Raw genomic sequence first — 144,179 nt, 5'->3', positions numbered from 1 at the left:
GCATTCCAGGTGGTGACGATCAGTGAAGTGAGTTCTGATTCTTGGAGGAGATGCCCTGTCTAAGAGAAGCTGCCGAAACTCTTCATGTAAAGAAGAGGCCACTTCGGGGGGTGGGGAAGGGTATAGGGCAGAAAAACACTGACAGCTAAGGAGCGGGGACAACCCCTCTCCTTCTTCTGAGTACAAAGAAGAGGGAGACCTTTGGATTAGGGCTGAGTGTCAAGGAATTGTTGATACCTGGATAAAACAATTCTTCCTCGGTGATCTCAAGGCTCTGGGGGGAAACCAACAGATATTCCTACTTACACTGAAGTCAGGAACACTTGCAGTATAAAGTCCTCTTTAAAAAGTTACAATAGTCAGAAACCTTATGATATTATTATATTGTTTCTATAACTTAAACATTTTTTTGCTTTTCTTAGAGTTTGTTTTTTAAGAAAATGATAACCTTTTAAAACTACCACAGCTTTAATTGTTATTGATCTTTGCGAATATTATCCTTATGCAATTGAATCTTCTCAGCCTATTGTAAATCTTAGATTTCAATTAATTCCAAAGGGTATAATATATTGCTCAACTTTTAAAACACAAAATACAAAATGTGGCTTTTGTTGACAGACAAATATGCATTTGGTTTGAGACACAGTGTGGATGGTAAACATGCTTGCTCATCATCACACTGGAGGGGACTTGCATACTTGGTGCAAAACAAAAACCAACCCATCAGTGATTAAGAATCCGCCTGCCAATGCAGGGGACACCGGTTCGAGCCCTGGTCCAGGAAGATCCCACATGCCGTGGAGCAACTAAGCTCGTGCGCCACAACTACTGAGCCTGTGCTCTACAGCCTGTGAGCCACAACTACTGAAGCCCGCACACCTAGAGCCAGTGCTCCACAACAGGAGAAGCCACTGCAATGAGAAGCCCGCGCGCCACAACGAAGAGTAGACCCTGCTCGCCACAACCAGAGAAAAGCCCACGCGCAGCAACGAACACCCAACGCAGCCAAAAATAAAAAAATAATAAAATAAAATAATAAATTTTAAAAATTAGAAAAAACACCCCAAAACCAATCCATCGTGTACTTTGATGCCTCCTACTCACAATTTGGTGTAAATAAAAGGACATTTATAAAGCTGCGACCAAAATTAAGGCACCCTTTTCTTGTGAATATTAATAACATTTGAAGAAACATAATAATCTAAAAAATTTACTGTTGACTGGCGTTCACCATTTACTACATTTGTGGGAGGAATGGGTAGGAGGGAGGGAAATGTCTTCCAAAGGTCACTAGGTTGAAACAGCTGTCATCCTTCCCATGAACCTAGGTCAGTTTAGTGTCCCTAGAGATTAGGTACATAGAGCAGAAAAGAGAAATGAGTGAGAGAAATGTTCTTTTTTTTTTGGACAAACCATAAATTAATCTTGCCCTAAAAGTAGAAAAATAGCAAACTATCTACTATTCAAAAGCAACACATATATAGAATTACTTCTAAACATGAAAATCTAATCTGTGTCTCCATCTTCCCTGCAAATCTTTAGATTTTATAAAAATATTTATGAGTAAGAGATCATAAATAAAAGCATAAGGACCTTAGAAAACGTAAAATGAGCCTTGAAAATGCATTGTATTTCTTCTTTCATTAAAAATTTTTTTTTCTTTTTTTTTTTTGCTTTATTGAGGTATAATTGACAAAGTTGTAAGACATTTAAAGTGCACGTTGTGGTGATTTGATATACGTGGCTACACATTGTGTAAGGATTCTCCCCCACTGAGCTAATTAACACATCTAACGCTTCATACATTTCTCTTTCTTTGTCTGTGTGTGAGAATCTCTTTTCATCTTTTTTTTTTTTTTTGTGGTAAGCAGGCCTCTCACTGTTGTGGCTCTCCCGTTGTGGAGCACAGGCTCCGGACGCCCAGGCTCAGCGGCCACGGCTCACGGGCCCAAGCCGCTCCGTGGCATGTGGGTTCTTCCCGGACCGGGGCACGAACCCGCGTCCCCTGCATCGGCAGCGAACTCTCAACCACTGCGCCACCAGGGAAGCCCTCTTTTCATCTTTAACTGACTAAACTAGGAAAGGAATTTAAGTAAGTATGAATGTGCTTACCACATTCATTCTGATTTATATTAAAAATGCATTAGTTTTCTTCTTATGACAGTAATACATGTTTATTGTAAAAAAGAAAAATAAATACAGCCACTTAATAATTCATTAATTTAACTAATATATGCTGAATACCTACTGTGTGCTAAGTATTGGGTATATATTGGTGAATAAAACAGGTGTGGATCTCCTCCCTGTGGAGCTCAGAAGCTAGAGAATGAGATATTCAATAAACAGTAAACACACAAAAAAAGTAATTTAAAATTGGAATAGGTACTTTGAAGAGAGAGTCCAGAGATAGAGAATAATAACAGAGAATCCACTTACATGAGGGACCTCAGGGAATGCATCTCTGAGGAAGAAATTATAAGTATTAAATTTGAAATTTTATCAAAGCCAAACATACACGATTTAAAAAATTAAATAATAGAGAAGAACTTATATGAAAAATGATGATCTGCCTCTCCTCATCTTCCCATTCCCACCTTACTCACCAGATACAGCCATTTTTATCTTGTTTGGCTGTTTCCCATGCTAGTTGCTGCCATATCTAAATTGCTGGTTTTCAACACTGGCTCTCATTAGAATTACCTGGGGTGGTTGAAAAAAGTACCAAATATGTGGGCCTCACCTTCAAAGATTCTACTTTATCTAGTTGTGATGATGTCAATATTCTGCTTTGGTTAGAGAACATGCTTTGTAAGATTTTGATCTTTTGAAATCCACTGATATTTGTTTAATGGCCTGGCTTATGGTTTAAATTGGTGAATGTACCATATGCATTAAAAAGAATGTGTATTCTGAATTTATTGGGTGTAGTCTTCTTTAAATGTCAATTAAGGTGGCTGATGTTGTTGTAGTAATTACCATGTTATCTTGGCTGTGATAGTTTCCAACACTTATTCTTGCTTTTGATATCCTGGGCAGTTTTGAGGAGTACTGATCAGGTATACTTTAGCATGCCCCTCTACTACTGGAATTTATCTAATGTTTTTCTCGTGATGGCGGGGGGAAGGTTGTGTTTTTTGGAGGAAGATAATACAAAGTGCCATTTTCATCCTATCATATCAAGGGTACATTCTATCAATATGATCTATGACTATTGATGTTCACTTTATCACCTGGCTGATGGAGTGTTTGTCAGGTTTCTCCACTATAAAATTACTCTTTCTTCTTCTCACTATGAAAACCACTATGTGTATCCCATGCTTAAGAATTGGGGAGTTATGCTTCCCTTCCTTTGGGGTGGAATATCTACATAAATTATTTGGAGTTTTTCTGCATGAGAAATTTGTCTCTTTTCCTCAATATCATTTATATCAATGCTATCTATCTATATATCATCTATCTACCTATTTACCCATTCAATCATCTATCAGCCCTTTCCTTTTCAAGTTAAACAAACAAAATTAATAAAAATTCTCTTGCTCTGTATTATTTCTAAATCTAAATTGACAGATCTTTTCTTTATCTGAGTGGAATAATGTTCATTATATTTGCTTTCATTTTGACTAACATTTGGCTTTTACCTAAAACTTTACAATAAGATTCTCTATAACTTTTTATTATTTATTTTTGCAATGGTTTAGTCTACATGCTGACACTATTAACTTTATTTTAGAGATGAAGGAACAAAATAGTTAAATGCCACTACTAAGTTCTCAGAGCAAACTAATGAATGAGCTGCCTCTACAGCTGACTCCTAGCTTTGCCCTCACATCACTGGGCCTTATTAGGTTTGTCTCTTTGTAAATTTTAAGACTTTTAAGAAAAAGAATCTTTTTCATTTGTTTCTTGCTTTTGGTCCTCTAGTTTAACTTTCCCCTGTCTTTCCCCTTAACTTTCCCCTGTCTTTAAAGTGAACTTTAAACACACTTCTGTCCGGAGGGAAGAAATTAAAGCTAGATTTTTCTGCAATGCTTTGGAAACCACCACTTAGCAAAAACTAGAAAGAAAAATCAGAATATCACTTTGAAAGCAAAATGAACACCGGTATTGCACAAACAAAATGTAAACTGCAAATCCAGCAACAAATAAAGAACTTACAGGTGTTACTACTTAGAGAAACATTACCTTTAGTTTCTTTTGTTTCTGTATTGAAAGCAAGGCATGTTTGCATTTAAATTTAGAAAGTTTTGGCGATACTTATTCTTAAAAGTAAACACTCCACAGTGAGTGGCTCAACCATGATGTGTGTATACCAGGAATGGAGAGCTCTGCTACTCGGAGGGAATGGAGAGAAGAGGATGAGTGGCGGAGGGAGAGCTTGGCATGAAGAACGAGGTTGAGGAAATGGAGTTATGTGTTAAACTTACTTTTACGGAAATTTTTATTTTTATTTTATTTTATTTTATTTTATTTTTTTATTAGTTTCTGCTTTATAACAAAGTGAATCAGTTATACATATACATCTGTTCCCATATCCCTTCCCTCTTGCGTCTCCCTCCCTCCCACCCTCCCTATCCCACCCCTCCAGGCGGTCACAAAGCACCAAGCCGATGTCCCTGTGCTACGCTGCCGCTTCCCACTATCTATCTACCTTACGTTTGGTAGTGTATATATGTCCATGCCTCTCTCTAGCTTTGTCACAGCTTACCCTTCCCCCTCAAGTCCATTCTCAAGTAGGTCTGTGTCTTTATTCCTGTTTTACCCCTAGGTTCTTCATGACATTTTTTTTTCTTAAATTCCATATATATGTGTTAGCATACGGTATTTGTCTTTCTCTTTCTGACTTACTTCACTCTGTATGACAGACTCTAGGTCTATCCACCTCATTACAAATAGCTCAATTTCATTTCTTTTTATGGCTGAGTAATATTCCATTGTATATATGTGCCACATCTTCTTTATCCATTCATCTGATGATGGACACTTAGGTTGTTTCCATCTCCGGGCTATTGTGAATAGAGCTGCAATGAACATTTTGGTACATGTCTCTTTTTGAATTATGGTTTTCTCAGGATATATGCCTAGTAGTGGGATTGCTGGGTCATTTACAGAAATTTTTAAATCAATTCAAAGTTGTTAAATGAATAACGAAAACAGTTATATTATAGAAAAAATTTTTGTATAGTTGTAACATAAAGAAATTCGAGCACCTAAAACCACACCTATAACAGGAGAATGGCATTTGTATCTGGGTTTAGTGTAGAAAATGATTTACTCAAGAAGTTATTTTATCTTCTGCACTAAGTACTTAAAGCACCCTAAAGCTAGCTACATGGTGGCACAAAAATGTTTAATAGATTTATACTGGAGGGAGAATTTTTATAGCTAGATTGGAAACCTATCAATTAAATGGAACTACTAGATCAATTCAGAATGACAAATTAAAACTAAGAATGTCAAAATGTAATAGAATAAGTGTCCTTATTCTATTAAATGTGTTATATTTATTGGTAACACATTTTTATCAGACCAGCTTATGGACTCTAATACAGTATGCAATATTGACAGGAGATTTTTCATTTAATCAGGTAAATAGTGGCTTATTAAGAGGTCTTACTGTCTCTTAGCTTAGGCTTGTTTTTATTTAATAAATTTTGGGGGGTACAGTTACAGTGAGGAGATTTTGACTGAACATAAGATCTTGCCCAGGATGGTATCTATGAATATTTGTTGGCTGTACTCATTCAGAGTGCTTCTCCTTAAAAATACCTGAAGAGATTGTTTTACCTTGAGAAGTGATAAAGAAGACCGATTGAAGAGACTCTACAGTCTATGAAATGAATCAGATAACATTTGCAAACAAGTATATGCACAGCTATCAGATGACGAAGGACCTACAGCCACAGAGTGTGTTTACAATTAAGAATTACTCCTGGGCTTCCCTGGTGGCGCAGTGGTTGAGAGTCTGCCTGCCGATGCAGGGGACGCGGGTTCGTGCCCCAGTCCGGGAAGATCCCACATGCCACGGAACGGCTGGGCCCGTGAGCCATGGCCGCTGAGCCTGCGCGTCCGGAGCCTGTGCTCCGCAACGGGAGAGGCCACAACAGTGAGAGGCCCGCATACCGCAAAAAAAAAAAAAAAAAAAAAAAAAAGAATTACTCCGGACTTCCCTGGTGGTCCAGTGGTAAAGAATCCGCCTTCCAATACAGGGGACGGGGGTTCGATTCCTGGTAGGGGAATTAAGATCCCACATGCCGCAGGGCAATTAAGCCCGGGCACCACAACTACACGCAACACAACTACAGAGCCCACGTGCCCTGGAGCCCGAGTGCCACAACTAGAAAATCCACACACCACAACTAGAGAGAAACCTGCGCACCACAACGAAGAGCCCGCGCCGCAATGAAAGATCTCGCATGCTGCACGTAAGATCCGACGCGGCCAAAAAAATAAAGAAAATAAATAAATTAATTACATAAATATTAAAAAAAAATAATTACTCATTTCTCGAAACTAAAGAGTCATGACAACTGATTCGATATGTGATCCTGGGCCAGATCCTGTACTGGAGGAAAAATGTACTATAAATTACACTATTGGGTCAATGGATAAAAGTGGAGTAAAGGGTGCATATTAGATAAAAGTATTGTATCAGTGTTAAATTTCCTGAATTTGATAACCATACCCTGATTATGTAGGTTAATTTCTTTGTTTTTAAGAAATACGTGTTTAAATATGAAGGGTGAAAAGGGACATGAGGTATGCACCACTTTCAAAAGGTTTAGAAAAGTAAACTATACACATATCTATATTTATACACTTATCTATTATCTATCTATCTATGTATCATCTATCTATCTATCTAGAATGATAAAGAAAATAAGGCAAAATGTTAAATTTGGTGAATCAGGATAAAAGTTAAACAAGAATTCTTATTATTCTTGTAACTTTTATGTAAGTTTGAAATTATGTCAAACAAAAAGTTAAAACACACACATATTAAATTTTTTAAAGTTGAAAAAAAAAAAGAATTAGTCATTTCTCAGCAGGGTGATGATGAAGCCCTGGGCCAGACTGCTTCATGTAACTTGTCCTTGACCCAGACTCTTCTTTTTAAAATATCCCTCTTTTGTATCATTCCTTGGCCCATTTCTACATTCCCTGTCTACACCAGTCCATGTGAAATTGATTAGTTCTTTGTATCTGAAGTGATATGCTAACTGCAGAATTTGCAATCTATTCACAGTGACCTAAAGTTCAGTCTTTCAAATATGAACTTTCTACCTCAACTAGAGAGACTCCATTAATTAAACTCTGTCGTGCTGGCTGTTTCTGTTCTCATTTCTTTTCTTTTCTTTTCTTTTTTTAAATAATAAATATTTATTTCTCACAGTTTTGGAGGCTGGGAAGTCGAGGATTAAGACGCTAGCAGATCTGATGTCTAGTAAGGCCCCACTTCCTGGCTTATAGAGAGCTGCCTTCTCGCTCATCCACCTTTTTGCTCCATCATCCTCAGGTTGTTGACTTGTCTTCTTAAGATGTTTCCCTTCATGGTCCCCTCAGAGCTCTGTAGTTCCGCGTGCAGAAAGCAACATCTTCTAGTGAAAAGGGAACTTTCTTCTCCCACGTTGACTTAGAGCAATTCCTGAGATGGAAATTTGCATTCAGGGAGGTTATGGGTGATTGCTCTCAGGAACAGGACCTGATAGGGATGACAGACAGGACTGGCCAGCAAGAGAAAATTGAGCCAAGATGCAGCTGCAGCAGAGACCTCAGCTGACTCCACAGGGCACATTAGAGCTGCTTGAATCCTGAGTTTCCCAAGTTGAGGCAAGAGGCTGGACCTATGTGCCTCTATGTGGACCAGTCACTGGATGCGGGCTTAACCTTGGCCATAGACCTCTTGGAAGTTGCAGGAGCGAGAGCTCCTGTCCTGAAGGGGGGTCTGGGTGGTGCACCCAGCATCCACTACGCATGTCTCCTTCCATGAGCAAAGACTTATTTCCCACATGCCCCTTCACACCCCCCTGGCTGGCATTGCATCTCATATCCATTTCTAAACCATTTATTGGTAACGGCAATGGCGATACCAGGATTGCCTTTGACTGAAAAAGCGTCATACTAGGTATAACTTTGGTTTCTCCTGAAGGATGAAGCTGCTCTGAAGGAGGTGAATAAAATCAGGTATGTTAGCAAGGAAGGTGGAGGGTGGGATGGCCATTCGGTGGCAACAGAATCTGGTCCATGTAATACTGAATATTTATCTTTCTGATTGATCAATGCTCAACACAGTGGAGGGAATCCCAGTTACAAGGTGTCTAGAAATATGTTCATCTCTCAGTGCTTATGGGCAGAGCATACAAGGAGGAGATAAAGTGCTGCTTCCCATGGGAAGTGCCAAGCTGTGGTTGCATTTGTGATGTAGGAGGAAAGGTTTATCTCCTCTATATGGTGACCTTGAACAACATAGGGGTGAGGGGTGCCAATCCTCTGCAAAGTGGAAAATCCACCTATAACTTATCGTAGGCCCTCCCTATCAGTGGTTCTTCTGTATCTGCGGTTCTGCATCTTATTCAACCAATCGTGGATCTTTTAATGCTGTAGTATTTACGATTGAAAAAAATCCACATATAAGTAGACCTGTGCAGTTCAAACCCATGTTGTTCAAGGGTCAACTGTATAAGCTGTATTTAAAATGGTTTCTGTGAAAGTTGGTTGAAGGCTCCATTGTCCTGGCTCCCAAGGAGTCCGGATGGACCTTAAATGTTCTCATTTCTTTTTTTTTTGAAGGTTTTTTTTTTTTAAATTAATTAAGTTATTTATTTATTTTTGACTGCGTTGGGTCTTCGTTGCTGTGTGTGGGCTTTCTCTAGTTGCGTCAAGCGGGGGCTACTCTTCTTTGTGGTGCGAGAGCTTCTCATTGCGGTGGCTTCTCTTGTTGCGGAGCACAGGCTCCAGGCACGCGGGCTTCAGTAGTTGTAGCATGCAGGCTCAGTATTTGTGGCTTGCGGGCTCTATAGTGCAGGCTCAGTCATTGTGGTGCACAGACTTAGTTGCTCTGCGGCATGTGGGATCTTTCCAGACCAGGGCTGGAACCCGTGTTCCCTGCATTGGCAGGTGGATTCTTAAACACTGCACCACCAGGGAAGCCCCATAAATGTTCCTATTTCTTATTAGGCAAACTGATGTGATGTAGGAAATTTAAGTAGGGTGATGCTCCTTTAACTTAAATATGGAAAGGCTTATTAATACTTGCGCATACTGTCTATGAAATGATTCCTAGTATATTATCACTTGCTGCATGAGAAGAGGTTGTTTTTTTTTTTGCCGTACGCGGGCCTCTTACTGTTGTGGCCTCTCCCGTTGCGGAGCACAGGCTCCGGACACGCAGCCTCAGCGGCCACGGCTCACAGGCCCAGCCGCTCCGCGGCATGTGGGATCTTCCCGGACCAGGGCACTAACCCGTGTCCCCTGCATCGGCAGGCGGACTCTCAACCGCTGCGCCACCAGGGAAGCCCTGAGAAGAGGTTTTATAAATAGCCTTGGCTTTAACAGAGAAAGAAAAAAATCTTCCAGGCTCAAACATTACCTCAAACATAGGCTCAAAATATCCTTTTTTTTTTTTTATTATTTAGGAGATCATGTACTTGGGTAAACTCATTTGGGTTTGTTTCTTCATCTGAAAAGATAAAAAGAGCCTGGTGCCTCATAGGCTTAAATCTTCTATGGTTATTAGGGAGCAGAAAACATTTCCTTTTTCCTTTGAATCAAACTAATGATTACTAAGTAAATAGAAAGACATTTGAAAACTCTTGTTTATCTTGGTTTTATCTTAAGAGTGTTTACTATTGCCAATGTAAATGTTGAACATTTTATTTTTATGTGCTAGAACAACTGACAGAAACAAATGAAGATTTAAGACAAAGGAAAAAACTGAGAAGTTGAGTTGTATTTTGGATTTAAAGCTACTTTTGTGTCAAGACAAGTACATTGTGCAGAATGAAGTTTATATGGTCAACAAATGAAGAAAGTGCAGATGCCTGGTTGTTGAAAATCCACTTTTATTTATCAATACAGAAGAATTTAAACGTAAAGTGGAAGAGACTAAAGTTATTCCTGTATATCCAAAGTGAAATTGAGAATTGAGGCAATTGGTTTTCCGGATGTTTTCAGAAAAAGCAATTTTTGACTTGCAAAATTTTGAAAATTGCTTCACTGATCCATCTTACTCTCTATACAAAGAAAACACCTAAGGTATTTTGTAATGGATTTTAATTTATTTATTCGAATTTTAGCTTTTAAATAAAAATATAGGAAATCTCCATGTTATTATTATAGTCCAGGGAATCTTCTGCTAGTAAAATGCTTTTATGTGTAGTAGCAGGTGGGCATTTTAGGAAACATTTTCAGATTCAGAAATGGAGTTGGGGAAAGAACTACAAAAAGTAGGGTTCATTCAGGAGAGCTGATGCCAAGCCAGGGTAGGCCTCCTGCTCTCCCCAGTACATCTCCCTCCCCCGAATCTTCTCATTTCACTTAGATACGTGGTCCAACTTTCCTCTGATTAAAGATTAATTTGGGTTAATAAGTAGTCTCATTTAAAAATATGATTTTTTCCATTATAACAGTAGTATGTGTTCATTAATGCAGTTGTAGGAAATAGAGAAAGTAATGAGAAAATAGAGAAAATACTGAGAAATTATCTCTAGTTTCACCCCCCATCATGAGTAAACAGCTTCTCTAACTTTCTCTGGGAGAAATATGGGGCTGTTTGGCATTCATGAGTTAGTGCAAATTTGTTGTGCTGGGTTGTTTTCCCCCTCCTTCCTACCAAGCTCATATGCATTTATTTATTTGGCGGGTACATTGAACATCTCCTATGTGGTGAAAGGCTAGGAATGTAGAGCCCCTCTCCCTGAGGAGCTCACAGTCTACTGGGGAAAAGGCTACTCTCAAGGAGTTTGGATGAAAAGAGAAAATAATTAGCAAAAAAGATTTTTTTAGAATGAGAAGGACATATTTTATATGTTGAAATGAAGGAACCGATAAAGGAGATCCTGAAGTTGTAGATAATAATTTAGAGAATTGGGGAAACATGGACATATGAATAAGAAAAAAACCTTGCACAGTATATAAAAATCACTTGTATTCTTCGAGTTGGATGGATACTGGTAAGTTTGGGAGGAAATAAAGGTAAGAAGAGATAGAAGTTAAATGAGTTTATACCGATAGCCTCAGTTTTCTTTGACACAGATTTTTCAGAGACACATATATACACATACATATTATTATGTATGTGGACTTGTATTATTAATACAGTGGTTCTGCTACATTATAGGTTTAAAACTCAGGACTCAGGACTCAGACTTGTATTATTAATACAGTGGTTCTGCTACCTTATAGGTTTAAAAGGTTTTGTGGATTAATTTTGGAAGTTAAATACCATTTAAAATTAATTCTGTAGGAAAGTGCAATTGACTTACAAAAGAACATGGAGCGTGCAACTCAGCAAACAGTCATGGAACACCTCTGCTGTGTAAAGAATGGTGCTTTGTGCTGAGAAAGTCTCCAAGATGAATGAAACCAGGATCCTATTGTCTAAGTGTGACCTTTCCTTGGTTAGAGTCTTTCCCATGTTACTATTGGTTGAAGGCTTGATTTTTTAAGTTTTAGAAATAATCCAAACATGGCCATCAGCGAAATGCATATCAAAACCACAATGAGACACCATGTTATACTCACTGGAAGGCTATGATTAAAAAAAAAAAAGACAGATAAAAAGTGTTGGTGAGGCTATGGAAAAACTGGAGTCCTCATATATTACTGGTGGAAATGTAAAATGGTGCAGCTACTTTGGAAAACAGTTTGGCAGTTCATTAAAAGTTAAACATAGAGTAACCATATAACGCAAAAAATTCACTCTTAGGTATCTACCTAAGAGAAATGAAAACATGTCCACACAGAAACTTTTGCATGAATGTTCATACCAGAATTATTCATAATAGTCAAAAGTTGGAAACAACTCAAATGTCTGTCATCTGATGGATGAATAAAATATAGTATGGCCATGCAATTGAATATTATTTAGCAATAAAAAGAATAAAGTACTGATACATGATACAATGTGTGGATAAACTTTGAAAACAGTATGCTAAATATAAGAAGCCAGTCAAAAAGACCACATTTTGAATGATTCTATTTATATGAAATTCCAGAATTGACAAATCCATAGAGACAGAAGATAGATTAGTGGTTGCCTAAGGATGGGGAGAGGGGGAAATGGAGAGTGACTGCTGGAGGGTAAGGGATTTCTTTGGGGGAGAGGTGATTAAAATATTCTAAAATTGATTGTGGTAATGGCTGCACAATTCTGTGAATATACTAAGAATCATTGAATTGTACACTTTAAAACGGTGAATTTTATGCTATGCAACTGCAGCTGTTAAAACACACTAAAAATAGTGTCTTTGAAGAAAGTAGCAGGAAAACCTTAACACTAACATTTAAGCAAAAATTTTGAGTGGTTAAGGGCTGTTCTGGAGCCCTTGGGTTTTTTTTTTTTTTAATTAACATCCTTATTGGAGTATAATTGCTTTACAGTGGTGTGTTAGTTTCTGCTTTATAACAAAGTGAATCAGTTATACATATACATATATTCCCATATCTCCTCCCTCTTGCATCTCCCTCCCACCCTCCCTATCCCACCCCTCTAGGTGGACACAAAGCACCGAGCTGATCTCCCTGTGCTATGCAGCTGCTTCCCACTAGCTAACGATTTTACATTTGGTAGTGTATATATGTCCATGCCACTCTCTCACTTTGTCACAGCTTACCCTTCCCCCTCCCCATATCCTCAAGTCCATTCTCTAGTAGGTCTGTGTCTTTATTCCCGTCTTGCCCCTAGGTTCTTCATGACCATTTTTTTTTTTCTTAGATTCCGTATATATGTGTTAGCATACGGTATTTGTTTTTCTCTTTCTGACTTACTTCACTCAGTATCTCCATTTTCCAGCTAGGAAACTGAGGCATGGAGAGGTTAAATAACATGCTAGATTCCACAGCTAGAAATGGTCAAGCCAGGATTAAAACCCAAGGGCCCTGGAGTCTGTCATACAGAGCCCTTGGGTTTTAATCCTGGCTTGACCATTTCTAGCTGTGGAATCTAGCATGTTATTTAACCTTTCCATGCCTCAGTTTCCTAGCTGGAAAATGGAGATACTGGCAGGGCTGCTTCACTCACCGATGGAGTACACAGGTTTCATGCAAAACCGAATGGTACAACCGGAACAAGTTACAGAGCTCATGTCAAAGCTCAGTTAATGTTAGCTATTATTGGTAGAGAGCTCTAACATTTTTAAAGTACCCTACATACATTTTCTCACTTGGTAACACAAGTACGCGGGACATTTACATTCTTTCTGCCTCAGTAAAATTTTGAGCAGCTTGTTTTTGGCACTCGAAACTCTCCTGGTGTCTGTCACTCTGTCTCATCCCTGTTTAACCCTATTTGCTTCTTACTTTTACCTAATTTCTGCTAAGATGTCAATAAATAACACTGAATAATGTGACCCAGCCAAGAAAATTTCCATGTTAAAAGAGAAATCTTAAAAACCAAAGAAAGCTTGTGGAATCCAAAGGAAAGGGAACTCTACAATAGTATCTTTTTCTTTGGCCATTACATAGCATTACTGAGGCAGCCTGATCTGCCCGCTCCTCAGTAAGGTTCTGGTTTTTATTATGATTTAGCATGTATATTGTGCCTATACTAAAGGTAACTTAAAAGTCCTAAAAAAATAAGAATTTTCTCATAAAAACCAATTTACACTTCTTTTCTTTAGATTTGTTAGGCCTCATGCTAATAAACCAAGATTTAAAATCTGTTTTAATTCTGAGAATTTTATTACAAATTGAAGTATTTTATTATTTTTTTTCTTGTTACAAAATCAATGACTGCAAGCGAAAAGACTAACGTAAAACACCCATATTTCTCCACTTTGATGGGGACTTCAGACATTTTTGTTACACATATACATACAAATATATACTTAAAAGAACAGGAATCATCCCATTGTACACCTGTTTTTTCTCCTACCTAACAGTAGTGATGATTCTTTTATGTTTTTAATTTTATTTTTTAATATTTAATTTTTAATTTTTTAAACATCTTTATTGGAGTATAATTGCTCTACAATGGTGTGTTAGTTTCTGCTTTATAACAAAGTGAATCAGCCATACATATATATATATTCCCATATCTCCTCCCTCTTTTATTTTTTAAAAAATTAATTAATTAATTTATTTATTTTGGCTGTGTTGGGTCTTCATTTCTGTGCGAGGGCTTTCTCTAGTTGCGGCGAGCTGGGGCCCGCGGGCCTCTCACTGTCGCGGCCTCTCTTGTTGCAGAGCACAGGCTCCAGAGGTGCAGGCTCAGTAGCTGTGGCTCACGGCCCCAGTTGCTCCGCAGCATGTGGGATCTTCCCAGACCAGGGCTCGAACCCGTGTCCCCTGCATTGGCAGGCAGATTCTCAACCACTGCGCTACCAGGGAAGCCCTCTCCTCCCTCTTGCATCTCCCTCCCATCCTCCCTATCCCACCCCTCTAGGTGGACACAAAGCACGGAGCTGATCTCCCTGTGCTATGTGGCTGCTTCCCACTAGCTATCTATTTTACACTTGGTAGTGTATATATGTCCATGCCACTCTCTCACTTCATCCCAGCTTACCCTTCCCCCTCCCCATGTCCTCAAGTCCATTCTCTATGTCTGCATCTTTATTCCCGTCCTGCCCCTAGGTTCTTCAGTACCTTTTTTTTTTTTTAAGATTCTATATATGTGTGTTAGCATACGGTATTTGTTTTTCTCTTTCTGACTTACTTCACTCTGTATGACAATCTCTAGGTCCATTCACCTCACTACAAATAACTCAATTTCGTTTCTTTTTATGGCTAAGTAATATTCCACTGTATATATGTGCCACATCTTCTTTATCCATTCATCTGTCGATGGACACTTAGGCTGCTTCCATGTCCTGGCTATTGTAAATAGAGCTGCAATGAACATTGTGGTAGTAGTGATGATTCTTTTATGATTTTTATTTCTGAAATATTTTAGTGACTTCACTTCATTATATAGATGTGGAATAATTTATTTAACCAACACCCTGTGGCTGGATATTTAACAAATCTGCATGGGATCATGCACATTTCTACAATTATCTCAAAAGCAAACAAAATGCTAGGAAATTAAGGGAAGTAAGGCATTTCTTCCAAAATTCAGCCTTTCGGGCCTTTATAATGGTGGTACAGTTTTGAGTTCTGTAATCTAAGATAAATATTGAAACCTGAGGATTCAGAAGAAGACAGTAAACAAAGCATTGAGAAATAGGACTTGAAATTATTTAACTTTAAGAAGAGGAAGCTTACAGATGACTATATATTTATTTATGTAAAAAGAATATCCCACAACACCTTGTATTTTCCTATGTCACTCTCACAGTCTGTCAATATTAGAATTATTATTGTCCATGTCTCCTCTTTTAGTCTGAGAGCTTTCAGAGGGCAGAAATGATCTCATTTCTCTGTTTAACCTGTAGTGTGTGCTGTCTATTGAACACGATTTGAACATAATGATGACATCTCAAAGAAACAGAGAGCAACCAGAGTTTAGTCCTGCTTACAGTCACTATGTTAATCTTCATAAGTTTCTGAAGGAATTGCCAGCCATGTGACTCTGTAAATATTGCTAGGATGCTACTGTGTGTTTCTTATTCCCATGAAGAATAATTTAAGCTTTTCCTTGCTGCCTTACTCTAGTAAATCAGGTCCTTGTGTATAATATTACTGAAATGTAAACACAGTTGTGTTGAAATTATGACCCACTTGCTAATTTGAACTGTACGAAATGTTAACTAAATGCTTCTGTATTTACACAGGTATATTTACTTATTGGATAAGCATAGTTGGAAGTGTTTCATTTAAGTGTGATGATCTGACCCTCTTGTGATGCAGCTGAGGGGCAAGTTTTCCACCATAGTGATACAATTCAAGTTTTCTGGGTATTTTAAAAACTAAATATCTAGGAGATAAAGCTGTGAAATCTCAAGAAAAAATAAGAATGGCATACAGCCAATTCATGTCGTCAAGTTATGCTCTCCAACTTTGAGGGTGGTTGTAAATTTTACCAGCTTCTTGAGCAGTAAGGTAACTGTAAACATTTAGGTTGTTTGAATCACAACTTCCTACATTAGATGACAAAATAATTTAGATGGCTTGTACCTTGCTAAAGTAGGTCTGATTCTGGTGTGAGTTGGTTGGTGTTTATTAACAGGAAACAGAAAACGTCCTTGATGAGATCTTCGTTTTTGTTTGGTAGCAGGTAACAAAATAAAGGCTCGGGTTTCCCTGGTGGTGCAGTGGTTGAGAGTCTGTCTGCCGGTGCGGGGGACACGGGTTCGTGGCCCGGTCTGGGAGGATCCCACATGCCACGGAGCGGCTGGGTACGTGGGCCATGGCCGCTAAGCCTGTGCGTCTGGAGCCTGTGCTCCGCAATGGGAGAGGCCACAGCAGTGAGAGGCCCGCGTACAGCAAAAAAAAAAAAAAAAAGGCTCATATTTAGTCAAGTCTCCAGTTAATAAAGGCAAACATCATACCTTGACTCCTTACATGTTGTCCCAGGGGAAAAAAAAAGCAGAGAAACAAGTTTATAAATGCTTTGATTCCCTAGCAAAACCAAGTAATTTGGAGTTGTGGGAATTAAATATCCTTTTAAAATAGCTGCTTTCTTTAGTCCACTGCTGAAGTTTGTAGTACAGTGGCTGAACATAGCATTCAATAAATTCTAGCTAATAGTTTTTTTCAAGAAAACAATGTCTTAATCTAAAAACTTACTCAAAAAGTTAATGGGTGCAGCTACAATAGACAATAAATTTGAGGAATCAGAGTGAAAAGAAAATGGCAATTAAGAAATGCAAAGCAGGGACTTCCTTGGTGGTGCAGTGGTTGAGAATCCGCCTGCCAATTCAGGGCACACGGGTTCGAGCCCCGGTCCGGGAAGATCCCACATGCTGTGGAGCAACTAAGCCCGTGCACCACAACTACTGAGCTTGTGCTGTAGAGCCTGAGCGCCACAACTACTGAAGCCCACGCGCCTAGAACGCGTGCTCCGCAAAAACATGAAGCCACCGCAGTGAGAAGCCCACGCACCACAACAAAGAGTAGCCCTGGCTCGCCGCAACTAGAGAAAGCCCGCGCGCAGTAACGAAGACCTAACACAGCCAAAAATAAATACCTACATTAAAAAAAAAAAAAGAAATCAAAGGCACCAGGATGCATATTATGTTGCCTTTTTTTTAAACCTAATAAGATAGTCCTGTATTTCCTGAAGAATTTAGTGAATTAATTACTTTTTCTTGTTCACAGTGCCTCCTTCAGGAAAGACAAGTTTCGTTTTAATTTAGTGCAAATATATCCTTATTGGATTGAGCTACGTCAAATACCTGAAGATTAGGCATAATAAAGACAAAGTTTGTTTTAGTTTAATTGGTTATCATGAGAATGTCTACTCTGATTTTTTCTGCCTGGCTGTGTTCAATGCAGAAGATCAGTCTGTAAGTTTTAAAATTTTGATGTGGGGCATTAAAAAATTGATTAGAAAGGGAATGCATATGGTTTCTAATTTATTTTCTTTCAGGCATCATACTTACATCATAATATATAAAGTATGCAATTTTAATGTTATATACAGGAGATTTAACAGTCTCCCTTGATAGTTTGTTTCTTTAATCAGTCTCATAAGGGAATTTTCCATTATATTGAATGAAACATGAAATTAAACTATTACTTTTAGTATTTAAAATAGTACCCAGTAGGGCTTCCCTGGTGGCGCAGTGGTTGAGAGTCCGCCTGCCGATGCAGGGGACACGGGTTCGTGCCCCGATCCCGGAAGATCCCACATGCCGCGGTGCGGCTGGGCCCGCGAGCCATGGCCGCGGAGCCTGTGTGTCCGGAGCCTGTGCTCCGCAACGGGAGAGGCCACAGCAGTGAGAGGCCCGCGTACAGCAAAAAAAAAAAAAAAAAAAAAAAAAAAAAAAAAAAATAAAAAAAAATAAAATAAAATAGTACCCAGTGGATGAATAATTGGTTGAGGAAGCTGGAATAGTTCAGATTAAACAACCTGGGGGAAAAGGGGAAGAGCTGCAAGACCTCTCCAAGGCTGCATTGTGCAATATGATAGCCACTGGCTACATATGGATACTGAGCACTTGAAATGCAGATAGTATGGATTGAGCTGTGCTACAAGAGTAGAATATGCACAGGATTTTGAAGGATTAATACAAAAAAAAATCTTACAATATCTTATTAATATTTTTATATGGATTACATGTAGAATTTATGTTTTCTTTATATTAGGTAAATAAAATAAATTATTTAAATTGATTTCACCTATTTATTTTTACTTTTCTTAATGAGGCTACTAGAAAGTTTAAAATTATATAGGTGGCTTGTGTTACATTTCTTTTGGGTAGCACTGCTCTAGAGCCTACATATTATAGGGGCAGTAGCACTCATAACAATGATAGATTTACTGAGCACATACCATGTGCCTGGCCCTGTACTAAGTGCTGATAAGAAACCTTCAAGTAAAGTTCCATGATCACTCATGTTTTCACCTGGAATTGAGAGATTAAATAATTGCTCAAGATATCACAGCTAGTAAGTAGAAGAGGGGGTATTGGAACCAAGTGTGACTCCTCAGCCCACTTTCTTAATATCTACATTATAGAACCTCATGGAATAACATTTACTTGGAATCACAGAAATCAGATCTATGTAGAAAAGGTAGGGCTTTAATTCAAACTTTCAGTTTTATAGTTGGGAAAAATGAGGCCAAGATCTCCTGGACAAGAGAAGTTAAATGACTTGTCCAAGATCTCCTGTAGCTGAGTCTCATATAGTTTACCACTTCATTTGGGTTGGGATGAATTATGATAAATCCTAAGCAGGAGAAGAAGAGGGTTCTATGGCATCAAATAATTGGGGGTTGGGATATGGTCTGAAAAGTCAAGAAAGGAAGTAATGTTTGAACTGAGCTCTGGAATAAGGGCAGAAGCTAACTAGGTCGAGGAGGAGGGGCAGGAGGATATCACAGCAGAATCTCTATAGTTTTCTAGTAAGAGCTTGCTTAAAGGAAGGTGCTCACAGGCTTAGCTGAAGACATCTCAGAGTGGTGGGTTCCTGTCCTAGCCTCATACACAGACTTGGGTCATAGGGCTTCAAATACCAGACCTTTCATTATCTCCTCCTTTGGAAATCTTTATCCGTTTTCTCTCATCTTCTGTGTCCCAGGTTTCACTTGTCAGGTTGCAGATGATCCATAAGCTGCTCTGTTCATTTCTTGATATTAGCAGATCAAGACCTCTTAAAACTTATGTGTGCTTTTTCTAAGAGGGCAACTGAAAGGGATCATTTACAGATTAAGATTCCAAACTATCTGTATGTTTTCAATGGAAATACATCCAACTAGGGAAAGACCAATTAAATTCACTGTAATTTTTTTAGTCTTTTTTTCTATTTACTTTACTCTTGTGACTTTTACCATCTTTTTTTTCCAATTAAAAAAAAGAATTTATGGTATCTTGGACTAAGATGATGGCTGTGAAGATCTGAGCAAAATTTAGGAGGTAAAATTGACTGGACCTTGTGATGGATTGAACAGGGAGAAGGAATGAGATGTCAAGGATGACCCCTAAAATGCTGGTTTATATCACTGGATGGATTATGGCACATTTACTAAGTTGGTGCATATTGGAGGAGGCCAAGATTTGGGGAAAGGTCATTAGTTCAGACCAGCTAGAAGTTTGAAGTGCCTGTGAAACATATTGGTCTGGATTAGGTATGGGTTACTGACACTGTGGACAAGGCTGAGATTACCCATGGATGGTAGGTACAGTGTTAGTGGTGGGCTGGAGCTGGTCTGTACTGCTCCATGAGCCAATTTGCTCTGCATGATGTCATGTTGGTAACTTGAAATAGGCAATGGTGGAAGTATGTACACCACAGAAATTGGCAAAAACTTCAAGTTTTAGGTCTCTCCCTGCCTCCCAGCCGATTATCAGCATGCCACTGATAAAACTTAAACATTTCAAAAACCTAGTAAGAAGAATGAACCAGTAGTAACTACTGAGAAGGAGGAAAACCAAGAATGTGTAGTGTTGCTGAAAATGGAAAAAATTTCAAGTAGGAGGGAATGATGAGTAATCTCAAATATTGCTCGCTTTTATCAAGTAAGATGAAAAGTGAGACTCATGGGCTGTAGCAATGGGGAAGTGACAGTGAGTAGGTTGAGGAGTGAGCCAGAGTTTGGAACCGAGAGTGGGGTATAGACAAATCTTTTGAGAAGCTTAGCTGTGGGGAGGATAGTCTAGAACAATAGCTGGAGATTTATACACATTTCAGTGCTTACTGGATGAATCCAAGGGAAAGGTTGCAAACAAGGTAGGACAGGGAAGGCTGGGGAGATACTACTACAGTATGGATCCCGAGATGAGATGATGGTAAAATTCCTAGAGAAATTAACCTTAGGAGAAAGGCTATTTTCTCTACTGCATAGGAGAGAATGAGGAAAATGGTGTCACGGGTTGGGTTTCCCAGGAGGCAGACTTGGATTTATTTTTCTCAGATTTACCTTCTAGTTTATGAATTTTTTCTGACATGATTTTTAGATACTTTAATATACTTGTGAGATTTCTCTGGTTATGACAATCGATAACCATTGTGAAGTATGATACTCAAAAGTGATATCTGCAGATATGGTCTGCCTCATACAAAGGAAGGAGTAACATTTCTCTCCTGAGGACACTACATTTCTATTTTTTAAAAAAATTTTTATTGAAGTATATTTGATTTACAATGTTGTGTTAGTTTCATGTGTACAGCAAAGTGAGTCAGTTATACATATATCCATCTTTTTTTTAGATTCTTTTCCCATATAGGCCATTATAGAGTATTGAGTAGAGTTCCCTGTACTATACGACAGGTTCTTATGAGTTATCTTTTTTATATATAGTAGTGTGTATATGTCAGTCCCAATCTCCCAAATTTTCCCTCCCCGCTTTACCCCTGGTAACCATAAGTTTGTTTACTACATCCGTGACTCTACTTCTGTTTTGCAAATAAGTTCACTTGTACCCTTTTTTTTTTAAGATTCCACGTATAAGGGATATCATATGAAATTTGCCTTTCTCTGACTTACTTAACTCAGTATGACAATCTCTAGGTCCATCCATGTTGCTGCAAATGGCATTATTTCATTCTTTTTATGGCTGAGTTATATTCCATTGTATATATGTACCACATCTTCTTTACCCATTCATCTATCGATGGACATTTAGGTTGCTTCCATGTCCTGGCTATTGTAAACAGTGCTGCAGTGAACATTGGGGTGCATGTATCTTTCAGAATTATGTTTTTCTCTGGATATATGCCCAGGAGTGGGATTGCTGGATCATACACTACCTCTATTTTTAGTTTTTTAAGGAACCTCCATACTGTTCTCCATAGTGGTTGTACCTGTTTACATTTCCACCAACAGAGTAGGGGGGTTCCCTTTTCTCCACACCCTCTCCAGTATGTATTGTTTGTAGATTTTTTGATGATGGCCATTCTGACCGGTTTGAGGTGTTACCTCATTGTGGTTTTGATTTGCATTTCTCTGATAATTAGTGATGTTGAGCATCTTCTCATGTACTTTTTGGCCATCTGTATGTCTTCTTTGGAGAAATGTCTATTTAGATCTTCTGCCCATTATTTGATTGGGCAGTTTGGGTTTTTTTGACATAGAGCTGCATGAACTGTTTATATATTTTGGAGATTAATCCCTTGTCAGTTGCTTCATTTGCTAATATTTTCTCCATTTCAACTCATTCTGTGGGTTGTCTTTTCATTTTGTTTATGGTTTTCTTTGCTGTGCAGAAACTTTTAAGTTTAATTAGGTCCCATTTGTTTTTGTTTTTATTTTCATTACTCTAGGAGGTGGATCAAAAAAGATATTGCTGTGATTTATGTCGAAGAGTGTTCTGCCTATGTTTTCCTCTAAGAGTTTTATGGTGTCTGGCCTTACATTTAGTCTTTCATCCATTTTGAGTTTATTTCTGTGTATGGTGTTAGAGAGTGTTCTAATTTCATTCTTTTACATGTAGCCACCCAGTTTTCCCAGTACCACTTATTGAAAAGACTGTCTTTTCTCCAATGTATATCTTGCCTCCTTTGTCGTAGATTAGTTGACCATGGGTGTGTGAGTTTATTTCTGGACTTTTATCCTATTCCATTGATCTATATTTCTGTTTTTGTGCTGACATTACATTTCTATTAATAGAGCTTGCATTTTTTTGGTAGCCACATCGACATCATCCTGTTGACTCATACCAAATTGTAGTCAACTAAAACCCCCAATTCTTTCTTATATGGTGGTAGTTTTTAAACATTACTTCTCTTTCTCCATCATAATCATCCTTTGCTTGGAAGAGTATGGTTTTTGTTTTCGTTTTTTTAGTTTGTGACTTTTTTTTAAAGAATAAGTGTAGATTTTATATTTAGCTTGATGAAATATTATTTTGGCACATTGTTGCAGCCTGGAGAGGTAATTTTAGATTTTGATACTACTGAATTAATTCTTCCAGACATGTTGACTCTTTCAACTCTTATGAGTATTTTTGATGATTGAACAGTACCTTAAAAGAAAACTATACATCTATACAACCAAAAAATACAAATGATAAGCCATGGGCTAGTGAAGCCTTAAATAGGCAGACCCTCTATTTATAATATCCTGCCTTTAATTTTTCAAAGGTAAAATTTGGGATGTTAATGATCCCAAGTACCTCACATGATTTCAGATAAGAAGAGGGCTTTTTAGAGTAGTTATGTTATTTAGTGCTTTAATAATTCCTACATGGGAACAAAAACATTATATTGTGCTTCATATAGGCTTAAGTATTTGAATGAACATTTTTAAAAACCAAGTACCATGTGTGGATTTAAGTAAAAGAAAAAAACCTGAGGTGACTTCCCTGGCAGTCCAGTGGTTAAGCCTCTGCACTCCATCCCTGGTCCGGGAAGTAAGATTCCCACATGCCAAAAAAAAGAAAAAAGACCTGAGATTTTTCTCATGTGCAGAATAAATATTTTAAAGGTAAACTTACATTAAAAAATTAATTTCTATTAAAAAATGCAACTGAAAAAATTAAGAAAAATGGCTAATATCCTCATGAAGGAAATCCTCTTATTTAATCAATAAAGTTATTGGTATTTCTGGTTCTCAGTACCAAGAATTTTTCAGACTAAAGGTCAAGTTATAGTGAAAGAAACTGGAAGTGGGACAAGGTGAGAACAAATTAGTGAAGCTCTCACATGTCACTGGAGATGGATGAGCCTGGATTTCAGAGAGTACTGTCTTCCGTCACTGAACAAAGACTATGCTTCCCTCTTTTAAAGACTCCATACCACCACACTCCATAAATTATTAAAATGATTAAAAGACCAAAATTTAGTCTTTGGAAATTGTTTGCTAAGTAGATTTGCTTAATTTGCTAAGTAGAACAATACAGAATTTAAAACAAAAACAAGTCAGGTAGAAATGATTTTGTTGAATATGACCTATTTCGTTGTTACTAAAATGTATGTAATGAATAAAATTAAAAATTTAAATCAAAATATAGAGTATAAAGGCCAGTTTGGTCCTTTGAACACATTATTTCAATTAGGATAATAAGAGGGTATGATGGCTTAAATGGAATTACATTGAAAACTTCAACCATGGAACAAATTTCATCTATTTAGAATGCAAATTTTTAATGCATTTTATTGGGCTTTTAAAATTCCTATCTGTCACAATTGAGTTAACTGACTTTTAATGAAGGTATCCAAATAATTTCACAATTAAAAAAATAAATTCTGTAGAGATTGAAATAATAATTTTGATCTTGTTAATATTTTACTAACCCTGGGGGTTAACTAAATTTCTCTGACATCTAAATTTCTAGCCATCTGCAGATATCTTGAACTCAAACTATGACAATGATCCAAAAGAGAAAGCATAAAAAATTCCATGGCTATATGAGACTAAGTTTTCTGCTCTTTTAGTCTCTCATGAAACTTCTCACTTAAGGACATGGGTCTTTGATTTGATTTTATCCTGTTTACAGCCTAATAAATTAGCCTATTACTATTGAATGGGTGCTGGCAAAAGACACAAGACTCCTGTGTCAGAGACAAAGAACTTTTAAACAAAATAAAAAAAAATTTTTATTGACGTATAATTGACATGTAATATTATATTAGTTTCAGGTCTAAAACATATTGATTCGATATTTGTATATGTTGGGAAATGATCACCACAATAAATCTAGTGAACATCTGTGACCATACATAGTTATAATTTTTTTTCAGATGAGAACAAAGGACTTCATTACTTACACCACAGCAGGAGGCATAAGCATGGGGCTTCCCTGGTGGTGCAGTGGTTAAGAATCCGCCTGTCAGGGGCTTCCCTGGTGGCGCAGTGGTTGAGATCCACCTGCCGATGCAGGGGACACGGGTTCGTGCCCCGGTCTGGGAAGATCCCACATGCCGCGGAGCGGCTGGGCCCGTGAGCCATGGCCGCTGAGCCTGCGCGTCCGGAGCCTGTGCTTTGCAATGGGAGAGGCAACAACAGTGAGAGGCCCATGTACCACACACACACACACACACACACACACACACACACACACACACACACAAAAGAATCCGCCTGTCAGTGCAGGGGACATGGGTTTGAGCCCTGGTCTGGGAAGATCCCACATGTTGCAGAGTAACTAAGACGTGCGCCACAACTACTGAGCCTGCACTCTAGAGCCCATGAACCACAACTACTGAACATGCGAGCCACAACTACTGAAGCCTGCATGCCTAGAACCCAAGCTTGCAACAAGAGAAGCCACCACAATGAGAAGCCCGTGCACCACAACGAAGAGTAGCCCCCACTTGCCCCAGCAAGAGGAAGCCTGAGTGTAACAACAAAGACGCAACACAGCCAAAAAAAAAAGGGGGGGGCATAAGCATCATATTTTTTTTAATTTTTAAATTTTAAAAAACATCTTTATTGTAGTATAATTGCTCTACAATAGTGTGTTAGTTTCTGCTTTATAACAAAGTAAATCAGCCATACATATACATATATTCCCATATCTCCTCCCTCTTGCTTCTCCCTCCCACATTCCCTATCCCGCCCATCAAGGTGGTCACAAAGCATGGAGCTGATCTCCCTGTGCTCTGCGGTTGCTTCCTACTAGCTATCTATTTTACATTTGGTAGTGTATATATGTCCATGCCACTCTCTCACTTTGTCCCAGCTTACCCTTCCCACTCCCCGTGTCCTCAAGTACATTCTCTACGTCTGCATCTTTATTCCTGACCTGCCCCTAGGTTCTTCAGAACCAATTGTTTTCTTTTTTTTAGATTCCATATATGTGTGTTAGCATATGGTATTTGTTTTTCTCTTTCTGACTTACTTCACTCTGTATGACAGACTCTAGGTCCATCCACCTCACTACAAATAACTCAATTTCGTTTCTTTTTATGGCTAAGTAATATTCCATTGTATATATGTGCTACGTCTTCATTATCCATTCATCTGTCAATGTACACTTAGGTTGCTTCCATGTCCTGGCTACTGTAAATAGAGCTGCAATGAACATTGTGGTACATGACTCTTTTTGAATTATGGTTTTCTCAGGGTATATGCCCAGTAGTGGGATTGCTGGATCGTATGGTAGTTCTATTTTTAGTTTTTTAAGGAACCTCCATACTGTTCTCCACAGTGGCTGTATCAATTTATATTCCCACCAACAGTGCAGGAGGGTTCCCTTTTCTCCACAGTCTCTCCAGCATTCACTGTGTGTAGATGTTTTGATGATGGCCATTCTGACTGGTGTGAGGTGATACCTCATAGTTTTGATTTGCATTTCTCTACTGATTAGTGATGTTGAACATCCTTTTATGTGTTTGTTGGCAATCTGTATATCTTCTTTGGAGAAATGTCTATTTAGGTCTTCTGCCAATTTTTGGACTGGGTTGTTTGTTTTTTTTTTTTTTGCGGTACGCGGGCCTCTCACTGTTGTGGCCTCTCCCGTTGCAGAGCACAGGCTCTGGACGCGCAGGCTCAGCGGCCATGGCTCATGGGCCTAGCCACTCCGCGGCACGTGGGATCTTCCCGGACCGGGGCACGAACCCGTGTTCCCTGCATTGGCAGGCGGACTCTCAACCAGTGCGCCACCAGGGAAGACCCGGGTTGTTTGTTTTTTGATATTGAGCTGCATGAGTTGCTTGTAAATTTTGGAGATTAATCCTTTGTCACTTGCTTCATTTGCAAACACTTTCTCCCATTCTAAGCATTGTCTTTTAGACTTGTTTATGGTTTCCTTTGCTGGGCAAAAGCTTTTAAGTTTCATTAGGTCCCATTTGTTTATTTTTGTTTTTATTTCCATTTCTCTAGGAGATGTGTCAAAAAGGATCTTGCTGTGATTTATGTCATAGAGTGTTCTGCCTGTGTTTTCCTCTAAGAGTTTTATAGTGTCTGGCCTTACATTAGGTCTTTAATCCATTTTGAGTTTATTTTTGTGTATGGTATTATGGAGTGTTCTAATTTCATTCTTTTACATGTAGCTGTCCAGTTTTCCCAGCACCACTTATTGAAGAGGCTGTCTGTTCTCCATTTTATATTCTTGCCTCCTTTATAAAAAATAAGGTGACTGGGCTTCCCTGGTGGCACAGTGGTTGAGAGTCTGTCTGCTGATGCAGGGGACACGGGTTTGTGCCTAGGTCCGGGAAGATCCCACATGCTGCGGAGTGGCTAGGCCTGTAAGCCATGGCCTCTGAGGCTGCGCGTACGGAGCCTATGCTCCGCAACGGGAGAGGCCCGCGTACCGCAAAAAAAATAAAAATAAAAAAAATAAGGTGACCATATGTGCATAAGTTTATCTTTGGGCTTTCTATCCTGTTCCATTGATCTATCTTTCTGTTTTTGTGCCAGTACCATACTGTCTTGATTACTGTAGCTTTGTAGTATAGTCTGAAGTCAGGGAGCCTGATTCCTCCAGCTCTGTTTTTCTTTCTCAAGATTGCTTTGGATATTTGGGGTCTTTTGTGTTTCCATACAAATTGTGAAATTTTTTGTTCTAGTTCTGTGAAAAATGCCTTTGGTAGTTTGATAGTGATTGCACGGAATCTGTAGATTGCTTTGGATAGTATAGTCATTTTCACAATGTTGATTCTTCCAATCCAAGAACATGGTATATCTCTTCATCTGTTTGTATCATCTTTAATTTCTTTCATCAGCATCTTATAGTTTTCTGCATACAGGTCTTTTTTCTCCTTAGGTAGGTTTATTCCTAGGTATTTTATTGTTTTTGTTGCAGTGGTAAATGGGAGGGTTTCCTTGATTTCTCTTTCAGATTTTTCATCATTAGTGTATAGGAATGCAAGAGATTTCTGTGCATTAATTTTGTATCCTGCTACTTTACTAAATTCATTGATTAGCTCTAGTAGTTTTCTGGTAGCATCTTTAGGATTCTCTATGTATAGAATCATGTCATCTGCAAACAGTGACCATTTTACTTCTTCTTTTCCAGTTTGGATACCATTTATTTCTTTTTCTTCTCTGATTGCTGAGGCTGAAACTTCCAAAACTATGTTGAATTATAGTGTTGAGAGTGGACAACTTTGTCTTGTTTCTGATCTTAGAGGAAATGATTTCAGTTTTTCACCACTGAGAATGATGTTGGTTGTGGGTTTGTCATATATGGCCTTTATTATGTTGAGGTAAGTTCCCTCTATGCCTACTTTCTGGAGGGTTTTTTAGCATAAATGGGTGTTGAATTTTGTCAAAAGCTTTCTCTGCATCTATGGAGATGGTCATATGGTTTTTCTCCTTCAATTTGTTAATATGGTTTATCACATTGAATGATTTGTGTATATTAAAGAATCCTTGCATTCCTGGGATAAACCCCACGTGATCATGGTTTATGATCCTTCTAATATGCCGTTGGATTCTGTTTGCTATTATTTTTTGAGGATTTTTGTATCTATGTTCATCAGTGATATTGGCCTGTAGTTTTCTTTCTTTGTGACATCTTTGTCTGGTTTTGGTATCAGGGTGATGGTGACCTCATAGAATGAATTGGGGAGTGTTCCTCCCTCTGCTATATTTTGGAAAACTTTAAGAAGGATAGGTGTTATCTCTTCTCTAAATGTTTGCTCGAATTCGCCTGTGAAGCCATCTGGTGCTGGGCTTTTGTTTGTTGGAAGATTTTAAATCACAGTTTCAAGTTCGGTGCTTGTGTTTGGTCTGTTGATATTTTCCATTTCTTCCTGGTTCTGTCTCTGAATGTTGTGCTTTTCTAAGAATGTGTCCATTTCTTCCAGGTTGTCCATTTTATTGGCATAGAGTTACTTGTAGTAATCTCTTTTGATCCTTTGTATTTCTGCAGTGTCTGTTGTTACTTCTCCTTTTTCATTTCTAATTCTATTGATTTGAGTCTTCTCCATTTTTTTCTTGATAAGTCTGGGTAATGGTTTATCAATTTTGTTTATCTTCTCAAAGAATCAGCTTTTAGTTTTATTGATCTTTGCTATTGTTTCCTTCATTTCTTTTTCATTTATTTCTGATCTGATCTTTATGATTCCTTTCCTTCTGCTAACTTTGGGATTTTTTGTTCTTCTTTCTCTAATTGCTTTAGGTGTAAGGTTAGGTTGTTTATTTGAGATGTTTCTTGTTTCTTGAGGTAGGATTGTATTGCCTCAAAGTCCACACCACCTCAATTTTGGGATGATTCATTGTCTATTCAGGTATTCCAGAGATGCAGGGTACATCAAGTTGATTGTGGAGATTTAATCCGCTGCTCCTGAGGCTGCTGGGAGAGATTTCCCTTTCTCTTCTTTGTTCGCACAGCTCCCCGGGTTCAGCTTTGGATGTGGCCCCGCCTCTGCATGTAGGTCCCCTGAGGGCGTCTGTTCCCGCTTAGACAGGACGGGGTTAAAGGAGCAGCTGATTCGGGGACTCTGGCTCACTCAGGCCGTGGGGAGGGAGGGGTACGGATGCGGGGCGAGCCTTCGGCGGCAGAGGTCGGCGTGACGTTGCACCAGCCTGAGGCGCGCCATGCGTTCTCTCGGGGAAGTTGTCCCTGGATCACGGGACCCTGGCAGTGGCGGGCTGCATAGGCTCCCGGGAGGGGAGGTGTGGAGAGTGACCTGCGCTTGCACACAGGCTTCTTGGTGGCGGCAGCAGCAGCCTTAGCGTCTCATGCCCGTCTCCGGGGTCCACGCTGATAGCCGCGGCTCGCGCCCGTCTCTGGAGCTCCTTTAAGCAGCGCTCTTAATCCCCTCTCCTCGCGCACCAGGAAACAAAGAGGGAAGAAAACGTCTCTTGCCTCTTCGGCAGCTCCAGACTTTTCCCGGACTCCCTCCCGGGTAGCTGTGGCGCACTAGCCCCTTCAGGCTGTGTTCATGCCGCCAACCCCAGTCCTCTCCCTGCGCTCCGACTGAAGCCCGAGCCTCAGCTCCCAGCGCCGCCCGCCCCGGCTGGTGAGCAGACAAGCCTCTCAGGCTGGTGAGTGCCGGTCGGCACCGATCCTCTGTGCGGGAATCTCTCCGCTTTGCCCTCTGCACCCCTGTGGCTGTGCTCTCCTCCGCGGCTCCGAAGCTCCCCACCTCCGCCACCCGCAGTCTCCGCCCGCGAATGGGCTTCCTAGTGTGAGGAAACCTTTCCTCCTTCACGGCTCCCTCCCACTGGTGCAGGTCCCGTCCCTATCCTTTTGTCTCTGTTTATTCTTTTTTCTTTTGCCCTACCCAGGTACGTGGGGAGTTTCTTGCCTTTTGGGAAGTCTGAGGTCTTCTGCCAGCGTTCAGTAAGTGTTCTGTAGGAGTTGTTCCACATGTAGATGTATTTCTGATGTATTTGTGGGGAGGAAGGTGATCTCCACGTCTTACTCCTCCGCCATCTTGAAGGTCTCCTCAGCATCGTGTTTACCTCAATTCACCTTGCCCTCAGATCCCACAGGGATGATGTAAAGGGTCCAAATAGATGCCTTCCCCCACAGTAGGTTGCATTAGAGAAGAATGCATAAGTTGGGAAATCTACTGATTTTACAGTAAGCAGAAGGAAGCTTGCTCTTTGTCTCAGATGGAGAGGTTACCCCATCCCTCAAGATTGCTTGTTGCAAATCAATTCTGAGAAATGGTTTAGATAAAGAGTATTCCAGACCCTGCATCCCATCCTTAGCATATTCAACAAGACATGCAGGAATGTGAGAGACCCATGGGAAATGGTAATAATATCTACTTCACATGTTGCTGTAAAGGTCAAATGAAAAAGAAATTGAGGAAAAGTTTGTAAAAGGTAAGAGCCAATCTCAAAAAACTGGAAACAACCCAAATCAACCCAGATGTTCTTCATCTGGTGAATGAATAGACAAACTGTGCTAAATCCACACAATGGACTCAGCAACACGAAAGAATGACCCACTGATGCAAATAACATGGTGGGTGTATCACAAATGCATTATGCTAAGTGAAAGAAGCCAGACTCAAAAGGCTACAGACCATATGATTCCATTTATGTGACATTCTGCAATAGACAAAACTATAGGAAGAGAAAATAGACCCGTGGTTGCCAGAAGCTGAAGATGGGATGAGGAAATGACTATAAAAGGGGCACTGAGGAATTGTTGGAAGTGATGGGGCTGTTCTACATCTTGATTGTGAGGGCGGTTACAGGACTCTATGAACTTGTCAGCACTCATAGGATTGTCCACTAAAAAAGAGTGAAGGTATTTGAGTCAAGATAGAAGAAAACTGCAGCTGAGTTGCTATAAGTACACCTGTATGAACTTTGACATTTACACTTACTTGCTTCAGCCCATAGTCCAGATTTGTGCTGTAAAGCCTCAAGACACACAGGCTATTTGTAGGACTCTACGCAGTTACAGAGCCATTCCCCCAGTGAGTACATTGGTGGGATGATGTTTCCTCCTTGGTTTCAGAGAATATTCTCTAAGTATCCCTCTCCTTCTACCACAACAACACCCAAATACCTAATTATAGCAAGTCTAATTCAATATACCATGATATAGTCAGTTCCCACCTATATAGCTAGCAGAGGAGAATAGTTTTAAGAATTTAGAAATACAGAAACAATCCTAAAATCTATTTTAAGCAATAGTGTCAGCCATATCATCTTACCCTTATTTGTTCTACTTCTCAGATGAAGAAGCTGAGACTCTGGAGGGGAGTGTTAGGTGACTTGGCCAAGTTCACACAGCAATAAATGAAAAAGCTAGGATTCTAAACCCAGGCAGTCTGGCTCCAAAGTCTGGTGTTTTCATAACTCTATGCTACAAAGGAACAGAAGGACAAGAAGGCACATATTTTGTCTCACTCCGAGTTTAAAAAAGATAATAAAATTCAATAAAAATAAAATTGGGGGTAGGAGAAATGAGTGAAGGGAGCCAAAAGGTAAAAATAAAAAAGAATAATGCCCAAAATAAAACATGTGACAATAAAGCAATAAAAAAAATTGTAAAGACCTAAATGTAGACTGGATACTATAAAACTCCTAGAGGAATACATAGGCAGAATACTCTTTGACATAAATTGCAGCAATATTTTTTGGATCCACCTCCTAGAGTAATGGAAAGAAAACCAAAAATAAACAAATGGGACCTAAATAAACTGAAAAGCTTTGCACAGCAAAGGAAACCATAAACAAAAGGAAAAGACAACTTACGGAATGGGAGAAAATATTTGCAAACAATGCTACCAACAAGGGATTAATTTTCAAAATACACAAATAGCTCATGTAGCTTAATATCGAAAAAACAAACAACCCAATCAAAAAATGGGCAGGAGACCTAAATAGACATTTCTCCAAAGAAACCAACAAGCACATGAAAAGATGCTCAACATCTCTAATTATTAGAGAAATGCAAATCAAAACTACAATGAGGTATCACCTCATACCAGTCAGAATGGCCATTATTAAAAAGTCTACAAATAATAAATGCTGGAGAGCATGTGGAGAAAAAGGAACCCTCCTGCAATGTTGGTGGGAATGTAAATTGGTGCAGCCACTATGGGGAACAGTATGGAAGTTCCTTAAAAACCTTAAAACTAGAGTTATCATATGATTCTGCAATTCCACTCCTGAGTATATATCTGGAGAAAACTCTAATTCAAAAAGCTACATGTGCCCCAATGTTCATAGGAGAACTATTTACAATAGCCAAGACATGGAAGCAACCTGAGTGTGCATTGATAGATGAATGGATAAAGAAGATGTGGTACATATACACAATGGAATATTACTCAGCCATAAAAAAAGAATGAAATAATGCCATTTGCAGCACCATGGATGGACCTAGAGATTATCATATTAAGTCAAGTAAGTCAGACAGAGAAAGACAAATATATGATATCACTTATATGTGGAATCTAAAAATGATATAAATGAACTTATTTACAAAACAGAAATAGATTCACAGACATAGAAAACAAACTTATGGTTACCAGAAGGGATAGTGGGGTAGGGGAGATAAATTAGGAGTTTGGGACTAACATATACACACTACTATATATAAAATAGATAAACAACAAGGACCCACTCTGTAGCACAGGGAACTATATTCAATGTCTTGTAATAACCTATAATGGAAAAGAATCTGGAAAAAAAATATATGTATAACTGAATCACTTTGCTATACACCTGATGCTAACACAACATTGTAAATTAAAGATACATCAATTTAAAATGGTTAGAAAAAAAATAAAAATAAAATTGATTAGGAGCAGAAAACCTAACATTTGTCTTGGAAGACACTCCCGCATGGGTCTCTCATGTTCCTGAATGTCTTGCTGAATATGCTAAGGATGGGTTGCAAGGTCTGGTGACTCTATCTAAACCATTTCTCAGAAGTGATTTGCAACAGGCAATCTTGAGGGATGGGGTAACCTCTCCATCTGGGGCAAAGAGCAGGCTTTCTTCTGCTTACTGCAAAAGCAGTGGATTCCCCAATCTAATGCAGTCCTCTCCTCTAATACAACCGACTGTGGGGGAAGGCACCTATTTGGGTCCTTCATGCAATCCCTGTGGGGTTTGGGGGCAAGGTGAACTGATGTAAACATGGTACTCATGTTGCTTGCTGTGTTGTGAGCAATAAAATCCTTTGTCTCTGACCCAGGAGTCTTGTGTCTTCTGTCAGCATACATGAAACAGTAATAGGCTAACTTATTATATTGTCAATAGGATAAAATCAAATCCCATACCCCAAAGTTTGTATCTAATCAAATCCCAGACCCCAAAGTTTGTATCTAAGTTTAGATACAAACTTTAATGTGTTAATGCTTCCTAGAAAACTTGGAAAAATGAAGGTATAAGCGCAAGCAATCATAAAATAGGAAAGAAGGGACAAGTATAAATTTTTTAATTAGCGAACTTTTTGCATGGATTTATCTGAACTGCCTCTCCAACTCTTTACCTTCTGGCTTTGTAAAAAGAAGCCCTGGCTTTAGGGCTAATTGTTCCTTAATGGCACTCTGCTTCTCATGCTAAACTTGAGGAAACTAACTTCTTCTGTGTTAGTGGGAACTGTTCCAGTGGGCATTTGTGTTGCATGGTCAGATATGGTGAAAGGATGACTAGCTGTGACTTAAGGCAGAGAACTACTAAGTTGATAGTACCAACTTCAGTTGGTAATTTGTGAACTGTATGATACAGAGGTGGAAAGAATATTAGAGCTCCTCATTTTATAAGTAATCTGACTTTTGGGAGAGGAGTAACTTGGCCAAAACCACACTGCAAGTTAATGGCAGAGCAAGAGTATCTGGCGTGGAGTAGAAGTCTGCTGTTCATTTCACCACTCCAGTTCTATTCTACTTCTCCAGAAATATTCTCAATTCATAGCAATTATGGGATACTGATTTACATTAACCAAGCTCAAATCCGGTGGATAAACCATAATTCAATTCATTTCCAATTGTAGCTGTGTAACTGTCTAGAGTAGGGGCACTTCCCTGTCAGGGGAACCTCTTCCCAGACTTACACTTAAGTCTTAAATCAGAAGTTTGCTTGGTGAGCACAGAATTGGAGCACATTTAAATGTATATTCTCTCTGCCTGCCAATGCAGGGGACAGGGGTTCGATCCCTGGTCCAGGAATATCCTACATGCCATGGAGCAACTAAGCCCATGCACCACAACTACTGGGGCTGTGCTCTAGAGCCCAAGCACCAAAACTACTGAGCCCACGTGCCACAACTACTGAAGCCCGTGTGCCCTGGAGCCCATGCTCCATTAACAAGAGAAGCCACCTCAATGAGAAGCACATGCACTGCAACGAAGAGTAGGCCTCTCCTGCTGCACCTAGAGAAAGTCTGCATGAAGCAGCGAAGACCAAAAAAAGTAAAAAACAAACAAATAAGTAAATAAATGTGTATTCTAGTGACATAATCATCAAACTAGAGAAGCCATATGGATTGCTCTTGATTTAGCATATTTCTATTTAGACAATGAGGTTGGAAGTTTAGAATTTATTCACTCAAATTTATTGACCACCTACAATGTGTCAAGCATCTACTATGTGTAGGATCTGGGCCCAAGGATAGTGTTCTCTGGACAAGTGCTTTATAGAGACATATTTATTATCCAAATACTTTTTTTTTACAACTTTATTGGAGTATAATTGCTTCACAATGGTGTATTAGTTTCTGCTTTATAACAAAGTGAATCAGTTATACATATACATCTGTTCCCATATCCCTTCCCTCTTGCGTCTCCCTCCCTCCCACCCTCCCTATCCCTCCCCTCCAGTGGGTCACAAAGCACCGAGCTGATCTCCCTGTGCTCTGCGGCTGCTTCCCACTAGCTATCTACCTTACGTTTGGTAGTGTATATATATCCATGCCTCTCTCTCACTTTGTCACAGCTTACCCTTCCCCCTCCCCATATCCTCAAGTCATTCTCAAGTAGGTCTGTGTCTTTTATCCAAATACTTTTTAAAGTTAGACATCTAAGTACCATTACCTTATCTCAAAAGAAAAAATTATTATTTTGGGGGCTTTCTATGAGTTATCTTAATTTCATCATAAATATGTACAGTAGAAAATAATTATCACATTTTGCAGATGAGGAACCTGAGACTTAAAGGGGCAAAATATCATTTTCAATACCTGTCACACAATTAGCAAGTGGCAGACCTAGGAAGACCCAGGTCTACCTTACTGAAGCACCTTTGCTTTCCACTACACCTTTTAACTCACAATTTCTTAAAATTGAGTTTATTACATTCTAAGCATAGCCATATTAAGATTTTCTTTTGTGACTCTATAATCCTAGTTCCATGATTTAGGAAAGGTACTAATCTCATCTACAAATCAATTCAACAAACATTTATTGTATTGTACAATGATGTACAAAGCTTACTATATACAAGACAGTTAGCCATTCTCTGAAGAGGACACAAATATGAAAAAGACAAGATCCTTGTATTCTTGGAGTTACAACATAGTGAGAACACACACACACACACACACACACACACAAAAGCTGGAACTAAGTAGACAAACAGTACAAAAGATATGCTATGGGAACTTAGGGAAGAGAAAAAAATTCCAAATAGGAAGATCTGAGAAGGCTCTATGGAAATGGTAACTGGAATTTCATGGGTAAGATTGCCAGGAGAAGATAGGGAAAAAGAACCCAAAGGTGAGGCAGCCTTAGCAACGGCCAGAAGGCAGGAGAGTGCTGGGCATTACCTACATTGTGGGGGGCCGGAGATGCTGGTGGGATTGTGAGAGATGATGCAAGAAAGGTAGAGAGATGTTAAAATAATAGAGGACTTGTACATGAGCTAGAAAGTTTAGAACTTAATTCTATGTGTAAGAAAGATCCTTTCACGGATTTAGAGCAGGGGAGAAATATGATCAGCGCAAGATAGTGCTTATTGCCTTCTATAGTTTTGTCACTGGATCTCCACTACTTTGCCTAGTGCATGGCACTTGCTGGGTGCAAATAAACATGTTAAATGAATGGACTAGAGGAGAATAGACTGGAGGTTGAATTATTAGTTAGGTTCTTGTAATCATTCAAGAAGAGAACAGATGTAATCCATACTACAGAGGTGAAAACGACTGTCTTTGATTTGGGCACATGGGAAAGAGAGAGTTAAGCCTGGCTTTGACTTTGCTGTACAAGGAAGATAAGTGGTCCTGGGAACAAGGTGCATGCAGAGGAATAGGTGGTTTGGGGAGAATGGGAATAGGGAATGATTCCCAATTCTGTTTTGGATTATGTTGTATTTGAAGTGCTGGTAGGATATCTAGAAAAAAGGATTATCAGGTCTAGAGCATTTATGAGCCCTCTTTTGAGGAGGGTACCATGTTCATAAGCCCGACTTCATCAGTTGTTTTATACAGATATGTACTCATTTCAGTTTGATAGTTTCCTTACATTCCTTAAAATCTTGGGGAGGTAACTTAGTACCCTATGCAAGAGCTATACCACAGAGAAAAAGAGAAGGGGAAAATGCTTGAAGTGGTTGGAGGTGAAGTGATATGATTTTTGTGCTTTCAGCTGGGCAGACTTTACTTCCCATCTTCATTAATTGGGGTATGGATGGAGAAGACATTTTATTTTATTTTATTTTATTTTTTTGAACAAAGTGAGGGCACATTTATTGAGAGACAAAATGAGATCTGCACAAAAGAAAAGTCATCCCATGTTCTCGGGTGGGAAAAAATTATATTACAATATGCAGTTATCTCTAAATTAATATATACATTTAGTACAATTAACCTAATCTCTAATGCTTTCTAAATCTACTTATTGAAAACTTTAGAAGTACTTCATAAGGTAAGAAGGTAATTAGAAAGTGTCAGGACAACAACCTAAAATAGAAAGTTTTATTTTCTAGTTATTATTGAATTACTTACAAAGTTACCCAGACATTCTCATATCTTGAACTTCTGCTCAGTTCTTGAACTTTCTGGTGACTGTGGTGAGAGTTTTACTGCAATACATCATAAGTTATTTGACTCACCATATATTATTTTGTATTGGAGAAAGACATTTTAAAGGACAGACTCTTTACTTAGAAATCATTCAGTAACGGGACAATATGCGTATACACAAACTACTTATAATTGAAAAATAATAAGTCATGTAACCAGAGGTGACGTAGTTTATTGACTGCTCTTCTGACTGAAGCTGTTTTACGTTGCTAAAACCTTCTCAGGTTACGTTTTTATTGTCCTACTGATAGTCTGAATTATAAGGGATTCACTGATTCCTTCCCCAGCGCTATTTTGAGCTATACATTCTGGGGACCAGTCACGCTCAGAGAGTTTATTAGTCCAGGACACGATGGTCTCCTTCCCTTCCTTTCCCCTCCCTCCTCCGCAGTGAGGGAAGTCCCCCTTCATCCAGCGTCCCCACCTGTCCCACTCAGGCTGGAGCTGGATACATCCCCATCAGCGGGCGCGTTTCCCACCCACCACCTGGCAGGGCACGTGCCCCGGGGACCGTTGGAGCGAACCCCAGCCGTCCCTTTTGTCCAGTAAGGAGCGCGCAGGGAGGGTTGGGCTGGCGCGCGGGAGCTGGGGGCGCGAGCCGGGCTGGCTGGCGCAGGGGAGGTGGGGCGCCCGGGGGAGGTCGGGCCGGGACGCGGGACCAGCCTCCAGCCCGGCGGGAGGAGCAGCGGCCCGAGGGACGCGACAACCGACCGTTGGAGTTGGGGATGAGGGGCTCTCCGGTTTGCATTTCTGGAAAGCAGTTGAAATCAGTGAAGTAGAAAAAGCAAGTTGCAAAACCGATAAGTATAGTAAGATCCCATTTATGTAGAAAGATTCACAGCGCCAAATTATCTATGTGTACGTATGTAAATGCACTGGAAAAGGTCTGACGATGCTCTGGGGCAAGGAGTAGCTTGGGAGAGCGGATGGAGGGAGCTTACTTTGTACGTTGTACATTTCTGAGCTATTTAACATTATTATTATTTAGCATGAAAATGTGATCATGTAATTGAAAAAAATCTGCATTTGGGAAGCTTGGCTATCCTTTTGCTTCCCATAGGTAGGGACCTGCTCAGACAGAGCACTGGCAAGAGATGAATCAGGAAAATCTTCTTCCCACTCGCCCTTCTCTCTGCCTCACTACTCTACCTATTTCCCCCTCATCTTTTTTTTTTTTCTTTTTTTTTTTTGCGGTACGCGGGCCTCACGGGCCCAGCCGCTCCGCAACATGCGGGATCTTCGCGCACTGGGACACGAACCGGTGTCCCCTGCATCAGCAGGCAGACTCTCAACCACTGCGCCACCAGGGAAGCCCCCAACCCTCACCTTCTTATTCGAAGTCTTTCCAAGTGGCCTTTGCCCTTTGCCGAGGAGTCCTCACAGCCTTTCTCATTATTACAAATCGCCTTTCTAAACCCACTCTCAAAGAGGAAACATTTTGAAAACAGGTAATTACTCACAGGCACCTGAACATTTGAACTAGCCATTATTCCTAAAACATATTTGATACAAATTAAGATAAAATGTTTATAGAATATATCTATTTTGTCCTAAACAGGTGTACCATAGTTTTTCTATTTGTATGAACACATGATGTTAATTTTTTTATTTTAAGTTTTCATTTTGAACTAACTTGACTTAGAAAAAGTTACAAAAATGGTACAAAGAATCCCATTGTATCCTTCACCCAACTTCCCTAAATATTAACACTTAACCATAATAAATGATTATATACAGGAAATTAGCATTACTATTACTCTATTAACTAATCTACAGATATTGTTCACATTTCTACAATTATTCAACAAATGTCCTTTTTTTTTTTTTTTTTTCTGGTCTAGGTTTCAATCCAGGATCTCATAATGCATTCAGTTGTCATGTCTACTTAGTTTCTTCTGATCTGTGGCAGTTTCTCAGTCTTTCTTCATGACTGACCCTTTCGAAGAGTACGCCAATTATTTTGTGGATGTCCTTCAATTTGGGTTTGTTTAGTATTTTCATTATTCAAGTTATAATTTTTTTTGGGCAAAAACATCACAGAGGTAATATTGAACCCTTCCCAGTACATTATATCAAGAAGCACATGATGTCCATGGGTCATTAATGGTGACCTTAATCGATTACTTTGTTAAGGTGGTGTCTGCCAGGTTTGTCCAATGAAAAGCTGTAATTTTTCTTTTTGTATTTAATTATAGGAGGCAAACATCCTCATCATATGCACACCAATTTTAGCATTCATGGTTCCTGACTGAGCAGTATGTGGTGTTTGCCAAATGGTGATTTTTCTGTTGACATTATTCTGATGTTAAATTTCAATCTGAATATTTAAATGCACCATAACTTTTAAAAGGAAGATTTTGACTAATATTTTTCTACTTTACACTGGGGGGAAAAGGCATTTGGAGGCTGTGTGATATGCCATGGAATTAGTGGCTAAAATAGAATTGTTGAATGTATTACTTATAGATAACTGAATTCTAAATGAATAATTCACTATTCTTAGTACTTGTAAGGAACATGGGATCTGAAATCCCAATTTACATGAATTTACAAGCTCATTAATTGAATTGGTTTTTATTACGCCCATGTTTGTACCCATTCTTATAAAAGGGTGAACATAAAATGGTATTTTAAATAGAACTAAGATTAGAAGTTTTTAATTTTATTTCAATGTATTGCTGTTTTTAGTTGGTATTGAAAACTAATCCTTTAAATCAACAATACTTCTGACTCTCATCCAGCGATATTTCACTTTACTTAGCCTCAATGTTTGCTGAAAGGATTTACTGGAAGTTGGAATGAGTATCCTTTGAATGCACTGCAAGGAAAGTGGAATTCTTGTGGGTGAAACTTAGAGATCTTTTAATCCGAAGGTTATTTGACTAGCAAGCATTTTGATAAATCTCATTTGAAGATTAAGTTACCCTGTGCAGCATTTCCTCTAACCCTTTATCACTGTAAATGGAAAACTGGCCTAAGATTGGATCTTAGCCTTGATGCCATTTTTATTTCAGTATGAAGGAAAGCAGGAGAAATGAGTTTAGATTTTAAAAATCACTGACCCTTTTGACTATCTGATATCTATTAACCCTTCTCCCTCCCCAAATGCACAAACCCACATGTTGCATTAGAGGGAAAGCAATCCAATGTCAATTGCGGGGGAGGGGGGGAAGAGGAGGGAGGAGGTAATGAGGGGGGAAAAGCAGGCTGCTAGACTGTCAGAGGTTTCCCAGACACTTTCCCCGACCCCTGCCATATGGCACAGCTCTCCTCTCCTGGCAGCTCTGGTGTGCACAGCCCAACTGGCTCCTTGTCATTTCCCTCCAAACCCCTCCCTCAACCCCCAGTATCATAGTCTCCTTTATCACTCAGCCCCCAGTCTGCTCAGCTTTCTTGCTGGGTCTTCACTCCCTATCAGGTCCTCCCCGTCACTGGCCGTTTCATCAACCTTCACTAACCATTATTAGGGGAGAAAGCTCAGAAGCTGAAGTGAGAGAACCTGACCACTGCCAAATGGTTAGAGCAAAGAAGAATTTCTTGAATAACTATGTCAATGATTCCCCCCCTTTCTCATTAGCATAGAAATCTTGCCACGTTTTCTTGTCCGTTTGAAGATGGAGGAAGAACTGATGACACGTTGAGGGAACAAGCCTAGACTCAGTAGCTTAAGCAAAGGGTGATTAGCGTCAAAGGAGAGGAGGCCGGAGAGTTATGCACCCCTCCGATCCCTCAGAGGCAGAGGCAGGATGATGGGGTTGGAGAATAAGTGGGGGCCGAGGAAAAGGGAGCAGGGTTCGTTATTACAGAACATTTTTGTTTCTAAAATGGAAAGAACGTGAATTCCCAGAACCCGCTTCTTCACCCGCCAACCGCCTTGCCTCCTGCAGCTGTCCAGCCCTCCGCTCCTGGCCCGGCGCAGGCCCGCCACCGCTCGCGGCAAAGCTTGGCGCTCCTGTGCGCGCCTCCGCGGACAAAGAGCTGGAGGCTGCGGGGCGCGGCCGCCGGCGGGGAGGGAGGGAGAGAGAAAGAGAGAGAGGACCCAGGCGCGCGCAGGGGGAATCCCTCCCGGGCTCTGACGTCACCGCAGCGCCGGCCAATGAGAAGCCGGAGAGGGGGATTCCCGCTCTGGCTGCCGCCCCGCCGGCTTTTTAAACCGTACCCTGGGGAAAGCTCGCTGGGAGCGGTGGGAGGAGTGGGGAAAAATGGGAGGTTAGGGGTGAAATATGATCGTCCTGGGGAACAAGACTCCAGAGGTTTGATGATTAAGCGTCAAGACTGGTTTAGCCCTGGGGGGCAAAACCAAAAGCGGTCGAGGAGAGGCTACTCTCCAGCCAGGTAGGGCAAACTCCTCCAAAGATGGAGTGGAAACTTGAGCGCACCGCCCGGAGGAGGGTCCGGACCGAAGAAGAGATCCTATGGGTGAGTAACGCCCTTTTGTTTCCTCGCCCCAACTCCCTAAAGGGACTTCTTGTCGAAGGCACCGTTTACAATACCTGTTTAGGACCAAGAGGTAGTTCAAAACTCTAAATCCTGATTTTAATTTTGAGTTGTGTAATTTAGTTATATTCTGGGGGTGCCTGTTTTCTTTCAAAGAAAAAGTGAATGTAGTTTGACTAAGTAAGGATCTAGAAACATTCCACGCCTAATATTATGATTTTCCTAAACAGTTTCTATTCATATATGTTGTCTGTATTTTCAAAGGAGGAGGTCATGCGGGTGCTCGCCAGAGACATGAAACAGAAGAGAGGTCAAGATTCTCCCAAGGTGAGTGTCCAGGGCTTACTCCAGTTCTCTGTCTTGAATATGACCTCGAACAAACTAATTCTTGCTAAAGATATTTGCTGGAAGTATGAATTGGTCTGAAAATATGAAAAATTAAGAAAACCTCATACTATCACTAACTACAGTCTATATATTAAAGAGTATATATTAAAACATTTTTGTAAGAAACTGAAGATCTCTGACTGACAAATAATGGTAATCATTTTAATCTGAATGTTACATTCTAGTTTTTGCCTCTACAGCAAAAGATGAAGCTTGGATGTGTCAAGTAGGCAGTGCATCTTTAGATGGCTGTTATAATTTCATTTTAACAGTTGCTAGTTGCACTCCCCTCTGTTGCGTTCATAAGCTTGCCCCCCAAAGAAACTGAAATGGTGCTATCTTGTGGTCAAGAGCAGAAGTGGCATAATCTACGGCCCTTAGGTTAGTAATTTAACAGTTGATCCCTTGTAGTACTTTTTCACCTTGAAAGTCCGAACCCAAAGGCCTTTAATTTCTCTTGTAATCAGTGTAAATCATTATCATGATTCACCTTGCTCCTCTCTAGGCTAAATACATTCCTTCAGTCTTTACTTATAGATTTTAGTTTCAAAAGCATCACTAGTTTTTTTTTTTTTTTTTTTGCTGTACGCGGGCCTCTCACTGCTGTGGCCTCTCCCGTTGCGGAGCACAGGCTCCGGACACACAGGCCCCGCGGCCATGGCTCGCGGGCCCAGCCGCTCCGCGGCATGTGGGATCCTCCGGGATCGGGGCACGGACCCGTGTCCCCTGCATCGGCAGGCGGACTCTCAACCACTGCGCCACCAGGGAGGCCCGCATCACTAGTTTTATAGATTTTTTTCTAGACCTTCTTTAAATTTTTCTGTATTTAATTGGTGACACAATAAATTGAACACATAACTTTCAGAATGCAATGACTAATAGCCTTTGTAGCCAGAGAAAACAAACGACATTTGACTCCTAAAATTCCCTAAATACTTTAATATTTATTTTTCCCAAACAAAGCTGAAGATTTGTCTTGCCTACCTTTCGTATCACCATGGCTCCTAGATATTTGACTACCTGATACAGACAACTGGTCTTTTCGTCAGTAAATAGAAGTAATGGGAAAAGCTACAGTTATGTATAACTTGTTAATTCACTTGTATAGCAGTATCTGAGCCTTTAATTTGTAAAACCTAAGTGGAAGTATTTTGAAAGTTTTCTTTTTAAGTTTTTGAATAGATTAAAGAAAATATTGGTTTTATTTCTTATAGTATTTTTGGAGGAACAGGTTTTGCCTGTAAGTTTTCTTTAATGTGACTATTAAGATGAAAGTTCTGCCACTGTTTCATGTTACAAATTTAGCCTCAGTGACTTTATGGGCCATGAAAAGCAGCGGTGACCTGAATCAGGTAGGCAGTGTATTGTTAGCTGGCTGCTTTGGGTCAATTCAGCAGCCACGACTACCCTGCCACTTGCTTCTGGATAAATTCTTCTTGTTAACGAAGTACACTGGTTACCTGTGTGTGATGGGTTGGCAGTGTCTTGTTAGCTGGTTGAATATGTGAATGGCATCAGCTAACTTGCAACTGCTATCTTATTGCATGTACAATGAACATCAGAGTATAATTAAATCTGTAAGTAATATGTGGGTATATTTGTGTGTATGTGTACTTTTTGCCATGAACCGGGTCACTCTTTACCATAATGCTTACTACTACTTTTCAGTTATAATACAACAAACAGCTTTATAATGCTGAAGAAACTACTCCAATTAATTATTTTAAAAATTTCAGGTAATATTCTGGAGTCTCTAATACTTGTAGACAGTATTAAAGTATTTGTGAAATTATATATTGATTTTAAATATAAAATTTAGAATATAATGACAATTTGGAATGGAAAACCTAAAATGTTTCCTCAAATTTTCAACTAAGTCTTTAGAATTCTTTCTGGATGATTAGTTTCTTAATTTGACATTAGAGTAGGTCTCAATTACCATGTGTGTGTACAGCTAAAGGGAGAATTGAAGTAACTTTCCAGATGAGTCAGTCAACTAAAACATTTTCACTTGAATATCAAGAGAATTGGGGATTTTGGGGGTTAGGGGATGAGGCTGAATTGTTTGGAAGATTTGCCTTGAGTCTTCATTTTCTGTAAAATCACAGACTCATACAGTGTTTGGAAGAGAGCATGATATTTAGTTTGTGAAGGGGGAGAACTGACCGCACAATATAATTTAAAATATTTTCTCATTCCCTTGGAGGCCATTTTGACTCATGGAGCCGTGTCAGGTGTGTGCTGGGTCCCAGACACACTGTGGTTGTATAAACATTTGCAGTAAGTTCATGGAACTGACTTTGGTGGTCTGGTCAATTATTAACACCCTAAATGAGAAGTGAGAAATGTATCACATTCTCTACTGCATTGGACTATAAGTTATGGGTAAAATTAAATTCCTACCTTATTTAAATGTAAACATTTCTAGAACCATGGGTTAAAGAGATACCTATAATTTGATTTTTATGCATTTTGCTACTTTCAAACCTCATCCTCTTTTTGTTGTTGTCTAGTATCATTCCATTTTCAGCATCTTTGTGCTTAAGTATTCCTTTAATGTAAATATTGTTTTCATCTTTTTTTTTAAGGTTAAATTTCAACATGTTATTTTCTGTAGAAAATCACTGATCTGTTGATAAAAATAAAACCTACTAAATTTAGAAGGCTTGTCCTTTGTGTTTTACTTTAAAAAAATTTTTTTAAAGAGCAAGACATAAAATGCCAACATTTATACTCAATAAACAGAATACATAGTTCAGTTCCTGTTATTGAGATGATGAGAAAGGAAAGAAAGAATCGAGTGTAGTAAAGATAAACAAGGAGATCAGTGGGTAAGGGGGCGATTGAATGTTTAAATTCAAAAAGAAAACGTTTTCGTAAGAGTGAGGAGGAAAGAGAGGGATCCACACTTGGGATGTCAGAGGAAGAGAAGACGGAAGTGGGTTGAAAAAAAGAGGAGGAGGGAGGCAAAGCTGGTTGGAAGTATCTTCTCTGGGGGCAGCCACTGCTGTTCACTGGTGCTGGGGATGTAATTGCTTCCCATCACACCTTCTGGAAAATGTCTGAGTTTCTCAGTGCTCTTTAATGGCTCTCCCCCACCAGCCTCTGCCCCCAAAAGAGAATGCTTCCCTCGGCAAGGTGTGGCCTTAACCGTTCCGAGGGAGGAGGGAACAAGAAGAGTGGGAAGAAGCGTGATGTGTTAGTTTCTTGGTGTAACAGTTATTAGGATTTTATTATTCCCTGGGGAAGATGAAGTCAAGCTGAGGGATAAATACAGAGCGTCCCCATATTAGCTGTGCCCAAACATGACATTTTTCTTTCAAAGGAACACGTTAACAGGAATACACATGATTTTGTACAGGGATCACCCAAGACCTTCCTGCTCATATCGGGAAGTCTTGAAACAGTTAGTATGTTTAAAGAAAATAAATGTAGAGAAGTAGTTTTTGTTTTCCTTCTTAGACTTTGTCTCTCTCTCTCTCTATATATATATATATTTTTTTTTCTTATTTTTTTACTGAAGTGTTTTCCTACTTGAAATTACCTGCAGGCAATTCAGTTACGTCGTTAGATTATAGTGTGATTATACAGTTATAATGTTAGCAGCTTTTCATAATTCAGTATAACTGCATATACATCCACATTTATATATAACCTGTCAAAATAATATATTTGTAATAAAAATAAAGAGTATATGTGATATGTTTTTGCTTTAGATTTTTCTCTGTGGAGATCCTTATTACCATAACTCTGGTTTTAAAAATTTTGTTGTGCTGGAGCCAGCTTGTCCTGGTCTGTGAGAATTGATTGTTAAATTTTCAGAAATTTTACAAGCCAGTTATCAAACCGTTAGTAGATTAAAATTGACCATGTGGGAGCATTCACACCATAGAAATTGCAAATGCTGCAAACTGGGACTCCTCCTCCAGAGATTTGGTTGTTAAACATTTACCAGTCATCACTATATATATGCTATACATACTAGAGTTATTAAGAATTATGTATATGTACATATATACATACTATAGGTATGCTATAATTAGTACGCAATTTCAAAAATGAAGTACAATTTTTAGGGAATATTTCAGGCAAATTCATATTTATTCCACTCTCCAACACTCTGTATTTTTACATCTGCCATAAGATGATGATCAGGAGTTAGTAGGAAGTACTCCTCTCCACTTCCCAAATAAAACAAACAAAAACAAACTTCGTCAATGAATTATTAACCACAGTTAAAAGCATTTGATTTTGTCCCTTTCCTTTGTCAGGAGGACAACTGCTGAATACTCTTTTTTGTTATACTTCTCAGTTCAGGCAGCTCATAGCAGTTTATGTCCCAGACTTTTTGATGCTGAGATAGAGAAGGTATTGTGCTCAGTTCAAGAAAAATGCATTTTTTTCCCTCTGTGTGTTTGCCTGATGGTATTCATATGAGACATTTGAGGTCTGGGTGGCAACACATCAGCAAATGGCTCTCCTCCCTTTTATCACACATAGCCTGTTACAGAACCCTGAATGGACACCTGTATGACACACTTTCAAATACCTACCTGCCTTCCCTGCATACTCAGAGGGGCAAGAGGAGAGAATCAAGCCTAACCTAGTAGAGATTATAGGTTGAATAAGGCAACCAAGTTTGGAGATATCTAAGTGAAAAACCCACTTTTTATGGCTTTGGAGAGAACTAGTGATTTGGGGCAGGATGGACATCTCAGCTGCATTCTCTGGGACAGTCCTGGTCGTCCCCCAGCTCATTACCCTCTGTCTGGCAGTGGGGTGTCTACGTAACCTCTGTGGTGCTGGCAGATACACTTCTGCTCACACCCTGATTGTGAGCACATAAACACCCCAGCCGTCCTGGAGCACTGATATGAACTTCTGGAAGTCGTAAGTGGGAGTAAACAGCAAGAGTGTTCCAGAAGCAACACTTGGAAGGATTATCCTAAATAACATTTTGCTTAGAGGCCCAGAATTCAAATTGCTAACAGGCTTTTTGGGGAGAAGCTTGCAAAAGACAGATAGACTACTGAGGTGGCTTCCATTTCTTCAACAACAATCCAGGTTAGTACTGATTCCTGATCACTTGAAAGACCTTGGGAACTTGGAAGGGGCTTTTTGTTCACTTTGACCCCACCCCCAATTTATAGGTGAGGAAACTGAAAAGTAGTCGAGCTTGGCCCAAGGCCCTGCCGCTGGTGAGAGGTAGAAGCAGGCTTTGCTCACACAGTGACCACCGTTCTTTTTTTTTTTTTTTATGTCTTTTTTATTGTGGTAAAAGTCACATAATATAAAACATACTATTTTAACCATATTGACTGCTATTCTTTGTTTGTTTGTTTGTTTTGTTTTGTTTTGTGGTACACGGGCCTCTCACTGTTGTGGCCTCTCCCGTTGTGGAGCACAGGCTCCGGACACGTGGGCTCAGCGGCCATGGCTCACGGGCCCAGCTGCTCCGCGGCATGTGGGATCTTCCCGGACCGGGGCACGAACCCGTGTCCCCTGCATCGGCAGGCGGAATCTCAATCACTGCGCCACCAGGGAAGCCCCTTGACTGCTATTCTTGAGGTGCCTCTGCACATCCTCTTGACCTGAGGGGAACCACACCTCCGCCCCCATCAGCTTACTAAATACATTCAGAGCTGGAGGTTGGACATATATGTTGAAGTAGAAGGTATTCTGGGAAATACATTTGATTTTTTTAAGAACTTTAAACACTTTTGCAGAATTATTTACTGAGGTGGCACTACTGATTTCACCATAAAAAACACTTCACTTTCACTCATCAGGTCAGAATTGGAGAGCCAATTCACAGTTATTTAGATTGGGTCTTCCTTCTTAGCCAAATTCTACATGACTGTTTTTTCACATTGTGTTTTGGCTCCAGTATTCCTGTTTAATTCCTTTATGAAATGAATATATATTTCATGGGGCAATAATTAAGCTTCATCAACTTGGCAGGTTGCTTTTTTCCAATAATTAGAAGGCTGACAAAACATAAAGATCAGGACTTTGGTAGAAAAGGTATGTTGTGACTCTATCAAAAGGCTCAGTGATTGCTGATGTTTCTAAGACTCATGTAGTTGGAGTCACTCCCTTTTCTTTGTTAAGAGTTTTGACTGCTTGCAGTTGATTCTTCTTACTACAGCCATGAGAATGATGCAGCATTGAATTCTTTCCAAATGGCTAATCTAGTCTGACTAGATTAGCAACCAAAATTAACCTGTAAGGAACCTATAAGGAATTAACCTGTAAAGAATTAACCAAAACCTGTAAGGAATTAACCTGTAAGGAATTTATCAAAATTAACCTGAAGGGGAATCAAGCTGAATGATCATATACTCATGGCTTTTTTCTTACACTTGGGATTTTCACTCAAAAATACAGACTGACTCAAGTGTTAATATTCTAATTATGGAATTTGAGTTGCTTCTAGAAAATAATAAATATTGAGAAAGATGAAGGCTTTTTCAAATGTTGTGATAATATCAATTATAAGTGACTATTTGGCCAGGTGTAGTAAAACATACCATGAACCTGTACTTAAAAAAATAACCCCCAAAACCCCAAAATCCTGTACCTGAAACAGATAAAAATACATAAGGATTAGAATCTATATTTCAACATTTTCAATGTTTATTTTGCTTTTTATTACATAAAAATAATCATTTATAATTAGTTACTCTGGAAATGTCACACAGTGTCTTGAATTCAAACAGTGGTCTAGTGTGTTGGCATTTCCATCAAGAATGATACTAGAAAATGTCAAGTCAGACAATAGGATATTGAAGCACATTGGTGACTGTATTCTGAATTATTTAGTGTGGTCAGATGAAGTATTTAATATATTTCATTTAGAGTCTTTGTCTACTCTTCATTTTTGCTTTAGGTAACATCTCTGTTGTGGGGACATTCACTACCAGTCACTGACAAGATAACATAAAAGGAAAGTCATCCTTCAGTGCCACATTTAATTGTCAGAGTATTTAAAATGGGATCAAACCCTCATGGAGACATTTCTGTATTCTGACTATTGCCTTAGAATGATTCAATGGCATTTTCATAGATCCTCTTTCTTTTTTATGATCATTTGTCTAATCAGAGCTGCTATCTCAGGCCTGATGATTTCAACGGGTTCCTCTGGCCTCCAAGATTTCACAACTTGACCTTCAGGGTTGACCAGATACTTCCAGAAATTCCATCTTGGTTCCTTGTTTGACGAATCTAAAATATCAGAATATATTTTCATGAGTAAATTCTTTGTCAAGATTTTCATTTTTGTTAGTATCTGCATAAATTACAACTTTAGAATCAAGTTCTAGGATTGTCATCATTTCAAAAACCAAACTAAACAAAAAGCAAAACACCCAAACAAAACAACTCAAAGTTTGTGTAACCAGATTTCTATATACTTGGTGACTTCATTGATGATTCTACTGACCTAGAATCAAGAAATGAAATAAATTAGTTTATTTTAGATTTGTTGATCTCCACCACAAAAAATTTACCCTGTCACTAGCTGAAAACTTTCAGTTTCTTAACCTTTTTTTAAGATAAAGTGATGTTCTAAATGTCTTTGGTAATAGGAATGTATGGATTACTTTTTGTAGTAAATATATATGTTTTTAATATTGTTGCATATTATATAGTAAGGAATTCTAAATAATTGTAGATATCCTTTGATACATCTTAATTTAGGTAAGAGATGTAGAAGTTTTTTTCTATTATATCATACAGGATTTGTGTGCATTATTATTGACTAACATGAGAAAAACTATAATTATTATGTGCCTAGTAATGTATGCTCAGTGCTTTAAATGGATCCTCTCCTTTAATCTTTACAGCAACCCTGTAAACATTGGATATTATTATTATCCCCATTTTGCAGATGAGAAAAATGGAGGCCTGGACTCACAGTCACATGCTAGTGAGTGGTAGAGCCTGGATTGATATCTAGACCTTCCTATTTGCAGAGCTTGTGCTGTTAAAATAGGGGACATGGCAAAGCAAACAGATTTTAGGAGGAAGATGACAAATTCATTTTTGTACACAAGGAGATTCAGGTTATGTGGGACACCCAATCAGAGGAGGCTTTGGAGCTTAAGAGCAAGAGCTCACCCAGGTTAAGGAGAGCCCATGTGGATGTGGCAGAATCCTGAGGATCAGTAGAGTTAAGGGTGGAGGAAAAGAGGAACCTGCAAGGGAGGAAGAGAAGGGGCCAGAGTAGAAGTCACAGGCAGCGAGACCCACCAGGCTCAGGAGAGTTATGGAGTGAGAGACCAAACACAGTGATCTAAGAAGGAAGCAGAGACAGGGAAGTGGAGAAAACAAATGTTAATTATCCTTTCAAAAACGTCGCTAATGAGGTAGGTAGAAGGAACACACTGCCTAGAGTTTTTAAAATTGAGGGCTACTTTGCTTTATGCTGGGGAAAGAACAAATGCGGGAGCACAGGTTAAAAATAATGAATGAAAAGTAGCCTAATATTTACTTATACGTGTTTTATTTTGTGTACTGTGCCAAGCATTTACACTGGTTATTTCATTATTAATAGTGTTGCTGATTAGCTCAAACATCAGTGACTTGGTATGAACATCATCTTATTAACTAAAGCCTTCTTAAAATCGCTTTGAAAAATAGCCATTTTCTATGATGGAAAATGTGTTTTTAAAGATAATGTCCATCAGGGCAGGGCTCTCTCTAGTCAGTGTAACATCTTCGTGTGAATTAGAAAAAGATATCCTTCCAGGTGGGGACAGTCCCTCGGTACATACCTTGCACTCATCTGTGTTTCAGCCCCCGTTCGCCTCCTTACTCCTGTTTAGTGAACAACCTGTACACCTGTACAGAGCCATCTTGTTTGTGAGTGCATGATCAGGTACTGTCCATTGTGGCCAGTTTTCAAAGATCTAATTTTCATTTGGCCGTCAACTCATAATCTTTGTCTCTGGAGCTTCATCTAACTTTAGTGAAACCTTAAATCACTGTTACCTTTTTGATTACACAGGGTAAGTGGAGTTTCAGAAGCTTTTTTAGTGACAAAGGGGAAGAACCTAGGAGCTATTGTGCCCAAGTATTTGGCTGCTGTAATTGAGAGGTGATTACAGGGCGCATGCTCTGGCTTTTTTTTCCCTGTGCACCCTGGAAATAAAAGGAATGAAGACCTCACTCTAGTTACTATTCATGGAGTTAGGCATTATATTGACTTTCCCTAGAAACTGAATATAATGTTTTTGGATGATTCTGATTTCATACTTAAAAGAAATATTATAGAACATCATTAGCTGGTTTGTTTGATTGGAAGCTTGATTGCCTGGCTAAGGTCATGGTTTTAGCAAAACTCAAATTACCCACAGTGAAAATGACTGAGGCTGTCATCTATATAAGTTAGATGAGAGGACATTAGCTGAGTGTCCTTTAGAATAGTGTCTGCCACAGTGTAAGCTGTATGTGAATAAGTACTTTACTTTTATTATTAACACACTTAATCCTCCAGGCAATCTTAGGGGGTAGATACTATTGATAACATCATTTTACAAATGAGGAAACAGGCACAGAGAAATTATGTGCCTGATGTCACCGAACAAAAGTAAAAGAGCAGGGGTTTCAACACAGACTGGGGCCAAAGTTTAGCTTTTAGCCACTATACTGCACCACGTTTACGCTGGAAAATCTTTAAATAGGTTTCTGTAGCTAGCTTAATTACAGAGATAGCCTAACACTACCCTCCTCCCCAAAAAATCAAGATATATTGTTTTGAATTTTACCAAAAACCACCTGGCAAACAGATATTATTCACCCTTGAGGATAATATCTTAGATAAGTAAGGCAACATGAAATTAACCACAAAGATAAGTTCAACTAATAATGCTCAGCAATATTGATGTGGGATGTATAGCTTTAATATTGGGGAGGGATATTTGCCCACATGCTAGTTAAATGAGAATTGAAATATTTCGTGAAAATAGCCATGACCACACTTAAAGTAAATTCTTCAGGAAAATGATCATAAAAATAAAATACATTGGAGTAGATTTATTTTGCCATCCAAGAAGTTAAAACATTGATTTCAGGGAAGCATAACTTCTAGAAAGTCACAAAGGATGAGAATCTAGCTCTTTGATAGTTTTATACAACTTTCCCACTAAAACATTTCAAATGAGTGTATTGTCCTGGTATATTTGTTTTAAAAATGAAAAGCAATTAAAAACATTAAATTGGTGAGGCAAGGTAGATATTTACCAACAAGAAATCTAAATGCAGGTTCTGCTTCAGGTCCTAGAATCTTAATCTTGTGGAAGACGGGGAATGTTACTCCGAAGTTATTTCTTGCAAAAGATACTACTTCCTTGCTTGGGCGGGGCTCCGATTCTCCAAACTGATTGCATGGAAAAGCCAAGACGCTGAAGTGGAATGGTCCGAACTCTTTGTGCAGTTCCTGCAGCGCTAAGTAATTTCTGTCTGTGAGTTGGCAGTCACTAGCCACGTTTACGACTAGTGCAACCTCCCGGAAAAAGAAAAAAATCCAACCGGAAAGTGAAGCAAATAAAAGATTAAAAAAAATATTTGCAAGTGGTTAAAATCCTAAACCATTTTGGAGGAATACAACCTTTGATAGATGGTTATCTCATATTTTTAGATATACCCAATTCTGCTGAAAATCATAACGCGGATGCATGAGTTAAAACCCTGAAAAATCACGACCATTGAAAAAGTCCTATGTACTCAACTAAAGTATTTGTTTTTAAAGAAAAGATAAAATATGATTATTGATAGAGTGCTTTTTAATGTTGTTAGATTATGGCATTAATACTTTCATATTCGCATTATATGGAATACTCCATATTCACATTACTAACTCTAAGAATTTCCTAAGCAACTTAAAGTATTAATCCAGCACTTAAAGCAAACAGTTAACATAATCAGTTATCAATTAGAAGTATATAAACTGAGAACTCTGATGGCTAAAGTGATATACTAATAACATTACTTTGAAGACTAAATTATAATATGACCGTTTAACAGTGAAAAATGGACTATTAAGAGAATAAGCAGAGAACACAGACAAACAACAGAAATAAAGATCAGAAGATGCAACTTACTTTGCCTTTAAACTTTTCCAGAGAAACCGTTCTTCCATTTGCATCTTTCACTTCAAATGTATAAAAGCTGTTGATTTTAGGTTTTAGGAATTTTAGTTGTAGAAGAAATAACATTACTGTACATAGAACCATAGACAGCAAAACTGCAAATACCTTTGCTTTGGGCCCTGAACATCTCAGAGGGTAGGCTGTGAGAGGCTCCATTTTGGATGATTCTAGAGGGAAGTCTCAGCAGGCTGGAATTCAAGGAGGAGCTGAAACTTGAAACCAGCCTAGGGTAACGGAAAGTCAGGAAGGACATACTAGCTCCTCTCACTGCTGAGGAATAGAAAGACCTTTCTCAGATTGAGAATGGAGTGAAACTCCTGAATGAAGTAAAAAGCTCAAAAGAATATCAATGTATATATGATGTCAGTTGCAATTTTTGCTTGAAAAATCAGGACATTTTTGGTAGCTCTTTAATTTCGACCCAACAAAGAAAATATTTCACCAGAAGATGGTGCCCTTGTAACTTGAAAGCTGTGAGGTGCTCCCAGCAATTGACTGGATGTAGGGAATTGGGTGTATAATACCCAGGAATAGTTCAGAGTGTCAATTAAATTGGTCTATTAGTATGACACATGATCTATAGGAATTTAATATTATACGTGTATATATAATGCATATGGCTTAAGCATGCTATATGAGTTCAAGGAATTTATAGTGGAAAGGGCAGTGAAATTTCTGAAAAGGCTACTCGCTATGACCTCATCTAGCTAAGGCAATGCCAGGTGAATATAGTAAAAATAAATAGATTAAAAACTATGATGGCTCTAAAAAAAACTTTCCTCTATCATAAAGCAAGCTATAGTTCAGTATTTTTCAAATTTTTGATTATGATGCATAGTAAGAAATTCACTTTACAATATAGCTCAGTACATAGACAGGTGTAACTGAGAAGTTTCATTAAATGATACTTCCCCTTTGAACTGCGTTGCACCCTGGTCTATTGCATTTTTAAAACAGCCTGGTTCTGAACCATGAAAATGATTTCAAGGTTCACCAATGGGCTGCAAACTGTAGATAGAAAAATACTGAACTGTATAATAAAGCAGGACTTTAATAAATAAGATATTTCTACACTAAAGGCAAAAACACTCCATCCCCCATCCTACTTGGGTGCATCATATAGTTGCTTATTATCTTCATTTTTTTCTGTGGCTGTCACTTTCTACAGGAGGCCTAACTTTGTTGAAAACTTTAGGGGCAGATATGGAAAGGGAATTGAGGGCTGCATATCCTGAAATCCATGGTTCCTTTAGCCACCTTAGAAAATGCCCTGTTTAGGGCACACAGCCAGTTTCTTTTTTTTTTTTAACATCTTTATTGGAGTATAATTGCTTTACAATGATGCATTAGTTTCTGCTTTATAACAAAGTGAATCAGCTATACATATACATATATCCCTATATCTCCTCCCTCTTGCATCTCCCTGCCACCCCCCCATCCCACCCCTCTAGGTGGTCACAAAACACCGAGCTGATCTCCCTGTGCTATGAGGCTGCTTCCCACTAGCTAACGATTTTACATTTGGTAGTGTTTATATGTCCATGCCACTCTCTCACTTTTCCCAGCATACCCTTCCCCCTCCCCGTGTCCTCAAGTCCATTCTCTAGTAGGTCTGTGTCTTTATTCCCGACCTGCCTCTAGGTTCTTCATAACTATTTGTGGTTTTTTTTAGATTCCATATATATATATGTTAGCATACGGTATTTGTTTTTCTCTTTCTGACTTACTTCACTCTGTATGACAGACTCTAGGTCCACCAACCTCACTACAAATAACTAAGTTTTGTTTCTTTTTATGGCTGAGTAATATTCCATTGCATATATGTGCCACATCTTCTTTATCCATTCATCTGTCAGTGGGCACTTAGGTTGCTTCCATGTCCTGGCTATTGTAAATAGAGCTGCAATGAACATTGTGGTACATGACTCTTTTTGAATTATGGTTTTCTCAGGGTATATGCTCAGTAGTGGGGTTGCTGGGTCGTATGGTAGTTCTATTTTTAGTTTTTTAAGGAACCTCCATACTGTTCTCCACAGTGGCTGTATCAATTTACATTCCCACCAACAGTGCAAGAGGGTTCCCTTTTCTCCACACCCTCTTAAGCATTTATTGTTTGTAGATTTTTTGATGATGGCCATTCTGACGGGTGTGAGGTGATACCTCATTGTAGTTTTTTTTTTTTTTTTTTCGGTATGCAGGCCTCTCATTGTTGTGGCCTCTCCCATTGCAGAGCACAGGCTCCAGACGTGCAGGCTCAGCGGCCATGGCTCACGGGCCTAGCCGCTCCACGGCATGTGGGATCTTCCTGGACTGGGGCACGAACCTGTGTCCCCTGCATCGGCAGGCGGCCTCTCAACCACTGCGCCACCAGGGAAGCTCCTCACTGTAGTTTTGATTTGCAGTTCTCTAATGATTAGTGATGTTGAGCATCTTTTCATGTGTTTGTTGATGATCTGTATATCTTTTCTGGAGAAATGTCTATTTAGGTCTTCTGCCCATTTTTGGATTGGGTTGTTTTTTTGATATTGAGCTGCAGGAGCTGCTTGTATATTCTGGAGATTAATCCTTTGTCAGTTGCTTCATTTGCAAATATTTTCTCCCATTCTGAGGGTTGTCTTTTTGTCTTGTTTATGGTTTCCTTTGCTGTGCAAAAGCTTTTAAGTTTCATTAGGTCCCATTTGCTTATTTTTATTTGCATTTCTCTAGGAGGTGGGTAAAAAATGATCTTGCTGTGATTTATGTCATGGAGTGTTCTGCCTATGTTTTCCTCTAAGAGTTTGATAGTGTCTGACCTTACATTTAGGTCTTTAATCCATTTTGAGTTTATTTTTGTGTATGGTGTTAGGGAGTGTTCTAATTTCATTCTTTTACATGTAGCTGTCCAGTTTTCCTAGCACCACTTATTGAAGAGGCTGTCTGTTCTCCATTGTATATTCTTGCTTCCTTTATGAAAAATAAGGTGACCATATGTGTGTGAGTTTATCTCTGGGCTTTCTATCCTGTTCCATTGATCTATATTTCTGTTTTTGTGCCAGTAACATACTGTCTTGATTACTGTAGCTTTGTAGTATATAGTCTGAAGTCCAGGAGCCTGATTCCTCCAGCTCCGTTTTTCTTTCTCCAGATTGCTTTGGCTATTCGGGGTCTTTTGTGTTTCCATACGAATTGTGAAATTTTTTGTTCTAGGACACATAGCGGGTTTTGAATGAAGGTACTTTGTTCTACTAGGGCCTGACTGTTGGTGTTGTGGTAAGTTTCCAGAAAGTGCTAGAAAAGTGCACAGAATGAGTTGAGAAGCTGTGAGAGTCCCTTCCCATCATCGTTAGGTATTTGGAGCTTTAGAGGACATGCTAAGGAGGCTGTCAGCCCTGCTCTGGTCCCTGCTCCTGGGGTATGTGTTTGGAGGTAGCTGAACAAAGCCCACAGCTTAAGCACATAAACCTGTCAGAGCACATAAACTATTTCACTCCCACTCTTCGGACCTGGTAAGAATGGATACAAAAGAAAACTATTCTCTTGTAAATATAATTTCTAGTAAAAACTAGAAATACAAATACTAATACAAAATGTATTATATCACTTCTTAACTGTGATAACTTTACTTTGGAGCTCTCTAGCTGAGTTATTGAAAGAGTCAAAGTGCCTGTGTTTATATTACCTCCGAACACTGCTATGTAGCTTAAATTCTCTGCCCTTGCTCCTCCAGGTCAGGTCCTTGTCTGCAGCACTGCCATCACTTGGGTGCTTGTTAGAAACAGCCTCCCAGGCCCCATCCCAGCCTTTTTTGAATCAAAATCTGCATTTTTACAAGATCCCCTCATGACTCAAATGCACATTTAAGTCTGAGAAACTTTAGACCTCAATTTTTTTCTGGTTTGCAGAGCAATAAGCTTCTTTGGTTTCCCTTTATCTTCCACAGTAGATGTGTTTCATGTCTCTGTGTCTACACTAGCTACTTTAACTCCGCAGGCTGTTTAAGCAAATAGCTTTAAAAGTTAATTCATAGAACCTGTTGTAAATTGAACCATGTAAACTCATTCCATTATAACTGTGCTTTGAGGGAGGAGACAGAGGGATAACTCTGGAAGGGATGCTGACTGACCATCTCCCAGGCAGGACTCCATAGGGTGATATTATTTTGATAAACTCATTACGCTAGCTTCTAGTCCATTGTTTTCTAAGAATCTCCCATTGAGTGATCCAGAGCTGAAAGGACTTGAGAAGGCCAGTATTATGCTGTATGAATTTACAAGAGATTGCTGTATAAGCCAGCATGCCAGTTTTTACAACCAGAAATAAAACAATTGTGCAGACCTGATGTTTCCTGTTCGTTTGACCAGAAAATTCACTCTATATGAAAACTACTTGGAAAGCTTAAGTAAGTCTCTTGTCAAGGACAAAATCAGATCAGAGCCAGTTTGTTAATTTTATAATTCTTAAGGCTTAGGAGCATGAGATATAAATATAAACATATGTGTATATATATATCTATGATATCTAAATATCCATACAGGCCCATTAACCAAACATTTAAGAGAGTAGTTTGGAGAACACCCACCCTAGACAGTGATGACCACAGATAGATTTTGGACCTTGCTGGAGTCTTTCTCTGTATATATTTGATTTCATATCTCTCAGCTTTCTGGGGATCGTCATCATTGCTTACATGTTCTGTCTATACTAAGACCATCCTCAGATTATAAATAAATCCACATTGCAAATTTCTCTGCTTAGGGGATCATATGTTAGAAAACCCACCAGTTCTCTTTCAGAAGCTCTAGGAAGGCTTCCTAAAGGCAGGGAAGACATTGATGAGGTTGAAGGTCAAGGTTAAAGGAAGCTACTGGGTCAAAAATGGGATAAAGCAGTGGACTCAGTCAACCAACTAAGGCACTGCAGAAGATACAATAAAGTGTAAGTGATGGAAGCAGCCTCACACAAGTATGAAATCAAGTTTGGAGATAAAACACACATGAAGCAAGGGCAGCAAATAACCAAGTGCTAAAGAAATGACATGTTGGTAAGAGCTTTGTACTACCCATGATTCTAAATAAATAACATGTTTGTAGAAAGCTATTTTAAATATTTAATATATAAATATGCATATATTTATATTACAGGGCATCAAGTGTAGTATAAAGCTCTTTACAGACATTATGTAACAATTCTTTGAAATATGAAGAAGTTAATAACTCACCCAGGATCACAGAACTAGTAAGTGGGACAACCAAGACTAGAGTTTAGGACTTCCAACTTCATAATCAAAATTATTTAATGACATTAAACTATTTCTCTGTAATAAACAAAATATGTTTACTTAGAAGAAAATGTGATATGTGAGATTGCTATAGTACTCTGGTGAAGGGGTTTTATTCATCACTAGATATTTAGATTTTTTTTAAAATATTTTTTTTAATGTGGTACATTGTTTTTTAAAAGTCTTTATTGCATTTGTTACAATACTGCTTCTGTTTTATGTTTTGGTTTTTTTGTTTGCAAGGCATGTGGGATCTTAGTTCCCCCACCAGGGATGGAACCTGCACCCCTGCACTGGAAGGTGAAGTCTTAACCACTGGACCGCCAGGGAAGCCCCGACATTTAGTTTTATAAGAAATCACTGTAAGGGTCTGAAGAGGGGAGGGAATGGAGAACAACAACCAAAACCTTGGCCACGTGTACTGAAGTTATGTGGAAGGGGTCAGAGCCTGCAGAGCAACAAGTCAAGCTGAGAGATGGTAGTGTCTTAACGAAGGCAACCTTGAGGAGGGAGATAGAAAGGAAGGGGTAGATGCTAAAGACACTCTGGAGCCCCCAGTGGCAGGTGTTGGCAATGCAGAATAAAGGATATCTGACCTTGATTGTTTTTGCTTGGGTTGTATTGCTCCCTAGGATGAGGGGGCATTGGAAGTTAAAAAATGAGACGGTAAATATTTTGGTCTTCACGATCAATTTTAAATAATATTTAGACCCTGATTTCAAAATGTCCTGTGGACAGAATGCTGCTGTGTTGGGCTGCTGGTGGTGGGGCAGGTGGGAAGGGCAGACATTCAGAGACTAAGCAAGAGCGGTTGGGGGGATACGCCTGAGAGCTAAGGACCATCTCTGTTACTTTTGTCTCTGCCATTAGGTTCTAGAAAGACCCTGGCATCACCAGCATGTCTTTCCTTGGAATGTCTAGGTTTTTCCCACCCACTGAATATTTGTGTGTCAGATTATTTATCACTAGATATATATTTGTTTCTGTTTTCCCAGTTGTTTCATTTTGTTACTTCCTGACCTTATTTTTAACCTCTCTAGGTTCCTTTCTATTTATTTTTTGGCCCCGGTGCCCTGAATTCCTCCCGATTTAGTGTCAATATGATGTGAACTCTAAAGGTAAACAAGGCACACTGATGTGCTTGGAGTATCAAGTCATTCATCCCTTTTCCCTTCTTTGTCTTATTTTCCTTATCTCCCTCTTCCTCTCTATTAATAAATACTTGAGTCATTTAAAACTATGCGACAGGCATTTCCTCAGCAGGAGATAGATCCTGGAACAAAAGTTTAAAAACATTGAAGATGAAATACCACAACCTACAGCAGTGTTTCCTAAGCTGTAGTTATTTGCATACTGCCTCAGTGATTTGCCCTGTCTGCATACCATTTGTTAGTTACTTAACTTCTTTGTCCAAATCGAATCATTTATTTTACTCAAATTAATTTTTATAAGGGAAAATTTTCTATCAACATTGAAAAATTTAAAACATTAAAAAATGCACGTTAAAATACATAACTATTAAAAAATGTTCATCTGTGCCATTACAGACCATATGTACTTAGTGGAGGGGCTGACTGAGAACAATATATTCAAAATGTTATGAACAATTGCGTTCTAACTCTTTGAACATTCTTTGTGTTGAATACAGACTTGCCTCTTCCCATGCATTGGTCCTAGTTTTGTCATAGGGAGAAACACAAAATAAGTTTTGCTTTTTTGTCATAAATTGCTTCTCTTTAAAGAGGACAGTTCCTTTTGGGTCTCCTTTCCTCTGGACTAGATACCCCAGGTGCCCTCACTCCATTCATGTGTGGCTATTTAATGTGTGTTCCCTGCCCTCCTATCACTGCAGTCTCTTTCCTCCAAATAAAATCAAGTTTTGAATCCTGGCTTGTCCATCTCCTTCCAAAAGAACAGTTCTGAGACTGGCCACGGTTCTCCAGATGAGTTTTGACCGGTGCAGAGATAATCAGATTTTGCTTGCTTTTCTTCTGGACACTGTTTTTCTCTTAACAAGGCCTAAAATTGTACTACTTAAAAAAAAAGTAATTGCGTTATACTGTTGACTCATATTCTGGATGTGGTTGTCTAATACTGCCCATCATTTTCACTTCTTATCAGTTCTTTCCCATGTTAGGCCTGTGCTGTGAAAAAATCTAAATGGGAAAAATTTTCACATACTCTTATTGAATTGAATTTTGCTGATTTTGGTCTTTGTCCCAGACTTTATTCTGAATCCTACTCTGTCCTTTAATATTTTAACTCTCTTCTCACCTTAGGAAAAAGCATTTTGATAAATAAATTTCCATTCAAACTACTGATAACAAACTGAACAGCATTAGGCCAGGGACAAAACCCCTTCTGTACATCACAGGCAGATTCATTCAGGCCAACATGGATTCAGTAAGACTCGTGTGATCCAGGCCACTGGCGACAAGCTACTTATTTCTAGTTACTTGTTCTTCCTATTAGAAAACCATGGAGAACACTTGTCTATCTAAATTTGGGGGGGGGGAGGGCATTTTCTCACTTGTCATCATAGATCACTAATCAGTATCCATTCTGGAAGTGTCGTCAGTGTTCTGAGGTTTCATTTATCCGGTCCCAGAGACTTGAACTTATTTAAATTGCCCAGATGAATATCTATTGCTTAATTTATCTCACTTTCCAGTTTCTGCAGAAATGTTTATGATATCCTGTCCAATTTGAAAATCATTCTTCTTAATGGAAAAGAAAGAAAGAAAATAGCTTATCTCCTTGCCTCTGGATTCTTTCTTAAATCCCTTGTGGCTTTTTAGGATTCATTGCCTCTGAGGGAAGAGATTCATTCATTTATTCATGAGCTCCTAGATGCCCTAAATGTCTTATAATCTGAGGATAGTAAGAGAAAATACAAAGTCTCTGGTCTTAATGAATTGATAATATAGTAGAAGGACATAAAAATAATCAGAAAAGTGGAATATAAGCCATCTTAGTCTTTGTGGGCTGCTGTAACAAAATACCATAGACTGGGTAGCTTATAAACAACAGAAATTTATTTCTCACAGTTCTGGAGGCTAGAAGTCTGAGGTCAGGGTCCCAGCATGGTCGGTTGAAGGCTGTCTTCTGGGCTGCAGACTTCTTATTGTACCCTCACATGATAGAAGGGGCTTGAGAACTCTGTGCGGCCTTTTTTATAAGGGCACTAATCCCATTCATTAGGGCTCTGCCCTCATGACCTAATCACTTCCCAAAGGCCCCACCTACTCACACCATTACCTTTAAGGGTTAGGATTTCAACATGATTTTTTTTGTGGGGGAGGAGGGACACAAACATTAAGACTACAGCATGAGCAGAGGTGCTAAAAGCACGGGGACTGAATCACTTTGTGAGTTTAAACCTTGGGTTACCCTGGTTGGTTTTGAGGTTGTGCACTGCATGCTCCAGGGGCTGCCATTCATAAAGGCAATGTTGTGTACAATTGTGTGCAGTGGTCTGAATCCTGGATCCGCTACTTATCAGTGCTATATCTTTTCTCAAGTTATCCTTGTTCAAGCCTATTAACCTTCACTTTCCGACTCTGGAGAATGGGGGATATAATTGTACCTATCTCATAGGGTTGTGACGAAGTTTAAATAAAAACCCTCTAATACACTTATCTCAGTGCTTGGCACTTATTGAGTGCTTGATAAATGCTGTTATTATTAATAAAATGTGACCAGGCTCTATTGGAAGCACACATAGTGAGCTATAGAAGCACAGGAGTGCTGTGTATTAGTTTCCAGTGACTGATGTAACAAATTACCACAAATTTGGAGGCTTAAAACAGCATACATTTATTCTCTTACAGTTATGGAGGCTAGAGGTCCAAAATCAGTTTCCCTGGCATAAGGCAAGGAATCAGCAGGGGAGGCTTTAGGGGAGAAGCCATTCCTTGCCTTTTCCTGTTTCTGGTGAACCAGCATTTCTTGGTTGTGCATTACCCCAGTCTCTGTCTCTGTGGTCACATTTCCTTCTCCTCCTCTGTGTGTAGTCAAATCTCCCTGTGCCTCCTTCTAGAAGGACATGTTATTTCATTTAGGGGTTACCCAGATAATCCAAGATGTTCTCCCCATCTCAAGATCCTTAACTTAAACACATCTGTGAAACCCCTTTGCCATAGAAGGTAACATTCATAGGTTCTAGGGATTAGGATATGGATATCTTACAGGGCCATTATTGTATTAGGATTCTCTAGAGAAACAGAATGAATAGGATATATAGATATAGACAGAGATATATTTATAGGTATAGATATAGATATAGATAAGAGGCTCATGAGGTTATGGAAGCTAAATCACACAACCCTGCCATTTGCAAGCCGGAGAACCAGGAAAACTGGTGGTATGATTCAGTCCAAGTCCAAAGGCCTGAGAACTGGGGGACTGCTGTTGTAAGTTAAGGAGTCTGAAGATCTGTGGGCCAGGAGCTCTGATGTCTGAGGCCAGGAAAAGATGGATGTCTCAGTTCACAAAGGGAGAGAATTTGCCCTTCCTTTGCCTTTTTGTTCCATTTGGGCCCCTGGTGGTTTGGATGATGCCCACCCATATTTGTGAAGGTGGGTCTCTTTACTCAGTCTGCTGAATCAAATGCTTCCAGAAACACCCTCCACAGACACATCCAGAAATTACATTTTACGAGCTATCTGGGCATCTCTTAGCTCAATCAAATTGATGCATAATATTAACCATCACAATTGTATAGCCCACCACAGGCTGCCCAACCCAGTTTAGAATGGGGAGGAAAGGAATGTCAGAGACACTTTCCTGAAGGAGTTGGTGGCTGACCCCAGCCATGAGGGTGGGCTAGAGAACTGCTGAAGAGCATCCCAGGTGCGGAAACCATATGGAGAGAGTGACAGTGGACAAGCCAGAGAAACATGACTCATTGTCAGTTCAGTGTGAAATTTCTTAATCATTTTTCTTAGCTGACATATCAAATTATTCTTTATTTTCCCTCTTTTAAACTCAGGATTATTTTGTTTTAAAATGTATATTTAAATTTGGGACTCCAGGAAAACCTTGATCAAGAGTACCATGTTTGTTGCAAGTTAAATATATCTTCAAATATGGTGGCTGCTCCCTTTCTTGCTGCCTAGAAGGGTGAGGGCTGCTTCGCTGGTGTTTGCAGAGGTTGCAGACCTAGCCTAGCCCACAGCCTGAATGGGGCCCACAGACATGCTTTGCTTAATCCCACGCGTTTTAAAATTTTTGAATCACTTGAAAACTTTGAAAAGTAGGGAAATTGATAGGAAAATTCTCAATTTATAACTTCTGTTAAAACATGGGACAATGTACCCCTCTGACTATCTTTCTTGCTGAAACACGAGCATTCCAATCAGAGAGAGATTCCCACCACGCAGTCTCCTTCTGACTGGGGCTGAGTCTCTCCAGTCTTTGAGCTGGATCTGTGGTTTCCTTGTCTGAGAGAAACCAAAAAGTAGGAGATGAAAGTCTGAGTGGGCCACATTTCTCCCTCCAGGCCCGCTTCTGCCAGCTCCTTCCCTGCTGCTCCCTTGTCTGGGCTTCTGAGGATGAGACGCCAGATTTACGTTTCCAGGGCTCTATCTTTCCTGCTTTTCAGCTTTTCCTGTTCCTACTCAAAAACAAGAACAAGGGTAGAACAATCGAAAGGCAAAAAAATTGACCCCAAACAACACTGTTCACAACAGCAAAGGCCTCGGGCTCCTGACTTCTCTTTTCCTGGGGAAGGTGCCCTTTTTGGTGCAGTTTCTGGAGGAAAACAGAACAGCAGTAGGGGAGAGATCTCCACCCACCAGCTGGAGTGGCTGCAGGCGACTGGGTGATCACCTTACCCACACTTACTAAAAAACCGAAACAAAACCGATATTCACTGCCTTAATGTTCTGGCATATTTCCTTCCTATCTTTCATTTATAGATAGGAAGTAGGACCATATTGGAATACTCTTTTATGGTGTCCATTTTTCACTTGGTAGTATAGTATAAGCATTTTTGTGTTTTATTGAATTTAAACCTATTTTTAAAGATTTTTAAATTGAGGTGAAATCATAAAAATTAAAAAACATGAAATTAAACATAAAATTAAACATTTTCAAGTGAAAAATTCAATGGCCTTTAGTACATTCACAGTGTTGTACAACCACCACCTCTATCTCATTCCAAAATATTTTCATCATCCCAAAAGAAGACTCAAAAAAAAGAAGACTCCATACCCATTAGGCAGTTTCTCCCCATTTCCTCCTTCCCCCAATCCATGGAAACTACTGATCTGTCTTCTGTCTCTATGGAGTTACCTATTCTGGATATTTCATATACATGGAATCATACAATATGTGACTTTTTTGTGTCTGCTTCTTTCACTTTTCATAATATTTTCAAGGTTTATCCACATTATAGCATTTTATTAGTACTTCATTCCTTTTTATAGCTGAGTAATATTCATATACATATTGTTATACAGGCATATATATACTCCATTGCACACATATATTCCCCCCTCAATTTGTTTATCCATTTCCACCTCTGGCTATTATAAATAATGCTGCTGTGAACATCTGTGTACCTGTAGTTGAGTACCTGTTTTCATTTCTTTGGGGTATATACCTAAGAGTTGAATTGCTGGTCATATGGTAATTCGAGGTTTAAATTTTTGAGGAGCTGCCATACTTTTTCCACAGCAGCTGCACCATTTTGCATTCTCATAAGCAATGTACAGAGGTTCTAATTTCTCCACATCCTCACCAATAGTTGTTATAGATAGGTCGACTGATTGACTATAGCCATCTTAGTGGGTATGAAGTGGTGCTTCATTGTGGTTTTGATTTCATTTCCCTAATTTCTAATGGCTGCAGAGTATTCCCTTTTATGGATGCCACATAGTTTACCTAGTCAATTCTCCACTGGTAAACACTGCGTCCCTCTCATCTTTTTGCCCTTACATATATACTGCAGTACACACCCTCACGTTCTCAGTTGAAAGCATGGACTGTGGAGTCAGACAGATGAGTTTAGGGTATAGCATCTCCATTTACTCCTAGTGTGGTCTTAGGCAATTCACTTAACTTCTAAATCTCAGTTTCTTCATTGGTACAATGGGAATAAATAAGAGACCTGTTTCACCAAGTGTTTCAGAGGATTAAATATGAATGTGCATAAAGCCGTTAACATATGGGTTTGTACGTGGTAAGCAATCAATAGATGCTGGAATCTTTGATTTCTTCCTTAAATTCTTAGAGGTGACATTGCTGGGTCAGTACAGGTTAGGCACATATTTGAGGGCTTTTGACACACATTGCCAAATTGTCCTTTCCAGATACTAATTGACATTCCACCAGCACTGTATGCTAGTGTTTGTTTCTAGAACCTTCAACATTGGGAATTGTCATTTAAAAAATCATTGCTAACATCTCATTATTGTTTTAAATTTGCATTTTTGATTATTAATGAGCTTGAATATATTTGGGGCATTTATATATCTCTTTTATGAATTGTCTTTTTATGTCCCATGCTCACTTTTCTCTTGGGATGATAAACTTGTCTAAATTTCTGTAAGAGCCCTTTATACAAAGATATTAACTTAACATGCCTGTCATTTTGTTAAAAAATAAATCATTTTCAGTTTGTCATTTGCATTTTAATTTCACATAACTACATGGCATGGCTCACCACTAAAGGATCTGTAAATACCAAACTCTTGGTGTTTCTCAGAGGGGATGGACAGAAGTTGAGCAGTTAGGCCTCAGTTTTCCCATCTGATTGGACTAGAAAATTGCTATTTATTTCCAGACTTTATGATATTTTATGCTTTTATGAAATTTTATGATTTTATATTAACACCTTATATGATCAGTATATAGTGTTATTCAACTTCATATTTTATATTTGTATGTAATAGTAATAAGCATAAACATAATTACTCCTGAAACTGCTTTGGTATGTCTTCAGACCCTTGAGCAGAGGCTCTAAGTGTGGTATATATATATATTATACATACATATATAAAATGTACTAGGTGAGTTATTTATAATTCTCTTTTAAGGAATTTTAACTTTTGTATCATTGAGGCTACTATAAATCATGTCTCTTTTTGTTGTTAAATAGGTATTTGATGCAGTTAATCCAACATACTCTAACTTCAAGAGCAACTTTGCGAAGAGGCTATCGGCTGAAGTTCCTGTTGCCAGTAGCCCAATTACCACAAGATGGCGGCAAAGCCAAACCAGGGATGTGGCAGACGATTCCTTTGGGGAAGAGCATTCAACAGCTGACCTCCCAGAAACTGTGCTGAAGATAACTCCTGAGAAAGAGACCTTGATTCCAGGTGAGGTAATAAAAATGCCACAGGCCAGTTTTGAAATCTTAAAATAAAGATGTATTCCTGAGAGAATCTTTGTCTTACAGAAATATCTGATGTCACATTTAGTCAACTGCTTTTCTCTTTTTCTCCCTTTGAATATGAAATTTCCAGGGGCAGGGGGAAGGGGAGGCCTGAAACAAAACCAGAAGAAAGTATGTTGTATGTTAAATGTGTCTCTGAGATTTGCATTGGTAGATTATTGCTTTTGTAAATATTTTAAGTATGTATAAATATATGTATACATACATATGTATACACACAAATATGTTTCTCTTATGTTTTGTAAAGTATAGAGTTTTTGATGACTTTGGTAAGATTCCTTGTCTACAAAGTCAGGAAAAAGATGTATTAGTAATGAAATAATTAGGTATGAAATAGGAGAAGAAAAAGATGAAAACAAGAGAGGATGAGTGGAAGAGAAAGAAAAGTAAGGAAGATGAGAGAGATGGAGAGTAGAGAGGAGGCAGAGAGAGAGAGGAGGAATAAGAAGAAGAAAGAAGAGAAGAGATGGGGGGAGTGGAGGGAAACAAGAAGAGAGGGAAAGAGGGAAGAGGGAAGCAAAGAGAAGGAAAGATGAGAGTGGGACAGTCTAATGCCTGCCTGGGACAGAGATGGGGAATGGGCACCAAAGCTGTGATCTGGTGGGCAAGGATCCAGGATTAACCTGTCAAAGCTTTGAAACACAAGCTCTCCTTCTAAAATATGTCTCATATTAGCACAACTTTAAAAAATTTTTTCCCAGCTTTATTGAGATTTATTTATTTTGGCTGTGCTGGGTCTTTGTTGTGGCATGGGTTGTGGCATGTGGACTCTTAGTTGTGCCATGCATGCAGGATCTAGTTCCCGGACCAGGGATCAAACCCGGACCCCCTGCATTGGAAGTGTGGAGTCTTACCCACTGGACCACCAGGGAAGTCCCAGTTGAGAAATAATTGACATATAATACTGTGTGGGTTTAAGGTGTATGACATGATGACACAATGCACTTATGTATTGCAAAATGATTACCACAGTAGAGTTAGTTAACATTGCCATCACGTCACATAATTACCATTTTTTTGTGGTGAGAACATTTAAGATCTATTCTCTTAGCAGTTTTCAAGTATATAATACAGTATTGTTAACAATAATCATCATGTTATACATTAGATCCCCAGAGTTTATTCATTTTCTAATGGGAAATTTGTGCCCTTTGACTGACACCTCCCCATTTTCCCCACCCACTAGCCCCTGGCAACCACCATTCTACTCTCTCTTTCTCTGAGTACGGCTTTTTTAGACTCCAGGTATAAGTGAGATCATACAGTATTTGTCTTTCTCTGCCTGACTTATTTCACTTAGCATAATGCCTTCAAGGTCTATCCATGTTGTTGAAAATGGCAGGATTTCCTCCTTTCTCATGGCTGAATAATATTTCATTGTATGTTTATGTACCCCATCTTCTTTGTCCATCTGTTGATGAACACTTAGGTTGTTTCCATATCTTGGCTACAGTGGATATCTCTTCAAGATCCTATTTTCATTTCCTTTGGATAAATACCCAGAAGTGGAATTGCTGGATCATTGCTGATCGTTCTATTTTTACTTTTCTGAGGAACCTCCATGCCGTTTTCCATAGTGACTGCATGAATTTACATTCCCACCAATAGGAGCACAACCTTTTTTATTCCCATCCTTCAGAAGCAAAACTTGACACTTAGGGATTTAATTTCTGTTCTTCCTTTTTAAAATCCTAGGCAATGTAATTCATTGTCTTATCAGTATGTTTAAGACAAATGGTAACTTACTGCCACTCTTTTCTCAATGGCATTAGACACAGTGAAGCACCATAGTCCTGCAGATGGAAAGGGAGCTCAAATCATTTTTTTTGTTGTTAGGTAAGAAGTGGATTTATTTAGAGAGAAACACACTCCACAGACAGAGTGTGGGCCATCTCAGAGGTGAGAAAGACCTCAAATCATTTTTAAGCCAATGAAATTTTCCTGTAATAGTAAGTATCAACACAGAAAATAGCTGATTGAAACAGTAGGAGATAAAGGGTTGTAAGAAAGGTCATTCTTATGGCTATCTTCTGAAAGATGTTTTAATTGAGGGGTAATTTTAATGCTGATTGTATCAGAGGAATTTCTGGCTAAAATTAAGGGCTCCCTTTTCCTTCATAGTTCCTTAATGAATTAATTATTTTCAAATAAAGCATTGCATGAGAAATTCAGAATTCTAAGAGAGATTATCAGTCAAAATAATTTTACAAGAAAGTATATTTCATTTTCTATTAAGTTAATACTGCATATTAATCGGAAACATTGGTTTCTCAGTGTTTTGCTGGTGGGGTTTCTTTCTTTTTGTTCCAGAAGGGTGAACACTGAAAACCCTCCCATCCTAAAAGGGATGTTTGCAGAGAGATTCATTTGCAGTCATGCTCTGTGGACAAAACCTGAGAGGTCCCGGATTCCTTAGGCTGGTGGACCTGACCTCTTTGTTGATAACTGGGCTGATTGTCAGTACTAGCATCCAACTGCAACGTTTTCTTTCTCATTTGAGGTTCAGAGAGCCGGCTTCTCCTCCTCTTTACTTGTCTACAAATAAGACAAAACAAGGATGCATAATTTTGCAAGACAAAGAGTAAGATCTAAAACGTTGCAGAAGGGGCTTCCCTGGTGGCACAGTGGTTGAGAATCCGCCTGCCAATGCAGGGGACACGGGTTCAATCCCTGGTCCGGGAAGATCCCACATGCCGCGGGGCAACTAAGCCTGTGCTCCACAACTACTGAGCCCTCAAGCCACAAGTACTGAGCCTGTGTGCTGCAACTACTGAAGCCCGCGTGCCTAGAGCCCGTGCTCCACAACAAGGGAAGCCACTGCAATGAGAAGTCCGTGCACCACAACGAAGAGTAAACCCCCCCTTGCCGCAGCTAGAGAAAGCCCGCGCACAGCAAGGAAGACCCAGCACAGCCATAAATAAATAAATAAATAAATAAAATACATTAAAATAAAAAAGAAATGCCTTTAAAAAAACCAAAACTTTGCAGAACATTTCATGTTTTCATCCCTCTTTCCTCCTTGGAATTAGATTTTGGATTCCTCCTTCCTCTTAGACTTTGGATAGCCCAGAAATTGAGGTGTTGGGCTCTAGGAACATTAGTGACAGTTTATCTAGCACACATTTGTCCAAATGAAGAAGGGATTGTCATATCGCAAAAGGCCAAGATACTTAATCTAGTGGTCCCTCGGTTCCGCTGATGAACAAGTGATATAGCAGATATTTAGCTTTAGAAGATGACTTGTCAAAGTTTTCAGTGCAGTTAAGTATGGTAAAGGGCTTTCTCAGTCTTGAGAAGAGAATAGAAATGGACAATAACAATGCAAATAACATTGACTCTTCCATGACTGTAACTTAGAAAGTATTTTACTAAAGTCATCTCAAACTAGCTTTACATCTTTGTGCAATAGGAAGAGGGAGAGGCAAAGTGATTTGCTTCTGATCATGTAGTGAACGTCAATGATTGGAAGGCAGGCATCCCATAGTGATTTCCTGGCAGGATGATCACAGCCTGGGCAAACCAGGTACGCTTTGCTCCATCATTTTAAACTATTGAACTGTTTGTATCCATTCTTCAAATCTGCAAATGTGTCCTTTCCAGGCAGACATAAAGCATTTCTGCTGCTGCTGCTGTTGGGGTCAGGTCTTTAATCTTAGCATTTCCTCCTGGTTTTGGAAGACATTGAGGCACTTTCTTACCCAGTGTTCACTTATGAACCCAGTGCTCTGAATAGGCCCTGTGCCGCCCTCTCTACCCCACTCCACCCAGGATTTTGCAGAGACCAGGGCCTGTATCTTCACGTTCTGTTCTATGGTACATGCCAAGGGCTGACCTCCAACTAAAGATTTAAAAGATTATATTGTTTTAAAAACCAAATTCAAAGCTAAATGTTTTTCTGGCAGGACCCTACAAAGAGCCACTGAAGACCCCGGGCAAAGGAAGTTTTGAAACAAATAGCTCTGATCTCCATTTTTGCAAGGCACCTCATGCACTGGACGGAGGCAAGAGGAAAACTGTTGCCTCAAAAGACCAGGTAGGTAAAGAGAGAAAACTGAAGATCTCACATCTTGAGAAGCTCAGACAACTGAGTCCTAAATGTGAGGTAAGAGCTGGCTTAGCTGCTATGACAAATCAATAAGAAAATGATGGGTTCCTAATAGAAAAAAATGAGTCTGTGTAGGACATGAAAAGAGGCATTTCCAAAAAGAAATAGAATACCTGGCAAATACACAAAAAAAGTGTTTAATTAGCATCAGTTAAAAAAGTGAAAATGAGACTAACCATCAAAATGGTAAAGACTAAAAATAGAATAAAATTATACGTACTATGGTATGTTTCCTCTCAGCCAAAAGTTCCCTTGTACAATCATTTCCCAACTATTTGGAAAGAATGTGGTGACTTGGTCTGCCCTTTGGGGTCTCTCAGGATCAGTTTGACTCTTCGTCTATAAGATGGTCTTTTAAATATTTCCCTTATGACTCTGTTGTTGTTGTTTTTTAGTTTCTCTACTAAGTTAATTTAATTCTTTTAAGTATCTTATTTATTATGGTTTTAAGATCATAGGAGTCTGCCCTAAATCCTCGGTGTACATTAAATATCAGTAGCATGTTTTTAGGTTTATCAAATCCCATGAAGAGCCTCTGAAGGAATCAATGTTTCATTTAGAAAACTTTGAACTAGGAATGTCATAAATTCTCAATTTAGGCAAAGTTACTCATTGAGTGTGTGCTTCCTGTGTTTGGCATATATATCTTGCTGGAGGAACAATAAAATATTGTGAATGTAAAATTTAATTATTTGAACTCATATGCAGTTGGAAACAAATGTTATTAGAGCAGGTCTTTTGCTGGGTGCTTATTGTTGGGTAAGGGTTTGGGGTGGGTGGATGGCCAAGGGGTTCTATTGAGGTAACTATGGGTGCTGTTGAGCTCATGCCCAGGCCTGGCTATTAACACCACTGTCCTTTCCACCCTCTAGTGCTGTTTGGAGTTTTTACTGCCCTGGCCATCACGACTCCCCTTTTCCTTCCCCTTGTGCTGTCTGGTAACTCGTGGCAGCAAAGTTGGTGGCTCTGTCTGTGGGGTCACAGTGGTGTTGGCAAGTTACTATTGTTATAGCAAGTGTTATCCAGCCAGAACATCATCCCAGCATCACTGAAGAATCTGGGCAGGGAATAATGGAAGTCTTTTTACTACTTTATGTAGAGTATTTGTTGTCATGACTAATGGGAAGTCAAACATCAGCAAGAATGGTGCAGATATAAAGTGAGGTCTTTTATCTTGACAGTAAACGTGTGTCTTCATGTGGTCCTCAGAGATCATCTGGAGGGTGTTTCCGCAGTGAGACCTGCATAACTCTAGAGACTTCAGAATCCTCATATCCAGTTGGCTGTATGCCAAGTTGCTCATTAAAGTATTGGGTTGGCCAAAAAGTTCGTTTGGGTTTTTCCATAAGATCGTACAGGAAACCCCGAATGAACTTCTTGGCCAACCCAATAATAAGTGGATCTCACCTAGGGAAGAGTACCCCTGGGTATATCGAGCAGAAGCACACTATCTGGGCAATGCCTTGGTCAGCTTTGAGGTAACTATGGGATTCTGAAGAAGTGAATCTGTGAAGAGTTACATTGAGCTACTGGCCAGCAGGTCATTGTAGGAATGTTATTTTAAACCACTGCTTCTCAAATGGGGGCTACTTTGCTCCCCAGGGCACATCTGACAAAGTCTGAAGACATTTTTGATGATCACAACCAGGGTTAGGTATCTAGTAGACCACAATAATGCATTACCTGCCAATAGTTCTGAAGTTGTGAAACCCTGCTTTATAATTAATTGTTCTACTTTGAATACCTAAAAATCCATGATTCTTTGACTGGCAATGCCTATTATGTGACACAATATCTGGGAAGAACACCAAAATATCAAAATGATGCTCAGCAGAGAGACTTCTCTCTGAATTATGGTGATCCAGTGATTAAATGTATTGTTGTGAAAGAGATAAAAGAGAATCTTCTCTGTTTTAACTATTTACTATTATATTTCTAGAATAAGTACTTTTTTTCCCTTTTTACTAATTTGCCCATCTGTTTTTGATTGAAGTTGGAAGTAAGAACATCAGGAGTGCTCTTTATATACTGGCCCAGAGAGATAGCAATCAGATTTTTGTGCTCATGGAAATTTAGGCAATTTACTTAAGCTCTCTCTGACTTGATATTCCCAGTTCTCATGGGTAAAGGTGTTAGTGGAAAAGGACCTTTAAGATAATAAGTTTAATCCCAACATATTACAGATGAGGAAAATTGAAGTCCAGAGAAAATCTCAGTAACAGACTGAGAGACCATCTCTGGGTTGAATGCTGAGAGGCACCCCTTGAAATAAATCTTTCTTGAGGAAAGCATTCTTACTAATACTCAACTTTATTGTTTTGAGGAGGTCTTTTAATTTCAGAGAGTACTATAAATATGACATATCAGTTCTTGCAGGCTTTGGTGATGTCACTGGCATATGGTTGGTTTGTGGGCTAAAAGGATTTTTAGGACAGAAGAATAAAAGAGGATTTTATTGTAGCTGAGTGATACCCTCCCTCTGGAGTTGTTGGGGAGATAAGAAATAATATAGCAGTAAAACGTTCAGCACTGTATTTATTACACAGTGGTTAGCTAATAAATAATGACAATTATTCTAGTTTTGGTTTCGGTGATGTGTAGCCTTTGAACTTCGTAGTGAATTAGCAGTTTTAATTCTATACCATGAAACACATCTGAGATGTACACATATGTTTCTGAATAAGTAATCTCTTTGTGTCTGTTTTCAGAAATGCTTAAACCAGCTATTATCAACCCAGAAAGTGGCTCAGCAGGTTAATGGGAAAATGCAGCTGTGCGAGCAATCCCAATGCATTTGGAAAGGTATGGGCCAAAGATTTTCTGTTTGTCCTTCTTTCCTACCCTCCTCTCTCCCTGCCTCCTTCATTTCTTCCTTATCTTAAAATATTTTATTTTTATATTTATTAGAACAAACTCAACATAATTGTAAAATGTAGATAATTCTCGTGATCCTCTGTCTTAACCATCCTTACCAACACTTCCCATTTCCCAGAGGCAACCACCCTTAGCTCTTCCAGCTATGCCCCGTGCTATTTACATTTATGTTCTAAATAATAAGTGTAAACGGCTTTTTTTTACAATTTTAGACTTTATCACAAATTTCTAGCATAGTAAGAACTTAGCTCTCCTCCTGTTTCATTCACCTCCCTTAGTCTATTTATATTACACTTTTAAAGAGTAAAATTAGTATTTAACGTTTACATCATATTACTATAAAACTATTATTTCCTGTCAAGCCAAATAGTGTACTATAACTATGCCTCTTTTCTAGTATAACCTTTTTTTCCTAGACTTAAAAAGTTGCTTTATATTTTCACTTATTAGATACCTGTGAAATTATGAATGTTTTCCTTAAATGCTCCTATGTCTTGTTCCACAGCCATCAATAACATTTTCCACATACCCACCCACATCAGTTCTTGTTTTCCTTGGTGGCCTCCTACCCAGAGCCTGCTGAACACGCTGCTCTCTTGGCCAGTCCCACAGTTGTGATTCTGGGATTTCTCTTCTCTGATGTTAGATCCGCTATTTCCTGGCAGCCATGTTGTGCTCTTTCTGGGTTTGCTGGTCTGAAAGTGTGCTTACTCTACTTTTACACTTGATTCATAGTTTTATTTTTTTTTTCAATTCTTTTTTTTTTCCTTTTTTTATTTAATTTTTTGCTTTATAACAAATTTAATCAGTTATACATATACATATGTTTCCATATCCCCTCCCTTTTGCGTCTCCCTCCCACCCTCCCTATCCCACCCCTACAGGCAGTCACAAAGCACCGAGCTGATCTCCCTGTGCTATGCGGCTGCTTCCCACTAGCTATCTACCTTACGTTTGGTAGTGTATATATGTCCATGCCGCTCTTTCACTTTGTCACAGCTTACCCTTCCCCTTCCCCATATCCTCAAGTCCATTCTCTAGTAGGTCTGTGTCTTTATTCCTGTCTTACCCCTATGTTCTTCATGACATTTTTTTTTCTTAAATTCCATATATATGTGTTAGCATACAGTATTTGTCTTTCTCTTTCTGACTTACTTCACTCTGTATGACAGACTCTAGGTCCATCCACCTCATTACAAATAGCTCAATTTCATTTCTTTTTATGGCTGAGTAATATTCCATTGTATATATGTGCCACATCTTCTTTATCCATTCATCCGATGATGGACACTTAGGTTGTTTCCATCTCCGGGCTATTGTAAATAGGGCTGCTATGAACATTTTGGTACATGTCTCTTTTTGAATTATGGTTTTCTCAGGGTATATGCCCAGTAGTGGGATTGCTGGGTCATATGGTAGTTCTATTTGTAGTTTTTTAAGGAACCTCCATACCGTTCTCCATAGCGGCTGTACCAATTCACATTCCCACCAGCAGTGCAAGAGTGTTCCCTTTCCTCCACACCCTCTCCAGCATTTATTGTTTCTAGATTTTTTGATGATGGCCATTCTGACTGGTGTGAGATGATATCTCATTGTAGTTTTGATTTGCATTTCTCTAATGAGTAAAGATGTTGAGCATCCTTTCATGTGTTTGTTGGCAGTCTGTATATCTTCTGTGGAGAAATGTCTATTTAGGTCTTCTGCCCATTTTTGGATTGGGTTGTTTGTTTTTTTGTTATTGAGCTGCATGAGCTGCTTATAAATTTTGGAGATCAATCCTTTGTCAGTTGCTTCATTTGCAAATATTTTCTCCCATTCTAAGGGTTGTCTTTTGGTCTTGTTTATGGTTTCCTTTTCTGTGCAAAAGCTTTTAAGTTTCATTAGGTCCCATGTGTTTATTTTTGTCTTTATTTCCATTTCTCTAGGAGGTGGGTCAAAAAGGATCTTGCTGTGATTTATGTCATAGAGTGTTCTGCCTATGTTTTCCTCTAAGAGTTTGATAGTGTCTGGCCTTACATTTAGGTCTTTAATCCATTTGGAGCTTATTTTTGTGTATGGTGTTAGGGAGTGATCTAATCTCATACTTTTACATGTCCCTATCCAGTTTTCCCAGCACCACTTATTGAAGAGACTGTCCTTTCTCCACTGTACATTCCTGCCTCCTTTATCAAAGATAAGGTGACCATATGTCCGTGGGTTTAACTCTGGGCTTTCTAGCCTGTTCCATTGATCTAACTTTCTGTTTTTGTGCCAGTACCATACTGTCTTTTTTTTTTTTTTTTGCGGTATGCGGGCCTCTCACTGTTGTGGCCTCCCCCGTTGCAGAGCACAGGCTCCGGACGCGCAGGCTCCGGACGCGCAGGCTCAGCGGCCATGGCTCACGGGCCCAGCTGCTCCGCGGCATATGGGATCCTCCCAGACCGGGGCACGAACCCGTATCCCCTGCATCGGCAGGCGGACTCTCAACCATTTGCGCCACCAGGGAGGCCCCATACTGTCTTGATTACTGTAGCTTTGTAGTATAGTCTGAAGTCAGGGAGCCTGATTCCTCCAGCTCCATTTTTCGTTCTCAAGATTGCTTTGGCTATTCGGGGTCTTTTGTGTTTCCATACAAATTGTGAAATTTTTTGCTCTAGTTCTGTGAAAAATGCCAGGGGTAGTTTGATAGGGATTGCATTGAATCTGTAGATTGCTTTGGGTAGTAGAGTCATTTTCACAATGTTGATTCTTCCAATCCAAGAACATGGTACATCTCTCCATCTATTTGTATCATCTTTAATTTCTTTCATCAGTGTCTTATAATTTTCTGCATACAGGTCTTTTGTCTCCTTAGGTAGGTTTATTCCTAGATATTTTATTCTTTTTGTTGCAATGGTAAATGGGAGTGTTTCCTTGATTTCACTTTCAGATTTTTCATCATTAGTATATAGGAATGCCAGAGATTTCTGTGCATTAATTTTGTATCCTGCAACTTTACCAAATTCATTGATTAACTCTAGTAGTTTTCTGGTAGCCTCTTTAGGATTCTCTATGTATAGTATCATGTCATCTGCAAACAGTGACAGCTTTACTTCTTCTTTTCCAATTTGGATTCCTTTTATTTCCTTTTCTTCTCTGATTGCTGTGGCTAAAACTTCCAAAACTAGGTTGAATAAGAGTGGTGAGAGTGGGCAACCTTGTCTTGTTCCTGATCTTAGTGGGAATGGTTTCAGTTTTTCACCATTGAGGACGATGCTGGCTGTGGGTTTGTCATATATGGCCTTTATTATGTTGAGGAAAGTTCCCTCTATGCTTACTTTCTGCAGCGTTTTTATCATAAATGGGTGTTGAATTTTGTCGAAAGCTTTCTCTGCATCTATTGAGATGATCATATGGTTTTTCTCCTTCAATTTGTTAATATGGTGTATCATGTTGATTGATTTGCGTATATTGAAGAATCCTTGCATTCCTGGAATAAACCCCACTTGATCATGGTGTATGATCCTTTTAATGTGCTGTTGGATTCTGTTTGCTAGTATTTTGTTGAGGATTTTTGCATCTATGTTCATCAGTGATATTGGCCTGTAGTTTTCTTTCTTTGTGACATCCTTGTCTGGTTTTGGTATCAAGGTGATGGTGGCCTCGTAGAATGAGTTTGTGAGTGTTCCTCCCTCTGCTATATTTTGGAAGAGTTTCAGAAGGATAGGTGTTAGCTCTTCTCTAAATGCTTGATAGAATTCGCCTGTGAAGCCATCTGGTCCTGGGCTTTTGTTTGTTGGAAGATTTTTTATCACAGTTTCAATTTCAGTGCTTGTGATTGGTCTGTTCATATTTTCTATTTCTTCCTGATTCAGTCTTGGCAGGTTGTGCATTTCTAAGAATTTGTCCATTTCTTCCAGGTTGTCCATTTTATTGGCATAGAGTTGCTTATAGTAATCTCTCATGATCTTTTGTATTTCTGCAGTGTCAGTTGTTACTTCTCCTTTTTCATTTCTAATTCTATTGATTTGAGTCTTCTCCCTTTTTTTCTTGATGAGTCTGGCTAATGGTTTATCAATTTTGTTTATCTTCTCAAAGAACCAGCTTTTAGTTTTATTGATCTTTGCTATCATTTCCTTCATTTCTTTTTCATTTATTTCTGATCTGATCTTTATGATTTCTTTCCTTCTGCTAACTTTGGGATGTTTTTGTTCTTCTTTCTCTAATTGCTTTAGGTGCAAGGTTAGGTTGTTTATTCGAGATGTTTCCTGTTTCTTAAGGTGGGATTGTATTGCTATAAACTTCCCTCTTAGAACTGCTTTTGCTGCATCCCATAGGTTTTGGGTCATCATGTCTCCATTGTCATTTGTTTCTAGGTATTTTTAAATTTCCTCTTTGATTTCTTCAGTGATCACTTCGTTATTAAGTAGTGTATTGTTTAGCCTCCATGTGTTTGTATTTTTTACAGCTCTTTTCCTGTAATTGATATCTAGTCTCATAGCATTGTGGTCGGAAAAGATACTTGATACAATTTCAATTTTCTTAAATTTACCAAGGCTTGACTTGTGACCCAAGATATGATCTATCCTGGAGAATGTTCCATGAGCACTTGAGAAAAATGTGTATTCTGTTGTTTTTGGATGGAATGTCCTATAAATATCAATTAAGTCCATCTTGTTTAATGTATCATTTAAAGCTTGTGTTTCCTTATTTATTTTCATTTTGGATGATCTGTCCATTGGTGAAAGTGGGGTGTTAAAGTCCCCTACTATGAGTGTGTTACTGTTGATTTCTCCTTTTATGGCTGTTAGTATTTGCCTTATGTATTGAGGTGCTCCTATGTTTGGTGCATAAATATTTACAATTGTTATATCTTCTTCTTGGATCGATCCCTTGATCATTATGTAGTGTTCTTCTTTGTCTCTTCTAGTAGTCTTTATTTTAAAGTCTATTTTGTCTGATATGAGAATTTCTACTCCAGCTTTCTTTTGGTTTCCATTTGCATGGAATATCTTTTTCCATCCCCTTACTTTCAGTCTGTATGTGTCTCTAGGTCTGAAGTGGGTCTCTTGTAGACAGCATATATATGGGTCTTGTTTTTGTATCCATTCAGCCAATCTGTATCTTTTGGTGGGAGCATTTAGTCCATTTACATTTAAGGTAATTATCGATATGTATGTTCCTATTCCCATTTTCTTAATTGTTTTGGGTTCGTTATTGTCGGTCTTTTACTTCTGTTGTGTTTCTTGCCTAGAGAAGTTCCTTTAGCATTTGTTGTAAAGCTGGTTTGGTGGTGCTGAACTCTCTCAGCTTTTGCTTGTCTGTAAACGTTTTAATTCCTCCATCAAATCTGAATGAGATCCTTGCTGGGTAGAGTAATCTTGGTTGCAGTTTTTTCTCCTTCATCACTTTAATTATGTCCTGCCACTCCCTTCTGGCTTGTAGAGTTTCTGCTGAGAGATCAGCTGTTATCCTGATGGGGATTCCCTTGTGTGTTATTTGTTGTTTTTGCCTTGCTGCTTTTAATATGATTTCTTTGTGTTTAATTTTTGACAGTTTGATTAATATGTGTCTTGGTGTATTTCTCCTTGGATTTATTCTGTATGGGACTCTCTGTGCCTCCTGGACTTGATTAACTATTTCCTTTCCCATATTAGGGAAGTTTTCAACTATAATCTCTTCAAATATTTTCTCAGTCCCTTTCTTTTTCTCTTCTTCTTCTGGAACCCCTATAATTCGAATGTTGGTGCGTTTAATGTTGTCCCAGAGGTCTCTGAGACTGTCCTCTGTTCTTTTCATTCTTTTTTCTTTATTTTGCTCTGCAGCAGTTATTTCCACTATTTTATCTTCCACCTCACTTATCCGTTCTTCTGCCTCAGTTATTCTGCTATTGATCCCATCTAGAGTATTTTTTATTTCATTTATTGAGTTTTTAATCGATGCTTGATTCATCTTTAGTTCTTCTAGGTCCTTGTTAACTGTTTCTTGCATTTTGTCTATTCTATTTCCAAGATTTTGGATCTGGGAAATAGAATCTTGGATCATCTTTACCATCATTATTCTGAATTCTTTTTCAGGTAGACTGCCTATTACCTCTTCATTTGTTAGATCTGGTGGGTTTTTATCTTGCTCCTTCTCCTGCTGTGTGTTTTTCTGTCTTCTCATTTTGCTTATGTTACTGTGTTTGGGGTCTCCTTTTTGCAGGCTGCAGGTTCGTAGTTCCCGTTGTTTTTGGTGTCTGTCCCCAGTGGCTAAGGTTGGTTTAGTGGGTTGTGTAGGATTCCTGGTGGAGGGGACTAGTGCCTGTGTTCTGGTGGATGAGGCTGGATCTTGTCTTTCTGGTGGGCAGGTCCACGTCTGGTGGTGTGTTTTGGGGTGTCTGCGGACTTTTTATGATTTTAGGCCACCTCTCTGCTAATGGGTAGCGTTGTGTTCCTGTCTTGCTAGTTGTTTGGCTTAGGGCGTCCAGCACTGTAGCTTGCTGGTCGTTGAGTGAAGCTGGGTGCCGGTGTTGAGATGGAGATCTCTGGAAGATTTTTGCCGTTTGATATTATGTGGAGCTGGGAGGTCTCTTGTGGACCAGTGTCCTGAAGTTGGCTCTCCCACCTCAGAGGCACAGCACTGATTCCTCGCTCCTCAATTTGGGATGATTTGTTGTCTATTCATGTATTCCACAGATGCAGGGTACATCAAGTTGATTGTGGAGCTTTAATCCGCTGCTTCTGAGGCTGCTGGGAGAGGTTTCCCTTTCTCTTCTTTGTTCTCACAGCTCCTGGGTCTCAGCTTTGGATTTGGCCCCGCCTCTGCGTGTAGGTCACCGGAGGGCGTCTGTTCTTCGCTCAGACAGGACAGGGTTAAAGGAGCAGCCTCTTCGGGGACTCTGGCTCACTCAGGCCGGGCGGGAGGGAGGGGCACGGAGTGCGGGGCGAGCCTGCAGCGGCAGAGGTCGGCGTGACGTTGCACTAGCCCGAGGCGCGCCGTGCGTTCTCCCAGGGAAGCCGCCCCTGGATCCCGGGACCCCGGCAGTGGCGGGCTGCACAGGCTCCCGGAAGGGCGGTGTGGACAGTGACCTGCGCTCGCACACAGGCTTCTTGGCGGCGGCAGCAGCAGCCCCAGCGTCCCACGCCCGTCACTGGGCTCCGCACTTTCAGTCGAGACTCGCGCCCGTCTGTGGAGCCCCTTTAAGCAGCGCTCTTAATCCCCTCTCCTCGCGCACCAGGAAACCAAGAGGGAAGAAAAAGTCTCTTGCCTCTTCGGCAGCTCCAGAGTTTTCCCGGACTCCCTCCCGGCTAGCTGTGGCACATTAGCCCCCTTCAGGCTGAGTTCTCGCCGCCAGCCCCCGTCCTCTGCCTGCGCTCTGACCGAAGCCCGAGCCTCAGCTTCCTGCGCTGCGCGCCCCGGCGGGCGAGCAGACAAGCCTCTCGGGCTGGTGAGTGCCGCTCGGCACCGATCCTCTGTGTGGGGATCTCTCCGCTTTGCCCTACCCAGGTATGTGGGGAGTTTCTTGCCTTTTGGGAGGTCTGGGGTCTTCTGCCAGCGTTCAGTAGGTGTTCTGTAGGAGTTGTTCCACGTGTAGCTGTATTTCTGGTGTATCCGTGGGGAGGAAGGTGATCTCCTGATTCATAGTTTGGCTGGCTACAGATTCTAGTTTCACTCAGAATTTTGTGAAAAAATGTATTGCTTTATTGTTTTCTAGCATCCACTGTTGCTGCTGAGAAGTTATATGATGTTGTGACTTCCTGTCCTTTGTATGCCACCTGCTTTTTCTCTCTGAATGCACATAGAAAAATTTCTTATCATTAGTGTTTTAAAATTTCATGATGATAAATCTTCGTGTAGAATAAAAAAAAAAAAACCTCTTTATAACTGACAAGCCCACTGGTGGATCTTTTCAGTCTTGGAGACCTATGTCTTTTAATTCTTGGAAAGTTTCTTGAAATATTTTTTAGTAATTTCTTCACCTTTGTTTCTTTTTTCTTTCTTTCTGAAATGTTGACCATAATTGTTGGTCCTTCTGGATTAGTTCTCTTATTTTCTTCTATTCTATTTTTCATCTCACTTTTTCTTCTACTTTGTAGGTGGTTACCGCATTCTGTCCACTAGCCTTGCGATTAAATTTTTTATTTTGGCTATCCTAGTTTTAATTTTAAAGTTTCGTAGACACTGTCAGGCCTCTCTTTCTCTCTCTTTCACTCTCTCTCTCCCCTATACCCCTCCCTCCCTCCCTCCCTTCCTTCCTTCCTTCCTTCCTTCCTTCTCTCTTTCTCTCTTTCCAGCATCCTGTTCATGCTTCATGTATATACTATTTTCTCTTATTTCTCTGAAAAAATTTCCCATACAGTTTTGGAAGGATTGCTGTTCTTCCTGAATTGTCTTTCTTTGCTTAGCTCCTCCCACAGTAGTTTTGGTTTCCCTCTTTCAAAGTGAAGAAAGCTTCAGTAAAGCTTCCTGAAATGTGTGGTGTTCTGGAAATAGTACTAAGGTAAAGAACTGTGACCTGCCAAATTCACTATGACAATTTTCACTCTATCTGTTTTTGCTGGTGCTCTTGAGTTGAGGTTGTCATTTTTTGGTTTATTCAGGGAGTAAACATCTGGTTTCTTTTGACATGTGCACTTGTGTGTGTGTACAGGGTGTTTGTGTGTGTGTGTGTGTGTGTGTGTGTGTGTGAACTTGACAGTCTTATAACCAAACTCATCTCATTCTAAACCTTCCCTGTGCCTCTGAGCCCTGACCCCTTGTGGGGTTTCTGCAAGACAAATCAGCTTGCTTCTCTTCACCATGCCCCCTCTATAGGCACTTGAGGGTCATTTCTTATGTTCCTACTGGTCAGTTATCAAACCTTTATTAATTTTGCAGAAAATTACTGTAATGTCTTCTTACTGCTATTTCACTCCCATACTCTTTGTTCTTATATCTTCACACCTTAAAAAAGTCATTTGCTGTCATTCTAGTGAGGTTGAAAATAGGAGGCAGAGGAAATACACTTATGTGGCCATTCTTCTGACTTGACTTGCAAGTCTGTTGCTCTGCTTTAGATAGATGACTTTGGTGGCAGCACTGAGGAAGGTTTGAAGGGGTGGGCTGTTGGAAGCAGAGTCTAACTGAAAGGAATGTTCTATGAAGGTCTCTGTTCTTAATTCTTTTAAGGGGATTTAAAGTGTGAAACAGATTCCACATAAGCCAGGTAACTACTCTTAGGCAAGTGGGTCACTGGGACAAATTTTATCCAGGTGCTGTGCATATAAAGTATTTCTTCATACCTCACCCATATTTGCTAAGACTCTGAAACCTCACAGTAGGCTCCTCCTGTGACTTGTAAGTATACCTATTGGGGCCAAAGCTGGTAGAAATCTTTGGGTGGTGATGTCATGTGTGCATCAGGGCGACTCTGCAGCCATACAGTGGGGAGATATTGCTACTGTGGCAGTTTCTAGAAAGTCCTCCTTCCATGCTGCATTTAGTGCTCCTGAAGTCAAATTTACCCTGCACCCTACGTGTTCTCCTTCCTACTTCCTCTTTCCATCTTGGAAGTCTTTGTGTCATTCATGAGATTGTTATCATGGTTGGAAAATAATTCATTAGGAGCCTAGCTCTGTGAGAGAAACTTAAGAGAACTAGTGGTTCAACTCATAAATGCCAAGGAAACTTGCCTGTTAAATTTCCCTCTGGGATAAGATAACTTTGTGCATGTGTATTTTTCATGCCTCTGTTTCCCAGGAGTATAAAAGGGACAAAAACAGAGTTAGATGCATAAAAATAGGCACAACAAGTTTAAGGCCTGCTGAACATTCTTTTGGGAGATTTGGGAATGTACAGTTGGATGAATGAGTGAAACTTATCCTTTACTTCTTTATTCTTAGAGTTATAATTTCTTAAAAGCAAAGTAAAATATCTGGGGACACGTCTTACCTTAGCTCTCCCATTTCTTCTGATCTGATCAGCAACAAGTTTGTGTTTCTGTAACATGCTGAAGATTTGATGTAGAATAGAAATTGTATATTCTATAAAGGCAGAAAGAATGTACCTGTATTATCTTGTTATCCTAGGAGATCTATCTATCTCTATGTATCTATGTATTTATCTATCTGTCTACAATCTATCCATCCATCCATCCTATTTTTTAGAGAAGTTTTGAGTTCACAGCAAAATTGACCAGAAAATACAGAGAGTTCTCCTATATCCCTGCCCCAACACATGCACAACTTCCCCTGCTACCAACATCCCACACTAGAATAGTACATTTGTTATCATCAATGAACGTACATTGACACTCTGTTATTGCCCAAAGTCCATAGTTTACATTAGGGTTCACTCTTGGTGTTGTATATTCTATGGATTTTGACAAATGTGTAATGACACATAGCCACCGTTATAACAGCATGTAGAGTAGTTTCACTGTTCTAAAAATCCTTTGTACTTCACGTATTCATCTCTCCCTCCTCCCCTAACCCTGGCAAACTTTTCACTGTATCCATAGTTTTGCCTTTCCTAGAATGTCATTTAGTTGGAACGATACAGCGTGTAGCCTTTTCAGATTGGCTTCTTCCATTTAGTAATATGCGTTTAAGTGTCCTCCATGTCTTCTCATGGCTTCATAGCTCATTTCTTTTTAGCGTTAAATGATATTCTATTGTCTGGATGTACCACAGTTTATTTATCCATTCACCTATTCAAAGACATCTTGATTGCTTCCACGTTTTGGCAATTACGAATAAAGCTGCTATAAACATCTGTGTGAAGGTTTCTCTGTGGACATAAGCTTTCTACTCACTTGGGTAAATACCAAGGAGTGCGTTTTCTGGATTGTATGATAAGAGCATATTTAGTTTCATATGAAACCTCCAAACTGTCTTCCAAAGTGGCTGTACCATTTTGCATTCCCACCAGCAATGAATGAAAGCCCCTGTTCCACATCCTTGCCAGAATTTGGTGTTTGTCAGTGTTTTGGATTTTGGCCATTCTAACAGATGTGCAGTGGTGTCTCCTTATTGTTTTAACTTGCAATTCTCTAATGAAATATGATGTTGAACATATTTTCTTATGCTTATTTGCCATCTTCTTTGGTGAGGTGTCCAGATCTTTTGCCCATTTTTAAATTGAGTTTTTTGTTTTCTTATTGTTGAGGTTTAAGAGTTTCTTTGTATGTTTTGGATAACAGTCCTTTATCACATATGTCTTTTGCAAATATTTTTTCTCAGTCTGTGGTTTATCTTCTCATTCTTTAGACATGTCTTTTGCAGAGCAGAAGTTTCTAATTTTAATGAAGTCCAGCATATCAGTGATTTCTTTCATGGATCATGCTTTTGGTGTTGTATTTAAAAAGTTACTGCCAGGGAATTCCCTGGCAGTCTAGTGAATTAGGACTCGGTGCTTTCACTGCCATGGGCCCGGGTTCAATCCCTGGTCGGGGAACAAAGATCCTGTAAGCTGTGTGGTGTGGCCAAAAAAAAAAAAAAAAAAAAAAAAAAAAAAAGTCACTGCCCAAACCAAGGACATCTAGATTTTCTCCTGTGTTATTTTCTAGGAGTTTTATAGCTTTGTGTTTTACTTTTAGGTCCACAATCCATTGTGAGTTAATTTTTGAGAAGGGTATAAGGTCTGTGTTTAGATACATTTTTTAAAATTGAAGTATAGTTGATTTACAACATTGTGTTAGTTTCAGATGTACAGCAAAGTGATTTGATTATTTTTTTCCCCAGATTGCGTGTGGACGTCCAGTTGTTCCAACACCATTTGTTGAAAAAACTAACTTTTCTCCATTGTATTGCCTTTGCTCCTTTGTCAAAGATCCGTTGACTGTATTTGTGGGGCTCTATTTCTGGGCTCTCTATTCTGTTCCATTGATCTATTTGTTCTTTTGCCAATACTACACTGTCTTGATTACTGTAGCTTTTTAGTGAGTCTTAAAGTCAGATAGTGTAGGTCCTTCAGCTTGGTTCTTCTCCTTCAATATTGTGTTGACTTTTCTCCATATACGCTTTAAAATCAGCTTGTCAGTGTCCACAAAATAACTTGTTGGGATTTAAACTGGTATAGCACTGAATCTATAAATCAAGGTGGAAAGAGCTAACATGTTAATAATACCGAGTCTTTTTATCCATGTATTTGGAATATGTCTTCATTTACTCAGCTTTTCTTTGATTAGAGTTTTGTAGTTTTCCTCATATAGATCTTGTACATATTTTGTTAGATTTATACCTAAGTTTTTCATTTTTGAGGTACTTATATAAATGGTATTGTGCTTTTAATTTTAAATTCCAATTGCTTATTGCTAGTATATAAGAAAGCAGTTGACTTTTGTATATTAATCTTATATCTTTCTATAATCACTCATTAGTTCCAGGAGTTTTTTGTTGATTCTTTGGGTATTGCTTTTTTTTTTTAATATAGAACATTATGTTATCTTCAGGTGTGCAATGTAATGATATATTTGTATATATTGCAAAATGATCACCACAATAAGTTTAGTTTACAACTGTCACCAGATATATTTACAGAATTTTTTTCTTGTGTTGAGAACTTTTAAGATCTACTTTTTAAGCAACTTTCAAAGATGCCATACATGCTGTACATTAAATTCTCATGACATTTATTTTGTAACTGGAAGTTTGTACTTGATTTTTTTTTTGAACCTTTATCAGCAGTGCTTGAGTATGTATTTCTAGTAACCTTGTAGTTCTGCCCACAACTGCAGGTTTTCATAGTTAACGTTGCAACTATGAGTAACACTCTGGCTTCTTGGTATAGCATTGTGAAGCTCTCATTCTTTTATTAGAAGCCATGTGGTTGTAGGACCACAAGTTACCTGGGTGGGCTCATTTCCTGTTGATCACGTCATTCTCAGTTTGATTACAAGCCAAGTGGTTGGAAAGATGAAAAGACAGTGGCTTGTGGTTTAGTCTTAGTGGGGTCATTTGATGAGAAGTAAAACTGAGCACAATATATAACCTTGAATTCAGATAGTCATGGGTAACACTAGCCAAAAGTAACTCTGTGTGCTCTGGTACAGAAACAGTGAGAGAAAGAGCCAAAGTCAATGACTCAACAGTCTTATTGACAAAGACTCAGAGTAGGGCTTAGGTCTATTAGATAATTGTTGATGTTATAGATACATGGATATGTGAACATTACTTTGGTTTTAAAATCTTAAGTGACGGAATAAATATTCAAAGCATGATGTAGTGTCTCTGTGTGCTCCCCACAAAATCTGTCATTACATTTAGGCCTGGTATTCATGTGCTTTTTATTAGAAAATGTCATTGAATATTTTTTAAAAAATTGTTTAAATTAATACTGAAGTCTTTTTCTTCCTTTCCTCCCCCTGAAACTTATAATTCAATTTTATCATGATGACCACTTTTTTTTTCACCCCCTTATCTCTTAATACCTGCAAGGATAAAGATTTTGTTTTCAGGATTGTAATGTAGAACTGTTCATTTCTTGTAGGCTGCAGTGATGGAGTCAGAGATGAATACTTCCACATTCAAAGGTTCAGTGATATAAACTATTCCATACTCCAACCAGAGGTGAAGATTCATCTTACCGCTCTTCGAAATGACTATTGTAAGTTATTGCTTAGATCAAGAATTGAAAAGTTGAAATGACAAAATGTATTCTGTGCTCTGGCATAAACTTGAAATTTTATTCTGGAAGAACCAGATGGCCTTGTGCCTCATGCTTAAATGGTGTACCATCCAAATATGGTTAATATAGTGGTTTTTTCATTGTGGAATTTTCATGTTCAGGAATGGGTATTGTTGGTCTTGGTGAGGCACAAGAACTACACATTACATTTTACTGTATTAGAATGAAGTGTATACTACTAAACGTAAAATACATAGCTAGTGGGAAGTAGCTGCATAGCACAGGGAGATCAGCTAGGTGGTTTGTGACCACCTAGAGGGGTGGGATAGGGAGGGTGGGAGGGAGGGAGATGCAAGAGGGAAGAGATATGGGAATATATGTATATGTATAACTGATTCACTTTGTTATAAAGCAGAAACTAACATGCCATTGTAAAGCAATTATACTCCAATAAAGATGTTAAAAAGAAGAATGAAGTGTATAAATCATGGCCTATTCTTATTCTTATATTTTATTTATTTATTTATTTATTTACACTCACAACTTTTATTTTTTATTTAAAAAATTTTTATTGGAGTATAGTTGATTTACAATGTTGTGTTAGTTTCAGGTGTACAGCAAAGTGAATCTGTTATACATATACATATATCCACTCTTTTTGCTTATATTTTAAACATGGATAAATCTTATCAAACAACCACATTGGCTCTTTGTCTCCAGCTTCTTCTTATGTCACTAGCTTGTGATCTAGTTGGGAAGATGGGACTAACCTACATTGACCTGCTACCAACATGCCAATGTAGAGTATAAATAATAAATTGTGGGGTTTAAGGAGTTATAAGGACTATAAGTAGTTTGCTGATCTTTAGATTTGTTCAGAAAGGCTTTGTGGAGACATTCAAACTTGAGATGGATCTTAAAAGATGGGTAGGACTTGGAGGAGTGGAAGAGCGAAGGTAGAGCATCTTCAGTGGTGTGAGCAGCATGAACAAAGGCAGGATGTTGGTAATTCATGGTAATTAATGGCAATGAAGAGGATACACTGGGGACTGGTGAATAGGAGGTGGATGCAGATTATGGATATATTTCAAATCCTGATGTAGATTTTTAGATTTGTTGTGGGAATTCTCAACTAGGAGAAATATCAAAGGAAAATTCATGGCAGAGTATGCAGAGTGCATTTAGCAGGAGAGCTACCAAAAAGTAAGGGACTGTTTTCTCTCCATGAGGAAAACTATATGGGAAGAGGGACAAGTTTAAGATTATTCCACGTTTTGAAGCAGGGGAAGGATGGTGTCACTGAGAAGACAAGTTAGCAGGAGAAGTCGTGTGAGGAGGGAAGATTATTCTTGCAATATTACACTTGAGGAGACAGTGAGATATACAAGAGTTTCTGGCAGGTTATTAGAAATGAGATTTGTAGTTGAAAGAGGGGAAAGGCTAGAGTGTAGGTCAGATGAGTATGATTGAAGCCGAGAGCCCTGGTGAGCTCTCCTGGTGAGAGAGAAAGGAGCAGAGGGAAGAGGTCTGCTTCTGGGGAGCATTCACAGAGAGGAATGAGCAGGAAAAAGCAAAATCATTAAAGGGAACAGTTCTCCTACCATTCTCCTCCTATACCTTCTTCTCTAAGAGAATTTATTGCCATGACTAATGAAAATTGAAGAATTCATTTCAAGAGATGTTTAAAAAGCACAACACTCATATTGAAAAAAAAGCAAACAGAGCTTCCCTGGTGGCGCAGTGGTTGAGAGTCAGCCTGCCGATGCAGGGGACACAGGTTCGTGCCCCGGTCCGGGAAGATCCCACATGCCGTGGAGCGGCTGGCCCCGTGAGCCATGGCCACTGAGCCTGTGCGTCCGGAGCCTGTGCTCTGCAACAGAAGAGGCCACAACAGTGAGAGGCCCGCGTACCGCAAAAAAAAAAAAAAAAAAAAAAGCAAACAAAAACCTTTTGTCCCTACTTCCCCTTCAGGCCATAACCCCTTTTGTCTCCTCCCTTTGACAGCAAAACTTGTCAAAAGATGTCTATATTCACAATTTCTTATTTCTCTCCCCATTGTCTTTGAATCCGCTTTAGTCAGTTCTTAAATATCACCATTCCATTGAAACTGCTCTTCCAAACATCACCCAAAACTCTTCATTGCTAAATCCAGCAGTCACTTCTTGGAGTTCATTTACTTAACTCTATCAGCCACATTGGAGCCAGTTGGTCACTCCCTCCTGCTTGATATCCCACTGTCTTGGTTTGCCTCCTAGCTTTCTGTTCACTCTTTCTTAGTCATTTTTTGCTGGTTTCTCTTTCTCTTCTATCTCTCTGCCTCCTAAATTTTGGGATGCACCAAGTCTCATTCCTTGGACGTCTTTTCTTTTTGACTTCTATTCTATTTAAGTTGATCTACTGGCTTTCTGGCTATATCTCCTTAGTTGTAGCTCTAGGGATTGCAATGCAATCTAAACTTTCTCAGTCTACTTAGAATTACTGTTGCATATTTCACACAATATGTAAAAATCTTGCAGTCACATGTGTCTCCCCAGCCCCCAACTTTTTTGGGAGAGTTACTTCAGTTGTCTATGTTTTAAATCTGCATGCATTGAAAACTCCACCACCGTTAAGTTTTACTTTAAAAAGGCATATGTATTTGTGTTTTAAATATTTTAAGAGAGAAAAAATTGTCCTTTATATTTACCCAAATATTTACCAATTACAACATTCTCCTTCATTCCTGAAGATCCAAATTTCCCTCTTATATAATTTCCTTTCAGTCAAGAGCTTCTGTTAGTGTTTCTTGCAGATCAGGTCTGTTGGTAAAGACTTCTTTTACCCTTATCATGATATTTTTGCTTGATGTAGAATTCCGGGTTGTCAGATGTATTTTTTCAGCACTTTAAAGATGTTCCACTGACTTCTGGCCTCTATGGTTTCTGGTGAGAACTCATTTGAAACCTTGCTCTCTTGCTTCCAAGACCTTACTCCAATTACACATATGTTAGATCTCTGGATATTATCCCACAAATCCCTGAGGTTCTGTCCATTTCTTTAAAATTTTTTTCCCTCCATGTTCTTTATTTTATTTATTTAATTTATTTTTTTAACGTTTTTATTGGAGTGTAGCTGCTTTACAATGGTGTGTTAGTTTCTGCTTTATAACAAAGTGAATCAGTTACACATATACATATATCCCCATATCTTTTCCCTCTTGCGTCTCCCTCCCTCCCACCCTCCCTATCCTACCCTTCTAGCTGGTCACAAAGCACCAAGCTGATCTCCCTGTGCTATGCGACTGCTTCCCACTAGCTATCTATTTTACATTTCCTCCATGTTCTTTAGATTGGATAATTTGAATTTTCCCTGCACTTACACAATTTGGGGTTAGGCTGAGATGTGTGTGGGTTTATACACTCACAATTAGAGGATGCCTTTCTGTGGCTCCCCTCCCATCCCTCCCAGGCTTTCTCCTCACACTTTGGCCACTTCAGGCTCCTTTCTCTGGTTTCTTTGACTAGCAACATGGTGGGCTTTCTATCAGAGTTTGAGCTGCTGGTGTTACTCCATGATCAGGACCCACCCTCAGGGTAAAGCCATGTGAAGAAAAAAATGGAAAACTCACCCCTGGGCAGGTTGCTTCTCCAAGTTTTCACTCCCTTACTTGGCTTACCTGCTTTTGCTTATTTTCCAGAGTTCTCAGGTATTTGTTGTTTGAATTTTGTTCAGAGTTTGTAGTTTGCATCAGTGGGAAGGATGAGTTATAGGGGATTAGACTGCTCTAGTGAAACTGGTGTGCTTCAGAGTTTTGTACTGATATGTGTCAATCAGGATAGGAGTTTCTGTCTTATAGGAAATAAGATAGGGTACAGTTTAGTATGTGGTCATATAAATATGGTTTCTCTGAGCAGTCATATGATTTTTATAGAGTAAGATAGAGAATACTACTAAGAACTTCTAGATATCATAAATAAGCCAGAGATCACCTCTTCTAGATATACTGTAATTGGGTTGCCTTTTGATTAGCAATGATGGTGTCGTCTCCCATATGTATATTCTAGGTCTGAGGATGTCTCCATAAGAATTACATGTTTTTAAATTTTAATGATCTGTTAGATGAAATCCATTTATATTTATAATGGTAGATGAAACTGCCTTGTTTTCTAAATGCCTCTAAATAAGTATATAAGAGCATAAATGTTAAGTGTTATTGCTTATTACACTGTGTATCTTGATACAAGATTCTATTCCAGCTCTCATTTTTGAACTTCTCATGGTCTGCTTGGATCCATGATTCTGTTTTCCAGCTGACCATAGGGAAGTTATCAATCTTTCTCCTCTACCTATAAATAAAGTTATTTGGAAATATTTTTATTTGGCTGTGTAATCACCCTAATTTGAAATGCTTTTCTTATAGATCTGAATATCCTAGACTGGAATTTGCAAAATCTTGTTGCTATAGCCCTTGGATCTTCTGTATACATCTGGAATGGGGATAATCACAATAGGATTGAAAATATAGACTTAAGTGTCACTTGTAACTATATATCTTCTGTGTCCTGGACAAAAGAGGGAACCTGCCTGGCAGTTGGCACCAGCGAGGGAGAAGTGCAAGTACTGGACAGCTTTTTCTTTCTCATAATGTGTTCTGTATAGTTGCTAGATAACTAAGATTGACTTTTAAGAGCAGCTTATTATAAAATAAAGAAACTATAGTAGATGTGGTACTTGAAGCTATGGGGAGTAAGAGGATATACCATTTGGGGTCTTTTCTGAATGGTGTTTAATGAGGATGTAGGGATACTCTGCTTAGTTTTTTCACACAAGCTTTCTTTCTGTCACATTTCCTTGCCCCCCCGACCCCGTTCTTTCTCTCGGACTAAAGTTGGACTTATGAGATCCCCAGTTTTAGGACTTTGGAGAGAAGAAAACAACCTTCCAGTCTTCCTTTCTCACCTTAAGCCATGATCAGGAGTAGAGTTACTTAAAATGAGTGAATTTTTTTTTCTAATAGTCTCTCTGAAATGGGAGCTTACCAAGTTTCCATCAATCTATCTAATTTCTCTTGTACCATTATTGTTGTTGTTGTTATTAGCAATAGTGTAAACAATATTGCTCAGGTGTTCAATGACGTTGGAGGGCCACAGATGGCTCTACTGTTTTCTCATCTCTGTAATGATACTGGATACTATGAGGGTTATGTCATGATGTCTTCTTATGCCAAAGTTCTCATTCCTAATATGAGTCAGAATATCATTTATAGCTGGCAGAAAAGGAGTCTCTTAGCAGTAAATAGAATTCCTGACTTTACAAAGTGTCTAGGCACTCAAATTTTATTTGTTGATAACTGTAGGTGAATTTCCAGGTTTGGAATTCCCACAGTTTGAAGGAACTAGAAGTGTCATAGTGATTCTCAACCCTTTGCAGCCCATTGACTTCACCTGGAGAACTTTAAAATAAATGCCATATGCCCAGGCTCTTACTCCCACCATTAAATCAGAATGGCTAGCACCCATAGCCTGCTCCCTCAATGATCCTAATATGCAGACAGCATTGAAAACTGCTGACTAGGGTTAGAGGTGCTGAACTTTCACTTAGCATAAGGATTGGCTATATCAACACTAGTTGGCTATCAGGCCTTTGAGAAGACCGTGGGTTGTGAAAATGCTACATAACCGTGCTTGTTCATTTTTTTTCAGTTATGGGATGTGGTCACTAAAAAGCGACTGAGAAATATGCTTGGTCATTTGTCAGTAGTTGGGGCTCTAAGCTGGAATAACTACATCCTTAGCAGGTGAGCAGTGTCTTACTGGAACCAATTATATTTGCATCACCAATTGACTATGGGTGCTGAGTGAACAGAACTACAATATTTAAAACCAAAACCAAAGTAAAACAAAGCAGACATTATTAGTAACAGTTATGATCCTACCTGTCAGGTATTCAGACCTGGTGCTATAAGTGGTCCAGTGGCCACGTGTACCATGGTGGCTCTGTGCCTAAAGCATGTACTCATACTGAGATGTGATGTTCAGGATTCATTAGATTGTTCAGATAAAATGTAAAACTCTGTTTAAGCGAAAAGTTTCTCTGTACCAAGTAATACCTACTAGAGAGTTATTTTGTTGAAATGGGTATTTATTGATATCAGTATCACTAATTTGGAATATGTTAAGCTTTCTGGGGGCACATTTCCAATTCACAGACCCACAGAGGTTAGAGCTGGAAGGAACCTCATAGATTAACCAGTTCAGTGATTCTCAGACTTGACAGTTTGTCAGAATCCCTGGAGGGCTCCTCAAAACCCAATTACTGTTCTCATTCTGGGAATTTCTGATTCAGTAGGTCTGGGGTGTTCTGATAATATGCATTTCTAATTTCCCAAGTGATGCTGACACTTTATCACTTTTGAGAACTACTGATTTAGTCATCTAACTGCTTCTTTTTTTTTTTTTTTTTTTTTTTTTTTTTTGCGGTACGTGGGCCCTCTCACTGTTGTGGCCTCTCCCATTGTGGAGCACAGGCTCCGGATGTGCAGGCTCAGCGGCCATGGCTCACGGGCCCAGCTGCTCCGCGGCATGTGGGATCTTCCCGGACTGGGGCACGAACCCGTGTCCCCTGCATTGGCAGGCGGACTCTCAACCATTGCGCCACCAGGGAAGCCCTAACTGCTTCTTTTTGACCAGGAAAGTTAAGCGACTTGTCCCTGTGAGCCTACATAATTGGTCTAAATACGTATTTAATAATAGTCATTCATCTTCATACTGTATTTCTTAAAGTAGATTTAAATTTAAATAAAATTTGAAGCCTTTTACAATTCCTTTAAGTAGCACAGATGTAAATTTGAGATTTTAATACCTTGCGATTATATGCCAGACTTAAAACTACTTAAGCAAATTGCCCTTATATTGGCCTAAGTATTTACCCTGTGAAGTTGTTGTAGTTAGGTCAATTCTATACTCGAGTTCCTTTTACAATCTATTTACATTGCTTAAGTTTAGTTTCATTATCCATGAGGAACATGAACAAATACTTTCTTATAATCATAGCAGCTAACATTTTAGAATACACTGTGCCAGGCAATGTGCTAACTCTTTAGGAGTGTAATTGCGTTTTAATCCCTGCAATGACATTATAAAGTGGTTTATATCCCCCCACCCTCTTTTTCTGAGGAGTAAACTGAGACACCAGCCTGAGGTCACATGTTTAACATAAGGGGAAGAGCCAGGCTTCGAACCAGGTGGTCTGGCCACAGAGTCCATACTGTTCATCAAAATGCTATCAGGGCTATGCCTAAGTAGTTTTTAAAAATCTGATACTGCACTTTGAGAAACTCAGAAATAATTGTAGATAGTTATTTCCTTTCTCCTTGGAGAAAACCAGTCCAGAAAGAGTTCATTATCTTTGTGTGATAGGACTTTTATCATCATTTGGATCCAAATCACTGAGAGTGGAGACATTATCCAGTGATTTTTAATCATATTGCACTTTGCTGGGACATTCAGATAGTTTTATATTCTTTTTAGATATCAGTAGCATGAGCAAACTAATAGTAGATCTGTAGATTAATAGAAAAAGGAAATAATACATTTTTATGTCTAACACATATATCATACGCATATGCCATTTCGTTGAGATAATATGAAATATTCTGAATTCCAGAAAAGTAACATTTCCTGGGTTCAGTACATAAACTACTATCTGGGAAAATATGATAATCTTTTAAATTTATTTTTTCCATGCCTGCATTAAAGCCATTAAAGTTAAAGCCATTAACTTTAAAGCATCATATTAAAGCCATTAGAGTTATCTATCAAAAGATATCTTTTAAATATCCAGTTTTGAAACTCTGCCAGGCAAATCTATTTCACTTGTGGGAAGAATCACCCAGCCAGAATACTCCATCCTTATTAACTCAAGAAATGTCTGTGTTTTGAATCTGTCCTAAGGGGTCTTTCAGGGGTTTGAACAATACTTTCTTTCATGTTATGCTTATGCAGCATTAGGGCTCAAGTTTTCTGTCCTAAACCTGCCCCTTTACCTCTGGGCAGTGGGTCGAGACTGGGCCGTGTTTATCATCACGATGTTCGGGTAGCCCAGCACCATGTTGGAACTCTTCACCACAAGCAAGCTGTGTGTGCCCTGAAGTGGTCGCCGGGTGGCAGGCTGCTTTCCAGTGGCTGTAGTGACGGACTGCTGACTATATGGCCCCATGATCCAGGTGTGAATGCACAGGGTCACCCGCTAAACGTCATACCCCAACCTACAGCAGTCAAGGTAATAAATCCAACAGTTTTGAAAGGTGTGCTTGGGCTGGAGGTTAGTTAAGCATGGGGCATCTGGTGTAAAGTTAGTTAAAATATAGTTTTGCTGAAGTGACAAAACAAAAGATCTGCAGAGAGCTGCTTCCTGGAAAGAGCTGCTTACATTCTTAGATGTCTTATCAGAAATACATTGAATTGAACTAAGAGTTTCTGGAAACCTGGGCAAGCCAAGCCTTGTGGCAGCTACTACCTGGGGAATCATAAGAACAGTCACTAGTGTAAATACTTTCACACTCACCACTGACTAGCCAACTAGTATAGCAGGAGCAGCAGCAGACTCAGAGGTTGACGTCTGTGTGATTTCTCTCATGATGGAGATTCTAGTTTTGCCAAAACAGCTTGTTTATAGTAAAAGCTAATTGGAAGTAGGGTATTGAAGAAAATGATTGCTAATAAACATAAAGATACTCTCTAAAAAACATAAAAATATTCTATGATGAAACTGGGGTCCATGGGCTCAGGAGAATTTCTCAGCCTCTTCAAATTATATGCAAAATTTTGTGTTTACTGAAAAAGCCCTCTTATCCAGCCCCGTCAGTGGTGTAGCTGAATGGTTATTTAAAAAAGAATACTAAGGTAGGTAACCATAAGATATGATACGTATATATTGCAAATATTTTATTTCAACTGAAAATTAAATTGTACATTTATCCATAATACAAGGTCAAGGTCTTTACTTTGAAGGTAGGTTGACTGATTAGAGTTCTTCATTGCCTTTCTTGTATGAACTACAACCATATTTCATTGTTTAAGTTTTCTACTTATGGTATTTATTCTGGTTATCTATTGCTATGTAACAAATTACCCTAAATCCTAGTGGCTTAACACAACGATTATTTTATTATCTTTTATGGTTTCTGGGGGTCAGACTTTGGGAAGGGCTCTTCTCAGCAGTTCTGGCTCAGGGTCTCTCATGGGGTTGTAGTCAGACAGTGACTGAAGCTAAAAGTGCTGGGAGCTGGCACAGCTGTTGGCTGGCTAGTCATCTTTCCCTCTTCATGTGGTCTCAGAGCTTCTCCACGTTGGGTCAGTTTGGGCTTCCTCACAACATGGCAGTCTTAAGAGAGTTGGACTTTGTGGCTCAGGGCAACAGGGCCAGTGCTTCAGAGAACAAGGTGAAAGCGGCATCACCTTTTATAACTAATTCCACAAGTCACGCAGTGACACTGTTGGTGCATTCTATTGTTTGTAAGCCAGTCACAAGCCCTCCCAGATTCAAAGGGAGGAGAATGAGATTCTACATATTGATGGAGGATGTTGGTAAAGGGTATGTGGGATGGGAGATTAATTTTTAACTCCAATTAAGCTTAAACTCAGGATGAGATTAATGTACTCATTTGATGCTGGTGTTATAAAAAGTTACAACTATTTGGAAACCTATATCAGCACTTCTGAAACTTGGAATTTACCTAAAAAAATAGTATATCAGAAACAAAAGACATATGCCAGAATGTATTTATTATAGTATTCGTTTTTTTAATTTTTAAATTTTATTTATTTTTTATACAGAAGTTTCTTATTAGTTATCAATTTTATACACATCAGTGTATACATGTCAATCCCAATCTCCCAATTCATCACACCCCCCACCTCCACTTTTCCCCCTTGGTGTCCATACGTTTGTTCTCTACATCTGTGTCTCTATTTCTGCCCTGCAAACTGGTTCATCTGTACCATTTTTCTAGGTTCCGCATATATGTGTTAATATATGATATTTGTTTTTCTCTTTCTGACTTACTTCACTCTGTAGGACAGTCTCTAGATCCATCCACTTCTCTACAAATGACCCAGTTTCGTTCCTTTTTATGGCTGAGTAATATTCCATTCTATATATGTACCACATCTTCTTTATCCATTCATCTGTCGATGGGCATTTAGGTTGCTTCCATGACCTGGCTATTGTAAATAGTGCTGCAATGAACATTGGAGTTCATGTGTCTTTTAGAATTATGGTTTTCTCTGGGTATATGCCCAGTAGTGGGATTGCTGGGTCGTATGGTAGTTCTTTTTTTAGTTTTTTAAGGAACGTCCATACTGTTCTCCATGGTGGCTGTATCAATTTACATTCCCACCAACAGTGCAAGAGGGTTCCCTTTCCTGCACACCCTGTCCAGCATTTGTTGTCTGTAGATTTTCTGATGATGGCTATTCTGACTGGTGTGAGGTGATACCTCATCGTAGTTTTGATTTGCATTTCTCTAATGATTAGTGATGTTGAGCAGCTTTTCATGTGCTTCTTGCCCATCTGTATGTCTTCTTTGGAAAAATGTCTATTTAGGTCTTCTGCCCATTTTGGGATTGGGTTGTTGGTTTTTTAAATATTGAGCTGCATGAGCATTTTGTATATTTTGGAGGTTAATCCTTTGTCCATTGATTCATTTGCAAATATTTTCTCCCATTCTGAGGGCTGTCTTTTCATCTTGTTTGTAGTTTCCTTTGCTTTTCAAAAGCTTTTAAGTTTCATTAGGTCCCATTTGTTTATTTTTGTTTTTATTTCCATTACTCTAGGACATGGATCAGAAAAGATCTTTCTGTAATTTATGTCAAAGAGTGTTCTTCCTATGTTTTCCTCTAAGAGTTTTATAGTGTCCTGTCTTACATTTAGGCCTCTAATCCATTTTGAGTTTATTTTTGTGTATGGGGTTAGGGAGTGTTCTAATTTCATTCCTTTACATGTAGCTGTCCAGTTTTCCCAGCACCACTTATTGAAGAGGCTGTCTTTTCTCCATTGTGTATCCTTGCCAACTTTGTCATAGCTTAGTTGACCATAGGTGTGTGGGTTTATCTCTGGGCTTTCTATCCTGTTCCATTTATCTATATATCTGTTTTTGTGCCAGTACCATATTGTCTTGATGACTGTAGCTTTGTAGTATAGTCTGAAATGAGGGAGTCTGATATCTCCAGCTCCGTTTTTTTCCCTCAAGACTGCTTTGGCAATTCGGGGTCTTTTGTGCCTCCATACAAATTTTTTTTTCCATACAAATTTTAAGATTTTTTGGTTCTAGTTCTGTAAAAAATGCCACTGGTAATTTCATAGGGATTGCATTGAATCTGTAGATTGCTTTGGGTAGTAGAGTCATTTTCACAATATTGATTCTTCCAATCCAGGAGCATGGTATATCTCTCCATCTGTTTGTATCATCTTTAATTTCTTTCATCAGTGTCTTATAGTTTTCTGCATACAGGTCTTTTGTCTCCTTAGGTAGGTTTATTCCTAGTTATTTTCTTCTTTTTGTTGCAATGGTAAATGGGAGTGTTTCCTTAATTTCTCTTTCAGATATTTCATCATTAGTGTATAGGAATGCCAGAGATTTCTGTGCATTAATTTTGTATCCTGCTACTTTACCAAATTCATTGATTAGCTCTAGTCATTTTCTGGTAGCATCTTTAGGATTCTTTATGTATAGTATCATGGCATCTGCAAACAGTGACAGATTTACTTCTTCTTTTCTGATTTGTATTCCTTTTATTTCCTTTTCTTCTCTGATTGCTGTGGCTAGGACTTCCAAAACTATGCTGAATAACAGTGGCAAGAGTGGATGACCTTGTCTTGTTCCTGATCTTAGAGGAAATGCTTTCAGTTTTTCACCATTGAGAATGATGTTTGCTGTGGGTTTGTCATATATGGCCTTTATTATGTTGAGGTAGGTTCCCTCTGTGCCCAGTTTCTGGAGAGTTTTTATCATAAATGGGTGTTGAATTTTGTCAAAAGCTTTTTATGCATCTATTGAGATGAGCATATGGTTTTTATTCTTCGGTTTGTTAATATGGTGTACCACATTGATTGATTTGCATATATTGAAGAATCCTTGCATCGCTGGGATAAATCCCACTTGATCGTGGTGTATGATCCTTTTAATGTGTTGTTGGATTCTGTTTGCTAGTATTTTATTGAGGATTTTTGAATCTATACTCATCAGTGATATTGGTCTGTAATTTTCATTTTTTGTAGTATTTTTGTCTGGTTTTGGTATCAGGGTGATGGTGGCCTCATAGAATGAGTTTGGGAGTGTTCCTTCCCCTGCAATTTTTTGGAAGAGTTTGCGAAGGATGGGTGTTAGTTCTTCTCTAAATGTTTGATAGAATTCACCTGTGAAGCCATCTGTCCTGGACTTTTGTTTGTTGGAAGGTTTTTAATCACAGTTTCAATTTCATTACTTGTGATTGGTCTGTTTATATTTTCTGTTTCTTCCTGGTTCAGTCTTGGAAGGCTATACCTTTCTGGGAATTTGTCCTTTTCTTCCAGGTTGTCCATTTTATTGGCATAGTGTTGCTTGTAGTAGTCTCTTATGATGCTTTGTATTCTGCGGTGTCCATTGTAACTTCTCCTTTTTCATTTCTAATTTTTGTTATTTGAGTCCTCTCCCTCTTTTTCTTGATGAGTCTGGCTAAAGGTTTATCAGTTTTGTTTATCTTCTCAAAGAACCATCTTTTAGTTTTATTGATCTTTGCTATTGTTTTCTTTGTTTCTATTTCATTTATTTCTGCTCTGATCTTTATGATTTCTTTCCTTCTACTAACTTTGGGTTTTGTTTGTTCTTCTTACTCTAGTTCCCTTAGGTGTAAGGTTAGATTGTTTATTTGAGATTTTTCTTGTTTCTTGAGGTGTACTTGTATTGCTATAAACTTCTCTCTTATAACAGTTTTTGCTGCATCCCATAGGTTTTGGATTGTTGTATTTTCATTGTAATTTGTCTCTAGGTATTTTTTGATTTCCTCTTTGTTCTTCAGTGATCTTTTGCTTTTTTAGTAATGTATAGTTTAGCTTTCATGTGTTTGTGTTTTTTACGTTTTTTTCCCTGAATTGATTTCTAGTCTCATAGCATTGTGGTTGGAAAAGATGCTTGATATGATTTCAATTTTCTTAAATTTACTGAGGCTTAATTTGTGACTCAAGATGTGATCTATGCTGGAGAATGTTCTGTGTGCACTTGAGAAGAAAGTGTAATCTGCTCTTTTTGGATGGAACATCCTATAAATATGAATTAAATCTATCTGGTCTATTGTGTCATTTAAAGCTTGTGTTTCCTTATTAATTTTCTGTCTGGGTGATCTGTCCATTGGTGTAAGTGAGGTGTTAAAGTCCCCCAGTATTATTGTGTTACTGTCGATTTCCTCTTTTATAGATGTTAGCAATTGCCTTATGTATTGAGGTGCTCCTATGTTGGGTGCATATATATCTATAATTGTTATATTTTCTTCTTGGATTGATCCCTTGATCATTATGTAGTGTCCTTCCTTTTCTCTTGTAACATTCTTTATTTTAACGTCTATTTTATTTGATATGAGTATTGCTACTCCAGCTTTCTTTTGATTTCCATTTGCATGGAATATCTTCTTCCATCCCCTCACTTTCAGTCTGTATGTGACCCTAGGTCTGAAGTGGGTCTCTTGTAGACAGCATATATATGGGTGTTGTTTTTGTACCCATTCAGCAAGCCTGTACCTTTTGGTTGGAGCATTTAATCCATTCACGTTTAAGGTAATTATTGATATGTATGTTCCTATTACCATTTTCTTAATTGTTATGGGTTTGTTTTTGTAGGTCCTTTTCTTCTCTTGTGTTTCCCACTTAGAGAAGTTCCTTTAGCATTTGTTGTAGAGCTGGTTTGGTGGTGCTGTATTCTCTTAGCTTTTGCTTGTTCGTAAAGCTTTTGATTTCTCTGTTGAATATGAATGAGTTCCTTGATGGGTAGAGTAATCTTGGTTGTAGGTTATTCACTTTCAACACTTTAAATGTATCATGCCATGTGCCACTCCCTTCTGACTTGTAGAGTTTCTACTGAGAAATCAGCTGTTAACCTTATGGGAGTTCCCTTGTATGTTATTTGTCATTTTTCCCTTGTTGCTTTCAATAATTTTTCTTTGTCTTTAAGTTTTACCAGTTTGATTACTATGTGTCTCAGCATGTTTCTCCTTGGATTTATCCTGTACGGGACTCTCTGTGCTTCCTGGACTTGGGTGGCTATTTCCTTTCCCATGTTAGGGAATTTCCCACTATAATCTCTTCAAATATTTTCTTGGGTCTTTCTCTCTCTCTTCTCTTTCTGCAACCCCTATAATGCAAATGTTGTTGCATTTAATGTTGTCCCAGAGATCTCTTAGGCTGTCTTCATTTCTTTTCATTCTTTTCTCTGTATTCTGTTCCACAGCAGTGAATACCACCATTCTGTCTTCCAGGTCACTTATAGGTTCTTCTGTCTCAGTTATTCTGCTATTGATTCCTTGTAGTGTATTTTTCATTTCAGTTATTGTATTGTTCATCTCTGTTTGTTTGTTCTTTAATTCTTATAGGTGTTTGTTCTTTAATTCTTCTGGGTCTTTGTTAAACATTTCTTGAATCTTCTCGATCTTTGCCTCCATTCTTTTTCCGAGGTCCTGGACCATCTTCACTATCATTATTCTGAAAATTTTTTTCTGGTTGCCTATCTCTACTTCATTTAGTTGTTTTTCTGGGGTTTTATCTTGTTCCTTCATCTGGTACGTAATCCTCTGCCTTTTCATTTTGGCTGTCTTTCTGTGAATGTGGTTTTGTTCCACAAGCTGCATAATTGTAGTTTTTCTTGCTTCTGCTGTCTGCCTTCTGGTGGATGAGGCTATCTAAGTGGCTTGTGCAAGCTTCCTGATGGGAGGGAATGGGGTGGGTAGAGCTGGGTGTTGCTCTGGTGGGCAGAGCTCAGTAAAACTTTAATACACTTGTCTGCTGATGGGTGGGGCTGGGTTCCCTCCCTGATGGTTGTTGGCCTGAGGCAACCCAACACTGGAGCCTACCTGGCTCTTGGGTGGGGCTAATGGCGGACTCTGGGAGGGCTCATGCCAAGGAGTACTTCCCAGAACTTCTGCTGCCAGTGTCCCTGTCCCCATGGTGAGACACAGCCACCCCCTGCCTCTACAGGAGAACCTCTAGCACTCGTAGGTAGGTCTGGTTCAATCTCCTATGGGGTCCCTGCTCCTTCCCCTGGGTCCTGATGTGCACACTACTTAGTGTGTGCCCTCCAAGAGTGGAGTCTCTGTGTCCCCCAGTCCTGTCAAAGTCCTTCAATCAAATCCCACTAGCCTTCAAAGTCTGATTCTCCAGGAATTCCTCCTCCCGTTGCCAGACTCGCAGGTTCAGAAGCCTGACGTGGGGCTCAGAACCTTCACTCCAGTGGGTTGACTTCTGTGGTATAGGTGTTCTGCAGTTTGTGAGTCACCGCCCCACCCCCAGCAGCTATGGGATTTGATTTTACTGTGATTGTGCCCCTTGTACCATCTCATTGTGGTTTCTCCTTTGTCTTTGGATGTGGGATATATTTTTGGTGAGTTCCAGTGTCTTCCTATCAATGACTGTTCATCAGTTAGTTGTGATTCCAGTGCTCTCGCAAGAGGGAGTGAGTGCACATCCTTCTACTCCGCCATCTTGAACCCTATTAAAGTATTCTTTATAAAAACAAACAACAAAAACACAGTACCCCCAAATCCACTTCTTTCCAAAAAACTCAACCCAAGCCAATGCAAACCAAACCAAAATAAGATAAAAAATCAACCTGAGTCCAGCATTAGAACAAACATTAATTAGAGTATAATAACATGATGGAATATTGTGGGATTACTAAAAATGATAACTATGAAAAATACGTTAAACTTGGAAAGCCGTATAATAAGTGAAAACAACAGAAAAATAAAATAATATATACATCATGCTTAGTACTTTATAAAATACTTTTACATATAGAAGATAATATGTAAAAATGAGAATAGTTGCCAGGATGATTGATAAGGATATACAGGTAAATATAACTGAAATATTTGTTAAAATGTTTTTTAAAGTTACTGTTACTAATCATTTCAGTTATCAATATAAATTTATAATATTAAATTCTGTTTCTCAGAATTAACAATAACAATTTATAACTAAAGAAAAGGCAATTTTATTTTCTAAAATGTAATAAGATTTGAAATACATGAGATTTTCTTGTGTTGTGAGCAAGCATGTATAGCTCTCCATTCTTTTCTAGTCCCTCTCTCACCTAGAACCTAAGGACGCAGGTAGACAAACCAGAGGAAGACTGTATTTTATAACCAGATGCTAGGGGCACATGTCAACTCTTCCAGCAGCACATTTTTGCCCCAGAGGATGTGTTGAATGAAGCTTTTCAAACATATTATTGTGTGGTTTTTCTATGTTTAAAATATTTGCAATTGTTATCTAAATTTGAAAAAGGCACCAATATGTGATTTCTATTCCCTGAGAAGTAATCTCTGGAGAGTAAAGTAGCTCTTGCCTTTGGATCAGAGGTCCTGGAGATCTGCCATGGGGACAGAGCTCTGGAACTTCTGCTTATATGTGTGCAGCTCATTCATGAGTTCACCTTCTCCAAAGCTGACCTGCCTGTGTGATTATTTGGAACTTTAAAGGCCATGGATTGGTGTCCCTGGCAGTCTGAAATCCTCGCTGTTGGAGGAGGAATGAAAGATGGACACTTACATATCCTGGACATAAATACTGGGCAGAGCATCCAGACCCCAAGCACAAACTCACAGGTAAACGTCTCTCAGGGAGTTTACCTTCATTCTGATCTTCTAGAATCTTGTGAAATAACTTATGCTAGAGCATAGGACCCAAACACACCTCTCTTTACCTGCTAAGTCCACAGGAATTTCAGTTCTTAAGAGTTTCTTTTTGTAAAACCTTCTTCATCTGTGAGTTGAAAGTTAATTTAACTTGTGTATCCTTTTTTTTTTTTCATTTCCCTTCTTTCTCAGCACTGCTTTGACTGAGAAACTTGAGAGTAGTCTGACTATTCCTGGACAATGATCATAGTCCACTTCAATTCATAGGTTCATTGTGCCTAAGCCTATTTGTATATTTAGCCTTTTGTTGCCTTGGGATAAACTTTCCTAGAACTAACATAATTCCTCTAATACCCTAACCCCATGTATGGATTGGAGGATAGATGTGGACAGAGCATACTGACTAGAGTCAGTTTAAAATGCGTTCAATGAATCAGAAATTGCCATAATTCTATATTTTGGGGGTCATTATTACAGATTTGTTCCCTAATCTGGCTACCTAAGACAAAGGAGATCGCAACTGGCCAAGGGTCTCCTAAGAATGATGTGACTGTGTGGTCCTGTCCTGCTCTGGCCAGGTCACGTGGGTTTTTTGGTAAGTAAATAGGTAAGTAAAATTCTATGTATCTATTGCAAAGTGAGCTGCTACTGGTGGAAAAATCCATGAATGGAAGATTTTCTCCTTCTGGTTCTTTGAAGTATATATTTTATCAGAGGAAAAAGCCCTACACCCACCACACCTCTGGTGTGAGTGTTTCTGAATTTGACTGTGCGTCACTTATAACTGTCATGTCTTCTTGCATTCGTGTATGCAGTGATGATTGTGGACAGTTTTCAAAATGTGTTTCCGAACTCTGGAGTTATCATTATAACTCATCTTACCCTATTTTGCAGAAGAACCAGCAGAGCTGAAATGTGTGGGAGATAAGGAAGTATGAAAAGGGTGAGACATTTTTCTATGTGGGGAGACCACTCCAGACTGTGAGACCCTGGGGAGCCTCTGCCCTTTCAAGGCAGGCTGCTGTTCTTTCTCGGTGTAGTTCTGTAAATGTTTACTGGTTACTTCTTGAGAACAAAACCCCATGATGGAGAACAAGAGCCGGGCCTTGTCCTCAAGAACCTTAAATGCTCTTTGGTGCAGTCTGAAATGTTAAAGGGGGCTGAGGGAAATAGGGAGACAGAAGTGTTGGCTGATGAAGGAAGAGCACTGGCATCCAGTCTCTTGTAGACCTCTGATTACATATTCTATCTTCTTCCTCTTGCCTCTCAACTTGTCTTCTGTTCATCCCTGAAAGTTATTTATTCAACATTTATTTATTTAGCATCTACTATGTGCCAGGCACTTTTTGTGGCACTGGGAATACACAGGTGAACCAGACAGACAATATCCTTGCCCTCATAGAGCTCACACTTTTGTGGGAGCAGACAGGCAAAAACCAAATATATACAATATTAGGTAGTGATAATACCATGACTCTCTTTGGAGAGTCTGAGAATGTTATTGGCCACAACAAAATACCCTTAACAGAAAGACTTCCTGATTCTGCTGGTCAGGCTGGCTGGAGCTCAGGTTAGCCTCAAAATGACTATATATCCTTCAGCTGTTATACTGTGTGACTTGGTGAATAAAAATACAGGCATGGTACAGCCACTATGGAGAACAGTATGTAGGTTCCTTAAAAAATTAAAAATAGAACTACCATACAACCCAGCAATCCCACTACTGGACATATACCCTGAGAAAACCATAATTCAAAAAGAATTATGTACCACAATGTTCATTGCAGCTCTATTTACAATAGCCAGGACATGGAAGCAACTTAAGTGTCCATTGACAGTTGAATGGATAAAGAAGATGTGGCACATATATACAATGGAGTATTACTCAGCCATAAAAAGAAATGAAATTGAGTTATTTGTAGTGAGGTGGATGGACCTAGAGACTGTCATACAGAGTGAAGTAAGTCAGATAGAGTAAAACAAATACCGTATGCTAACACATATATATGGAATCTTTAAAAAAAAAAGATGGTTATGAAGAACCTAGGGGCAGGTCAGGAATAAAGACGCAGACCTACTAGAGAATGGACTTGAGGACACGGGGAGGGGGAAGGGTAAGCTGGGAAAAAGTGAGAGAATGGCATGGACATAAAAACACTACCAAATGTAAAATTGTTAGCTAGTGGGAAGCAGCCGCATAGCACAGGGAGATCAGCTCGGTGCTTTGTGACCACCTAGAGGGGTGGGATAGGGAGTGTGGGAGGGAGGGAGATGCAAGAGGGAAGAGATATGGGGATACATGTGTATGTATAGCTGATTCACTTTGTTATAAAGCAGAAACTAACATGTCATTGTAAAGCAATTATACTCCAATAAAAACGTTAAAAAAAAAAGTACAGGCAGCTCTTGACAGAGCCACTTCAGTACCAGCACAAATGTAGGAGAAGCATGAGCTGGTCCTTTGCAAATATTTTATCACAATTCACCAGACCTTTTTAGTTTAGAGAAACACTTAAAATCAAGCCTCAAAACCCAGTTCTTTACAAAATTATAATTCCAGCAGCTAGATAGGTCCTTCAGGCAGCTAGGTGGGAGTACTGATAGATACTTGAAGCATTTGCTGATGCTTAGAATAAGGAATGTACTTAGTGCGTTTTTGTTTCTCTGTCCTTAATAAGTTATACTTTTCTAGTTTTAATGACTTGTGAATTCTTTTTCATTGATATTAGATAGCTCTCCAAAGGTACATTTAACCTTTTCTCCTTCCTTTAAAATGCTTTTGGCTGGAGAAGATGCAGTTAATTTTGAACTTTTAGACACTAACTTTCACCTCTAACTCAGTAGTTTCTGCTGTGTACAAGATTTCCCCAAAGTGTTTAGCAGGAAGATTGTTTTACAAACACACATCATGTGGTCAGATAAATTTGGAAATTCTGGGTTAAACAAGAACAGTTTTTCTTTCCTAAGAATGTCTCAAAGCCTTTGATACATTATGTGTATTGGGAATCTCCAAGAGGAGTTACAGCATTCTCGGTTTCCCAAATTCATCTGGGAAATCTTTGTATGGGAGAATCTTGAGGTTCTTGCTCGGTGAACATGCTTCAGGGGGCACTGCCACATGGCATGGGGCTGCTGAGGTCTTCAGCTTCTATGTGTTTTTACTGTCTGTCAATGTTTCCATTGTGAGTCAAGATCAGCACTGAAAAAAAAAAAGAAATAGAATGGTATAGAATGGAAAAATGGAAAAGTAGGTATTATTTTGTGAATAACTTTTGTCATAGTTATCAGTACATTTTCATTGTCTATGTATGGGGTCACTGCATAAAATGTAGTTTTGACAATGAGTTGTGGTCATAAAGCTGGAAAAATGCTGTTCTAGATTGTGGTCATGCCCTTAGTAAGTCTCACCCTGTTACCCACAGTCATAATTCTCTGGGGGAGAATTTTAGTTAAAGAGGTCTCACCCACCTGACTACAGAAGAAAGATACCTTATAATTCCCCCTCCTATCCACCCCCCGAGAGTTGTAATTTCCAAGGTTTGAAACAGTGGTAGGTAACTTTCTAGTCTATAAGTGAGATCTGGCCTTTGACTGGGTTTCATCAGTCCGTTGCACATACGTCAGTATGTGGTTTCATTTATGGATGTAGCTGCATAAAGAAAACCAAACGTTGAATGTTTTCAGTGACAGTACTCTTGGCATGTGAGGATGTAAATCCTAAAAGAGGACTTTCATCTGAGATAAGGTGGCATTTCCCACTATCTAGTAAACTAAGATTGTCACTAATGTGAAAAATGTATTTCAAGAATGTTTTTGTTTCCATCCAAATGCCATATTCCTAACAAGTTCTAGAAGCAGCTATCCACTTTTTAAGTCAAGATATTTTTCAAAGCCTGCTCTATAAAACATTTGGGATTTTTTCCCTGTTATTCCTTTTTCCACTTTCTCTTCTTCCTTCCTCTTCATCTTAACACACCATAATAAAGGATGAAAGAATATTTATCACTGATTATATTTATTGAATAGATTTTTCTTTTTTAGGTTTAATTTTAAAGCATTGGTATAATGATCTATATTTTCCTTACTAAATTAAGTTGCTTTTCATTTATATGGCTCAAATTAAAAAATTTTTAATTTTTAAAAACTAATGGATACTGGCCTTCATTAGAAAAAGAGATTCTTCTTTGCGTTGGATTTGGAGCGTGGTAAACAGTTAAAGCATTGAATTGGATTCTAGTTCTGGCTCTGCCATTAATCAGCTGTGTGACCTTGAACAAATTGTTCGATATTCTTAAATTTTTTCTTCATCTGTAAAATAAGAAGATGGCATTATATCTATAAATTTAAACATTTTTAATGCACCAACATGCCTAGGGCCAATCCCATGTCTCCTTGGTGGTGTGTCTGTGCACGTGTGTATGTGTATGTGCGTGTGCGTGTGTGTATGCATGAAGGAGAGCATTGGGAGTTATGTGTTTAGATGGAAAAAGCCCCAAGTATCTAAGAAATGTCTCCTTTGGGAGTGGAATAGTGTATCTGCACTCCTTGCTGTTGAGAATCTTGTGTCAGAGAACAAGATTATTTCTGAAATTCCAGCTCTCAATTGAGTTGTAAGCAGTACTCCTCCTATGAGGGGGTGGCCACCCACCTCATTTGATTTTAGTTGTGCCCCCAAATACCTACCCACTCAAAAACATATCCAACCTCTTTTTTCCTCTCATCTTCCCAGTCCCAGCTTTCTTTCATGGAGTCAGCTTTGTGTATTTTGGCCTAAAGTTTTTGATCGTGAAAGTTACTGTTGGATTAGGATAGGTTTTGCAAAGTATTTTCCAAGGAACCCTAGTAGTTTGAGATGTTCAAGTGAAAAGGATTCTGGTGAAATAAGTTTCAGAAATGCTGCCTATTATAGCCTCTTCTACCAAATATTTCTAATGCATATAGCAGTTTTGAAATAAGGAATCTTGTATAATTTTCTTAACTTGGAGCTTCCAAATTAATGTGAACATTAAAGACTCTTTTCATTTTTAATACCTATCAACCTCGTATAAAACTATTGTTCCACAGAGTGTTCTTTGAGAAATGATCAGATAGATAATAGAAAGAGGGTATTGTCTTCAGAATTCCATATGAAAGACTCATGTATGTTTTGTGAGACAGATTTTTGGGTCCTTTTCCATTAAGCTGCATCAGTTTATTTGATTCGTTTCTTGAAACCAAGATCCCAAAAGGATGACTTTCAGGGAAGGATAAGAAGTGGGATGGAGTGTGTGGTAGGAGCACAGCCATGATAATTCCTGGGTATTGGTGGGTTAGGGAAGATAGAACTAATAATGGTATAAGGCATGAGGGGTGTGGTGAGCTAAAAACTGGTCCCCTCAAAGCTATCCACGTGAAATGCCAGAAACCTGTGAGTGTGACTTTATTTGGTGAAAGGGTCTTTGCAGATGTAATTAAGTTGAAGATTTTGAGATGAGATCATTCTGGATTATCCAGATGGGCCCTAAATGTAATGGCAAGTGTCCTTATAAGAGGCACACATAGGAGAACAGACACACAGAATCAGAGATGGTGTGACCACAGAATCAGAGATGATGTGCCCACAGAAGCAGCGATTAGAGTGATGTGGCTACAATTTGGGGATGACCAACAACTGCCAGAAACTAGAAGAGGCAGGAAACAGAATCTTCCCTGCTTGCCAAATCCTTGATTTTGGACTTCTGGTCTGTGAGAGTATAAATTTCCGTTGTCTTTAGCCGTGCAGTTTGTGGTAATGTATTACAGCAGCCTTAGGGAACCAAAACAAGGAGGAAGAGCCCTGAAGGGCAACAGTAAAGCAAAACCTTAGCCACTTTAAGGTGTTACCCAGAGTCCTCCCTGACTGGTGTTTTCCATGGCAAAGGCGCAGTGGGAGCGCCAGCTCTGAACGTGGCAGGGGTTTGGAGGAGCCCTTTATCCTGTATGGGGTATCTGGACACAGCTTAGGTTGCTTCCCAGTCCTCAGCAACAGCCCTTGACACGTGGAACGTGAGCAGTCTGTCTTTATTCCCACAGGCCACCGAGGCAGAGTGCTGCACCTGGCTTTGAGTCCAGACCAGACCCGGGTTTTTTCTGCCGCAGCTGATGGCACAGCCTGTGTATGGAATTACTGCTAGTCACCCAGCCCCTCTCAGCTTCAGCTTCCTCGTTTCTGTGTGAGAATAATGATGTTGGCCTTGCCTTCTCCATGGTGTTGTCAAGAGGCTCAGACAAGATGACGTGCTTTTCCTGAGGTGAATGCCTGTTCTCCTGACCTTCCTTCTCAGGTTACTTTATTTACTCTGCTTCATTCCATTGCATTTCCCAGACACTGTCTTTGACTCTATGCTTCTCTCTCTGATTTCCTCCTCCTCCTCCCCTCTTCTTCTTCTTCTTCTTCTCTCTCTGTCTTTTCCTCGTTAGAGGTGCATTTTCACTGCTATAATCACAAGAATATCTACAGCAAAGATTTCTAAATGCTTCTTTGTCACTCAACTTTTCTCCCAAGCTCCAGCCTCATACTTCTGTCTGTCTCTGGATATTTCTTTTCTGAGATACGTTTTTGTCTTTAGCTCAAACTCAATACATTAAAAACACAACTTATTCACTTGAAAAACATTTGATTAAAGTGCTACTCTAGGTTAAGCATGCATATTATTTCTTCTCAAAAAGAGGACTTCTGTGGGACTCCCTTTTCTCTTATCATGGTGTCATCCTTATCCTGGTCCTCCCATTACTCAGGGAGCCTCCTGTTTATTCAGTTTACCCCTTGTTCTCTGTTTTTTGTTTTACCCTAGTAATGTCCTGCATACCTGATGACCAATTTGTGGTAATTGCCTTCTAACTGGCTTCCTGTCTTTATTCTTCATGGGTCTCCACGTTACTGCTAGGTTACATTTCTAAAATCATCGTGCTGGTCCTCCCATCCCCTACTCATAAACTCTCAATGACTCCCATTACCTAACCCCCTAGGCCTCCATCTCGGAGTCCTGAGCCCAGAACATGAAGGTGGGGACCTGTACCAGTTATGGCTCTGCCATAAACTTACTGGGTGACCTTGGGTATGTCACAACATTTGCAAGAATAGGAATTTGGATTTGATAACTGCTAAGGCTTCTTCAAGCTTGATCAGGCCACTGTTCTATCTTTTTAACATTAATCCTCACTCCCTCCTGTGTTAACCCTGGGCTAAGTCTTGTGATTTCCTGCCTTATGCTTTTGTTACACCTCTTCTTTCTAGTCTGGAATTCCTGCTTCTCTCTTCTTTAGCTTTGCACCTTCACATGAGTCCTGACCTCTCCAGGAAGTGTTTTGAAATGATGTTACCTGGCTTTAACTCTTGGCATCAGTCTGTATCACCTACTTTGTGTTAATATAACTATTCTGGTTGTTTTTAAAAAATCTTTTATTACTATGTGAATCTTTGTTTATTTAAGTTTTAACATGCTTATTTCTTCCGGACAATTCGATTGAGGAGTTGAGGAATATTGGCCTTGCCTTCTCCATGGTGTGTCATGAGGCTCAAACAAGATGATGTGCTTTTTAGTGTCAAGATGTTATATTTTTTAGTGTCCTTTGGAATGTTTTCATGTGTCAGCTAACATATGTTGATTAATTTATTTGCTTTGTCATAAATGGTTTTTACCAATACATACACACTCCCTTAATACCCCTCCTCAAAAAAAAAAAACCAAATAAAAGCCTTGATAATTGAAAAGTGGAATAATAAATACAAGGGGTGTTAGGACTCTCCTGACAAGTTGCCATACATTCTGTTCTTTTCCCTGTTTCTAAACTCAGATAATCTGCTTGGTAGTGCTAGTAATTTTTACCTTATAAAATTTTAGGTCACCAAAAGCTGCAAATATGCTACATTCCTGCAATACACACTCTTCTTCTTTAAGATAATGGGTTTCATTTGATCTTCTTATTTAGCCAGGTATAAACTATAAGAAAAAGTTTAGCAGGGAAAGGAGCAAAATGGTGAGGCCACTTCCAGTGTCCCCCACCATTCTGATGTGGTTACTTCTATCTTAACAATCTCACGGCACTATGACATGACCAAAGATCACTTCTCTCAATTAATATTGGTGTGTTAACTAGGCTCTCATTTAAGAAAAATAGCAATATATCTTTTACTACTGTTAGTTTTGGTGGAAGTCTGGAATATGGTTTCAGTAAAGAAAAAAATGAACTTACAGATAATACACAAAACAGAAGCCTCTGCTACAAAAATTCTGTAATATAAAATTTTTATTGACTAATAAGTCATATAAAGCACATAAATCTAAGTGTACAGCTCAGTGAGTGTTTAATTTATGAATAAGATCAAGATCATATGAATAAATCATCCAGATCAAGATGTGAACATTTCTTTCACCCCCAAAGACTACTTTGTGTCCACTCAGTCAATACCCCTCCATTATTCTGACCTTGGTCACCATGAATTAGTTTTGCCTTATGCCAACCTTCAGATAAATGTAATCATACCATAAATATTCTTTCTTTTTTTTTTTTGGTCTGGTTTCTTTTACTCAACCTTATATTTGTAAGAGTAATTCATATTGTTGCATTCATGCATGACACAGGCATGTAGTTTGGTCTTTTTCACTGCTGTGTAATATTCCATTGTATATACAACAATTGTTTATCCATTTTATTATGAATGGATATTTGAGTTATTTTCAGCTTTGACTTTTAAGAATAAAGCTGTGGGCTTCCCTGGTGGCGCAGTGGTTGAGAGTCTGCCTGCTGATGCAGGGGACACGGGCTCGTGCCCCGGTCTGGGAGGATCCCACGTGCCGCGGAGCGGCTGGGCCTGTGAGCCATGGCCGCTGAGCCTGCGCGTCCAGAGCCTGTGCTCCACAGTGGGAGAGGCCACAACAGTGAGAGGCCCATGTACCGCAAAAAAATAAAAAATAAAAAAATAAAGTTGCTACAGACATCCTCAAACACGTATTTGGTGGAAAAAAAAGCCCTCATTTCTGTTTGGTATATACCCAGGAGTAGAATTGTTAGGACATAGCATATGTGTTCATTCAGTTTTAATAGACACTGCCACTTTTCCTAAGAAGTTCTACCAATTTACACTTCTACCAGCAATGAACAAGGGTTTCATACAACTCTTTTTAAGTGGACTTCAAAATCTGTAATAAATGTTGCCAGTAGGGAATACTCCATCCATCCTCTTATTGCTATTAAAATCCTAATTAGGGATTATAGCAGGCATCTAAAATATCCTCTTAGAGCATCTCTTTTAGATATCAGCATGAGACTTCACTTTCTAATATAGGGGTTCTCATCCCCAGCTGCATACTAAAATCATTGGGGAGCTTATAAAAAGAATACTTTGTCTTGGTTCTCATCAAATTAAATAAAAATTTCTAAGGGTGAGACCGGAGCATTGGTCATTTTAAAGAGCCTGGTAAGTCTAGTGGGCAGCCATGGTTGAAAACCAAAGGACCAGTATTTTGGTCAGTCTTTAGGCTATTTTTCTCATTTGTTTTAAGAAGCTGTCTCTTAGTGTTGCTGTATGTTCTTAGTTTGGATATACTGTGTGTGTGTGTGTGTATGTATATGTTTATGTATGTATACATGCACACAAATATAAGATTTATATTCCAAAAGGAACTGATGAAAATCAAAGGAATCTGTTCACATAATCTCATCTTGAAGTGGCTACTGGGCTGATGACTATCCACTAAGTTCAATACACTGAATAAATATCTTGAGTTTTTTCCCAAAGGAAAATATCAGGCCACGATTCAACACTCACTCCCTAGTATGAGATGGCAGTCACTGTAACCACCATGTTGATTAGACCTACCCAGACTCAAGGACAAGGGGAACCAAGAAATCACCTAGATAATCCAAGGCTTAAATCCAAACTACTGAGAAAGGAGGCTGACTTTCCTTGTATCCTTTTTTGGCTAGCTAAGTGCCTCATTAATATCCCCTAGAATTTTAATTTCTGTTTCTCACCTGCCTTTGGAAAATACTGTAAGGCATTTTCTGTTTCTACTTCTCCCACCGACTCAGGTTCTTACTTATAAATCTGAATAGCAGGTGTTGATGTGGAACAATGGCCTTTGAAGGGCAAACATTTCCTTTTAATCCAAACGCTCCAGACTGGCTGTTTCTGTTTCTTGCAGAATTGCTGAGCCCTTCACTGTACTTGTTACTAGACAGACTGACCTTAGTGTCCCTCCTGCTGGGCCCCACTGAATCAGTGAAGTGACTAATTCAAGCCAAGTTTGCATGTCACTTGTCACATGGATGACACAGGTGACACTGGTCCCTGATCTCTCCTTTGCATTCTTCACAAGGTCTCTATATTACTCTGGTTCACTTTGTTGGTGGAGATTTGCCTGCCAACGTTATAGGAGAGCAACAAGTACAGTGATACAAGTTGATTTTATTTATGATAAAATTAAGACATGACAACAGTGGGCATATACCCAGAGAAAACCATAAATCAGAAAGATACATGCACCTCAATGTTCATTGCAGCACTGCTTACAATAGCCAGGACATGGAAGCAACCTAAATGTCCATCAACAGAGGAATGGATAAAGAAGATGTGGTACATATATAGAATGGAATATTACTCAGCCATAAAAAGGAACAAAATAATGCTATGTGCAGCAACATGGATGGACCTAGAGATTGTTGTACTGAGTGAAGTAAGTCAGACACGGAAAGACAAATATCATATGATATCGCTTATATGTGGAATCTTAAAAAAAAAGGGTACAAGTGAACTTATTGACAAAACAGAAGTAGAGTCATGGATGTAGAAAACAAATTTATGGTTACCAGGGGATAAGGGGCGGGAGGGATAAATTGGGAGATTGGGACTGACGTACACACACTACTATATATAAAACAGATAACTAATAAGAATCTGCTGTATAGTACAGGGAACTCTACTCAATACTCTGTAATGGCCTATATGGGAAAAGAATCTAAAAAAAAGGAGTGAATATATGTATATGAATAACTGATTCACTTTGCTGTATACCTGAAACTAATACATCATTGTAAATCAACTATACTCTAATAAAAATTTTAGAAAAAGAAGTAACAGCAAATGAAATGAAATACGGTTATCTAAACTGCATGTTTCATAGTCTTAGCTATCCAGCTGAGGTGTTTCTTTGAGAGAAGAGTGTAGATACCAGGTCCTCGAGGGTCTCCGCATTTCCCAGGAAGGCCAAAGGAAGTGGTGCCTCTGAAAATGCCTTCACATATCAAAGGGCTTCCAGAATCTCCCTGGGGGAAAACAAGAGGAATGATGAAGACCAGCGTCAAATATGACCACTAGCAGAATGGAAGAAATTCCATTTAATGTGGAGCACTTAAGGTGAAGTTAAGACCAACCTTGACTTACTTGACAATTAGTGCTTAAAAACCCAAAATGTTTGGGAATATTCAATAATATGTTTAAATTGATTTTCTCGATTTGTTTATGAAGCAGTGAAAATTGAAATGAAACTTGTATTATTGTTTGTGTAATCCACTAACTTTGAGACAAATTCTCTGCTTTAGAAACTCTCCTGTTTGTCATTTTCTCAAAATGTTTAATAACTCAAGGGATAAAATAGTCAAATGCAGATTGGCCACTGAGGCAAAGAATAAAAGCCATGTTTTCTAGTTCCTCCAGCAGATAATTGTCTTCCCAAAGGAATGAAACCGAAGCAACCTTTTCCTTCCCCTTCTCAAATAGACAGAAATTGCTACGTCGAGTCTCCTTTTTTTTTTTAATGAGAAAGAAACATTTAATGAAATAAGTTATACAACAGTATCTCTAAAGAGCGTATGGAATGTGAAAGACTCAAAATAAAATTCAACTCATCAATACAGTAATCATTGAACAGAAAATTACATTTTAAAACTTGTGTTATTAATCTGCCAGTCTATCACCCTATATAGTATCAATGAACATTAAAATTAGACCTTGGAGGTCAATTCCTTCAAACTCCCACAAACACCATTCTTCTCTAGCAAACATCGTTCATTTAGTCAACATTTATGGAGCATCTACCATGTGCCATGTAGTCTTCTAGACACTAGGATTAAATCAGTGAACAAAATAGACAAAAAGTACTGCTCTCGTGGAATTTACATTATTCTTTGCTTTTCCTCCCGAGTCTCCTTTGAGCATCTGATGCTAGATGGATGCTCCCGGAAGTCAGTGATAACACTTTGGAACTGCCTGGTTCCACTAAGAGGGAGGCTGCAGTTAGTTGTAAATCATGCTTTATTCTTGTGCCTGAGCCACCCAATATGTGACCTTGTATTCTCTCAAGGAACTTTAGAATCAGCGTATTTAAATGTATTTAAGGTCTAGAGACCAGATTGGCTGTTTCCGGCTTTAGGGAGGATGGGTGGTGCCGGATGAAGGGCTGTTGAGGCTTGTACACAGAGTTCTGCAAATGCAAGGCTCTGAGGGCTCAGCTCCATCCCAGTGAAGTGAGAAGTGACAAACCAGTGCTCAGAGCTTAAATCTATGTCAAGGGTTCTTCTACTCCTATCTTCAAGCAGGGCCCAGTCCCAGCCCTTCTCAGGGCATATGGTAGGGAGGCTTGTGTGTGCTTTGGAATGGATCATGCTTGGAAGTTGTTTCCGGGGGCTGAGCTCAGTGCTAGGAAGCTATGGGGTTTACCCCGGAGATCTTCAGTCTGTCTTGGGAATGCAGGTATTTCAGACTTACCTGGTTAAATGGCAGAGGAATTTTGGGGGGGGGTGCTCAGATGGGGAAAACGTACTGAAGGCCCTAGAAGAACCCTGACTTCAGCTCTCCTCAGTGTTATATATATTTTCAGCTTAGATCTATATATGTTAATATGAAAAATGAGAAAAAATAGCTTCTTAGTGGTTTTTGATATAAAATCAAGAAGATGTAGTAATTCAACACAGGCACTAGCATGGTTTATGATGAACAACTCACCTGAGCTGAGAACATTAATTAATTTGACTGGAGTTTTATCAAACTTCTTTTTAAAAGCACTAGGACGCTGTAGAATCCAATGTCATGACAAGGCAAAGAGTGACTTCATGTTCTCTACATCTGCATGACTTAACCCAACAGCTAGAGTTTGGGATCTTATTTTACTTACACTGCAAGAGTCTCTTCCACCTTGGAGGCTTCCGGCACAAATCATATTCAGTCCAATCACAGGGTTATAATTATAGTGCCTTTGATCGTTGCAGATTTTTCTGTCTATGACAGTGACATTGACCTCTCTCAAAATATCAGACCGAGGTGAATTATTGTGAAACATACCCCACCCTGCAACTCGACACATAGTTTCTGGTTTCACATCATCCCCCAATTTAGGGAGAGGAAGAATAGCCACGTGTTTATTAATTGTTGCTTTTTTGTTCAGCTGTTGGAAGACAAGCAAAAAGTGAACAGAATGAGATAATTAAGAATTTCATCCAATAAAAATGAATTTAAAAAAATTTCACATTTTTATTTAAATTCTAGCCCAACCCTCAGGGACCCCCCCACCCCCTTATGCAGCTACAGTCTGTAGTTATTGGGGTACTGAGAAAGGTTTCCATATAGGTGGCCAGACTGTAGGAGCTTCTATGACTTAAGTCAATCAAAAGTATAATCAAAAGTCCATACCTTTAGAAGTTTAAGATCACCCTCATGCGTGTCCTGGTCATAGCATGGATAGGGAAACTCTTTCTTAACGAACATGATCTGTTTTTCAGGCTCTTTCTTGGTTATTGAGTGAGCCCCAAGAACGATCTGGGATCTTCTGTTCCTGAAAACAGACACAACATCGTTAATTTGGTTTACTCTTTAAATCAGAAGCTGAGCATATTATGTGCTGATCAGTTTCATTGTCCCATTTGTAAATATGCTTGCTGTGAAAATACTTGCTTGTGGCTCAGAAAAAATGTGTACTTTAAAGAATAAAAAGTGAATTGTTTATGAATTTATCATTATCATTATCATCATGATCACCTGCAGCTTATTTATAACAAGCTAAACTAGTTTCATTGAAAAACTAAGGATAAGAGAATTCCATGGCAGCTAAGCCAAGTCTGGGGATTTTTGTTGGGGTTTTACTGCTGTCCTCTCAACCTTCCTTTAGTTGTAATAGAGAATCAGGTTGCAGATGACTGGAAAACAGAGGTCTCAGTAGTCTAGAGACAAAAGCAAAAGACACTCGACAGTTGTAGACTAATGCACTGAAGAAATCTTTGTAAGAGAACAGCAGACTTAAATGAGAAAACTTTCAGAGATAGATTGCTTAGTGGAAGACCCTATTTGCATGGCATTGAGTGTGTGTTTGAGGGGATGGTGGTCTGCAGGAGGGTCCCAGCATTCTTTCCTTTTTTTTTTTTTTTTCTTTTTTGCGGTATGTGGGCCTCTCACTGTTGTGGCCTCTCCCGTTGAGGAGCACAGGCTCCGGATGCGCAGGCCCAGCGGCCATGGCTCACGGGCCCAGCCGCTCCGCGGCATATGGGATCCTCCCAGACCGGGGCACGAACCCGTATCCCCTGCATCGGCAGGCGGACTCTTAACCACTGCGCCACCAGGGAGGCCCGCATTCTTTCCTTTTATTACTCCATGCTAAAGGTTCATTTTGGTTAATAAAATCAACATACTCTCTGATGCATTAATGATGAAGGTCATTATCACTCACAGCTTAGTGTATAAACTACACCAACCATATATTCACATTGCTGTTTTTCCATTACACAGCTGATATTAGTCTCACTTAAGACATTAGAACAGTGCTTTCAGTAGACTATACTTTGATGATGAAATATTCTATAAATCTGCACTGTCCAACATGGAGCCCCGTGTAGGCTACTGAGGACTCGAAATGTGGCCAGTGAGACCGAGGACCTAAATTTGTAATTTGATTTAACTTTAATTAATGTAAATGTAAATATATATAGCCATAGGTAATTTACATAGCCAACATGATAGTGGCTATCATAATAGACAGCCCAGGTTTAGAGGCTTGATTTAGGGAGCGGAGAAAAGACCAGCCCTGGAAGAGGTTTGAAGGCAGTGGTTGACGGTGGTTAAGAGACGGCTGAAGGCCTGAGAAGTTCATAAGAAAAACAGGAAGACATTCAAAAGAAGCTTTCTCTACTTGACAGTGGTGCTCAGGCCCCTGAGGGGACACTGAAATTTTCACCCTTCTGCACCATGATGAAGTCAAGATCAGAAGCAAAGACTTGCAGCACCTGAGCCGGGTGGCTCTAGGGGAGATCTTCCGAAAGCTCTGGATGCTGCTTCCTCACTGGTCTGATTCTTTGGCGCTGAGTCTGGGCTCAACTCCCTTTTGGGGTAAAGCAAGTTGTCAAAGATGTAAGTGATGTAAAGATCTTGTGGCTTTAGTGGTATTCACTCTCTTCATTAATATTCCCCCAAGTTAGAATATCTCCAAAATGTTTTTTAAACCCAAGCACTTACAGGTTACAGTGAGCTGCAGTCAATACCCAGTCTTTTGCAATCAAAGCCCCGGCACAGATACTTTTCCCTTGAAGTAGCACCATGTAGGGTCTCGAATGAGGAGTCACTTGATTTCCTCCAATAATTTTTACACAGAGATCTGTTAAAAAGAAAAAGACAGGTCATATCAGTGACCCCTCCAAAGAGTTCTACCTAAAGCCATGTTTCTAAGACTAGACATGCATTTCCCACTTAGACAGGAGGGGAGATGAGAGCATCCTCCCCATCTTCATGTGGATTTCAGATATCTGAATGTAAATCCCATTCCTGTTGGACTTTCTGAGAAGGTCCTGCTCTTTCATCCACAGAAACCATGCCGTTGGCCGTTCCAGGGATTATCAGGCTGGAAATCTGTCACAGCTGCTGACCTCAGGCCTCAGGGCTTGCAAAGGCAGGCAACTGTGCGTGGGTTTATACCAGTAACAGGTGCACAGGAACCGCCGGTGATGATGACAACCTTGAGTGCTCTCCCACACCTCTCCCTTTCTGGCTAAGTATTAATTTGGGGAAGCAGAGTGGCTTTTAGAAGCTTGAAAACCACCCTTTTTGCCCCAAGCCCTTGCAAAACCCCACAGCTTACAGACTGGTATTAGTACCTTTTAGCTGTGACCCTACCCTTGAGTTCTTTGGTCATTGTGAGACTTTTGCTTATTGAAATTTGCACTCTGCTCATTCATAAATTGAGAGAATAATATCTTTTGCACCTGAAGCTCCCCTTCAAGCTCCAGACTGAACCACATGGTTTAATCTAAGCCCTTTTCCAATGAAGAGAGGAGAGAAGATGCTATAGGGAGAGAATTCTGCCTTAGTCAAATTTCTTCGGTGATAGAACAAGAGTAGAGATTCACTATTACCGAACAGTGAGACCAAAGCACGAAGCAAACCATACTTGTTGGTTGAGAGGATCTTGTGCCCATGTGATATACTCTCAGCACCACCTTCCTACACCAGATGTTCTTGGATTCTCCCCAAACATTTCTCCTGACCATTGGCTGGGACTCAGGTTTCCTTCAGTAGGGCACAGTGCCTGTTACTCCATTATTAAAGCTAACTCATTGCCAGATTTACAATGAGGTGTAAATGATGAGAGTGGGGGAAGGGGAAGTGGGTGTCCAGAAGGGCTCTCGTTTCCAGAAGGGAGTTCGGCAGGGGAAGTCCTAGACTCTAGAAGTGAAAGGATAAGGAACTTAGAGAAACCAAGAGAACTTCACCTACATCTCAATTTTCCTGGGGTGTATCACAAATAGATGGATTTCAAAGATGCATCTTTGGGCCGTCTGGGCTGCAGAAATCATAAACTCAGTATAATACTTCATTATGCAGAGTCCTGTGTTTGGTGAGCACACATACCACCTCAGAAAAAGTTCCCATATCCCACAACCTAGGATTCGGAAATAGGATTTAGAGCAGGTGAGAAGTTTTAAAACTAGCAATTCTTGGTTCCCACCCAGAATCACAATAAATTAAAATCACTGGGGCTGGGATATCAGCATTGTTTCAAACCCTCCAGAGGATTCTAACGTGTAGAAGGATTGAGACCTCCCGTCCAGAGCATCAAGTCTTGCTTTGCTGTGTCTGTTCCTTTTAGGGACCCACATTGCTCTCTCTGACCACAGGAAACAAAGAGTAAGTTTCTTTTGTTGTTTCCTTTGAAGAAAAGATAAGACTGGATTTTAAAAATCTGCTCTGTTTTCACTGTTGTGGAGGATTTAACATGCCTGAACATAGTTGTGCTATGCCATACTTATTGTACTCTGCCCACCCTTTTGTTTCTAATGCCCTGCAACCTTATTATTTCTAAAACTTTTAGATGCAAGATAAACCAGAGAACTTCCTTGGGAATTTTTGGTAAGATAGGTTGTTGCATCAGCCCCTGCCCAGCACTTCCATCTCCAAAAGCTGTCAGAATGTGGGGAAAACCCATGGCTGCTCCACACTTGTCAGCACAGTTCAGCCTAGCCCCAGAGTGCTTTTCACTGCCTAGAAAGTTTTTAAGGAACGCCTAGAGCTACCCAGGGGCTATTACCCTTCTAGTGATAATCCCATGACTTTTACAGCATTTCAAACTGATGCGTGTGCAACTCACACAAAACCAGGCAGATTGGTTACTACTTAGTACATCAAAGAATAAGCTTCATACAAAACACTATAGCACTTCCAAAGAGTCAATGCGAGGATGCTCCTAATGTCTTAATGTATTCCCAAGGACACACTAACCTAGAGAAATGATGATAAATATTCGAATCATTCCTGAATCTTGGGGTGTGTCTAGGTCAGGTTTTAAAAAAAATATTTATTTATTTATTATTGCAGTATAGTCGATTTTGTCATTAAAGCTATCTATGCATTTTCTGCAGCAAGAAAGGCTGAGGCATCACTATTCCTTCCCTGAAAGGTCCTATTTGTTTTCCTAACTTAAGAACTTTTTGTTCGTTTGTTTACTTGTTTTTACAGTGTCCTTTTTGGCAGTTTTCAAGCCACTAGTTGGCAGCACTGGGGGTTCTATTATCTTTTGTAAAGGAATTGTAAAGAAGAAAGAAGGATGTTTTTCTTTCTAAAATAAAGATATATGTAGAATCCAAGAAAGAATGTTAAGGCTTGTGAGAAAAAAATCTCCTCTTAGTACACTTAGCTAATACTGCCAAAGAGTCTGCTCCATTTTGCTTAATTGCTATAATGGAAATGACAAGAATCAGTCTTACCTTCAGGAATTAGAAGGAGAAAAATGACCATTGAGAGAGTGGCTGCCAGAAAGGTAGAGGACTTCCTCATTGTGGCTGGTGTCCCCACGTCAATCAATGTGAAAATCTGTTTTCAGTTCTTGACTGGCTCTTATTTATATATCGAGAGCACAACGGATGTGGTTTCCTTTCTTTTCTTTCTTTCCAATTTCAAAGTTGAGTATTAGGAAAAAAAACCCCCAACAAACCACAAGTGAGAACAGTGAGTAATCACTCATCTGCAGGCATGCTTTCCTTGGCTAGGATTGCTGAGGGGAGAGGGTTGTAATTCTACAGAGCGGGTGGGGACAATGGGCCCTCGTTGCCATCAGAACATAGTATACAAGAAGAGACTCCAAATGTTTCAGCTGAGATTTCGAGGATTCTAGTTTTCATCAGAAGCAACCTTAGCTTTTCTATCCACAAATGAAAGCTCTTTAAAGACTTAAATCAGAGAGTTAAAATTGGTCACCTAAAAGTTGGTCACCAACTAAGTGTCTTTCTAGTCATCTCCTTGGATTTTGTAAGGATTAATCAGCCAAGGGCACGTGGAGATATAGGATGGAAGTTTATTTATTCATAAGCTCCTGCCTGGATTTTCCTTCCCCACTTTGTGGAGGGTAACTTATTGTGCCCCTGTCTGGAGTTTGGCAGGTGGGTACAGAGGCTGGTGGGGTAGGGAGGGTTGGCTCTTTCCAGCGCCCTGATTGTGCTTCCCCTTATCATTTGATTTTACAACTTTAGACATATGGAAGTATCTCTGAGTTGCTCCTTCCTTCCTCCCTTCCTGTCTCTCCCTCCTATCCTTCCTTTCTTCCTTCCTTCCTTCTTTCTGGATTTAGCTAAGAAAGGAAAATGGGAGTCAGACATGGCTACTTTGTTCCAGTAAGGAAAATATCTCACTCTAAGAAGGATCATCCTCAGTCCCTGAAGGAACAGTATTCAGTATGCTTTCTATTAGAAATGTCTTTAGCTCTTTTTCTGAGCTGAGGATGTGGTCTTTATTATATGACATGTATATGGTCATATGTTCGATCAGGGTGTTTGGTGTTAACCAGCCGTCCCCAGAATTAACACCCTGATGACCTCAGACTCAGAAGTTGCATTTTCAGAAATCACATGACCTTGGAAGAAAGCCCTACTGAGACACCTGTGTTTCCTTTTCCCAGATATTACTAGGGCATCAAAGATGAATCATTTTCAGTAAAGCAGTGGGATACCCTGCTTCTGTTTTTGGTGAATAATTTTAGTGCAGACTTTTAAAAAAATCAAATTTTAATTGACTACAGCTACTGAAAATTTCCTAAAGGAAACATTGATAATTCTGTTTCTTTTTATGAGACTATGGTTACCTTTCCTAGACTCATGTTGACTTTTAACAGCTTTCTGAGATATAATTTACATATCATCAAGTTCACTCGTTTGAAGTGTATAATTCAATGCCTTTTAGTGTATTTCTAGAGTTGTGTAACCATCACCATAATCTGATTCTAGTACATTTTTATCATTCCCCGAAGAAGCCTCATAATCATTAGCAGTCACTCTGCATTACCCTCCTTCCCCCACTCCCCTGCCCTAGACAACCTCTAATCTACTTTCTGTCTCCTTAGACTTGCCTATTTTGGACATTTCATCTAAATGGAATCGTATAATATGTGGTCTTTTGTGACTGACTTCTTTCACTTAGCATAATGCTTTTGAGGTTCATCCATATTGTAGCATGTATTAGCGTTTTATTCCTTTTTATTGCCAAATAATATTCCATCATATGGAAATATCACATTTTATTTACCATTTCAGCAGGTAATATACATTTAGGTTGTTTCTACTTTTTACCTATTATGAATAAAGCTGCTATGAACATTTATGTATGAATTTTTGGGTGGACACACGTTTTCATTTGGGGTGTGGGCATAAACCTAGGAGCAGGATTAGTGGGTCATATTGTAGCTATGTTTAACATCTTGAGGAACTTCTAAACTATTTTCCAAAGTGGCTGCATCATTTTACATTCCCATCAACAATGAAGGCTCCAGGTTTCTAAATTATTGCCAGTGTTTGCTATTAGTATTATTTTTTATAATTGCTATTCTAGTGGGTGTGAAGCAGTTTCTTATTGTGGTTTTGATTTGCATTTCTATAATGACTAATGACTAATGTTGAGTTTCTTTTCATGTGCTTCCTAGCTATTTGTATATCTTATGTGGAGAAATGGCTATTCAAAAATGTTGCTTGTTTTTTTGACTGACTTATTTGTCTTTTTATTATTGAGTTGTAAGTGTTCTTTATATGTTCTGGATATGAGTCCCTTATAAAATAAATGATTTCCCATATTTTCTCCCAGTCTGTGGGTTGTCTTTTATTTCTCTTGATGGTGTCTTTTGGAAGCACCGAAGTTTTAAATTTTGATGAAGTCCAACTTATCCATCTCTTTTATCACTTGTGCCTTTAGTTTCACATCTGAAAAATCACTGACTAATCCAAGATCACAGAGATTTATTCTTAGATTTTCTTCTAAGAGTATTACAGTTTTAGTTCTTACATTTAGGTTGCCTTTTTAATTAAAATTTTGTCTGGTTCAAATTAATTTTTGTGTGTGGTTTGAGGTAGGGGTCCAACTTCATTCTCTTGCATGTGGATATTCATTTGTCCCAGAATTATTTCTTAAAAAGAATATTCTTTCCCAAGGAATTGTCTTGATCTCTTTTTCAAAAATCAGTTTGCCATAAACGTTAGAGTTTATTTCTGGACTCTCAATTTATAACATTATCTGTCCTTATGTCAGTACCGTATTGGCATATGTCCTTATGCCAGTATCACACTATCTTGATTACTGAGGCTTTGTAGAAAGTTTTGAAATTGAAAGTTTTGTGTCCACTAACTTTCCCCCTAACTTTGTTCATTCTAACAATCTTTTTCAAGATGTTTTGACTATAAAGTATAAATTCTAAAAATTGTGTATTAAGGCTGTTTATTTACATTCTTGGGAAAAATTTTAATTTATTCCAGCTGTGAATGAGCCATTGCAATATTGGAAGCTAGTAGTTCTCAAAATGTGGTTGGTGAGCCCCTAGGGGTTCCTGAAACCTTTTCAGGGGTCTGCGAGATTAAACTTATTTTCATAATAATACTAAGGTGTTGCTTTTTCATCTGTGTTGACATTTTCACTGATGTCACAAAGGGAAGGACGGATAAAACTGCTGGTGCCTTAGCACAAATCAGTGCAGTAGCACCAAACTGTACTAGTCGTCACTGTATTCTTCATTGTCAGACAGTCTCAGAAGAGAAAATCAGTTTCAACTAAGAATTTCTTTGACAACTGATGGGAACATACTGTATAGCATAGGGAAGGCTACCTAATGCACTGTGGTAACCTAAATGGGAGGGAAGTCCAAAAGGGAGGGGATATCTGCATGTGTATGGCTGATTCATTTTGTTGTGCAGTGGAGGCTAACATTTACAACATTGTAAAGCAACCATACTGCAATAAAAATTAAAAAAAAAGAATGTCTTTGATGAGACAGTAGAAACAAGAAAATTTTTAAAAAATTTAACACATCTTTACCCTGTAGTAAATGTCTCTAATATTCTCTGTGATGTGGGAACTGTGCAAAATATGCATGAAGCACGTTGGCTACACATTAAAGTACAGTGGTTGCTTTGGGGAAAAGCACTGGTGCAATTGGTTGAGTTGTGAACTTATCTATCTCTTTGATGGAATACTATTTTTATTCGAAAGAATGCTAACAGACAAAAGATGATTATTCAGACTTGGGTATTTGACAGACATTTTCTCAAACATGAATGAAGTGAGCCTGTCACTTTAGAGAAAACAATTGGCAATGTGTTGCTAATGATAAAATTAGAGCTTTCAAGTGAAAATTAGAATCTTGGGAACATTTGTGTCTGCTATCACGAGCTTGACATCTTCCAAACACTTAAGGACTTTCCCAGTGAGATGGTAGTGATATTAACAAATGTATTTTAAAAAATACTGTGCAATGAATGTGTCAACATTTGGAAAATCTACATAACTCAATGAATCGATATTTTTCAAGAGAGTATTGCATGCTGTTACATGCATTTGTATTTGAATTTGCTGTCCTCTTTCCATGGTCATAGAGGAGTGAATCAGCTATTGAGGAAAACGCCTGGAATCATATTGATTGATACATTACATAAATATTTATTGAATGCCTCTCAGGTGCCAGATAGTGATAAATGCTGGGGATAAGAAGCAAAGGTGAATAAAACAGAAAGAAGCAAAGGTGAATAAAACAGATTTAATCTTTGCCATTATGGAGCATAGAGTCTATTAAGGAAGAAATTTATAAACATGTGAAATGATTTTAAATTGTTGTATGTAACATAAAGGTAAAACATTGGGTGCCGAAATGGAGAATACTAAGGGATGGTCTGTCTCAGAGAAGATGAGCAGCTGACATTAAAGCCCAGACCTGCGGGATGAAAGGGTGCCAACCTGAGAAAACCTAGTTTGTGGGGAGTGTGTGTGTGTGCAAGTGTGAATGTGAGAGTGTATGTGTGAGGGCAGGTGGGTGGTCACAAAGCCTGGTGCGTGTGTGTGTGTGTGTGTGTGTGTGTGTGGAACTGAGAGAAGAATATTGGCACAGCCAGAGTGGAGTGAGTGAGGCAGAGACTCCAGCTCGAGCAGGGCCTTGTACACCGTGGGAAGTTCAGATCTGTTCTCAATGTCTGTGAAAAGGCCTCTGTTAGAGGACATTTTATTTACACACTTTTGGAACAGGGTGAAGTTCTTGTCCACTCTGCTCATGACAGGTTGAGGAAACCAAGGCCCAGAGAGCTTGAATGGTTTCTTCCGAGTCCTGGGGTGCGTCAAAGGCAGAGTGGCGATCAGGACCTCTGTCCCAGGTTCACTGCTCTTCTTCCTCTGCCAGTCAGGGCTGCAGACGAATCACTTCTGTAGCTGGGTTTCTGCTTAGAGAAAGTACAGTTCTTTTTGTACAAGTTGTCTCAGTGTTCTCAGTGGGGGAGATTGCTCAGGGCTGAGTGCCTTGTAGGTAACAAGCATTCAATATTTGGAATTGTCTCATTGGATACACAGAAATGTCTATTTCTACATATTTTAAAGAAGAGATAATTTAGACTTGGAGAGGGAAGGAGCAGGAAAACTGACATTTCAGAGAGTATTTTCTTATAAGTAAGGCTTCTGAACTGCTTCAGGCTTCAGCATCCTTCTCTACATAGTGAGGGAGAGAGTTGGACTAAGTGCTCTTTGGGGCCCTTCTAAGCTTAACAGTCAGTGAATATACGAGGCCAGGGTGTGGGTTTCTGAAACCACTGTTTTGATCACTTGGGGTTTTTTCAGCATGGGCTTTATGCACGCTGGGTTTTAGTGAGTGGAGGTTGCTGGGTGTGCCTGCCAGGCACTGTACTTTGAACAACATGGGTTTAAATTTTGAGCGTCCACTTATACGTAGATTTTTTTCCCACTAAATAAACACTACGGTGCTACTTGATCTTAGGTTGGTTCAATCCGCAGATTCAGAACCGTGGATATGGAGGGCCAACTATAAAGTTATACGTGGATTTTCGGCTGTCCAGAGGGTCAGTGCCCCTAACTCCTGCTGTTGTTCAAGGGTCAACTATATAAAGGTCAGGGTAAGGGGGAGGGAGCATGAATTGGATGTGTGTGCAATGCGATTTTAAGCAGGGAAATTTAGGAAGGTGTGTTGAGAAGGTGACACTTTAGCAAAGATTTGGAGGCTGGTAGGGTGCTAGCCATGAAGATATCGGGGGGAACTTTCCAGGAATAGGGGAAAAGCCCTAAGTTGGTTCCTGGTGAGTATGAGGAAGAGCAGGAAGGCCAGCATGGCTCGAGAGAAGAGAGTGAGGGGAGCACAGAAGGAAATGAAGTCAGGGGAATGCTGGAGACAAAACTGTGAGGGCCTCATGGGACCTTGACCCCAAGAGAAACAGGAACCATTGTTGGGCTTTGAGCAGGGGACAGACATGAGCTGAAGTGTCTGAACAGGATCACTTTGGCTGCCGTGCAGGGAGCAGACTGAATGGGGGCAAGGTAGGAAGCGGGGAGGTTAGGAGGTGATTGCAGTGATTTAGGACGGAGAGGATGGTGGGCTGGACCCAGCAGGTAGCAGCAGAGGTCATAAGATATAGTCTGATTCTGGATATATTTTGAAAGTAGGGCAGGTAATATTCCCTTGCAGAATGGATGTGCAGTGAAAGAAAAAGAGGAGTCAAAAAGACTCCAGAATTTTTGGTCTGAGCAACGGGGAGGCTGGAAGATGGAGCTGCCATGAAATAACGGGGAAGTCTAGAGTTGACGCAGGTTTGGAAGGGAAGATATGAGGTCTGCTCCAGACAGGTTGCACTTCAGATGTCTGCTAGACACCCAAGTGGAGCTTTAGAGTAAGGCAGCTGGCTCTAGCAGCCTGGAGTTAGGGAGATGTCTGTGCTCAAGACAGATTGGGAATTATCAGCGTGTAGATGGCGCACCGTCTCCAGAGTCATAGAGCCTAAATGCCATGGGAGAGGGAGTGAGGATGGAGAAGAAAAGTCCCGGGATTTAGCTGCGGGTCCCCCCAGCATGAAGAGGTAGAAGAGAAGAGGAGGTCCAGCAATGGGGACTGAGAAGGAGGGACCTGTGAAGTAGGAGGAGGGCCAGGAGAGGACGGCGTGCTGGAAATCAAGTGAAGAGAGGGCTTCAAAGAGGAGGAGGAGCTCCACTGTGTCAAATACTGCTGGGAAGGCAAGTAAAAGGGGACTGAAAACTGACCATTGGGTTTAACAAAATGAAGCCCTTGACGAGCCGTTTCTGTAGAGTGTGGAGCAAAAGCCATATTGCAGTTTCAGAGAGAATGGCAGGAGAGAAATTGGAGTATAGACATCTCATTTGAGGAGTTTTGACATAGGGCAAAACAGAGAAATGGGGGAAATGCCTGGAGAAGGAGTTTTGTTTTCTTGTTTTAAGCTGGGGAGGGTAGAAGCATGTTTATGTGCTTATGGGAATAGAAAAAATTGGGGATGAGGTGGTGGGCTGGGGAGGGATGCAGAATTGCTGGAGCTGATGTCTTTGAGTTGGTGAGAGGCACTCCTGAAAATCCATGTTGCAGTTTGCTCTCGGCTGAAGCTCTGGAGGCCTAACCCACGTACCCAAACTTGGAGGAGAGTAATGTTTAAAATGGAGAGCAGATTTAGCACACTATTGTGCGACAGAGTGACATTTTTCACTTGCTCTGGGCACATCTTCTCTCCTCGCAAGACACATCAGCTCGATGGCAGAAGATTGCTTGGTTAGATAGGATTTTAAAACTCCCCTAACTCCTACCCCGAACCTGAAATCACATTTCCTTCCAGTAAGACTTTCGCCTTGCTGACCCAGCGTTGTCTCTCTCAAAGGAGCTGACATCAGGCCTCCAGAATCAGCATACCGTATTTCTGCAACAATGAGCACTGACAAATGACTCTTCGTTATCTCTCCTTTTTCAGAAAGCGGTCTGTCCCTCCTGTCTCTTTTCCTTAGACACTGGTGATAACAGGAGGGTTAGATTACAGAAGAGCTTTCTTCAGCTATTTCTCAATCTCTAGGATGCCCTTTGGAGATACTGTACGGTTTGTTCTTCTCAAGTCTATTTAGTGGGTTCTTGACAACTCCTCCCTTTGGGTGGGACGCTTGGGTAACCCCTGTGCACCCGTTGAAAGTTGCTGCTTCTAGTTTCATTCTTAGAAGACAGCTCTTTTTTTTAAAAAAATTGAGATATAATTCACATAGCATAAACCTGGCCATTTTAAAGTGTACAATTCAATGGTTTTTAGTGTATGCACAGGGTTGTGCACCCATAACCATAATCTAATTCCCAAAGATTTTCATCACTCCAGAAAAGGAAACCCCACAACCATTAGCAGCCACTCCCCATCCCCCACTTCCTTCTACTCCTTGGCAAATACCCATTTACTTTCTGTCAATACATTTGCTTATTCTGGACGTTTCCTATAAATGGAATCATACATGTGGCCTTTTCTATCTGACTTCTTTCACTTAGAATAGTGTTTTCAAGCTTTAGCTGTGTTCAGCCATGTTCATACATGATACCATGTATCAGTACTTCATTTCCTTTTATGGCTGAATAATATTCCATTGTATAGACATACCACATTTTGTTTATCTGTTCATTACTTGTAGACTTCGGGTTGTTTCTATTTTTTGGTTATTATGAACGATGTTGCTATAAACATTCATATACAAGCTTTTGTGAGGACATGGATTTTCGCATGTGCCCAGGAGTGGGATTGCTGGGTCATATGTTAACACTATGTCTAACCTTTTGAGGAACAGCCAAACTTTTCCACAGTGTCTGTGCCGTTTCACATTCCCATCAGTGTTGTATGACGGTTTCTCTACATCCTCGGCAACACTTGTTATTGTCTGTTTTTTGATGACAGCCATCCTAGGAGGTGTGAGCTAGGAGGATGGGACCACTCAAATTCAGATTTTTGGGGGCACCTCCCATTAGATCCTTTTATGTTACTGTTTACAGATGTGAAAATGGAGGCGCAGACTAATTCCCTGCTCAAGGTCTTATACTGTCCAGTGATGGAATTGGTGTCTGACTTGTGGACCAGTGATTCTTTCTACCAGGCTGTTGTGATGTCTGTGGCATTCTAGTCAGGAATCTGAAATTTTTATTGGTCTGTCTAAAAACAGGGAAGATCTCAGCAGGAAGGCTCTGAGGGCTAATTGTGAGGTCTGGGAGTGAAATACTATTTATCTTTTCCCCCATCACCTTCCCAACACAGTAGAGAGCCTTACTCTGTTATGTGTCCTTCAGAACCTGAAGCAGATGTCCTCTTATTTATGTCCTGTTTTCTACTAGACTTCAAATATTTTGAGGGCAGTGGTCATGTCTTAGTATTTATAAATCTGGACGTAATGTCTGGTACATGGTGGGCCCTCAGGAAATGTTTGAGGAATTAAATTGGATAAATCACCCAGGATTATTAGGGAATGAGTTTATTATAAATCAACTCTTTGGAGAAAAACACAACAAGAAGATGAGATACAAATGGTAGATGATAAAAAGCCACTTTCCTTATTACATATCACAATCTATTAAGAATAACATAGAACTAGATGCAGACGTAGAGAATGGACATGTGGACATAGTGGGGATGGGGAGGCTGGGACGAATTGAGAGAGTGGCATGGACATATATACACTGCCATGTGTAAAATAGATAGCTAGTGGGAAGCAGCCGCATAGCACAGGGGGCTCAGCTTGGCACTCTGTGATGACCGAGAGGGGTGGGATGTGGGTGGGGGGAGGGAGGCTCAAGAAGGAGGGGATATATGTATACATACAGCTGATTCACTTTGTTGTACAGCAGAAAGTAACACAACATTGTAAAGCAATTACACTCCCCCCAAAAGAGAATAACATAGAATGAAGCTTAGTGCTTGCATGTATAAATTGATTAGCTAAGGCAAAATACATATCAAGATACTGGCTGGACTGTGGCCTATTGGTCTATGAAATTTTAGTCTACTTGTAATTAATAAATGATGCAATTGCTCTGAACTATCTCTAACCTCAAATTCCAAATTTTCCAACTATCTAAAACACACATTGCATCTTTCCCACTGTATTTATAATTAGAATTTTTGTAAAAAGTTAAACTACACAGAAGCATAGAATAAGAAGTGAAAAATCCCTCTTTATCTCTGTCCTTATTCCAACATGGAATAGAATATCAGGCTCTAAATTCCTAAGGCCACAAATATTTTGGAGTTTCATTTGGAAGAAAGAAGAATATTCTAAATTTCCCTGAGATTGACTTCCTTTTAAGGATGAACACAAAAGTGACAGTCCTCAAATTCTGAATAAAACAGAGAATCACTGAACTGGGGAACTTTTTCTCAAGGGAAATCTCTTGCCATGGATAGAGAACATGTGATGAATCAGTCTTCACTAATCATGGAAGAGTGAAGGCAGGAGGTTATTTCTTTCATTGCTGATTTTATTTCAGACAGGCTGTCATTTGTACACAAGGTTAAGAGGGTTGTGAGGTGTTTCTTCAGATAGGTCAAGTTAAAACCCCCTTTACTTGGTTACCTCAATTTTCTACTTTGAAGAAGAAATGTTATATGGCTCCTGCAATGGTTTTCTTTATCCAGTTGAGGTATTGTCTGGTAAGGAGAATGTAGACGCCAGGCTTCTTGGGGTTACCACACTTCCCAAAGGAAGTGACACCTCTGAAAACATTATCACATATCAGAGGACTTCCAGAATCCCCCTGGAAAAGAAAGTCATATGTTTTAAACAGGAATGTTTCCAAAGATATTTACTTACCTTTTTAGTCATTCATTTATTCACTCATTTGCTCACACATTGTTTCTCTCTTTCCTTTTTAAAGGCTAATTTTATATCTCTTTTTATTAATTGTCTGCCCTCAGCATCAATTAACACAGATTTGTTTATATTTTCCGATCATTTTCATTTTGAAAAAGGCAATTCTGGAGAAGATGTACAAACCCATTTTCATCAGTAAAACAAAGAAAGAATAACAAAGGAAGCCTTTAAAATAATTGTGAAAAATAATTGTCTCCTTCACTTGACCTGTATCCCCTTTTCTTGGTCAGTAGATGTTAGGGGAAAAAACTGAATGTAGGGGCTGCCTGAAGGCGTGAGATGGGATCTGAGTCACTCCCTGCTCTGAAGGTGGACACGGGTTAAGCCGTCTCAGACCAAGGAGTACTTGTGATAGTTCAAACAAGTTTTAGGGATCTTTTCCAGTTTTCATCAGCCCTCATTTCATGTTCTCTCTGACCTTGCAAACCACTTCAGGATCATGAGTTCCAAATAGGGCCAAACCGTAGTCAAGCACATGGAAAGGCAGAACAATGCAGGAGTTGGGAATCAGGTGGCCCCAGTCTAAATCCAGGTCCACCCCACTGAGAGCCAAGTTATCTAACTTGGGGAAGTAACTTTCTAAGCCTTAATTTCCCTATCTGTAAAATAGAGTTGGTAATAATAGTGTCTATCCCATGGGGCTATTTGAGGATCAAGTGGCATAGAGTATAGAACTTGATATAGTTCCTGCCATCTGATAAATGCCAGCTGATGTGATCTGTTTTTCTTTTTTGGGGTGGGGGAGGGTACGCGGGCCTCTCTTGTGGCCTCTCCCGCTGAGGAGCACAGGCTCCGGATGCGCAGGCTCAGCGGCCATGGCTCACGGGCCCAGCCACTCTGCGGCATGTGGGATCTTCCCAGACTGGGGCATGAACCCACGTCCCCTGTATCGGCAGGCAGACTCTCAACCACTGCGCCACCAGGGGAGCCCGATGTGATCAGTTTTGAGAGGGCTGAACAACATCCATAAGCGGTGGTTAAATGGAATCCTGATTGTTAGGAATGAGAGAAGTTTCCCTGGGCAGAATGTTTCCCTTGAGACAAAGGAGCACACACCAGCTCAGTGTCAAGCTGACGTTCTTGCAGGCCTCACACATAAAAAGTAATAATGATAGTCTGCCCTCTTGTTCCTAGGCACTCTATTTAACCTGATTTCCTATAGCCCCCAAACGGTTAAAAGTTTTAATTTACTTACTTCACATGAATCATCTTCACCTTTTCTACCACCAGCACAGATCATACTGAGATCAATAACTGGATTAAAATTATAGTGCTGGGCATCATTGCATATTTTCCTATCTATCACAGTAATGTTGGCTTCTCTCAAGACATGTGAAATTTTGCACACAGCTTTTTTGTTTCTTCCCCATCCTGCCACGTGACACTTGGTGTGGGGTTTGACATCGTCTCCTGTTTTTGGTAGCTGAAGTATTCCTACAGCTTTGGTCATAGTTGCTTTACCATCCAGCTAGAAAAGAGACAGGAGATGCAGTTTTAGGGAAGGATAACAGTAACCAAACCCAGAAAACAGCTCTGACTGAAATAGACATCTTGCTTATTTAGCATGTTCTTACGAAGGACATGGCCAAAGTCCTGTTCCAACCTAACTGACCATCAGTTACTGATTTTTTAAAAGTCACAGCACACCTTTTCATGCATATTTTGCTAGGCTAGTCTAGATGAACTGCAGTCCAGTTGACCTGTCAGTGATGAAATTATGTTGGTGTTGGCTGACAGTTCTGTGGTTGAAAAGCTGTATTGGAGAGTGCAATCATTATTTTATTCAGGTGGTCTTAGGTTTGTGAACTGACTGGTACTAAGACCAATGGAAGGAAGCCAGGGCTCTAGGTGCAGTGGGGCGGGGTGGGAAAGGGGCCAGTGTCCTCATTTTCCATGTGGAAATGTGGCTTCCCCGCTTCTGAGCAAGTGCTAACCAGCCTAACTGCCTTTGGGGGCTCACCCACACTCTGCCCTTTTCTTTGATTCGCTAAGCTCTCTTCTTGGCTCACCACCTTGCTTTCTCTCTTTCTGAAAAGTCAAGGCAAGGAGAGCAGGGAGTGTGATCAAGGTTGAGTAGAGGGTAGAGGAAGATAATTCTACTTCTTTCTTTTCTTCTTGCCTCAAGCTGTAGGGAGTCCCGGTATTACAGACCTTCTAAAAACATAGGAGCACAGCAGCAAAGGCTACTGTCACATTCCTATCATTGCATGGCTTTCAGGCCCCACTTCCTGACATTAGACAGTCCCCACTTCCTCAGTGCCCACTCTGAGTTGCTGGTGTGCCCAACCCTTACCCTGCTAGCATTTAGAAAGTGAGATGGCCATAGTCTAAAATCTCTCCATAGAACATGACTTCAAATGCCTACATGCAACGTCTCTCCTCTCCTACTCATGCTTTCTCACAGCCTTCATGCTTTTTATCTAGTTGGATGGACAAGGAGACAGGAGAACCCCCAGAAAGGACTTCAGGTCTGAATGAATGGATCAGAATTGGAGTCGGGATGCATATGTTTGTAAGTAGCTCTCCTGGGGTCAGGCACACACAGCAGTGATGAGCACATCGGTAGGTTTTAACCGTGGAAGGTTGACCACAGGGAGGTCCTGATGCCCTCTTCACGAGTTCTCTAGCAACATCAGCCCACTGGCCACAGTGTCAGAGGTGAGAGGGAGTTTCCTGACTTTACTTCAAGACCAAGATCCCCTCACACCCCCTACTCACCCCACACTATTGTAAAGGTAAGATTTTTAGTTCCTGAATGGGGACTTGACAACAGCTACCACTTTCTTTTTTTTTTTTTTTTAGTCTCTAATTTATTTTATTTTATTTTTTTTAATTTTTTTTGCTTTATAACAAATTTAATCAGTTATACATATACATATGTTTCCATATCCCCTCCCTTTTGCGTCTCCCTCCCACCCTCCCTATCCCACCCCTCCAGGCGGTCACAAAGCACCGAGCTGATCTCCCTGTGCTATGCGGCTGCTTCCCACTAGCTATCTACCTTACGTTTGGTAGTGTATATATGTCCATGCCGCACTTTCACTTGGTCACAGCTTACCCTTCCCCCTCCCCATATCCTCAAGTCCATTCTCTAATAGCAGCTACCACTTTCTTGAAACCTGAGCGCAGAATCTCTTCTCTTGATGACCTTTGCCACTGTCTGGCTTAATTCCATCCCTTATCCAAAATTATTCAGGAAATATTTATGGAGGGCCTACTATGTACTAGGAACTATACTACCTGGTACAGGGCATACAAATAAAGAGACAAAAAGTATCTGTTCTTTGAAGCTTACATTCCAGCGAGGGGAGCAGACAAACAAACGAAGGTACATCAGAAGTGCGTGCTGTCCATCATCGGATGAATGGATAAAGAAGATGTGGCACATATATACAATGGAATATTACTCAGCCATAAAAAGAAATGAAATTGAGTTATTTGTAGTGAGGTGGATGGACCTAGAGTCTGTCATACAGAGTGAAGTAAGTCAGAAAGAGAAAGACAAATACCATATGCTAACACATATATATGGAATCTAAGAAAAAAAAATGTCATGAAGAACCTAGGGGTAAGACAGGAATAAAGACACAGACCTACTAGAGAATGGACTTGAGGATATGGGGAGAGGGATGGGTAAGCTGTGACAAAGCTAGAGAGAGGCATGGATATATATACACTACCAAATGTAAGGTAGATAGCTAGTGGGAAGCAGCCGCATAGCACAGGGAGATCAGCTTGGTGCTTTGTGACCACCTAGGGGGGTGGGAAAGGGAGGGTGGGAGGGAGGGAGACGCAAGAGGGAAGAGATATGGGCACATATGTATATGTATAACTGATTCACTTTGTTATAAAGCAGAAACTAACACACCATTGTAAAGCAATTATACTCCAATAAAGATGTTAAAAAAAAAAAAAAAAAAAGAAGTGCGTGCTGTGGAGAAAAACCGCAGGAGGGACGTAAGCCAAGGAGTGCCCTCTACTGGGCACGGGAGGGAATTGCCTTTCCCTGCCCAGGGAGGGGGACTGGAGGGAATTAGAGTATGGGTGAGGAGGGGTGACCTGAGAGAGAGGCCCAGCCTGAGAGTCTCAAGGCAGATAGTACGGGGGTCACTGATAAGTATTGGGGAGCAGGGAATGTGGGGAGTTTGCCGGAAACACATGGCACTCTAGGACCCTCTCTTTACTCCTACTGATGAGAATGTATGGATCCCCTGAGCATCCTCTTGACTCCTGCTAGGGAAGTTCCTCATCAAGCCCCTTTGGACAAGTGTGAACCTCAGCTCACACTCTGCCTTCCAGTTCTGCCTTTTCTATTATACTTTCTGCACAGCAGCCAGATAATCCTTCTAGAAACAAGTCTGATCATGTCACTGCCCAGCTTAACACACTTTCGCATTTCCTTCCCCATAAAGTTCAAACTTCTTCCCATGGTCCACAATATCTGGGTCCCCTCTTTCTCAAATCTCATGATAACTTCCCTTTCTTCCCTTCTTCTTCCAAATGCATTTTCCAGAAAGACTCCTCTTATACACACAGCTCTTCCTGCCTAAAAGGCCCTTTCCTCCTTCTTTCCTCCTAACTCCTGCACCTTCTCTAAGAAAGCTTCCCTGACCACCTGGACACACCATGTGCTCCCGTAGAGTCCACTTCTTAGTCATCTCCATCACCGATGAGTCACATACCACCAGATCAGAGCTGTTGATATATTTGTCTGTCTCTCCCACTAGACTGTGAACACTTTGAGAACAGAACCTATTTATCTCATGAGGAAGAGAAAAGCTTACTGGCACTCACAGCTGGGCCACGATTCTTCCTGTTGATCACGAACACTTGTCATAGAGCACCAATATCAGACAGGGTGAGCCTCAAGAAGGGAGCAAAACCCAGGCCGCTCTGCAGTCACGTTTGAGTACAGGCAAAAACAAGGTCATTGTGCCCACTACAAAAACGACCAAACGCCCCCTATCGGCTAAAATGAGTGATTGCTGCTTCTTATCAATCACAGATTTAGCCTCCTAGATAAGTAAGCTTCACTGAGATACTCAGTCATAGAATTACCCCACTTCCTGACAACAGTCAGTTCAGAGCAAACTCCTACTTCCTAGAACCCTCCCCCTCATCTGACAGATCCTAGGATAAGCCCCATCTAACACTCTCTTACTGAGCCACCCTATGGTTCCTTAGGGTGTACAGTCTCCCTTGCTGAGCAAGAATCAATAAATGCAGCTTGGTTTGTCTGCAGTTGAGTTGCCGGTGGCATTACCACTTTGGATGGACAGGTCTTACCACAGTAGGACTTCTGTCAATATCTGTTAAATTGAACTGAATTCCAAGAGGGTGAACATCTGGACAATTGCGCTGGGTCCCAGCTGTAGTTCTTACCCCTACATCCTGGCATTAGCCAACCACTGGCTATGAGGCCAGTGTGTAAAAACTAGTTTCAGGTTAAACTGACCAAATTTCAAAATTTTGCAATTTCAAAATAGTTATTGAAAAAAAAACCATATTTACCTGAAGGAGTTGAAGATCCCCTTCAAATGTCTGTGGATTGAAGCATGGATGGGGAATTGCCTTTTTAATGGAAAATACTTGGTCATATTTCTCTTTATGGGAGGTAGAGTGGGCCCCAAGAATAACTCGAGGATTGCCTTTCCTGGAAAAAAACAAGGACGATGTATCATTTATGTGAGAGAATAGATGAAATTAAGCATGAACTTAATGTATTAAATCTGACCAGTTATTTCAGATGGTTTCCTATTTATAAACAAGCACAGCAAGGCAGGGGGGAATTTATGAGGTTTATTTCTTTTGGTGTTTTAGTTATTTTTATTTTTTATTTTTTTGCGGTACGCAGGCCTCTCACTGTTGTGGCCTCTCCCGTTGCGGAGCACAGGCTCCGGACGCGCAGGCTCAGCGGCCATGGCTCACGGGCCCAGCCGCTCCGTGGCATGTGGGATCTTCCCGGACCGGGGCACGAACCCGTGTCCCCTGCATCGGCAGGCGGATTCTCAACCACTGCGCCACCAGGGAAGCCCTGTTTTAGTTATTTTTACCTAAAACTCCCAAGACATGTGTTATCTTAGGTGCTTCAGCTTCACATCTTTTCAAAGAAGAAGCAACAGGAGAGAAATCCCAGGTCTTCTGGCAGAGGCAAGAGCATTGGTTGGCAAGGCCTATGGTTTGTGTCACATAGATTGGCAAGCTATGCTTGGGTGCTGACCAAAGAGGACTGCCACAGGAAGAAGAGCTGCCAGATTCTCCATCTGCCTTGGATTTGTGGAATCAACACCTAATGGAAGAGACTCAACCCAAAAACCAGAGACTAAACCTAAGAGTGAGAGCAGAGGTAGTGGGTTTGCTTTTCTGTGTTTCAGGGAGACAGTGTACCTTGCTTAAGTCTTCAAAGATGACAAAGATGGAAAAGAGTCAGGCTTTTAATAGGTAAGACTGAAGAAATGAATCGATTTTATAGTGAAATTTTAAAGCTGAATCTAAACACACACACACACACACACACACACATACACACACACACACATAGGAGCAAATAAACTGCTAGCCGCCAAGTCTAGTTGGTGAACCTAATGATAGCTAATCTGGGAGAGGTGGGCACAAGCATTTCTTGATTTGCCCGACAGACTTTGCACCAAGTGGGTCTGTTAATCAAGAGTGCCAATGGTGATCTTCACAGTGTACATTGTGCTGAATTTCCTACTTGATAAATTCTCATTTGATACAACAACATAATGCAGATCTCTTTTGATCTTCTTTGTGGGAAGCTAGTTTTTAAGTCTCTTCTTTTATTCATGCAATTTATGCAAAAGTGAGCAGGGAAATAGTAGGTACCAACAACAGGTACTGATAAAGAAAACAGCAGCATATCCTTGTGATAAACGTTATTTTGACTTTCAAATCACAATTAGGAAAAACATTAGTTTGAACCATAGGAAATGGTTATTTTGTAAAGTCAAACAGTTAAATATCAGTAATTTCTATGGTTCAATCTAATATGTAGCACCATGGGACAAAACTAATTATATAACAGTAAGTAAATCACTTGTAATCATAGAGAACACTTAATTTGCTCAACTGTGTAAAATATACTTAAGGAAAAAGCCTGCAACAAAATATAGCAAAATATTAACAGTGATTGTGTAAAGTTGATAAGATTATGAGTGCTATTTCTCACCATTTTGTTTTTCAAAATGTTGATAAGATTGGTATTTATAGTGAAAAAAATTTTTAAATAATATGAGAAAATGGTCATGCATTTCAATTTTATTCTATAGGATCTGGCCTTTGCTTATAGAGATAAACATAATAATAGTACATATCAGTGAATGTGCTTGCATACTTTCTTCTCCATGCCTACCTAATTTTGGTTTTGGACTTCATTTTCACAGCCCCTGTCCCCCCCACCCCACCCCCCAAACTGCCTGAGAATGAGAGGAGCTCAGAATTACTTACAGGTTACAGTGAGCAGCTGTCAACACCCAGTTTTCTTTGATCAAAGCCCCTGCACAGACTTTCAGCCCTTTGATTAGAGCCATGTAGCGTCTTGTGTGAGGTGGCACTTCTTTTCCTCCTATAATTCCCTCACAGGATACTGGAAAAACTAAAAGAGTGATCCAGAGTGAAATCCTATCTTACCAAGTCATGCTTCCCTCTGAAAAGCTCTGATATAATGAATAGATCCAGATCGAGTACATAGATGTGCACTCTGTGTCAGGGAGAGAAGGTCAAATCAGTCCAGGTGGCACAGAGTTTTTAAAATTTTCCATGACAGCTCTGTATAATAGCATCTTGAACTTAAACGATCTTCTCTTCCTCAAGAATGCAAAACACCTTTAACATAATGTCTGTCTCCTTCCTATCCCTGGGAGGTAGAAAATGTCAGGCAATAGAGTCTCTTTTCTTAAAGCTCAAAAAGCAAAAAGATTGAAGACTTAACATCACACAGTAAGAGCAGATTGGGGAGAAACCCCATTCTCCTGTTTCTGCCATTACTAATCTGTTCACTTCCCATTACAGGCTGCATTGTCTCAGTCTTTGGTTGGACACTGTGTTATTGACCTTAAAAATCTCACAGTGTTCCATGGTGAGATTATTATTTGGAATGATGGTTTAGTAAGTTATATTAAATTCAAAGAAAAAAAATCAACAACTATAGTAGCAATAATAATGAAAGCATCTATGATTTACCAGGCACTGGTTAGTTTCAGACACTGGTTCTGATGTTTGCCACAATGCAAGGTGGGTGTTATTATTCCCATGTAGAGATAAGGAACATGAAGTTTAGACAGGGCAGTTACCTCGCCCAAGTTCACACAACTAATAAATAGCAAAGCAGTCTTCTAATACAGTTCCGCATCATGAAAAATCATACTCTTTCCACTGTGAGGTACCGTTTGCCTAAAGTAGTGGCTCTGTACCTTTGTTAGTTTTGAAATATAGAGCCATTTGAGAATCTGATATAGTACCGACACACAGATGCATGTAAATATTTGCATACAGTTTTGGGAGAGTCACAGACTTCTTGATGCCCATCCATGGCCTTGAAGGAGCTCATGGATCCCACATTAAGAATCCCAGCTCTGAAGGTATCATTGAGCTATAAGATATCATAGTGTGTGGTTAAGAACGTGAACTCTGGATTCAAATCCCAGCCCTACTACTTACTAGTTGATGACTTTAGTAAATGGACTTAACCTCTCTGTGCCTTGGTTTCGTCATACATAAAATGGGCTGATAACAATGATACTTAAGAAGAGTATAAGTAAACCACATAGAATACTGCTATACTTCATTGTAAGTTTTATGCAGTGTTGGCGCGTGCACACACATACACACACACAGTTCATTAGATTATTTTACATTGATGTTATTGCTTTCTTCACCACCCCCACTGCTGGAAATAGGCACTCACAAATACCTTCTGAAAACCAGAGTTTTAAGATTTATCTGAGAGCTATGACTACTCAGTTGTATCTGTATGACTGAGCCCTCCAGTTAATAAGTCATCTATCCATCCCCAATTTAATGGCTTTGTTGGTTTTTCACTTGAAGGTGGAGCTCTGTAGATCTGGCCTGAATTTATGATAACCTCCAGATATAGTTAATGCTTTCATATTTTTGCTGTAGGCACAATAGAGTATGTTTTCATCTTAAAAAGCCAATATACCATTTAGATAGCAAAGAAAAAAGGTAACATGAAAAATTATTGGAAATTAAGTTGTGATTTCTTTTTCCCTTTTACATAATATTAAACAAAAATTTAAGCAATATAAAATTCTATTTTCTTATAAGCAAAACTAAAAAGCATATGGAAATATGTCTTACCTCCAGGAATTAGAAGGAGACACATGCCAGTGGGAAAAGAGAAAAGGAAAGGAATTTTCATGGCTTCTGTTACTCACATATGGAGACTATTTGGTTTCAGGTACTGACTTAGTAATATATAATGAAACACAAAGGATGTGGGTTTTTTCTTTTTATCTTTCTCTGCTATGTGGCTAAAGAGTTTGGTATTTTATTACTGGAAAACATAGCTTTATTTTAGAGATGGTGTGGTTACTTATTTGTTTCACATTTCCTTCAGGGTTAGACCTTTCCTACCTTAAAGGGTAAATGTGAAGTCATGGGGACTGTTTCATTTTTATTTATTTATTTATTATTATTATTATTATTTTTTTTAATACATCTTTATTGGAGCATAATTGTCTCACAATAACATGTTAGCTTCTGTTGCACAACAAAGCAAATCAGCCATGGGGACTATTTTAAATTAAGAACACTAAATAGAAAATTGCTCTTCTTTGGCAACTTTTTCACTTTCAAATATGAGTTTATTTTAAAAATCTGAGAATTCAAGTCTATATAAGAAATTATTTTGAAATAACATCTTTAAACCTATTCTAGTGGGGGAAAGGACAGATATTTGATGCATTCATTGTTGAGATTGCTGGGTAATCATCAAGGGAAAACTGAAGTTAGATTCTTAAAGCACACCATTCAACTACAAAAGCACTAAATGAAGATACAGATATTCACACACATGTAGAAATGAGAAAGAGACTTTGAGATATGACATCAAAGGCAGAATTTGTAAAAGACTGGTAGATTCAATGATGAAAAATTGAAGTTTCTGTACCTTAACACAGCAAACACAAAGCCAAATTGCAAACATTTTCAATCTATGTGACACAAATGGATATTTTTATAAAGCAATAAGAAAAGATGAACACCTGAAAAGAAAAATGATCAGAGAATTTGAACAAGTAATTTACAAAAGAAGAAATAAAAATGGCTCCTATATTCCTAACCTATGGAGGAATGCATAATCACATAGCACAAGTTATCTGTAATAAAAATGCAATTTAAAACATTTAGGTACATTTTTGCCTGTCAAATTACTAAAAATTAAAAAACACACAAAAAATACTCTCTGTTGTTGGAAATTCTCATGTGTTGATGGTATTTCAAACTGCTGCTATCTTTTTGGAAGGCAATACATATGAAAGGGTTGTTAAATTTTGCATGATCTTTGTTGACTCATGTCATGTTTATGATTCATAATTTAAAAAATTGTGAAATTTAGCAATAAGGAGTTCCATTGCATTATTGTTCCTAATGAGAAAAAGTTGAAAATAATCTAAATGCCCCCAAGTAAGGAATTAGGTAAGCATATTAGTTTCCCATTGCTGCTGTAACAAATTACTGCAAACTTAGTGGCTTGGAACAATACAAATTTATTATTTTACAGTTCTGTAGGTCAGAAGTCTGATGTGGGTCTCCCTGGGCTAAAACCAAGGTATTAGCAGGGCTGCATTCCTTTCTGGAGGTTCTAAGGGAAAATCCATTTCCTTGCCTTTTCCAGCTTCTAAAGGCTGCCAGCATTCCTTGGCTTTTGGCCCCCTTCCAACTTCAAAGACATCAATGGCTGGTGGAGTCTTTCTCATTCTGACACTGACTTTCCTTCTGCCTACTACTTCCACATTTAAGGACTCCTGTGATTACATTGGGCTCACTCTGATAATCTCCCTATTTTAATGTGAGCTGATTAGCAACATTAGTTTCATCTACAACCTCATTTCCTCTTTGCCAAGTAAACTAAGATTCATAGACTCTAGAGATTAAGATGTGGGCAGCTTTGGGTGGGTAGGAACATTATTCTGCATATCATAGTAAGTAAATTATGATTAATTTGTACAACCATTCTGTGCAACCATTAAATAGCATGGAAAGTGATCACAAAAATATTGCTGTATCAGACACCTCTTGTGTGTCACCACAGATCCCCTTGGCCTCATGTAATCCATGGACCTTGGGACTTCCCTGGTGGTCCAGTGGCTAAGACTCCATGCTCCCAATGCAGGGGGCCCAGGTTTGATCCCTGGTCAGGGAACTAGATCCCTCATGCATGCTGCAACTAAAGATCCTGCATGCCTCAACTGAAGATCCT

General features: G+C 39.4%; 4 protein-coding genes across 6 annotated transcripts; 1 reads left to right on the top strand and 3 right to left on the bottom strand.

Annotated features, from left to right (window-relative positions):
- The first annotated feature begins 41,438 nt into the window (after positions 1-41,438).
- CDC20B (cell division cycle 20B) lies at positions 41,439-110,246 on the top strand. The gene is made up of 12 exons (XM_060091698.1): positions 41,439-41,501; positions 41,784-41,846; positions 66,415-66,634; positions 70,614-70,744; positions 73,525-73,618; positions 87,098-87,214; positions 91,635-91,831; positions 92,917-93,011; positions 95,269-95,494; positions 103,939-104,064; positions 104,572-104,689; positions 110,146-110,246. The coding sequence occupies exons 1-12, from the start codon at positions 41,439-41,441 to the stop codon at positions 110,244-110,246; spliced, it is 1,551 nt and encodes a 516-aa protein (XP_059947681.1).
- GPX8 (glutathione peroxidase 8 (putative)) lies at positions 48,521-53,233 on the bottom strand. 3 transcript variants are annotated; one of them, XM_060092883.1, is made up of 3 exons: positions 53,009-53,233; positions 52,149-52,410; positions 48,521-49,130 (listed from the first exon to the last, which is right to left on the bottom strand). In XM_060092883.1, exons 1-3 carry the CDS (start codon positions 53,210-53,212, stop codon positions 48,967-48,969), a joined length of 630 nt encoding a protein of 209 aa, XP_059948866.1. In that variant the 5' UTR covers positions 53,213-53,233; the 3' UTR covers positions 48,521-48,966. The 3 variants fall into 3 exon arrangements, with proteins under 3 accessions (XP_059948866.1, XP_059948867.1, XP_059948868.1); XM_060092884.1 differs by having other exon boundaries at positions 53,162-53,233; XM_060092885.1 differs by lacking the exon at positions 52,149-52,410 and having other exon boundaries at positions 48,967-49,130.
- A 4,302-nt stretch (positions 110,247-114,548) lies between the features above and the next one.
- LOC132485204 (granzyme A-like) lies at positions 114,549-122,430 on the bottom strand. Its single transcript, XM_060091697.1, has 5 exons — positions 122,296-122,430; positions 119,555-119,693; positions 117,743-117,884; positions 117,228-117,497; positions 114,549-115,380 (listed from the first exon to the last, which is right to left on the bottom strand). Exons 1-5 carry the CDS (start codon positions 122,363-122,365, stop codon positions 115,219-115,221), a joined length of 783 nt encoding a protein of 260 aa, XP_059947680.1. The 5' UTR covers positions 122,366-122,430; the 3' UTR covers positions 114,549-115,218.
- Positions 122,431-132,403: 9,973 nt separating this feature from the next.
- LOC132485203 (granzyme A) lies at positions 132,404-142,118 on the bottom strand. The gene is made up of 5 exons (XM_060091696.1): positions 142,058-142,118; positions 140,186-140,333; positions 138,230-138,371; positions 133,914-134,186; positions 132,404-132,602 (listed from the first exon to the last, which is right to left on the bottom strand). Exons 1-5 carry the CDS (start codon positions 142,116-142,118, stop codon positions 132,450-132,452), a joined length of 777 nt encoding a protein of 258 aa, XP_059947679.1. The 3' UTR covers positions 132,404-132,449.
- Positions 142,119-144,179: the final 2,061 nt, after the last annotated feature.

The sequence above is a fragment of the Mesoplodon densirostris genome, chromosome 3 (assembly GCF_025265405.1).
Source record: "Mesoplodon densirostris isolate mMesDen1 chromosome 3, mMesDen1 primary haplotype, whole genome shotgun sequence".
Classification (NCBI taxonomy): Eukaryota; Metazoa; Chordata; class Mammalia; order Artiodactyla; family Ziphiidae; genus Mesoplodon; species Mesoplodon densirostris.
The sequence above is the reverse complement of the archived record's forward strand: the minus strand, read 5'-3'. Positions and strand labels throughout refer to the sequence as shown.

Bases quoted from the DNA above. Each gene is read 5' to 3' on its own strand.
- CDC20B (XM_060091698.1), top strand. From the start codon at position 41,439: ATGGAGTGGAAACTTGAGCGCACCGCCCGGAGGAGGGTCCGGACCGAA. The intron at 91,832-92,916 runs GTACTGGACAGC...ATTTTTTTTCAG, and splicing joins CCAGCGAGGGAGAAGTGCAA to TTATGGGATGTGGTCACTAA. The intron at 95,495-103,938 runs GTAATAAATCCA...GGAACTTTAAAG, and splicing joins CCCAACCTACAGCAGTCAAG to GCCATGGATTGGTGTCCCTG.
- GPX8 (XM_060092883.1), bottom strand. From the start codon at position 53,212: ATGGAGCCTCTCACAGCCTACCCTCTGAGATGTTCAGGGCCCAAAGCA. The intron at 52,411-53,008 runs GTAAGTTGCATC...TTTTTCCGGGAG, and splicing joins TGGAAAAGTTTAAAGGCAAA to GTTGCACTAGTCGTAAACGT. The intron at 49,131-52,148 runs GTAAATATCTAC...CTGATATTTTAG, and splicing joins TGCATTTAGATTTCTTGTTG to ATTCGTCAAACAAGGAACCA.
- LOC132485204 (XM_060091697.1), bottom strand. From the start codon at position 122,365: ATGAGGAAGTCCTCTACCTTTCTGGCAGCCACTCTCTCAATGGTCATT. The intron at 117,885-119,554 runs GTAAGTGCTTGG...GTCTGTTTTCAG, and splicing joins ACTGCAGCTCACTGTAACCT to GAACAGAAGATCCCAGATCG. The intron at 115,381-117,227 runs GTAAGTAAAATA...GTTTTCCCCCAG, and splicing joins GTGGAAGAGACTCTTGCAGT to GGAGATTCTGGAAGCCCTTT.
- LOC132485203 (XM_060091696.1), bottom strand. From the start codon at position 142,118: ATGAAAATTCCTTTCCTTTTCTCTTTTCCCACTGGCATGTGTCTCCTT. The intron at 134,187-138,229 runs GTAAATATGGTT...TCTCTTTTCTAG, and splicing joins GGGATCTTCAACTCCTTCAG to CTGGATGGTAAAGCAACTAT. The intron at 132,603-133,913 runs GTAAGTAAATTA...TTTCTTTTCCAG, and splicing joins GTGAAGATGATTCATGTGAA to GGGGATTCTGGAAGTCCTCT.